The 142,990-nt window shown below is 47.0% G+C and overlaps 3 protein-coding genes and 1 long non-coding RNA gene across 7 annotated transcripts in view; 2 read left to right on the top strand and 2 right to left on the bottom strand.

Annotated features, from left to right (window-relative positions):
• Positions 1-7,940, bottom strand: part of LOC118707518 — a 10,286-nt gene extending 2,346 nt beyond the window's left edge. The window contains exons 1-2 of the long non-coding RNA XR_004984301.2: positions 7,907-7,940; positions 4,959-4,967 (exon numbers count right to left, since the gene is read on the bottom strand). This is a non-coding gene — a long non-coding RNA (uncharacterized LOC118707518). The remainder of the gene's footprint in view (positions 1-4,958; positions 4,968-7,906) is intronic.
• A 20,213-nt stretch (positions 7,941-28,153) lies between these two features.
• Positions 28,154-111,335, top strand: GNAL (G protein subunit alpha L). 2 transcript variants are annotated; one of them, XM_036417908.2, is made up of 12 exons: positions 28,154-28,689; positions 52,222-52,294; positions 52,982-53,036; positions 53,180-53,299; positions 83,525-83,622; positions 102,678-102,732; positions 104,183-104,256; positions 104,815-104,873; positions 105,260-105,380; positions 107,929-108,059; positions 109,895-109,962; positions 110,330-111,335. In XM_036417908.2, exons 1-12 carry the CDS (start codon positions 28,368-28,370, stop codon positions 110,474-110,476), a joined length of 1,323 nt encoding a protein of 440 aa, XP_036273801.1. In that variant the 5' UTR covers positions 28,154-28,367; the 3' UTR covers positions 110,477-111,335. The 2 variants fall into 2 exon arrangements, with proteins under 2 accessions (XP_036273801.1, XP_036273802.1); XM_036417909.2 differs by lacking the exon at positions 28,154-28,689 and adding an exon at positions 51,821-52,022.
• CHMP1B (charged multivesicular body protein 1B) lies at positions 94,391-96,973 on the top strand. Its single transcript, XM_036417914.2, has one exon. It carries the CDS (start codon positions 94,511-94,513, stop codon positions 95,108-95,110), a length of 600 nt encoding a protein of 199 aa, XP_036273807.1. The 5' UTR covers positions 94,391-94,510; the 3' UTR covers positions 95,111-96,973.
• Positions 111,336-112,715: 1,380 nt separating the features above from the next.
• MPPE1 (metallophosphoesterase 1) lies at positions 112,716-127,609 on the bottom strand. Of its 3 annotated transcripts, none has more exons than XM_045574791.1 (10): positions 127,594-127,609; positions 124,205-124,584; positions 121,546-121,654; positions 118,543-118,646; positions 117,406-117,480; positions 115,524-115,632; positions 115,294-115,359; positions 115,088-115,210; positions 114,403-114,543; positions 112,716-113,523 (listed from the first exon to the last, which is right to left on the bottom strand). In XM_045574791.1, the coding sequence occupies exons 2-10, from the start codon at positions 124,483-124,485 to the stop codon at positions 113,341-113,343; spliced, it is 1,191 nt and encodes a 396-aa protein (XP_045430747.1). In that variant the 5' UTR covers positions 124,486-124,584; positions 127,594-127,609; the 3' UTR covers positions 112,716-113,340. The 3 variants fall into 3 exon arrangements, with proteins under 3 accessions (XP_045430747.1, XP_036273803.1, XP_045430748.1); XM_036417910.2 differs by lacking the exon at positions 127,594-127,609 and adding an exon at positions 127,269-127,531; XM_045574792.1 differs by lacking the exon at positions 127,594-127,609 and adding an exon at positions 127,261-127,279.
• Between the last annotated feature and the right edge of the window lie 15,381 nt (positions 127,610-142,990).

Genomic DNA, 142,990 nt, shown 5'->3' with positions numbered 1-142,990 from the left:
TCTCCCTTCCTCTCTGTACAAAATCAATAAAATATATTTTTAAAAAAAAAAATTTGAATTCCAGAATGGTGGTCTTCCACTAATTATCTGTGTGGCTTTGAAAAACCGGCCCTCAATTTCCTCACTACCAATGAGGTATTTAAGACAATCTCCTAAGAGTGTTCTAAAATTCCATGATTCTTAAACAAGTCCCACATTGGTCCCTGAATGGTATTACCCTCTTACCCAATAGACAGATAGTTGCACACAAAAAAAAGAGCAATTTCATAAATGTATTGGATAACTTTTCTTTTGCTATGTACTGAACAGCCAATTCTACCTTCAACAAGTGCTCAGTTAACACAGCATAGAAAAGGCTGTGCTAACTGGCTATGGGACTGAAGCTTGTGAATCAACAAAATGTCAATTTCCTGACCTTCATAAAGGTTGGTAAAAGGCTAAATAACACACCTCTTGTTATAAATGCACCATCATATAATAATGATTTGTGTATATGTAAACACCTTTTCCTATACGCATCCTTCATTTAGATATATCTCAATAAAATAACACTCTTATCGAACACGGAGAAAGTATACGTTTAAATACATACTCATAACACCATAAATATTTTTTAAACTATACCATCTGGTGCAGTAAATAAAAAGGGAACAAAAAAAGTAAATGAAGAAAAAATAGTGTTTTTAACCATATTGAATAATTACAAAACAACTGAAAAAGAAAGTAATGATACTTTATTTTACTTTTACTTTTTAATCCTCGTCTGAGGATACGTTTTTGTTGAGGGAGGGAGGGAGGGAGAGAGAGAGAGAGAGAGAGAGAGAGAGAGAGAGAGAGAGAGAGAAAGAGAGAGAGAGAGAGAAACATCAATATGAGAGAGGAATATCCATCAGTTGCCCCTGGCAACCCACAACCCAGGACTATGCCCTGACTGGGAGTCACACCTGGAACCTTTTAGTGTATGGACGACACTCCAACCAACTGAAACACCCAGACAGGGAGAAAGTATGATACTTTAAAGAACTCAGGTTATTTTCCATGACCAAAAGTGTTCACTGCACTAAAAGTCAATTACCATTTTCTTATCAATGAGACAATGCATTCTGAATTAAAATTTTTCAATTTTTTTTTTTTATAAATCCCTTCAAAATAATTTTATTTCTTCCCATTCAAGATAAACATTCACCTCTGAACAAATGACTTTGTTTCAATAGCCTTCCGGTCACCATAACATAGTGTGGCACCCAAGGCCATACCTAAAGTTGCAAGCAATCCCTGCATTAAAAGAGTAAATAAGTGAATAACACCTGATCCAACATTAAACCACCCAGCAAATTTCCACCGGGGTTTGAGTGTCTGGGCTGCCAGAAGCCGTGAACTCCCCAAGGCACCTCAGTGACACCAAGGGCCGTGCAGCAGAATCAGCCTTTCCAAAGCTGTATTCACTCCCCACCCCGGCAAGACGCCCGCTCCGGGTCTGAGCGGGGGGTTATCTGAGTCTCTGCTCCAACCTGAGTTTGAGATTTTATAGGGGTGCCTACTGGTATATGTTTTTGAAGAATGAAGATATTTAGTTCTGAAATAGAGTTACATGGGTTTCCAGTGTACAGCTCTATGGTACATCCTCTCTATATTGCATTGCATGTCCACCACACAACATCAAATCCCCCATTAAGGCTTCAGCGCTCCTAAAACCATAGCTTTCACGTGGGCATAGCTTTCTACTTGCTCTAGTTAAACTTCACCAGGCAGCTTTGACTTTATAAAAGGGTGAAAAATGCTCCCCACCCACGGGGGGGGGGGGGAGGAAAAAAAAAAAAAGAAAAAAGGATATATCCCTGCCCTCATTCTGAGAACCTTAAATGGCAAAAAAGCATTTTACTGATGTGACCATTAAGGACCTTGAGATGGAGAGGTTATCCTTAATTCTTCAAGGGGGCTCTCAAGGCAGCCACAGTGCCCTTCTAATAAAGATGCAGAGGAAGACTTGATGCCGGCGGAGAAGGTGTGTACGGATGGAGGCAGGGATTGGAGCGATGCAACCACAAGGCAGGAAACCCCAGCAGCCCCCAGGAAGCTAGAAGAAGCAAGGAATGGATGCTCCCCAAGAGCCTGCAGAGAAAGGGCAGCCCTACCCGGTGATACTGATTTGGGGCTTCTGTCCTCTAAACTTAAAATTGGTGTGTGTTTTTTAAGCCATCGAGTTTGTGGCTGTATTGCAGCAGCCATAGGAAACTGATAAGAGTTTTCAACTAGCGTTTCCGTTGTTTTGCACGGACCATGACCTCAAAACACACTTTGGTGTTAAATACCCTTGAAGAGATCCTCTACGGACAGTAACGGGGCTCGCTGTGCCAAGGACCGCCCTCAGACTCGTTCTGCTGGGAGAGACATCTGTTGTTGAATTGGAGTAATTCAGCTTGTTAGATAGAGGGAAAGGCGATTTACATTCTGGTTTAAGCAATTTGTGCTCCGTTACCTGCACATGAAACTAGCGTTCCCGCCCTAACGAGCCAAAACGAGTAACTAAGTGCTGTTTTCCAACCTACTGAACGGTTACGAGGATACTGTGTATTACTTGTCTTTTTGGACCAAATCCTAAATGACAGGTCTTTGAGGGGAGTTTTCAAATCAACATGTTATCTAAAACGGGATCGACTTCAAGAGGATATTTTCATAAAAGCAAGCCATTCCTTTACAGCCTTTAAGGTATATGGGCTTTCCAATGATCAGCTGCTGTGTCAAATAAACACTTTGCGCAGCGTTATAATAATTGCTACTGTGCCGAGTTGAGGCTGCCGGAGCGATGCGTTTCATTCACATAAAATTCCCATGTTAAACGCTCAGCCAGCCGCCTCCATGACTCCTGGCCAATGCTGCCACCTGGTGGCCACACAGCCATGGCATCTGTCCACCGGGAACCGCCCCCTGGCTCAGCAGTCATTCATCTGTCCTCTCCTGTGCGTGACCGTGACCGCAGCGGGACATAGAGTCTCTCGTCACCCAGGAGAGGGGCTGATCAAGGCCGAGCGCGCAGCTTTCCGACGCCCACCCCTGTGGCCAACTGCTGCTGCCCACGGTGGCTGGCATCTGCCAACGCCAACGTGAAATGTCACAGTAACAAAGGCATGCGTCCTCCCCAGGAACAAGGGTCATCAACATGAGCCCTTTTTGTTTGTGAAGCGTGAGCACCGGGTAGCTGCTGGGGGGAGCCCTCCGGGAATAAGGTCCTGGGGAGGACACCGAGGTCACATGGGGACACAAACGCAGCACCGAGCGCCTCTTCAGGCAGGTTCCAGCTGCACCATCCCCAAGCTGCCACCCGACAGTCCCAACCTGCGACTGGGGAAGAGTCAGGCTGGGTGCTGGGAGCGAGGCCAGGGACTGGGAAGAGCCAGGCTGGGTGCTGGGAGTGAGGCCAACCCTGGATCAACCCTGTCTCTTATAGCTACAGGTTTTACCTGAATAAGGGCCCAAACAGTCACACTCCCTTTTGTAATTCCATGAACGTTTAGTTTCTCATGAAGTATGGCAATGCGGGTTCAAATCTCTCAGAAGCTAAAGTTCAAGGGGAATAAAATCTATCCTCTATTAAAATTAATTGTTAAATATCAATATATACTACAAAGGGAATCAAGCACTTAAGATTCATAGTACCTACAATTATATGATACCAATAGCTGCTATTATTTGTTCCAAAGGGTATAAACATGGGATGCTGCAGACAAAGAAGAGTTGTTGGCATTGGAAATCTTCAAAGCAGGAGCACCTAGAGTTACACCTGTCTGCCCCGGGGTACGATAGGTCCTACAGGAAGAAGATCTTAAGTCTTGGATTTGAGATCTCCTCTGGAGAAATTTAGTCCTCAAAACAAATTATTGCTAGGTCCTAGCTATAATTAGCACCGAGTCCTTCTAAGAAAGAAACGCTAGTCTGTGGGTGTGTGGTATACGGTAAAAGCTTTTAATGATTCTGATCTGGGGAGGCTCATGTAGTAACCAAGGTGTGCAGTATCAAATGCTCCTCCTTTCTCCTGACCGCACGTTCGCCTCCGTGGGGATGCGGTGTGACAGGCCTGTGCTTGTGTGGCCAAGGGCTCCAGAGGGAGAAAGATTGGGGGGCTGCGCCATGGCCGTAAAATGCATGTCAGGCTCTGGGGTACACAGCTGGCCACTGCATCCAAAGTAAGAGCTCCAGATGAAGATAGGTGTGTGCCCAGCAAACAGAGGTCACCCTCCTGCAGCCTACCCCCCATTTGCTACTGAAGAGGACTCTGAGGGACTATGGGAGGGGGGACCTCTAAGAAAAGGTCCTTCTTGACTAACGTGAGGAACGTAGCACGTGCACTTGGAGTGCAAAAAAGCAAACTTAAATAGAATGCAGTTCTTACTCTTCCAGACTCCGGTGATTCTGTGCGGCACTTGCTCTTGGTTCAACCCAGGGCACCCGTGTTCTGCGGCCCCCTCAGCCACAGAGGCAGGAGACCAGAGCGTGTGTAGGGAGTGACTCGCGACATCCCGCCCAGGGTCACACCGGTCCCATTGGCCACAAGCAGGAGCGCAGCCCCACCCTGACTGCAAGGGGCCGGGAAACGGAGCGGTCCCGTGGGGTATTCGGCCCAGATTCCCGGTATGTCTGGGGAAGGACTTGGGCACTGGGTACGAGGCACGTCAAAGAGCTTGCAAACCCACTCTGGTGTGCGGGGAGAAGTGCCGAAGGCAGACTGGCGCAAGCTGTGTGGCCGGTGTAGACACAGCTGACTTCCCCGGATGGGAAGGAAGTGGGCCTTTGCAGAGCAAAGAGCTGAAGAGTGGAAACTACCGGGGAGAGCAGGAGAACATTCTGCTGAAGAGAACTAATCAGTCCAGAGAACCGTGCACGGTGGGTGCCAAGCAAAGCTGCCCACGGCCCCGCCCTCCCTCTGCCCAGCTGCCACCCGCCACACCCGGCGCCAGCACCGGCCCCCACTCTACAGACCGAACATTACAAACTGAAGAAGATGCCGGGGGACGAGAGGGGGCGCCCTAGAGAAGTGCTCCTCAGGCTGCATGTGAGCAGAATGCTCCCCTGCCCTCTGAGGGCATGCCTCTCTCCCTAGAAATAACTCAGCACAGCTCCCCCTTCCACGGGACCGAGAGACTCAGCGTTGCCCCGAGCACCCTGGCTGCGAGCACAGTCTTCCCTATAAGTCACTGCATGTCCGGACCCCCAGGTAGGATCAGGAATGCCTGATCGAGGCCGAGACCCCAGGCGGCCGCCTGGCCTTCTAGATTCCCAACACCAAGTAACAACAGTGAGCCAGCCCCGGTGCTTATGCTGTCAACTCAGCCTTTACCACCTGCAGGATTCGTCCAGATTACAAGCACATCAGCGCACACATGCACGCGCATGCACGCACACACACAAGCATTGGGGGTTAACAAACTGCAAGCCCAGGAGTCCCCAGTGTCCTCTGGTCTGGGCTATTCACAGAGCAGTGACCACTGGTCACTTGGAGTCACAGACGCCTCGGTGTCCAGGGGGCCCACGTCTTGCAAGGAAGACTGCCAAGCCAGCTGGAGGCAGCAAGCCCCAGGACAACCAACAGCCACCCCATCAGACACGCTCATTCGCAGGAGGGCCAACAGCCGGCGCCCCTGCCCTGGCTGCCATGGAGGTGCCTCCCTTGGTCTGCACTTGTCAGACTCGCTGTGGTCTCCGGAGGTTCGTTCTCAAAGTCCTGAATCAGAGCCTCTGGCAGCGTCCGTGAAGGTGCCTGGCGTCCTTACCGCTCCCGCCTGTTGGTTGCCTCCGGGGCTGGCAGCCTAGAGCTTGGCTGTCCGCCCAGACTTATCTGGGCTCAGGTGATCAGGTTCAAGCTCAAGATGGAGTCAGTTAGGCTGATGCTTGCTTTTCCACAAAAGGTCCCAATAGCTCTGGGGTGAAATTACAGGCCTCCAACGTATCAACGCCAGCTCGTGTCCATGGCCGCACCTGGCAGGTGTGCCTGTGGTCAGCGAGGCAGGTGGGCTCGATTGGCGGGGTCTCTTGGGAAAGCACTTCTGGCACATTTTGACAACCTCTGCTTTCTGGGCATCCACAGTTGTAGCCGGGGGGTAAGTACAGGAAGCACAGCTTGGACCTGACAGACTATAAGCCCTGGCCTCCAGCGGGCCCCCTGTCATGATATTCTGCTGGTGTGGGAGGGGTAGTGCAGGGTGAGGCTTGGAACTGCTGCCACCTCCTGGACACCTGAAGGGAGACCCCTCTGAGGACAGAAAGCACAGCTCAGAAGGCACACGGGACAGATCAGACCAGGCCTCGGTGTCATCAGTGACATCACTGAGCCATTGAATTGGAATGTCTGTTATTTGAGCTTATATAGCATGTATAGTTGGGGGTGGAGAAATGGGGACAGAAGAGAGAAGCAACTACCTAGAAAAAAAATGGGCAAAAGGCAGGAACCAACATTCAGAAAAGAAGCAGCAGCCCTGGTCCGTTTGGCTCAGTGCTTAGTGCATCGGCCCACAGACCAAAGGGTGCCAGGTTCGATTCCGGCCAAGGAAAACCAATATAATAGTCTCCATGATTCACCATTCACGCAATGGGGAAAAAAAAAAATGGCTACATCACCAGCAATAATGCAGTTGTATGTCCCTTCTGGGGATTGAATAAATACAGGAAAATCTTACCAGTTTGAAATTAGACTTTGAAAGAAACTATGCTAGGGAACAAAGACAGGGACAAAAGAGAATCACTGATTGGCTATCTCCTGCACGCCCCCTTCTGGGGATCAAACCCACGACCCAGGCATGGGTCCCCATTGGGAATGCCTTGACCAAACCAGCAAAATGCTTCAGAGGAAGCTTTCCAGAGGCCCAGAATCAAATCTTTCTGACAGTTGGCCAGAAAGCCTGGGGCAGAGGCCAGCACAGTTGAGCAGATGTGCATCTCCCCTTCTCTTTCCTTAGTAATAAAGAAAAACTTTGTAAGTAATTAAAAAGAGAGAGAGAGAAAGAGAGAGATGGAGATGGCTTTGGAGCAAAGGTCACATCTAGAGCCCTCATAAGATAACATTATCTAAAGATGAAGCCAAGCCCAGCTGGTGTGGCTCAGTGATTGAGTATCAACCCATGAACCAGGAGGTCATGGTTAAATTCCTGATCAGGGCACATGTCTGGGTTACAGGCTCGATCCCTGGTGAGAAGCATGCAGGAGGCAGAGGGTCGGTTATTCTCTCTCATCATTGATGTTTCTATCTTTTTCCCTTTTCCCTTCCTCTCTCTGAAAGCAATTTAAAATAATAATAATAAATATGAAGCCAAGAGTGTAAATGCAAAATCCTTTGTTACAGTCTCAAAGAACTGTCCAGTCTGGGACTTCTAAGTACTTTGCAGCAGTCTCAGGAGCAGCCTAAGATAAAGAGTTGGAGGTGTGAGAGAAGTGTTTTGACAGAACCACCACCAACTTGGGCTGAAAGGGACAGAGAGAGTTCAAAACAAAAAGTAACCTTTGAACTTCAGACATCTACAGACAGAAGGACTGGGAAAGAAATTCTGTTGCAAACACAGGCTACCTTTCTCGGGAAAGGAAGGACAATTCAAGGAGACCCATTCCCAGGCATGATTAGGACTGAGTCCTATTAAAAGTAATTTTTAAATGTACTCCAATGGATTTCAGAATTGCTATGGGTCAGTAACTCCTATATGGCCCCCTTGTCCCTACTTTTTTGACAGAAAGTCTAATTATTCTATTCCTGCCCCACCACTGAATGTTAGATGTGTGAGAGACAAATAACTTGTCTCTTTTTAAAAATATATATTTATTTCTTACAGAGAGGAAGGGAGAGGGGTAGTTAGAAACATCGATGAGAGAGAAACATTTGATCAGCTGTCTCTTGCAGACTCCCTACTGGGGATGTGCCCACAACCAAGGTACATGCCCTTGACCAGAATTGAACCTGGGACCCTTCAGTCTGCAGGCCAAAGCTCTATCCACTGAGCCAAACCAGTCAGGGCTAACTTGTCTCTTTAATTCACATATCTTCAAATTGTGAGGAATCAGACCTGAGTAGCCCCAACAACACTTAGGCCTGAATCAATGAGATTCTTAATCGTTTTTAGAGATGCTCAAGGAAGGAGACCTTTAGGCACAGTTTGCATGTGGGAAGGACTTGAGTCTTTGGGGGCAGATGGCAGTGGGGGGAGCCAGCTTCCGGCATGGTCCCATGCTCCTCATCTAGTTTTCATGCCTTGCATACTCCCACTCCACAGTGTAACCAACAGAATGCTTCAGAAAAAAAATTTAAAACATGATTTTATTCATTGTTTTTAAATATAGAATAATTAATAAAGGGGATTAGTTAATAACTTTATTTTATTAATGACAAAAATATAAACATTTTAGTGTGTGTGTGTAAACATATTTTAAAATCCACCTACATCTTTACCACAGTGCCAGAGATGGTTTTATTTCCCTGCACTTTTTTCTAGTTTTGTTACTTAAACGCATTTGATTTTGCCTGGTTACAACCAACCACACAGGCTATCTTCTTTGCTTGCTTAATATCTATCACATCTTACACATTTTTTCACCTTGATCCACAGACTGTTGTTATAATGAGCGTGTATTTTTAAAACATTTTAAACATCCCTTCACGTTTCTTGCAAAATCAATACATTTCTTACTTTATACTCACACGTGCAAAGAAAATTCAGGTTATTTATCACCTGTAACTGCTTGGCTGTTCTCATGAACACGGGAGTGGGGATGAGTAAACTTTCAACCAGTCCACTTCATCACCTGCCTGGTTGAATGAGCTCTTTTGGGTGACGTGGGGGTATATTATAGAAGGTTTCCTATTTTCCTCCTCTCCCTGTGCCTCTCTAGGAGGGCACCTGGGTCTGGAAGGAGGGCTGGTGCCCTCCTGTATCAGAGGCTTTGCTGTATTCCACCCACTGTCCTCGGATTGGGTCTTGGGTGTCACCAGCTGGTTTCCCTGAGGGAGGTGGTCTGGTCCCGCCCTGGAATCCAGCTGGGAAATGAGACCTGTCCCTCAGGACGGGCATCCCCTCCCCGTAAAGAGCATGGCCACCCCACCCCAGGCCTTTCTCAATTACAACTGAGATCCAAGCCTCACCCCAACCCCTGGTCTAGGCAGTTCACCCGGCCACCATCCTCCATAGGGTCCCTCCACTCCGGCCCTGCCAGCCTTCTGGAGCACACTCCCCAGGCAGGGCTCATCCCGTGTGGGTACAAATGCATGCCGGGGTCCCTCCCACACCGCGTGGGAGCTGACGTGTCTAGGCATGCTTACTGGTGCTTCCTCCATGCCTCGACACGCCAAATGTCCACCTGCCTCTCACCTTCCTGCTAGGGTTTCAAGTGGAAAGCAGGGCCAAATCCTGTCCGCTTGGGGATTTTTAGCCAACCTGTCTAAAGCCCCTCCCCCTCTCTGCTCCTGCTTCTCACCTCTGTCCCTAGGGGAAGGGCGTGGGGCCTACAGAAAAGCATCCAGGACAGAACCCAAAGGAAAAACCAATATGGCAGGACCCCTAACTGTGGACGGAAGCAGCCCACGTGAGAGGAGGGAAACCAGCAGCCTCTGGCCTAACTAAGTCCAGGGAAGGGAGAGGCCTGTGGGAGGAGAGAGAGGTGTCTGGTTGTGCGAAGGAGACAGGCGCTGCTGTGCTGACCACTGGCCCCGGCGACACAAACGTCAGTGGTGGCAGTTTTGGCAGCGTGGCGCGGAGGTGGGGGAGCGAGCCGGGGGTCAGGAGAGGGAGACGGTGAATGCAGACCCGGCTTGGGGGAGACTTGGCTGTGAAAGCGACGAGAAAGAAGATACAGAATGAAGAAGAGGCTTTTTTTTTTTTTTTTTTAGATGAAAAAAGGTATAAATTAAAGCCTGACACAGACCAGCCAAGCTGTAAGGGAGAAAGGGGCTGGCACTTGAGGCAAGCTCCTTCCTAACCGTTTCCATCTTTCTCTGTGAGGCAGGAGCGAGGCCTATCCTCCGCTCGGAGCATGACAAAGGGCGGTGGGACCAGCGTGTTACCAGAGAAATGAGGGGGTCCAGTTTCCCCAGTGCTGGTGGGTGTGGGGTGGCTCTTGCAATATCTTCAGAAAAAGAATTTTTTTTTTTTTAAGATTTGCACAGGAGAATGAATGGTTTTTCCTGGCACGGAGTTACATTCCTTGGGTTGTGATGGCCCCATGCCCCTCAACCCAGGCCTGAAAAGGGGGGCAGCTGTGGACTCAGCAAAGCAAACGCAAAGCCGGTGGCCAGAGCTTCTGTCCCAAGTCCGTCCGTCCATTGCATGGGCCTCACGTGGCTGTGGACCGCGTGGGCAACCGAAAAGGAGCGTGGCACCTGCAGCCAGAGCGCAGGCAAGCCGGGGAGGCAAGAGCGAAAGGCCAAGAGGCGGAAGTTTACGTGTCCGGGCTCCACGCCCTTGCCATGGCCAGGCCTATTCTAGCCAATGGCCTGTTGCCAGGCATGATGGACAGGCAGGTAAGCACCTTCCCACAGCACCCATCCATGCCTGGGCATGCGTCTAACGTGTCTTTGTCCAGTCCCTTCCCCCACCCATCAGCAGGGAACAAGAGCGCCAAATTAGCTAAACTGAATAAATGGCATGCCTATGTTACCTGGTCTCCCCTTGACTCCTTTCTTGGTAAATAATAACCAGGTTACTACAACAGTATCAGAAGGACTGGGGAGAGGGAAGTTTTGAAAGGCCTTCCGTGCCCAAAGGGGGGGAAAGCTGAGGGCTGAGTAGGGACACACACACGAATTGCCAAGTAGTGCAGATGCCCAAGGTGACTTCAGCAAACGTGAGTCTACTGGGGCGGTGACCTCAGAGGAAGTGTGTGTGTGTGTGTACACCCAGACATCCAGATTTTAGACACGGGCTTTACAAACCATTCATCATGTGAGATCACTTCTCCCAAGTCACAAGCTTTGCCCCACTGGTGCTGGTGGCTCAGGTGGGCAGGAGAAAGAGCATATTTAGCTGAGAAGCTGCAGGAAGGCAAAGGTGGTGCCACAATGGAAGCATAGCTGGAAAGGTCCTTAGAAATCATCTAGTCTCGCTACCCTGCTGTTCACAATGAAAAGCCCAGCGTGGAGGAGCCGGGAGTCCCTTGGGGACCTCCTCCAGCTAAGCCCCACCCCCTTTTCCCAGCACAAGGGCTGGCTCTCTCTCCCCGAGAATGATACTAAGCAATTCACTGAAACACAGTGTACTGATGCAGGATGGGGGACGCAGGGGATCCTGGCAGCCTGTGTCTTCGCATTTTCACAAGGCTCTCTAGATTCGCGCAAAGCCACGTCTTCTTCCCTTAATGTGACACCGAGAGGGTGAACCAAGGCTCTCTGCGATTCTGCAGAAAGCCAGCAGGGGGCACTCGACACCATTTTATGCGTTTCCTCGTCCCAATTGTTATTTGGGATGGAATTCACGCACGCATGATAAAAATCGGGCTTCACGCATCTTCTTTAGATCATAAGTACAAACCCTTCTTACCTCTCCTATTAACTCAGTAGTGGAGAGGTAGTGGAAAAGAAAAGAAGTAATTAGAGCTTTGACTCCCAGTCAGGGTCAGGTACGTGAGCTGTGGGTTCCCTGTCCCAGTCGGGGTGCATGCAGGAAGCAACCAGTCAATGTGTCTCTCTCACATCGATGCTTCTCTCTCTCTGAAGAGCAGTGGAAATAATTCCTCGTGTAAGGATTAACCAAAAAAGAGAGAGGGGTGGGGGAGAGAGTAGGCATGAAAGAGCTGGGTTTGGGCAATAAGAGACGTACGGAATGCTGCTACTGTCTCCTAAATGCAGACAGGAAGTAGAATTTTCTGATGTCACAACAAAAGGGGGAAGGCCCCAGCTTGAGACATTTCGATAGCCATCTCAATGCCATCATTGAGCAGCTGTTCTGGAAATTCAAGGAGGCAAGTGACAAAAAAAAGTACCAAGTGTGAATGCTGCGACTATCCACACGTAGAGCTGTAGCCCAGGAACTGACAGTGCCCGGGGAGAGGAGAAACCGAGCCGGGGGCGCCCCCAACACACGCAACGCCGATCCTCCTTGCATCTGCAGAGCTACAGAGCTACAGGGGAGGGTCCCCGCCAGGGATTAGGGGGTAGGTGGGCCAGACTGTGGGGTGTCGGAGTCCCTTCGTGGTTCCCTCGGGGAAATGTCCATCCATCCAGTTACCCCAGGACAGTCCCAGTTTGTGCCTATTGTTCTGGCATAGTCGGCGTGCCCCTTGTCACGCCCAGAAGGCTTCTGGTTTGCACGTTAAGCCCCTGAACGCCGCACAGCTGGACGGTGCCGCCGCCCAGGTGAAGAGAATGACGTCAGCAGGTGCCCGCGCCCACGCTGGGGTGGGTGGAGCCTGGAGTGCAGAGGACCTGTGCCCGCCACCCCATCCCACCCCACCAACCCCCCTGCGCGTTCTCCCCTCTCTCGCTGCCAGGGGGACAGCCAGGGCCCGGCCACGGGGCCCCTAAGAGGCACCGTCTGTGCGTTGGGAAGTCAGGAGTGCTCAGCAGCAACCCGGTCCCGGAGCAGCCAGGCTTTCCTTCCCGGGAGCTCTACAGGGAACAGGTAAAAGCAGGCGGCAGGGAGAGGGCCAGAGGACATTTCTGTTTTTAATAACAGAGAGCCGTCCAGGAGCCAGCAAGTGGGAGCTTGTCTTTCAGGGGTGGCTGGAGGCTTTACATCAGAGCATTATGAAGAGGGCGTCAGTGCCAAGCGGGGCCGGGCAGGCTTCTGCGCTCCTGCCCGCCGGGGTTCCTCGCCGTGGCTTCATGCGAGGGGAGGGGCCAGAGAAAGTCACTGACGTGTGGGCACTCCTGAACCCCATTTCCAAAGAACTGCCTCCCAGGACCGCTCCGGCTCACCACACGTGCCCAGGTGCAGGTGCGATGGCCAAGAGATCAAGACTTAAAGTGACAAAAGACACAATACCCGCCCCCCCTACCCCACCAAAAAAATAAATAAATAACACACTTCCATGTCCCCTATCTAAACAAGTACCGTTACCCAGGGAATCCCATGGGCTGCTGGGGAGTAGCGCCTGTCTCTGAAACCAGGAGACTACTCCTCCTTTATCTTTCACGGTGCCGTTTCTGAAATCACCATCAAAAAACATTTTTCATTTTCAACCTATGTTAAGCTCTGAACATTCCAAGATAAAGCCTCTCTCAGCTGCCCACCCTCGCGAGGGACCGCTTTGGGTCGCTGTCATAGGTGAACTAACGTGCTTTCTCGGGGAAGTCTCCCTGTCAGGCACAGCATCGGACTCCAGCTCAAAGGGTCCTGTGCCCTGCGCAACGGAGCCCCCGGGAAGGGACGGGAAACCAGATCTGAGGGCGCATGGGGGCGGGGGGTGGGGGCGCCGGGGGAGCGGCATGCTGCAGAAGCTGCCCCTGCTGCCTGGGGCAGGCAGATACGTCGCCCTCCGTCTACAAAGAGGCCCAAGGGTTCGCTCAGCCTCGTGGCCGCCGCCAGACGCCGCCCTGCCCCTGCGCGAAACCCCTTGCTCTGTGTTTCAGGGATCTGCCGGTTCCTGTGGGGAACGGTTCGCCGCCGCCGCCGGGGGGCCGAACGCGCAGCGTGGGGAGGCTTTCCCGGGGGCAGCCTCCTGTTCGCAGGCACCGTCCCCTCTTGGCCGGACTCCGGCCACCCCACCGCTGGAGGAAAGGGCCAGCATGGTCCCGCCAAGAGCATCAGGGAGCTACGCCCGGGGCCGGCCGAGGTTTGGGAGGCTCGCCCGTGAAATAACCATTCAAGGACAGAGCAGTAGCTTGCGGCCGGCCGAGAGGGGCGACGGGCGGCGGCTACCTCTGTGCCTCCCGTGGGCACGAGGGGACCTGTCAGGCCCAAAGGAAGGATCACAAACTCAAAAGGTTAGGCCCGAGCCAGGCCGTGCAGACCCCTGAAACACAGAGCAGGGATGTGGGTTGCGCGCAGGGGCGGGGCATCCTCGGGCCACGGCCACAAGGCCGACCAAATAGAAACAGAGGCACAGACCGTGACAAACCCAGGAGAGGGGCCGCCCGCCCCGGAGGGAGGGGGGGAGAGACAGGCTGGCTGGGGAGGTGGGCGTGACTCTGGCCACGTGTCAGGAGTGAGCCACACCTGCCCGTCTGCCGTCGGAAGTGGACAAGCCCTTGCACCTTTGCTAACTGCGGTCTGGGGAGACCGGGGCCGAGGGGGGAAAGCTTATAAGACCCCCAAGTCAGCTGTGTATCGCTCCCAGGACCTAAATAGACAGGCGGAATACACACCCCCCCCCGCCCCCATGTAGAGGGGGTAGCACATGGAAGAGGCTGCAAGCGCAGAAGAAGAGTAAAAGCCTTCTTAAACACGGGAAGAGCAAGGGCGAAGGGGTCAGGCCACAAGCCAGCTGCAGGCCCTCGGCACTCGAGTCCCGGGTCGTACTTTCTCCTGGGGAGACCGTGGGCTCCCGCTGAAGCCTGGGCCTGGGCGGGGCTGGCCCTCCCCTGGGAGACGAGGCTGAATGTGAGACAGAATGAGGAGCGCGGCTCCCTGGGAGGCCGAGCCGCGGCGCAGAGTGAAACCAAGGGGGCACCTCGTCGCCCCCAAAGCCACGTTCGCTTCTCCGTGGGCCCGGCACACCGCTGGCCCGCGTTGCCTGCACACCCACCCACCCACCCACCCGGGCCCTGCAATGCAGCACCTTGCGCTTAGCTCATGTGGGGAGGACAGCGGCAGACGCCCCAGCAGCCCTGTGGGGAGGACAGCGGCAGACGCCCCACGGAAGGCCCGGGAAGCCCAGACCCTGTCCGACCTTCCTGAAGATAGGATGTCAATAGGTGAGGATGAAATTGTCCTTTTAAACCAGTGGTCCCACTAGGTTCAGATCAGGGCATATGGGTGGGACAGACGCAGGGCCCCTCCACAGAATGCCCCCCCTCTGGCCCAGCTTCCTCACTGACAACCTCCTCGACTTTATTCGTTCAAGCCCTGAAGATCCAACCCTGTGGTGAGAAGCCTCGATAAAAGGTACTTTTCATGTCTGCAGCGTGCCCCCTCGCCTCCGGACCCTGGGCCCCGCAGAAGATCTTGAACCTCAGACCCCCACCTCCCGCCACGCCCACGAACAGGAACCTCAGGCCTCTAGCACTTCCGCAGACTCCCAGGCGTGCCCTCCCCTCCGTCCTGGGGGCTCTCCCTGGGCTCCCCGACCGCCCCCCCCCCATTGTGACCCACACTCCATTCCTGAAATTCAACATGTTCTCCGAGCTCCCCCCAAAGAACCAACTTGTACAAAAGCATTGGTGAGCAATGTGGACTTTACAAAGGATTCTGCTGGGAACATGGAAGACCCGAGTCCGCCCGGATCCTGGCATACCCCCTACTGGGCTCTTGGGGGGGGGGGGGGGAGCTGCCCCTGGGTCTCAGACCCCCTTGCACAGCCCCCAGCCCGCTGGGTTCACGTGAGTCACTGTTCACAGCGGCAGCTCCCTTTGTCTTCGGGGAAGCAGCCAGCTCCGAGGAAGCAGGGTTGCAAAGAGATTTAGGAGTGTTCCCAGTCCCCCGGGCCCCAGATCCCTGCTGCCTGAGTGACTGCACGATCCCAGGAATAAAATCAGACTCCCAGGAGGAGACCCGGGAGGGCTGGCCCCGAACTGAACAAATAGCGCATGCCCAGCGGAGTGGCTCCCGAGAGTGCCTCGTGGCAAAGAAGACTTAAGGGTGAGAGGGCATGCGTGGCACGTGAGGAAACTGCAATCTCTTATTGGGGAGATCAGAAAGCTTATCACGTAACAGGAGTCCATTCAAAACCTGCTCGTGGGGAGCTCCAGGTTACCACCCACCTCCACAGGCGGACTCCACACCCTACCTGCCCGTGGGATGCCCCCTCTACCCAGGGTAGGCTAGGCTCCCTGGCCTAATCCTAGCGGGGGAGTCCCTTCCTCTGCCATTGGGTCCTAGTGGATGGAGCCTTGACTTTGAATGAACAGACGACAAAGTCAAGAATGCGTCTGTTTTGATATGGGCAAAGCCATGAGCTACAGGGCAGGCAAAGGGGCTGCCCACCGGAGGGTTTCAGCCTGCAGAAAGAAAAGGACAGAGGCTCCGAGAGCTCTGCAGAGGAAGCAGTGAGAATGGCCTGGCTTTTCAGGGCTTGGCTCAGTCCCTTTCTGCCATCTGCTGCGAACTGGCACTTGGGATCTACGAGACAGGCCCTCTGGCAAGGAAAGCCCTCCCCTCTGCCTCTCCCGTTTTCTTTATGTGGGGACTTTCCCCTCCTCCTTTAGAAAGGCCCCCCCCCCCGGCCTTTCTCGATGGGGCTGGGTGCTCCCCTCCAAGTTTCCCCAAAGCAGCCTGAATCCTCTTCCAGACTGGGCGCCCCTCGAAGGGGCCGTCCTGAAATCCATCTCTGTCTGCCTATTGTGTATCTTCCAGCTGGGCCATGCCGAGAGCTCGAACAGAGCTTTAAAACAGGGTGCTGAAAAGAATGAGGGACCCGGACCTGTTCCAACACAGGACAAAATAAGACCACATCCCTGCTCTGTATTTCAGCCGTTGATGGGCTGGGGAAGCCCACTGGTGTGTTCCACAGAAGACAATTTTGGCCACGCTCTGCTAGGAGCACCAGATTGCAGTGGGTTAGGAGTGGTCTGGAAGGTCGTAAACAACAAGAAACCCAACGGCGCCGCGTTTTTGAGGGATGTGTGAGGGTGAGAGAGCGGCCCATCTGGGGGAGAAGAGAGGACGAGTGCCAGGTATGGGCCAAGGGGGCCTGCCAACCAGCGTCCAACAGCACAGCCCGGATAGGCTGGCGATCCAGGACACAGCAGCCTCCAGGCCTGACTGCGTAGCATTTGCCATTACAGATTTCTGGGCCTTGCGTCCAGGGGTTGCAGCCTTGGTTTGGGGGCAGAAGAGAAGGGTAGGCCGAGATTGAACTTCAGACAAATATCACTGCGGTCAGCGTGGCCAGAACAACGCTCCCTAGCATCATGTTCTTTTTAGGAAATAGTCTTCGAGTGTCCCTGAGCCCCGGATAAAGGATTCCAGTGTGTCCTGAAAAAGCGTGAGGGTCTCTGAGGAGACCGTGGCAAGCGCGTGGCTCTGTGGGGACATTCTCAGAAAAAGCAGGCCTGTTGCGGGCAGAGCAGCGAGGAGGCTGAACAGCAGAGCAGAGCTGGTGGAGGAGGCAAGGCTCTGGCCCAGTGCGCGGGCACGGCCCCAGAGGCGGTTCTGAGCGAGTGGCAGTTGCTCGGAAGCCGTTGATGGGCAGGGCAGCAGTTGGAACCCCAAGGCAGTTGGAAGAAGTGGGTTCCACAGCGGCTGGGGCTCTTAGGGGGCCGCAGGCCACAGGGGGCGAGGCCTCGGAGAACTGCTGAGCTGCCCCCCCTCGTGCTGTAACATTTCCCAGGCACGAGGGCGGGGTGGCAAAGTCCTGAGGACACGAAGAGCATGGGAGGGACTGGCCTGGAGGGGCAGGCGTGGGTGCAGGCCTCGGAGGACGCCATGTTTTCTCTCTTCTCCCACGTTTCCTGGTCCAGCCGTCCCGCAGCACGTAGATCACTGTTGTATAAATGAGCAGACAAGCCATGTCTCGGGGGACTCTTGTGTCGGTCAAGTGTGGTGGACTTGACAATGCTGATGGCCTCCGTTCCCTAGGAACCTGGCTGAAATGAGAAAAAAGAGAAAGGAGGGGACCCAAACCCACTCCATCCTAATTCTCACCGTCCGCCCAGGGCTCTCAGCAGTTCTCAATTAAGGAGTGGCTACTGCCTTATTGTTTTTAATATATTTTATTGATTTTTTTTTTTTTTTTTTTACAAAGAGGAAGAGAGAGGGATAGAGAGTTAGAAACATCGATCAGCTGCCTCTTGCACACCCCCCACTGGGGATGTGCCCGCAACCAAAGTACATGCCCTTGACCGGAATCGAACCCGGGACCTTTCAGTCCACAGGCTGACACTATCCACTGAGCCAAACCGGTTTTGACGTGGCTCCTGCCTTTCTTGGTTGTTTTCCTGACTTCAATCTACTCTTCCCCAAAGTCACAGAATTTAAAAAATAAATAAGTGCAGCCCTGCCACCCCCTCGTTCTGCGCTGCGATGTCCTCTTGGACCTACAGGGCCCTCGGGCAGTTCAAACTGGTCCTGCCTCTCTGAGCCCTGTCCCCAGGCGGGGCGTGCTGGCCTGGGACCACTGACAGCCACCTCATGGCCCCGCCTCAGCTCTCGGAGGGGGCGCCCTTGTTCTGGAAGCTTCCCCGTCTCTCTCTCCTCACCCTTCCTCTGGGTCCAAGAAAAACCACGGCCTCCTTGGGGTTTCCTGCCTGACAGTCCCCCCCCCTCCCCGGGAAGCGCTGTCTGCGTCCTGTGAACTCCCTGTCCTCCCAGGAGCTGCGATGGTACCTGCTCGGTGTCTGCTTTCCCAAGGGGCGGGCATAGCCTCGTTCCTCACCCAATCCAGCACCCAGTGCCCCGTGTGCCAGGGGGCACCTGAGCAGGAGGCACATGCGCTTGTTTCTCTTTCCTGCAGCCTGAGCTTGTGTGGCAGTCTCTGGCTTCGAAGTTTGGAAGCCTGGATTCTGACAGGCTGCGTCTCAGTCAGGCCTTCAAGGGGACCCGGGGCTGAGGCCGCCCTGGCCAGGGGGGCGGCATCGGCATCGTGCCCCGAGGTGCCAGCCCCTCGGCATCGTGCTCTCTGGCCGGGCCTCTTCCACCCGCTGGGCGCTTCCAAGCGTTGCCCTCTGATTTCTCTTCCTCTGAATCGTTTTCCGGATTTATTTTGAGGCCTTTTAACTTTGGTCACTTTGTCGTAATATCTTTTACTGATATTTTTTTTTCTGAGTGTCTGCATGTCTGTTTTTCCCCCAATTTAAGTTCCCAAAGGGCAAAGACTAGGGATTTTGTAATAGTCACAGTGCCATGTAAGCACATAAATACAACCCCACGAAAATTTTCTTAACTTGCATAGATTTATGAAACCAAAAAACATTAAAATATGTGATTCCTATCAGGAATGTGAGAGCATATGATTGCATGAGGGCAGTGATTTTTAAAACTGTGTCTGGCATTAATAAATAGCAGTTGGAGGAATTAATATTTTAAAGTGTGACAAGGAAAATATTCCACTTTTTGGAATAAAACTTTTTTTTATTCCATGACTTTCAGATTTGAAAAAAAAAAAAAATCATCATGGAAGGACTATTCCTAATTACCATAGTCAGTAGTTTTAAGTTTTTTGAATGATACTATTATTTGTCAGCTGATTTCTATCATACTGAACTCAACCAAATAATTTTCTAACAGTATTGATTTGCCATTTCATCCAAGAAGTCGATTAAAAAAAGCATTTGGATTGTGGAAATTTGCTTTCAGGTCAGACATCTCAGGCACCTGGTCCTTGGCAGAGTAGCGTACAGGCCACAGTCTGGAGGGGGGGGCAGCAGGATGTGTGTGGAGGACCCTGGTTTGTGACCAGGAAACAGGTTCCAGGCTGTTTGGTGATTAACAGCAGTATGACTTGGGACCAGGAATGTAATGTCTCTGGCACTCCCTTGTGTCATACACTTGAGGGATTCGATCAGGTTTCCTCTAGTTTTAACATCGGGGGGTTATTTCCTGATCATGGAGGCCATCTCTGAATGTCACCTAATGTAGCAGGAAAAGACCTGGACTGGGATCTAATAGCCTTGAGACCCTGGGGTGCCAGTAAGACACACCAGGACCTGACGTTTAACCTAGGAGCTTAGAGGTGCATAGAGCCCAGATAAGAGATGAGGCTTGCCCTTGCCAATCTCATTGAGTTTCTAGGCCTCTGATGACTGGGAACTTAAGCTTTAGGGTGAGCCACGGGGGTAGTCATCTTTATTTAAGTAAAGATTTGGCCTCCAGAGCCTTCAGGGAGGTGATCTGTATGCAGAATGGCATGTAGCAGGAAATATGAGAAAGATAGTATTTACACTTAATTCTTTACTCCATGACAGGCTACACCCCAATTTCACCATTAATTGTACATGATAGATCCTCCGTTCCTCCAGTTGATGGACAGATGTAAACCCCACCTGCAGCCAGACATTCCTGAGCTCTGATCCATCAATCAGCACCTGCCAAATACCCTAAGCCCCCAACTCCTAAGTCCCTAGGTCCCTAATCACCAATCAGCATGTGCTGAGTGCCCTAAACCCCGTCCCCTATCCTCCCCTTAAAAGTATATGGACCCCGGCCCTCACTCTTCCACTCTCTCTCTGGAAGCAGCAGGCAGTGGTACTCTTCTCTTCAATAAAGCCTGTGTCCTGATATCCCAGTCTCCGGCCTTCTCTATTTCACCTTTCAGTATGGTTTTGGTGTAATTACTTGCTCAAGACACTGGTCCCACATGACCTTTCTGGAGCTCATTTCCTCTAGAATAAGGGCGTTGGAATACAAGATTCTCTGGCTCCCTTTCAGCTCTGCTGAGCTGTGATTTAAGTCTGCATCCGGAAATAATAGGTAGCAGATAAATGTGGACTGCCTTCTTTGGTGTGCTAAGTGGATTCTCTTTATTGGTGGAAAGGTCTGAGGGAGCATGAGAAGCCACAACTGCTACTGTCCCCACTAACACGAACACTGCTGTGCAGATGAGCTTTGCCACCTCTCAGCCCAGGGCTTTATCAATGCCCACAAGTTTAAGGAGAAGCCCTTGTGCCTCCAGGGTACTTGCTTGCTTGTTATTGGTAGGACAGACTGGTAGATAAGATGCTCAAGGACTTTGCAGGTTGAATCCTCATGAATCCCCTTTCCAACCACAACTGAAACTTTCCCTCATTTAATTTTCTGTCGTTTCCACTGATTGAATGACTCCGAATTCTACCCCTGTCCCTTCCTTCCTCTGGTGAGATGAAAGATGGTCACAACACTGCAGCCTTTTCCTCTTCATTTTGTTTGCACCAGAATGCCTGAGGCATGATTTTGTTAACCATGCTCGCCTAATTTAGAGTACAACATTTCTATTAGTAATTTATTTATAAATATTAATACCATTCATCAGAACCATGACATATATTCTCACATAAGCGATAGTCATATAATTATACAGTTTTCCTTTATAAACTTCTAACAAATTTAAAACAATCAGTAGTTAACTCTACCACTTCGTAAGCATTTACTTCTCATCAAGACTAGTTTATAGTCAAGACTCTTGGTTGCAAGTGACAGAAAGCCAACTCAAACTTACTAAAAAAAAAAAAAAAAAAAAAAAGTGGGGGAGAAAGATTTTTTGGGTCAGATAATCAGAAGTGCTGGGATGTAGTGGTTGAAGCTTGGCTATACCCAGGGGCTCACATTATCAGGTCATTTGCTGATTTCTTAGCTTTGCTTTCACTCTACATTGGCCTCATTTTCAAGTAGGTTGTCCCTACATGGTGGCAAATGTGTCCTACATCATCCTTATATTTATCTCAAAAGAGATGCTTCTTCTTTGGTAGTTCCAGCAAAAGTTTTAGGAAGAGGTCCAAATTTGGGTCACATGCTTAACCCTGAATAAGCCACTGTGGTCTTGTTGATACGGTACCTCCTGGGCTGGGCCAGGGGTATATGTCCACACAGAGCTGGGGGCCGGCATCAGCCTCTCCACAAGTACAAGGACTATGAAAGGGGAAAGGGGTGGGCCCCCAGGTGGGTACTGGGCAAAGTGAATGAAATGGATGCCTGTCCCCAGGGTCCTCAGGAATGAGTGCTGCCCTCTGAGCAGCCACATTGCTGTAGGTTCTGGTTGCTTTGATGTTTGCGGAGGAAGGCAGACGTGCTCAGAGGTCAGGCATGGATGCTTAGCATCATGTGACCCCTCGTGAATCTCCTAACCAGTTCTCTCAGGTGCCCGTTGTGTCCTAGCTCTTAAAGTGTTTTGCTGATGTGCACCATATTATTTAACAGAATCCTTTGCAACTGGGATTGGTGCGTTTTCTTGTAAATGTTTAAGAAGCAGTTTTGGTGCCCAAAAACTGCCCGTTGAAGTGGGAAAAGCTCGGGTCTCAACTCAGAGACCCAGGGTTCGTGTGTAGGTCTCCGTTTTCATAGTTTGGTAACTGAGGCTTAGCCATTTCATCTCACTTTCCCGATCAGTAAAACTGGGGTCTTCCCCTCAGTTTCCTCAACCCTAGGGGGGTGTGAGGGGATCAGTTGAGATTATGCATTGGAAGAGAGCGCTTTCATAAAGTGCAGATAGTTACATGAATAAAGGTTGTGTGTTTAAAAATTTAAGAAAATGTATAAATGATATTCTCTTAAATATTTGCTTGAGTGAGTGTTTTAAAGATTTTGTCCACTTTATAAAGCTCATGTTCATGTGCAGTCAAGATAGCTATCTGCTGCCCACAAATGCTACCACGGCATTATGCTGTGCCAGGCACAGAGTGGCCCAGATGCAAAAGGGAGCCCCCCATGAGGATTGGGGTCCTCGGGTGTAGAGGGCCCCTGGGAAGGCACATGGGCATTTCTTTAATTATTGTCAGCTGAAACCAAGGCGACAGGCAAAGCCACGCCCTGGGAACACGCTTTGCCAAAAAGGCAGGAGTGATATCAGCTTGGCCTTCATGTCAGCCCAGGTGTCAAGGAGTGTGACTTTGATATGTAAATCCAGTCAAGCACCAGGAATGCGCGAGCCTACTCAAGAATGCAAATAAGCTCCTTTGATCCTAAGTTCTGGTGAAACCTCCTGGTATCTGGGGGTATAAGATAAACTTGCTGCTTCAGCTCTGGGTCCCTGTCCCTCCATCAGAGAGGATGGCAGTCCCACCCGGCTCCCAGCTTTTCCCTTCTATCTTTGTGTCTGGTCTCTTTCTTTCTTTTACTTCTCAACCCCCTGCCGCCTCTCTTCAGAACCGTTCATCTCTCTTTCCGTGCTGGTCGTGGAAAAGAGAGACCCCGCTATCCCCGGGGATTTCCCTCTGGAGATCCAGTGGGTAAAGGCAGGCTTGGTTCTCGGTGTCCAACAAGATGTAAAAGGAGAGGCCAAGAAGGTACTATACACACCTCTGGCCTTTGACCCCTTCCCTCATTGTCCGGGTGGCGCTAAGGTGATGACACCATTTCTGAAGGAGAGGTAGATGGATATCCCTGTAACTTCAGCCAATGTCTCCATTTTAAGTGACTATTTTAAAAAGTTGGTTTATCAAAGCAAAGGAAGCCCTGGGGTGAGCAGTTCATCTCAGCAAGAAACTCTAAATGAGCCCACATCCCCAGTCAGACTTGGGGTGGGGGAGGCGAGCTTCCATGGGCTAGGGGGTCCTGGGCACAGACCTAAGGCCTGTGCGAGGGAGGGCAGGGATGGTATTCCTGGAAATGCACTAAAAAAGGAAGCTTTAAAAACCTTACTGATAGATTAAATAGAGAAGTGACCGGAGACCGGGATGCAGGACACACACAGGCTTTATTGGAGGGAAGGGTACCCCTGCTGGCTGCTTCCAGAGAGAGGGGTGGAAGAGAGCGAGGACTGGGGTACAAGCACCTTTAAGGATAGGGGACGGGGCTTAGGGCACTCAGCACACGCTGATTGGTGATTAGGGACCTAGGGACTTAGGAATGGGGGAGGGGCTTAGGGTATTTGGCAGGTGCTGATTGGTGGTTCAGAGCACAGGAATGTAGGGCCGCAGGTGTGGTTTACGTCTGTCCATCAGCTGGAGGAAGGGAGGATCTATCACTTACCTTCCTTCATCTTATAATTATCTTAAAGGAACGTTGTGGTTATAAAGCACCTACATTTTGAAGCTGCAATTTAGAAATAAAACATATCTACCCCTTTCCTCAGCATTCTTCTGAAAAACAAAGGGAGAAACCCATAACTTTCTAAGGAAAACACTAATTAAAACTTTGGTATGAATGCCAATAAGATCAATAGCCAATTTCAGGGAAATCAATGTTTCTTTAAAAAGAGGCGCAGAGAAGATACTGCTGATTTGACTGTTTATTTCTGGGTAAATGGACTCTCACAATTTTCACCCTAAGAGAGTTACCATGTCTCCTGGGGTGTGGAAGGGTGACCACCTAACCATGTGAAGCAAAGTGCATGCGTGGGCCTCAGGCCCTGAGCGACAGATCATACACTGACACCTCATTGGTTCCGTCCAACCAGCAGAGACAGGTTATTGGTTCACAGAGAATTTTAAGGAAGTTTGCATTGGTTACAGACATTTAAACACTATGCCATTTCTTGCAAAAAATTGTGTTTCTGGTTTCCCTAAAAAGAAAAAATAATAATAATAAATAATAATAATAAAACTAAGTCTAGGCAGCCTTGCACATACATGCATGTCCACACGCAAAACACACACAGTTGCCTTATGTAAACCTGTAATCTTTAAACACACCCACGTGTTGTAACTGGTATTGATCTCCAGCACGTGAGAGTGGGTACCTATGGGGACACATGGGAGTTGGGACTGGGGATAAAGCAGGAACAGGAAAATAGGAGAGGGGCCTTTGGGACAGACCAGTGAGGACAATGGGCCAGGAGCCAAGGAGCGTGGATAAAACCACTCATCTTCCAGGTGCCACCCTGGAGGAGGTGCCGCGGCTGCTGTCCCAGACCCTCAGGACATAAGTCTGCAGCTTCCGCCTCTGCAGCCTTCCTCAGAAGACAATCTTTGGGGTGCTGGAGTGGTTTCAACTAGATGTGCTGAGAACTGGACATACGGGGAGTTAAGGCCCCCTGAGCAGCCCAAAGCTGGAGGGGGATCCCGGAGGCACAGGAGAGCCCGCCATTCGGCCAGGCGGGACCACCTCTGCCTGTGCAGCTCAGGCTCCAGCACCCCTGAAGTCCCACCTGGTGTGTGGCTCCTGCCCACTGGCTTCTCTGGTCTCACTGGCTTCTCTGGGAGGACTTTCCTAACAAACCACTTGCATCCGAATGTTTGTCTTGGAATCAGCCTCTGGGAAGCCCACCTTATGGCAACTTCCAGCATGAAAAAAAAAGAAAAACAAATTGCTACCGCCAACCTCATACATGCAAAGAATAACATGTACTTCCCTGTAACTCAACCAAATTTCTCTTTAGATACCTTGTTTCCCCCAGGGGACAATGAATTTCTCACTTTGTCCCCAGTGCTATACTGGCAAAGCAGGATCTCCAAGAAAAAGAAAAGGTCCAGCCGAAACCGGCTCAGTGGATAGAGCGTTGGCCTGCGGACTGAAGGGGCCCAGGTTTGACTCCGGTCAAGGGCATGTACCTTGGTTGAGGGCACATCCCCAGTAGGGGGTGTACGGGAGGCAGCTGGTCGATGTCTCTCTCTCATCGATGTTTCTAGCTCTCTATCTCTCTCCCTTCCTCTCTGTAAAAAAAAAAAAATATATATATATATATATATATATATATATATATATATATATATAAAAGAAAAAAGAAAAAGTCCTCATTCCTAGAATTTGCTCGTTTCCGTGATAAAAATACTCCCACCATGGCCAACCTCAAGCTCCCAGTAGGAGGTCCCTGCGCAGGGGGCCTAGAAAACAGCACAATGGAGCCTCTCGAGCCAGGAGAGCCAGCTTCATCATGCACCTTCCATTCTGGCCCCGTTGCTGGGGTTTTGTCTCTGTTGCTGTGAATGAATATGATGGTGTGACATCGAGAGTGGCGACCACCTAGTCCAGAATCTCCCTTCAGAGACTTTCTTTGTGCTACCTGGTCCCTGGAGGCTGCAGACTGTCTGGTACTTTCATGGCATAAAAGGCTGCCAGTCTGGTCACCCCTAATAGCCCTCCCTTGCCAGCCTGGCTGCCCCTAGTTGCCCCCCCACCCTGCAGACCTGGTCCCCTCAACTGTCCTCCCCTGCAGGCCTGGTTCCCCCCCAACTGTCCTCCCCTGCAGGCCTGATCACCCACAACTGCCCTCCCCTGTGTCCACATGGGGGCAGCCATCTTTGACCACATGGGGCAGCCATCTTGTATGTTGGAGTGACAGTCAATTTGCATAGTACCTCTCTATTACATAGGATATTTAGGAGCAATGTTGGCCTAAAAATTCCTGGCTTTATAGTTCATGTGTCAAATTTTTGTATCAAAGATGTGCTGGATTCAGGAAAGTCATTGAGTTTTGTTTTTCCTTCTTCCATATTCTGAAAGAGCTTATATAAAACTGGTATTACTATCTTCCTTGTATGTCTTACAGAATTCATCAGTAAAGTCATCTATACCTAGAGTTTTCTTTCTGGGACACTTTTTGTAGCAATTTGCATTTATATGGCTGAACATAGTTCTATCTTACTAGTGTATAAATTCCACAAAGACCCACTTTCTTTTGTCTCACCCAGTACCAACCAGAATGCCTAGCACATTGTAGGTGCTTGATAAATATTAAATAAATTAATGGATAAATGCAGATAGCTGCGTGACTGAATAGTGAAAATGACAGTGATTTTAATAACTTCTGTTTTCCCAAGTTAGATTTGCTATAGTCCTCCTTTAGATTCAAAGATCTAAAAGTACAGCATAATTTTGGCAAAAATTTGGAGATAATGTTAAGTCCAAAACATTATCTATAATAATAAAAACTTAATATGCTAATTAGAACAGACATCCTTCCGGACCAAGCGAGGGTGGCTGTGAGAGCTGAGGGCAGGCACGGAGGGGTGATGGGGCTGGCACCTTCCCTTGATAGGCAGGTTGCCTCCTGCAGAGGGAGACCAGACTTAGGCCCACTCCTGGAACCTTCAGTAGGACATCCCTTAAGGGCTCAGGGACTGTAAGAGAAGGCAGGCTGGGCTGAGGGATTCTTCCCCCTCTTCCCCTTCCCCTCCCCTCCCCTCCCCATTCCCTCACATTAATTTTTGTGCACCGGATCTCTAGTATGGTATGTTATTAACAAGACCTTAAAATGAATACAAACTATGGGTCTACAATTTCTTTATTTAAAAATTTAATTGAATAGTCAAGACTCTTGCTCGCAAGTGACAGAAAGCCAATCTTTCTGGTAAGGTGTAACTGTGTGACATACTATTTTTCATTAAACAGCCCAATCTCTTGTATTTATGGGATTTATATTAAATAGATTTAGCCGAAACAAGTTTGGCTCAGTGGATAGAGCGTCAGCCTGCGGACTGAAAGATCCCAGGTTCGATTCCGATCAAGGGCATGTACCTTGGTTGCGGGCACATCCCCGGTAGGGAGTGTGCAAGTGGCAGCTGGTCGATGTCTCTCTCTCTCATCAATGTTTCTAACCCTCTATCCCTCTCCCTTCCTCTCTGTAAAAAATAAAAATAAAAAAAATAAATAAATAAGAAATATTTTTTAAATAAATAAATAAATAAATAGATTTAACTTTCCGTCCTATTAGTCCATGTCATTTTGCTTAAAATTAAGGATCACGGTTTATAGCAGAGAGGTCTTAAAAGCTATTGCAATTTTCATCCGTTGCAAAAGCTCTATGAGATGAAGGACATGGCGCGGGAGATAACCGGGAAGTGGACGTCTCTGGGGGTTTGTGTCCAGAGGACCGGGAAAGAGGGCACCAGCCTGAACGCACCTCTGCTCTCTGCACCAAACATATTGGAGATTTTTAAAAATGGGCTGCGGGTGCAGCTTCATATTCCTGCTTCAGCAAACAAAAACAGTACATGATGATCACGGGTGCTCACTTTCAGTTCTTTTGTTAAGTATGGTAACTGTTGACAATGATTTGGAGAACATGGTCAAGATCAAAGGTCTACCAGGCGGGGATCAAACCCGCTGGGCCACGTGCGCCTGTGACAAAAGCTGGTGTAGGGAGTGGCTGGCCGGCGCAGAGACCGCTGCGGGGGTACACGCAGGAATGCCAAGTTCTGGAAGCTGGTGTCCGACCCTTCCCATGCCTCTCCGTTCTCATTCACTACCGTCCCGAGATCCAACCCACGCCGGCTTTCCTAAGCGCCGCCACGGCAGCCCCGGTGGCCGCAGCCCCGCCACCGCCCCTGCGGCGCCGTCCGCAGCTGCGCGCCGCGCGGGGGGCGGTGTTTGCGGGGCCGCGGACCCGCGCGGCGCTGGACTCGGCCTGGGGGGGCGGCCCGGGGGAGGAGGGGCGTGGGGAGGAGGATGGAGATGCCCCGTCAGCGGTATTTACAGTGGCGCGGCCCGCGGGCGCTGCGGTGATTACGGTAACGGGACCGGCTCTCTGGCCGCGGGGCAGCGGTGTTTACGGTAAGGGGGGCCGGGCCCGGGGACCGCCGACGGCGGCCGGCGCGGGCGCTGTCAGGTGACCCGCAGCCCGGGCGGCGGCCACCCCTGCGCCCGCCCGGCGGACGATGCACGATGGCCCTCCCGGGCAGTGAGGGGCTGGGGTCCCCGGACCCGGACCCCCGCGCCCGCGCCCTGCACCCGCGTGCAGCCGAGGGCCCGGCCTGAACCCCGCGCCGCCGCCCCGCGCCCGCCCGCCGCGCCCACATGGGTCTGTGCTACAGCCTGCGGCCGCTGCTCTTCGGGGGCCCGGAGGCCGGCCCGCCCGGCCCGGCCCCGGCCCCAGCTCCAGCATCGGTCCCGGCGCCGGCCCCGGCCCGGACCCCGCCCCCTCGGGGCGCCGGCGGGGACCCGGGATGCGCGCTCCCCAAGGCCGCCCCGAAGAAGGAGTGGCGGCGGCGCCCGGACCCGCAGCGCGCCGAGGAGCGCGAAGCCGAGCGGGAGGCGAGGAAAGTCAGCAGGAGCATCGACCGCATGCTCCGCGAGCAGAAGCGGGACCTGCAGCAGACGCACCGGCTGCTGCTGCTGGGTAGGTGCCGGCGGCGCCGGAGCTCGGGATGGGGGCGCGGGATGGGGCTGGGGAGGAGAAAGGGGGGGACCGGCGCTGCTCCCCGGGCTCTCGCGGCGGCGGCATCCACGCCCCGGGTGGCGATGACGCGGGATACAGATCGGTGTATCGGTCTCCAGTCCTGCGGGAACGATTCCTGCCCTGACAATGTGGACTCGGGTAATGGTGCTCTTCTCTGCACCGCGCGGCGCGGGCGCGTTGCTCCCTCATTAGGAATGAATGGGCGCCTCCGGGAATTGTCTCCCCTGGACTGACCCATCGCCACACTACGATCCGCAGGGGAGGCTGGCTGGAGCGTCTCCTTTCCTGCACCGGTGTGATCAGGCTGCATTCTGAGAACACACAAAGAGGGGGTTACTGTGAGCCCGTTTAGCTTCCCCGCAACGCCCTTATTCCGGTCCCAGAAGAATAGCCGAGTCCTGGGTTAGGTGTGGCTTGTTCCCTTTGGAGAAATAACTTGAGCTGCCGCCGCCGGGGTGACACTCCTGTCTGCCTGAGTTCAGCCCTGGCGCTCCGGGATGTTTGCTCCCCCCAGGAGCGGACAGCGGGCGTGGAAACCCCTCCCCCCACCCCCCCCCCCACCCCCAGCTGCTCGCCGAGCTCACTGCATGCGAGAAAGTGGGCACAAAATCACCAGCGTCTTAAAGTATTAAACTCCTCTGTGGTCTGCTGGTGTATTCTTAGAGCTTCTAAGTAGCAAGCATTAACAGTCCCTCCACAAGTTAAACCGAAAAACATCTACACGCGCTTCACTGGAGAGTGGAAGAAAAAGAAAATCATGAATTCCTGGTGCTACTTGTTGCCTTTTAAATTTTAAGGCAAAATAAATAAATAAATAAAGATAAAAAATAAGATGTGGGCCGTGGGCCCGAATTTTGTGAGATAGATGTGAAGAAGTAGAATTATTCAGTTCTGTACTCTGCCGTGACAGGGAAAGACTTATTCCATGATTGGAGGAAGATCCCTGCTTATAAATAAAGGTGGCTTTTATTTAAGATCTAGAAAACAAGTCTTCAGTTTGAAAAGTCTCTCCCACAACAAGATATTATGATTAAAACAAAGCAAACCCAGCTGCTATATCCTGATGAAATATCTGAATTCTAAGATAAAATTAATTTGGAGGCGGGGAACAAAAATAAACAAGCAGGTTGCCTGAAAAGGGGAGCAGATCCGATGGAAGCAGAGCTCTCCTCGGCAGTGCTGACTTCTAGAAAGTGACAGAGCAGTGTTCCCAGAGGTCTGGAAATACAGAATTATCTTCCTAGAATCTCATGCCTCATTGAATCCCTGTTTGTGTGTGAGGGTAAACTAGATTTTCAGATATCCCGGCCCACATATTTTTCTGGAAAGAAATTAATTGACAGTTATTCCAGCCACATTTTCTTAAATGCATCAGATTAAAATGACTCAAATAGGAGAGGATTGTGGCCTCAAGAAATGAGAGAATAAAGTAAAGAAGGCCTGGAGTTGTGGTGACATAATGTTGTTTCAATGTGATTGTGCAGTGAGCAGATGTTTTTTTTAAAAAAAAGAAGGACATGTGAAGCAGAAGATACCATATATATTTTTTAAAAGGGTAAGATGCTAATTAGACTGAACGTCCTTCCAGGGTCATTCCGGACGAAGCCAGGGCCGGAGTGAAGCAGCCCAGGTCCCAGGCGCCTGCCAGCTGCGGCCAGAGCAAAGCCCAGGTCCCGGGTGTCGGAGGGAAATCGGTGCCAGCAGCCAGGGGAAGGAAGGCCTATTCTTGCACGAATTTTGGTGCATCGGGCCTCTAGTATATGTATAATTCTGTGAAAGCAATCTGGGGCATATGATCTAAAGAATGGACCTGTGGGCCCTGTTGGGAAGCTCAGTTGGTTGGAGCATCGTCCTAATATGCCAAGGTTGTGGGTTCAATCTTCGTCAGGGCACATACAAGAAGCAACCAATGAATGCATAAATGAGTGGAACGACGATTTGTTGTTCCTCTCTCTCTCCCTCTCCCTGTCGCCCCTCCTTCCCTCCCTCTCTCTAAAAATCAGTAAAATTAAATTTAAAAAAAGAATGGACCAGTGAGTTCCAAAAAGCTAACTTCTTATAACACATGTTGAAAGACTCTCTTTTTTAAAGACATCTGTTAGCCCAATAGAGCTTATATATCGACATCATAGCTGAAATGACAATGAATCAAACGGCTCACACTTTGGGTGGGAGTTGTATCTTCCACCCCATGACATCATCATAAATCACACACGGTTATATCAGGTGGACATTTTTTATTAGCTTTTGTGCTTATTTATTATTTATTAGCTTTTGTGCTTACTTAAAATTAAACACAGAAAGGTTCTTGGTGGTTGTTAGGATTTAGAACAGGTCTAGCTGCAAATCTCTGCATCAGAAGCCTGATTTACAGACCTTAAGTACTTGCTTCTGGTGCCATCTTGCTCACTGATCCCGTTCACTCATTTATCTAGAAATGTGCACTGGGGGACACACAGCTCATAGGTTCAAGGACAGGCTTGCTTCAAGGTCCCTCCTTGCTCCATGCCCATTAGTCTTAGGCTAGTCCCATCTTCCAATTTGATGTCTCCTCCAGGAGACCCGCCTCGCGCCCTCCAGTAGGAATATATGTTTAATTCCGTGGTAGCCATGTTGCATTCTATTCACACCTCTCACATAGCACTTTGTTACCGTCTGTATGGCTTCGGGGTGCTTTCATGTGCTGGGACTCCTCCGTGGGTCCATCCTCATGACGCTCGCTTTGTTTCCTACACAGGAAACAAAGTGCTAAGAGAACAAGAGTCTGAACCACGGTGGCAGTGAGGGCTTCATGGCGACAGTAGTGCGGTCCCATTCTAACTTGCACACAGAGCATCCTTACATGCATGGGGCGGCTGCTAAAGTCCACTCGCGTGGAGATAAGATGCAAGTTCCAGTTAGAGAGGCAGCCAGCTCAGAAGGGATCATGCAATCGGAACCACAGTGGTGCAGTAGGAATGGGGAGGGAATATGCTTAGCGAAATGGCAGGCCAGTGCATGTGGAGGGGAGAGCATGAGGCGGAATTGTCAGACAGCTCTCACATCTGGAGCTTGAGTTGTGTGTTGATCAGCTTCAGCTGCCGTAACAAAATGCCATAGTCTGAGTGACTTACGCAAGACATTTCTTTTCTCCCAGTTCTGAGGACTTTTAAGTCCAAGATTGAGGTCTAGTGGCATTGGTTTCCGGTGATGCCTCTCTTGGCCCAGTTTGGTCTAGAATTCGTAGAAGAGACGGTATGCCCTGTTCTAAAAGGGACAGTGCTTCATCCCATTGTTGCCTTGTGAGAGAGCATGCAGGCCCAGTGTTGTCAGGTCTTCTGAATTTCCAAAATAAGACAGAAATGCCCATTTTCATCTGAAACCTACTCATTCATAAGCATTGACTCAAGCTACTGAACCACAACCTACGTGACTGATGCAGCCCAGCAGGCCGCGTCTTATTCTGATCTGTCTTCACACATTGCGAACCAGCAGTTTCATTGCTAGCTTTACCTGTGGCCGGATAAGTTGGTTAAATACCCATTGCATTTTGAAGTTATTTATTACATGTTCTTGCAAGCTAATAACTTTTTAAAGTATGGTACTTTGTAAAACCCTGTGTGACATGAAGCGAAAATTCTCGTGATTCGTCTGCAATGTGAGAAGCCACACACACAGACATTGCTTCGGGCTGTGTGTGCTGAGCTCCAGGGACAGCAGCAGTCCTGGGTCCGCGCCAATTAAAAGCACTGTTGACAAGGCTGGGTGTGAGATCAAAATATTTATCCAAACACAGATTGTAAGTAAAGCTACATGCATCAATCTTTAAGTGAATTTTCTGCCACTGAGCTCATGGTAAATGCCATTGATTTTTCTTCCACATCTTTTTTAAAAAATATATCTTATTGATTTTTTTACAGAGAGGGATAGAGAGTTAGAAACATCAATGAGAGAGAATCATCGATCAACCGCCTCTTGCACATCCCCTACTGGGGATGTGCTCACAACCAAGGGACATGCTCTTGACCGGAATCGAACCCGGGGGACCTTTCAGTCTGCAGGCTGACGCTCTATCCGCTGAGCCAAACCAGTTTCTGCTCTTCCATGACTTTTGATGTCAATTCCGTTCACCACTTTCCAACTGGGGGAAGGCCATCCTGTGCCACCTCACTGTTCATTTGATATTATCCTTTTACAGATCATTCAAATTTAAAATGCCAATGGGTTTGTGTTTTTTGCTTTATTCGGTTGTTTCCTGTTGTTTATTTGAGTACTTGGTACTTTGCCATCAGTACATGTTTTGAAAAAGAAGAAATCTATTTGGAACAGTTACTGCTTTTCTTCTATACTGGGCTATTAGTGTACAAGGTGAGACAAAAGTAAGTTTACAACTGTTCATAGGGAAAATAATAAATCTACCTAATAAAAGAGAAACATGCAAATTGACCACACCTTCACCACACCCACAAGCCAATCAAAGTGATTATGCAAATTAATCCAAACAAGATGGTGGTTAATTTGCATATGCAGGCAAGAGCGAAGACTGAAGACAGAAGCTAATTGCTGAGGAGGGAGCGAAGCTTCGGAGAAGCAAGGAAGCGGGTGGGGAGGGAGAGAAGGAAGGGAAGCAAGCAGGCTGGGGGAGAAGGGAGGGAAGCAGGCAGGGCAGCGACAGCAGGCAGCGAAGGCAGCAGGAAGCTCTTTTGCAGGAATCTTCCTGCAACGAGCCACTAGTTAATAAATAAAAATACAAGAACAAACTGTACCCTGGCCACTGTACCCTGGCTCAGTGGTGGAGCATTGGCCCATGTACCAAAGAGTCCATCATCATAACCCCAGAGCCTCATGCTTACTGAAAGGATTCAGTAAAATGAATAAAATAATGGATATAAATTTACTTAACATAGAGATTAGCACATGGAAACCACTCAGTAAATTGATATGATCTCTGAGTCCTATATTCCGGAAAACCAGTTCTCACTGTGATACCAATACTCCGAATTGTAACTGCAGTAGAGAGAAGAACTAGACCCTATCAGCTAAAGCAACTGATTCTGATTGTGTTTTGGAGTCAGGTGAAAACTGTCCCCTATTGTTTTAAAATTCTTTTACTCATGCCGGAAACCGGTTTGGCTCAGTGGATAGAGGTTTGGCTCAGTGGATAGAGCGTCAGCCTGCGGACTGAAAGGTTCCAGGTTTGATTCCAGTCAAGGGCATGTACCTTGGTTGCGGGCACATCCCCAGTGGGGAGTGTTCAGGAGGCAGCTGATCGATGTTTCTAACTTTCTATCCCTCTCCTTTTCTCTCTGTAAAAAGTCAATAAAAATATTTTTTTAAATAAAATAAAAAAATTCTCTTAGAATGAACAGGCAAAGCCCCGGGAATCTGGAGGACCGTGAGACTACTCTGTATTATACCACAATGGCAGATACGTGTCTTCACACAGTTGTCCAGACCCACAAAACGTACGGCGCCGGGAGTGACCGGGATGTAAGCTGTAAACTCTGGGTGACGGTGATGTGCCGACGTAGGGTCGTCGATGGTAACAAATGCACCCCTCGGGCTGGGGAAGTTGATAGTAGGAGTGCGTGGAAATGGGGCCTGAGTAGATGGGAAATCTCTGTACTTCCTGTTCAGTTTTACTGTGACCCTAAAAATTCTGTAAAACAAAATAAGTTTATTTTTTAATCCCTTGCTCTAAGGTTCCACTTAAAGCAAACAAAAGGAGGCCCACTCGGTACTTTCTCCGTCAAAATTCTGCGTCTGGGGAAAGCCCATTCGTTCAAAATCCCAATGTGCTCTAATTGGAAAAAAGGAGGCATATGTACTACTATTTGTAATGCTTCAAACAATAATAAAAAATAATTTTTTAAAAATGTGCCCTAATTGACTTATGCAACCTTCCTGTGGATTGTAGGTATCCTTCTGTGTGTGTGTGTGTGTGTGTGTGTGTGTTACTATAGTTTTCATTGTACACAAAAAAATCAGTGTGGCCCTGGCCAGGTAACTCAGTTCTTGAAACACTGTCCGGATACACCAAGATTTCGGGTTCCATTGCAGATCAGGGCACAAAAAATAAGCAACCGATGAATGCATAAATAAGTGGAACAATAAATCTCTCTTTCTCCCTCTCCTCCCTGTCTCTAAAATTATAAATTTTAAAGAAAAAGAAATGCAGTGTGCTGAGAAGAACCAGTAAAATGCCATGGGACAAACTGGCTGTTTAATGTCTTTCTTCCCTTCCCGTACCAGTAAGGGGCAGTCCATAAATCCTCACCTCGGAAATCACTTTAACTAATACTTTATTGTAGAATTACATTTTAATGGAACAACACACTGAGCATCAACTATTGATGAGTGCTGCATACAACTAAAAAGCATGCAGGGCCACCGTTAGTCTGAAGACTTGGCCGTGCCTAATGGAGAATGTTTATTTAATATTCAGATCCTCTTCCCTCCTGTGGTCTAATGGTGTTTTCTCAGAAGAAACCGCTCCCATCTGGGCTTGGATGCAGCACTGATGACGCGATGGGGCGAGGGGGAGCCAGGGTTGATGGGCTCCAGGGGTGCAGAGCAGGGGCCAGGGGCCAGTGGAAGATGCTCTGGCGTCGCATAACAGTTCTGAGCTGGACAGCTCAAGTGGGCGCTTGAAATTGTTCCTAACCGGTGTTTGTTCTTGCGCCAAAACCTCAAAGTTGCTTTTTTTTAAGAAACATTTATTTCATATATTCTAAAATTATTTGAGCTTCATTTCCAGCATTCATCTTTATTGATCCCTTCGTGTTTTTGTTGTTTTTCCTTACAAGGGTGAAACAGACAAAACCATAGATATTTTGTTCCTTAGCGATGTGAGGAAATGAAAATATTCCCGGGTTCCTGTCTTAGGCGGCAATTTCAGGATGCAGAATGACAATCTATATTGCAAGCTGCAGACACGTGCATTTCTAAGGCAGACGGTTACCTTAGCCCAGGGGTGAAGGACCGGTTCCTCTCCTGGGAGGCGTCAGAGGCATCGCTTGAAGCTCTCAGAGTTGGAACACGTTGGCATAGGTCCGTGGTCGGCAAACCGCGGCTCGCAAGCCACATGCGGCTCTTTGACCTCTTGAGTGTGGCTCTTCCACAAAATACTTCAGCCCGGGGCGAGTCTATTTTGCAGAAGTGCCGTTAGAAGAGGTTTAAGTTTAAAAAATTTGGCTCTCAAAAGAAATTTCAATTGTTGTGCTGTTGATATTTGGCTCTGTTGGCTAATGAGTTTGCCGACCACTGGCATAGAGGGACCACTTGGTCGTTAAAGTATCATCGAGAAATGTCAGAACCACTGAGGGGGAAAGACCTCTGCATCGAATTTTTTATTTGCCATTTGTTTGGTCTTTGTGTTCGTAATTGGGTGTTTGCCAAAAGGATATTTGAACCATATTTCTAAAATCCTGGCAGTGACCTTCAGGTGTGATGTTTGTGGGATCGCAGATTCCTGGTTCTGTTGACCATCTCATCATCTAACTAACCCAGAGGAATGACATGTTTTCCCTAAGTGGGTGGGCAGAAAGCACGCCTCTCTGTTGGAAGCTGGGTGGTTTTAAGCCTCTTGTTGACCCAGCTGATTGTTTGCCCCCACTCCCACCCCCGCCAGCCTGCTCGACCCCAACTGCCCCATCACCACCACCAGCCTGATCACCCCCAACTGCCCTCCTCTCCTGGCCTAATCACCCCTAACCACCTCTGCCTCAGCCCCACCACCATGGCTTTGTCCAGAAGGTCTCCTGGTCTAATTAGCATATTACCCTTTTATTAGTATAGATGGTTTGACTTCTAGAAAGCTTTGCCCATTATACTCTTTCTCTTGTTCTTCCTTCCCTACAGCTTCCTTCTACTATCAGAACCTAAAATGCTAATAATTCTACTTCAGGGAATATATTTTACATCATTTCTATAAAACTAAATGTAAAGCTAATTTTTATTTATCATAATATTTTATTTTGTGAAATCAAAACAATGAGGTACCATCTCACACCTGTCAGAATGGCTAGCATCAACAAATCAACAAAACAAGTGCTGGCGAGGATGCGGAGAAAAAGGAACCCTCGTGCACTGCTGGTGGGAATGCAGACTGGTGCAGCCAATGTGGAGAACAGTATGGAGCTCCCTCAAAAAACTAAAAATGGAACTCCCATTTGACCTAGTGATCCCACTTCTAGGAATATATCCCAAGAAACTAGAAACACCAATCAGAAAGGATATATGCACCCCTATGTTCATAGCAGCACAATTAACAATAGCTAAGATTTGGAAACAGCCTAAGTGCCCGTCAGCAGGTGTGTGGATCAGAAAACAGTGGTACATCTACACAATGGAATACTACACTGCTGCAAAAAAGAAGGAATTCTTACCATTTGCAGCAGCATGGATGGAACTAGAGAGCATTATGCTAAGTGAAATAAGCCAGTCAGAGAAAGATAAATATCACATGATTGCACTCATTTGTGGAATATAATGAACAACATAAACTGATGAACAAAAATAGAAGCATCAAACAGACTGTCCAACATATTAGGGAAGGCAGAGGGTGAGGGGGTAAGAGACCAGCCAAAGGACTTATATGCATGCATATGAGCATAACCAATAAACACAGACAGTAGGGGGATGAGGGCCTGTGCTGGGGGATGGGGAGAGGTCAATGGGAGGAAAGGGAGACTCATGTAATACTTTAAACAAAGAATTTACTTTTTTTTTTTTTTAAATAATGTATAATGTGCCAGACACTATGTTGGGTGTTGAAAACCTTATTATCACAAATATATATATATATACTCGAGGCCTGGTGCGTGGATTTGTACACTGGTGGGGTCCCTTGGCTTGGCCTGTGGAGATCGGGCTGAACTGGCTTCCCAACATCCCCCAAGGGGTCCCAGGTTGCAAGAGGGCAGTTCTCAGGTGACACATCTTAGAATTGGACTCTCTCCTCTCTGGTTCCAGTGCATCATCTGAGAACCGCAGCCGCCAAGTCACCACAGCTCAGCAGCTCTGTGTTGAGTTTCTGCCTCCTGGTGGTCAGTGTGTCATAATTACCGGTCGGACAGTCAGACGGTCACTTAGGCTTTTATATAGAGAGATAATTTCTATTTTATGACATCACAATTGATGTTATTCTATATAATAAAAGGCTAATATGCAAATTGACCAAATGGCAGAAAGACTAATCGTTATGATGTGCACCGACCACCAGGGGGCAGACACTCAACGCAGGAGCTGCCCCCGGTAGTCAATGCGCTCCCACAGGGGGAACACTGCTCAGCCAGAAGCCAGGCTCACTCACGGCTGGCGAGTGCAACATTGGTGGCAGGAGCCTTCCAATTGTCACTTGGACTAAGGATGACCAACTGATAGCTTAGGCCTGCTCCCCATAGGGAACAGGCCTAAGCCATCAGTCAGACATCCCCCAAGGGCTCCAGGACTGCAAGAAGGTGCCGGCTGGGCTGAAGGAACCGACCTCCCCTGCCCTCTCCTCCCCAAGTGCGTGAATTTCATGCACCGGTCCTCTAGTACATACATATAATGTTTATATGCATGTAAACTCTTCAAAGGACCTTATGGGGATGTAGTATCAACAGAACCAGAAGAATCTGTTCACATCTATCTCTGATTCTGTAGTTCATTAATGATGCACCAGCCAAATAACACTACATCTCACAATTTGGCTTGAAAGAATACTAGGTTTCTATTGCACATAGCAAGGCTATAAAGTTTTTCTAGAGTGTGTGTATAGATATCCATCTATATGGAATATGCTTATTAGATAAGCATATGCTTATTAGATAAGCATATTCCATATAAAATTAGATAACACCTTTTTATCTTATATTGCAGATATTTATAAGTTTAGCTTAAATCCATTGTCAGATTATATATTCTAGTAGAGGCCCGATGCACAAAATTCATGCAAGAGTAGGCCTTTGCAGCCCCAGCTGTCTCGTCCGGCCTGAGGCAGCAGCTTCATCCAAAAGGTTGTCCACACAGTTGTTCCACTGTTCGGCCATTGGGTCGATTTGCATATTATGCTTTTATTATTATGGATGAAGGTCATGTCCATTCTGATTCATCTCTGTATCCTTCACGCCACCTGGCAGAATCTGGCTTAAAAGAAATCAGAAGTAATCATTGACAAAATAGAAGTTAGAACATGGAAATCCTGCTGTACTCGGGTTGGGTTTATTCCTCAAACCAGCCACCAGGGGGTGCCACCGCCAAGGAAAGCTGGGCTGACTGCAAAGCTGGCTCCTTGTTATTGCCTAACTGTGCGCCAGGGACAGAGTGAGCGCTGGAAACCTGGAGGTGGCTGCCACCGGGCTCCTGTACTGTTAGAGGAAAAATGTGCACTTACTAAGCTCCTAGGTGTGAATGGTGATTTCTGGGCAATTCCCTCTATTCCCTAGGTTCAGAGGGAAGTTAAAGGGGCCTGCCCTTCTGATGAATGGGGGTATGTGTGGGGGAGGGGGCACCATGGGGCCTGGCAGCACACCGCAGTTCTGCAGTAGGAGCTCAAGCAGCGCCAGGGTCCTGTTTCCTCTGTGTTGTTGTTGTTGTTGTTGTTCTATTCTGGGAATGTGTTTTTCTGTGTTAACGAAAACCCAAAAATGAGGGAAAACAATTCTAGTGTAAATCATGCAAGCGCTATAATTACTATAAATAAGAAAATTCAAGAAGATTCAATCACTGTATAGGATGATAAAGTACCAACTCATCTCTTAAATCATATTGTTAAATAAACTGTGTGCAACAGAAAAAAAAGAAAGGAAGAAAAAAGAAAACCCACGCCCAGGACTTGTGGGTCCATGTGATTCTGTACATTCCTGGACAGGCTATGCACCCTTCTTGAGTCTATTCTGCAAAACTATTCCCATCGTCTCTGTCCCCCAAGAAGACTCCATGCCTCCTAACCGCCACCCACTTCCAGCTTTGTCCTGCCTGGAACCAGTTCTCCACGCAACAGAATTCTTTTGAAACCAAAACTCGCCGTGTCACCGCCCTGCTTCTGACAATGCTGTGTGGCTTCTCACGTCCCGTGGGATGGAGCGGGGAATCCTTAACAGACGCCACAGCCCATCGGAGTGAGTGGTTGACTCCCAGGGACAACCCCCCGCCTGTCACCCGCACTCCATTAACACTCGGGGAGCTCGGTGATAAAACCACACAAATGAAATGTAACAACCAGGCAGGTGAGAAGGTGGGGAACTGAAGGAGGATTCAGAGGTGAGGAAGTGGTTGTTATTTCTCGGTAACTGGTGTGTTAGGGAGTGTTCTTTACTGTGCCATGTTGCGGGGAGGTTTGCAGGAGTGTTGATTTTGTCGTTTCTGCTCTTGTTTTGGGGGGACCTTAGAGCTTCCTGGCTCACCATGCTCGGATTAAGGTGTGAGAGTGACCTCATCCTCATGTACAGAATCTCAGACAGCTCTTAGTTCAGGTGATTGGTCTTTCCTGAGGATCAGTGGTTTCCTGGTCGAGTTGGGGAGTTAGGGAGGAACAATAACCCTTCCTTTACAGGAAAGGATCACCTCCCACAGACTGGATCAGGTTAAAATCACCATCACAGGAGCTCAGGGGCCCCCTGGCCTAAATGCCTCGGGGGCAGCAAGCTCTGTGTAAACTCAGCCAGGGCTTGGCCATGTGAACGCATAATAAAAACAAGATTAACTAGACTGAAAGCAATCCAAGTTTTCTTTTTATTCTACTTGATTCTACACTCGGCTTTTAAAGGGAAGGGGGTGATGACAAAGAAAGGACCAATCCCTGGCGTCAAGTCAACAAGGGATCCATAAAGATTCTGTCAGTCTCCTGCTCTGAAGTTTGATGGTTGTGGTGTGTTGTTTTTTTAAGTCTAAGATGTGTTTTTAATTTCTGTTCCAATACATCCAATCCGAGAATATGGGGAGCCACATTCTTCCTATCGCCAGTCCCTCATCGGTATCTGGTAGAGTAATTCCCAGCTTGGGATGAGTGAGAGGATCGACATGCAGAGGTCCTGGAGGCCTCTGGGACTTGAAAGTAGTGAGAGGCCTCGGATTAAAACCGGGCCCCCATTCAGAGCCCGCTGTCAAGAGCCTCCTCACACACTGACTGCCTGTGTGATGATGCTAAGCAATTATCGTCAGTTATTTCAGGGGCAATAATGGCATCGCAATTGTATCACTTTAAAAGAGCCTCTGTTTTTCAGATACACTGAAAGGTGTGTGGGGGGTGTGATGTCTGCACTGTGCTCTGGAGAACAGAGGAGGAGGCAGAGGGTGGGGAATGGGTGAGACAAAATGAGACAGAATGAGCCGCCCTGGGTGAAGGGTCCTTGGGTTCGTTACATTGTTCTCTATACTTTTGCTTACATTTGAATCTTCCCATACTGCAATCTCTTTTTTAAAAAGCCTGCGTGTGAATATTTTAGTCTATTATGAAAGAAAACACGAGAGAATGTAGAGTTTTGAGGATTTCTTTGTTTTTTGTAAGATCCTATAAAGTCAGGGAAAGATAAGGTACTTTAAAAACATTTTATCTGGGCCCGGTCGGCATTGCTTAGTGGTTAAGTGTTGACCTACGAACCAAAAGTCAAGGTTCGATTCCCAGTCAGGGGTGTGTAGGAGGCAGGCAGCCAATCAATGATTCACATCATTGATATTTCTATATCTCTCTCTTCCTTTCTGAAATCAATAAAATATTTTTAAATAAATTAAAAAAACACTTTATTTGGTTAAACAGGAATGTATATGTTAGACATATATTAATAAAGTTTAAAATATTTCCTGTTGTTCTCAATTTTTTTTTTTAAAGTAATTCTATCCTAGGAAAATTGATAAGCAGAGATAAATCTTTTGCCCTTAAGGAGTATAGGTTTCAAAAGAACAATAATAGTGCTCATGGAAATTCTATGTCTATACATACATTGCTTTGGGTTTTTAATATTATAGAATCATACTTTAGGATATAGTGCACAGAACAGAGCATAAAACATGAATAAAAGTGGAGTAGCTACGTGTTGGGAGTTTTCTATTCACCTTGGCGCTAACAGGCACAGCACAGAGGCAGACTGCACACAGCCCTACACTGAGCCTCCTGGTCAGCATGGAGAACACTAATGCCAGGGGCTGGCCGAGGACCCTGCCCACCTCACGGCACGGGCTTTGTCCTGACGTGGAGGCCGCCGGCAGAGTCTGTAAACGCTGGTCTCAGGAACACTCAGCGAACACTGGCCTGACAAGCATGGTAGGAAATAGCCTTTGGAGGGTTTCATTCTGTAGAGACCCGGGCTTCACACAGAACCACAGCGATGGGGAGGGAAGCAGAAAGCAGGGGGACTTAGATGAGGCCAGCGCCTGGGAGGCCAGCAGCCCCTCCAGGCAGGAGTCACTGGACGGAGTGCGGGTGTGCAGAGATGGCAGAGGAAAGCATTCATGAGAAGGGGGAGGCTGAGCTAAAGGGGGGAAGGGGAAGATGCTGGGCCCCGGTGAGTATCAGCAGACACTGAACCAGGTCCAAAGGAGTGGTACTAAGAAGAGGGCTGGCCAAAAGCAGTTTGGCCCAGTGGATAGAGCATCGGTCTGCGGACTGAAGGGTCCCAGGTTCGATTCCGGTCAAGGGCATGTACCTTGGTTTTGGGCACATCCCCAGTAGGGGATGTACAGAAGGCAACTGGTCAATGTTTCTCATCGATGTTTCTAGCTCTCTAACCCTATCCCTTCATCTCTGTAAAAAATCAATAAAATTCAGAAGAAGAAGGAGGAAGAGGAGGAGGAGGAGGAGGAGGAGGAGGAGGAGAAGAAGGCTGGATTCAATGGACATCATTTAAATGCTACTTGTTCATTGTTCTCTCTAACTAAAATAAATACAAATTCATTGTAAAAAAATTCAGAGAATTCGGGAGGACAAAAAATGAAAGTGAAAACCTTCCCTTCCCCATCCTGGCAGTTTGCCGGCCCTCAGGCCTCTCTCTATTCACAGACAAGAATCTCTGATCGTAAATAGCGTTACACGAGTGAAATGCTCTCTGTATTGTTCCTCAGCCGACTTGGAACTTAACCTCACATGTCAGAACATCTCCACATGTACTTAACAATAGGGGCATTCTACCCTGATCAGTTTTGCTCAGTGGATAGAACCTGTGGACTGAAGGGTCCCGGATTCGATTCTGGTCAAGGACACATGTCCATGTTGGGGGCTTGATCCCCCATAGGGGGCTGCAGGAGTCAGCCAATCAATGATTCTCTCTCCTCACTGATGTTTCTATCTCTCTCTCCCTCTCCCTTCCTTTCTGAAATCAATAAAAATATATTCTTAACAAAGACTAGGGGTATTCTCTTACATAACCAAGGTATAGTTAGCAGCTTCAGTGAATTTAGCATTGATATAATAAATATATTAATTTACCATCTGTTTTCCAATTTTATTAATTGACACAATTACTTATTTTTAGCATTCCCCCGCCCCCCCCCAGTTCACCCACCCCCACCCCTGCAGTACAGGATCCAGTCTAGGGTCTGGTCTCTCTTTAGTTTCCCCTAACCTAGAGCATTTCCACAGTCTTTTGTTTGTTTTTGTGATGTAGCCGTTTTTGAAAAATATTAATAGCCCCTTGTTTTTGTTTTTTAAATTTTAGGTTTCAATCCACAGGTCGACGCTCTATCCACTGAGCTAAACCAGTTTCAGCTGCATGTCCCTTCTTCCTCTCTGGTTCTCCTGGCTCTAATACATGTAATATGGCGTGGGATTTGCCTGCAATCAGAGATGCCCCATTGAATGTCAATCTTTAATTTGTCTGTAACTTAAACCCAGCAAGTGGTTCCTACTTAATGACAAGCATGAACAAACCATGTCATGGCAAAGGTAGACCGATATTGGGCTCTGTGTTCCTCTGTTTTGTCAGCAGCCCTGCACGTTTTCGGAAGAGCCACTCCAACCTGAAGAAAGTGCCTAGTTCTCCCCTGTGATAAAATTTGTTTCATTTCACGTGCAATTTAACATTCGGTTATCAGGAATACTGTTGCTTTAAGCTCTGTAATTAAGCCAAATTTCTAAAAGAAATCAGTTGCTAAGGCAACTGGGCAAAGAGTTAACTAATTCATCAGTCATTATATGCAGATTAATCTGCCTGAGTTAGAAAAGAGGTGGGCTTGTTTGATTTTTCCTTTTGAAACTAGTGGAAGAGAGAATGGTGTGATCTCCCTCCCCCCCCCCATCCCCCGCCCCTTCCCTCATCTATAAGAACCTTAGAGTTCCTTCTGCAAAGGGCACGAGCTTTGAGATCCAACACACTCCACCCCTTTTAGGCTCCTATGTGACCTCAGACAAGCAGCCTTATCTTCAAAACATGGGTAATAATGTGCCTCGTGTAGCTGTAGTGATGCTCATTTAGATGCTGGAGATAAAGCACCTTTTGGTGTCTTCAGATTAAAATGGAGGTAGCTTACAAAGGTTAGCATACATTTCTCTAGGAAATGAAACAGGAAAAAAATACTTTTCTTCACTTCTATAATTTTACACACCTCTGTGTGCTCCCACTGTATTTTCTGTAGAGCTCACGAGAATTTGATTGCTTGTCCGACCCTTTCTCCTAGACCTAGGCTGTTAAACTTCTTGAGAACAGGGACAGTGTCTAATTCATTACTGTAATCTCAAGGGTTGGTAAGGAGGAGGGGTGTTCAAAAAGTGCTTTGTGGTGAATGAACGAAAATGCACTGATTTTTTTTTTAAACAAATAGGAGTAAATTTCTTTAAAATGTGGGAAACAAATCTGCCAAATCAAAAATAACACGTGGAAACCTTCTCCAGTCAGATAATAAAACCCCAAAACCACACAGAGAAATAGTGTTAAATATGTTTACATTAAATTTTTAAAACTTTTTTTATCAAAAGAAATGTTATAAACAAGACCAAAAGGAATTAAACAAATGAAAGAGGGGGGCATATGTACAACACATGACAAATAAGTGGCCGGATTCCTTATTTTGAAAACATCCTTCAGTCCCTTCATCTGTCCATTAGCCTTTACATTGCCACCTGCTGGCAGGGAACTATAATTGCCATGATCTACATACAAATTTTTCCTTGCTTGTATTGTGCTAAAAAATGCAAAACAAAATTTACCATTCGAACCATTTTTAAGTGAACAATTCTGTGGGATTAAGTACATTCATTCCCAGCGTTGTGCAACCATTGCCTCCACCCACCCGCAGAACTTGTTCCTCCCGGAAACGGAAACTCTATACCCCTTAAACACTAACTCCGCATTCCCTCCTTCCCACAGCCCCTGGCAGCCACCGTTGTACTCTCTGTCTCTATGAATTTAACTTCTCTAGGTCCCTCGTGTAAGTGGAATCGGACAGTATTCGTCCTTCTGTGACTGACTTGTTTCACTTAGCACGATGTCTTCGAGTTCTTCCACTTTGTAGCATGTGTCAGAATTTCCTTCCCTTTTAACACTGAATAATATCCCATTGCATGTATAGTCCACGTTTTGTTTATCAATTCATCTATTACTTGTGTGTTTGTTGTCATTTTTCTAACATGTCTCGTTGCCTTTATGTTCCCAGCTAGCAGCGAGTACTTTGCTCAGCTGAGGATAGGCAGATATTGAACAAACCTTGGTTGCCTACACTATAGCTCATTGTTCATGTGCCCACCTAGTAGAAAAAATCAGAAGCTCCTCAAAAAGGGGTAATGGAGAGGAATAAAATGGATAGGTGTTTATTAAATTAATGTTGAATGAAAATAATAATTTCTACATCTTTTGAGAGCTCGCTACTCACCAGGCACTGTGATAGATGAATTGATTCTGAATAGTTCTCACCATGTTACTATAAGGAGAGTGCCATTATCCTCACCCGTTTCCAGAGAAAGAAACTGAGAATAACATGGGGTTTGAGCGCATGCATCTTTGACTCAACAGCCCATGCTGTTAATTACTGAGCTGCACATTTCATGAGAGGGCTTATAGCTTGAGAAAAACTTCCATACCAAGAATATATACTTCCCATGGCTTACCTCTAAGACAGTTTTTAAAAAATATATATTTATTGATTTTTCACAGAGAGGAAGGGAGAGGGATAGATAGTTAGAAATATCGATGAGAGAGAAACATCAACTCAGCCGCCTCCTGCACACCCCCAACTGGGAATGTGCCTGCAACCCATGTACATGCCCTTGACCAGAATCAAACCGGGGACCCCTCAGTCCCCAAGCCGAAGCTCTATCCACTGAGCCAAACCGGTTTAGGCCGAGACAGTTCTTATTGTTGGCCCATCTCCCTCCTGTGCAATACCCATTCCCTTTCCATTGCTTTTACCTTGCAGTTCTTCCTTCTTTCTACGTGACTCAACCCCACCATTCTTCAGGACACACCTCCATCCTGCCTCCTTGTTGAAGCTTTTCCCAATCCCATGAGCCCTCACGTCCCCCTTAAAAAGGTCCTGCCACACCTTTCAGCCCTTGGCTCCTATATGGTATCACACATTGTCCTCTGAATGACTGCAGTGTGCTCTTCTTACTTCCCCAACTGCTCAAGAACTTTTAAAATCAGTTTTAGAGTTTTCTTATCTGCTTTGTAGTTTATCTCTTAGATGATGGCCAGTGGGTAGAAATAAACATGTTCGATGATATGAATCTACATCGGGTAGATACAAAATTGGTTTCTCTTAACTATCCTTACAGCATACTGCTACATGATTTGCTTAAAATGTGAAAATAATTGTGTGAGGCAGGCGAGCCGTGCTGAAAGTCCAACATCGAATCCGTGTGTGAAGACTGAATTCCTGCTTTCACATTTCTGGCAGCTCTGCCATCCCACAGGGGCACCTTCGTGGTGCCAGGAGAACATTGCTCAGCATTTAAAATGCTTACCAGTTTGCTTGTCTTTCTTTTTGCTCCAACTTGGGGGGCTTTGTGGAGTCTGATTTGCTTTATAAGAAAATGTTAGTGGATGTTGTTATTTGGGGACTATAAACTCACGATATCTAGAACTAAGCGCTGAAACTACTTTTTATCATAAAATTTCCCTTAAGGTTTAAAATGTATAATATTTATATATTGGAGGCAGGAGAGGGGGGGGTTGTTCACAGTTTTTATATTTCCCTTCACCTGATGTTTTTTTAATTAGTAAAAAAATAATTATCTTTAAAACTGGTTAGACTCTTTTTGAAACTTCACGTCAGCATTTGAAACATAAGAATTAGATGTGTTTGAATCTCTGTTTTAGTCCAATATTTTGTTAGGCTACCTGAGGTTAAAGAACGGGATTAAACAAATGGAGATGCTCACCTTCACCGGTCAAATGCTAATTTTCACTCCTCTGGTCCTTGATTTCTGTCTCATAAGCTGACCCAGTTTGGTGGCTCTCACAGGTTCTTTTGAGCTTCATTCTGTATGTGGATTCCCTGTTTCATGGGGGTTTTGTTGTCTTACTCAGTGGGCTCCCGCCTCGCGTTTTCACGCTGTAAGAAGCTGCTGCCTGACACTGAGTTGTGTGTGCCAAAGAGGGTATTTCAGTCCTGGGTTTGGGACCTGGGGTGGAATCAGAGGCAGCATACCTTCCCTCGTGATTGGCTGCTATTTTGGTTTTTAAGGCTGTCATTTTTGTCAAGAACTAAGACTGAATTACTACCCTTTATGGATGATACTTCCAAAAGCTATTTAATATTACTTTGGCTTTCGGGGTAAGAGAGGGGGAAAAGGAGACAGATATAGATATTTCAGTAAGCTGTAAGACATTTGATTGCAGAGTATTATGCACAAAAGAGGAAATGTTTCCCCGCTTTCCTATAAAAATGTAAAAAAATTAACCATACTGCTTTTAAGGTGTGTTGTGATTAGGTCACGGAGTGGGCCCTGCTGTTGTTAAGAATGGAAACTAACCAGCACAGGTTGGTTCCACCAAGATACAAAGAGAGGGGCCACAGCAGCTGTCTGAAGTGGCGCGCCCCGGAGGGAGGGCTGTGTACGGATCCGTCACCCCGCTGGTGCTGCCAGGTTCGCTGCACAGCCGGCGCAGCGGGGGTTTCTGGAGCATGGTCCCTGCACGGCATTAGTGACTCTTCATCTTTCCCAAACTTTTTTGTTCCCCTTCTTTTAAAATTTCTCTGTACTGCTCCAAAAGTCTTAGTGCAGTTTTAACCTTTTTTTAATCTCTAAAGTATAACATGCTATTGAAAGACTAGTTATTACACTTTTTAAGTGTTGATTTTTAAAAATTGAATCCAACTATCCAGTGTCTTGTGCTATCTAGCTCTCTAGTCTTTTTTCAAAGCAGCTCCGCATCTCCTCGATCTAGGCCTGTCGTGAATCAAAGATTCTCTCTGTATAGTTAACCCAGTTGTCAAACTTCTATGGTGAGAAACAAATTTTGTTTCTTATTTATGGGGGAAACACATTTTGTTTTTATTGCCATCGTAGACTAGCGTTCAGACCAGAGAACAGGTGCAATTTTTTTGTATATATTTGTTATTTAGTCAGAGGGACTGAAACAAAACCAAATTTAAAAATCATTACAGTATTCAGAATTCACAAAACTAAGGAATATAAAAGAAATGTAAGTAATTGAACTTTCAACTGCACTGAGACTTGAGAGACACCCTGTCTGTCTTAAACACCAACAAGAGTGAGGAAAACATCATTTTATCTTTTGCCCCTTTTTTGCCCCCAACTTCGCACCTTCCCGGTTCTCCCTGGTGGGACCAGGGCCCTCCCTCACCTGCTTTGCAAGCCCAACATGTCCTTGAACCAGCACCTCTGTCCCTCTGCTGGCACCTGCCTGCAGGTGGGTGTGTGCTGCTCCACCAGGGTGGTGGGGGTGGTGATGGTGGTGGTGCCACCTCCGCTACTGCCACCGTTGCCTGGCAACAGATGCTTGCATTGCCAGCAGCTCCTGGCTGCACTTAGTTCTCTACCTACAGCTCCACGCCCCTGCTCTAGGTGAACCAGCTAGAATTTTGAATGCTGATCCCATGGTTGGAAACACAAGTGAGGATCAGTTTCCCAGATAAAGACAGGACTGGGAAAAGATGGACTTTGCAGGTCATCTAGTGCAGACCTGTACTATTAGGTCTGCTCTTGCAATCATACAAAATTCAGTATATGCACAGTTACGTTTAACCCTAATTCCTAATTTTTAACAAGTGGAAACATTTTGCTATATTTTTAGGGAAACCAAATATCAGGCTGCCTTAAACGTGAGCTTCTGGGTTCTAACTTATTTCTCCCTTTTAGAGTTTTCATGGGACTTGTTTTGTCCCCTTCTCTTCCCACCAACAATTCATAGAAATCTTGGCATTTAAAAAACTGACAGCCCTAACTGGTTTGGCGGCCTGCGGACTGAAGGGTCCCGAGTTCGATTCTGGTCAAGGGCATGTACCTTGGTTGCAGGCACATCCCCCGTAGGAGGTGTGCAGGAAGCAGCTGATCGATGTTTCTCTCTCATCAATGTTTCTAACTCTGTATCCCTCTCCCTTCCTCTCTGTAAAAAATAAATAAAATATATCTTTTTAAAAAAAAAACTTGACAAGTCTTTATAAACATTCCACTACACTATGCCATTTTTATATACCTTCTCTCACCTTCTGCCAAAATCCAGGTTAGATTAGGGACTGAGACCATGGCCGAGGCAGATGGGGTAGAAAGGATAGGACAGACACACAGGACACAGATCAACAAGATCCTACTTGGGGGAGGGCTTGTATGGGAGGGAGGGGAGCAATGGTATATGTACAAAGATAATAATTTAATTTAAAAAAATTAAACACACACACACACACACACACACACACAAGATCCTACTTGGGTTGCCAAGAAGGAAAAGCAGTCAGGACTGACTTCAGGTTCTGGTTGGACAGCCAGGTTGTGAGCTGGGCTGGAGAGCTAATATGGACATGGAGCTGTGTGTACCCCCTGTGAAGAGGCAGTCAGCCCCGCCAGGGGGAAGAGGCTGTTGTGGGTCCAAGGTGCCTCCACCCGGGGGAGAAGTGAAGAGTCACTAGCCAGAGGGCAGGCAGGAAATCAAAAAGACCAGCAGCTGGAGGACAAGAGCTTCTCAAGCACAGACAGCCAGCCCCACCAGGAGGCCCAAGGAAGCCCAGACCCAAGTTCACGAGGACACGGAGATTAGCACGGCCCCTGCGCAGGGCTGACTCGAAAATTCATGAAGCGTTCCATGTTTTAGACAACACACACAAAAACCAGAGCTCACGGGCGATGGCCAGCCACCGGGACACCACGGGTGACCGTGGAGAGAGTATCTCCAGTGCAGGGGGTGGGCTGCCAGAGGCTGCGGTCCGGACAGGTGAGGCCGGACACGGGAGTCACCTTCCCTTGTAGCTCTCGGCAGTGGCGGGCAGGAGGAAAGCTGGTGGAACTAACCGGCCACTTGCCATGAAGGAGGCGCTGCCGGTTTTAAATGGGACAGGGTTGAAGGTATTTGTGCACTTGGAGGAAAGAGTTTGAGGAAAGAGGGGCGATCAGAGGAGAGGGGCCACACTGACAGAGTGAAGACTGCCATGCCCCTGGGCGCAGGGGCAGCCTGGCAGGGAACCTCCCCCCAACCCCCACCCTCCCCACCCCAGGGGGAGGGCATGGGAAAGAATCCTTGTGCAGTCCTCACTGGTTTGGCTCAGTGGATAGAACGTGGGCCTGCAGACTCAAGGGTCCCAGGTTCGATTCCGGTCAAGGGCATGTACCTTGGTTGCAGGCACATCCCCAGTGGGGAGGGTGCAGGAGGCAGCTGGTAGATGTTTCTAACTCTATATCCCCCTCCTTTCCTCTCTGTAAAATAAATAAATAAATAAATAAAAAATTAAAAAATCAATAAAATATATTTTTTGAAAGAATCCTTGTTCAGTGCCCGGACCCTGGAGCCTGGAGCCCCTCAGCTTGCAACCGCCATACCCAGGGCAGTGGTCTCCGCAGCACCAGGCAGCGCCTTGGACCTCCTCCCCCCAGAGCAAGGCTCGTGGAACGGCTGGTGCCCCTGGAGCTGTTGTGGCAGGAATTGGGGGGGCCTAGCTCACCCTCACAGTCCAGGAGGACACACCTGCCTCCTGCCCTCCTTTGGTCCTTGACTACAAGGCCAAGTTCGAGGCCAGCGTGCCCTCTCGAAAAAAGAGTAGAGCCGTGGAGAGGAGGGCCACGGCGAGCCGGGGGCTGGGCGTCAGGACGGGAGGCCGAGGGGCGTGGGTGCGCGGAGCCATCTAGAAAGTGCGGGGAACAGGGGCGGGCGCCGGGAGCCTCTCGCAGGCCCTCCTCCTGATGGAATATGCATGATCCCGCCGCCTCCCGCCCGCCTATGAGCGGGAGGAGGCAGCTGATGCACCTGCGGGAGCGCTCGCTCGTCCACCCACTCGCCCGGGCTCGGGGTGCGAGACAGCCAGCCACCTGGCAGCGGTCGGGACCCCACGAGGGTGAGCCTCCCACGGCCGGGCCCTGAGAGGTCAGCTCCCGCCCCTGCAGCTCCGTGAGCGCCGGCCTCCCTCCCTCACCCCGGGCCGGCCACCTGCCGCACCCCCCCTCCCGCGGGCCGGGCTCCCTCCCTGCGCGGAGCCCGCGGACCCGGGACCCAGGGGGAAACCTGGGTCTCCTGCTGCTGGGGGGTTGGTGCCCACAGTCGCCCTGCAGGGACCCGCACGCACACGCTCCGTCCTTCCCGCCGCGCTGGGCACCAGCCCGCGGGCGCACCGGCTGAGCGCGCAGCCTCGGACCCCGGCCGGCCGGGCGCTTCCCGCTGGGCAGCCCCGCAGCTTGCGGGGAGCGGGGCCAGGGAACTAGGGCGAGTGGAGGGCGCAGCCCCACCACCACCACCACCACCGCCTTCCTTCGCTCCCTGCACGCTGTCCCCCCAGCAGATCGCCCTAGACCGTTATCTCTAACCCGTTAGCCGCCGCGCGTCCGAACCGAAACCATCCATCCCCGCAGGCGCTCAGCTCCGCGCGTCTTCCCGCGTCCTTCCCGGTTAGGAGTTTGCGGGGGGCATCGGGCGGGAGAAGACGGCCTGTTCGGATCCGGAGACGCCGGGAGACCAGCCCGGGCATCTCTTCCAGCCGCCGGGGAGAGAGGCCGCCGCGGGACCTGCTCCCCATCGCTCTCTGTGCAAACTCCTGACCCAGCCGCGCCCGGCGCCCCCGCGAGCGCGCAGGCATGGGCTGCCTGGGCAACAGCAAGACCACCGAAGACCAGGGCGTGGATGAGAAGGAGAGGCGCGAGGCCAACAAGAAGATCGAGAAGCAGCTGCAGAAGGAGCGCCTGGCGTACAAAGCGACGCACCGCCTGCTGCTCCTGGGTAAGGCGCGGCGGCTCCGCAGGGCCCGGAGCGCACAGCCCGCCCTCCTGCCCATCCGCCGGGCCGCCTGGCCCAGCGCCTGCCTGAGCTTCGCAATGCCGGCCCTGGGGCAAGATCGCCGCTCAATGTGGGTTGATGTGAACGGCGCCCAGGGCATCCGACTGCAGGTCACAGCATCCTTTCTGTTTGTTTTTTGCAGGGGCTGGTGAGTCTGGGAAAAGCACGATCGTCAAGCAGATGAGGATCCTGCACGTCAATGGATTCAATCCCGAGTAAGCAATGATCGGTTTCGGTTTTTGCTTAGAAACTGTGTACACGCTGTCACTCCTTTCCCAGCTTCCCCTAGAGTTGCTTTCTCTAGGCGTTAATCACTGAATGCACCTTTTAGGGAGAAAAATGTAGGAATGGATTGTTGAATTTGGTATATTTAGGTAAACCCTTTCTCTAGATTAAGAAAAATAACTTGCTTTACAAAATATGACTTATTAGGCATTCTTGAGGTATTGATCTGTGTATTCTTGGTGCTGCTCTGAACACACTTAACGAGCATGTCAAAGTGTACTTTTCTCTATATCAATTGTCTGCATCCATTTCAATTCATACCTATCAGCACCTGGATAGGTTCAGATCAAATATATTTGCAAGTATAGCTGTACAGTTTTTATAGGCAGTATGCATGACAGGCTTGGTGTGTTTGGTGCGACAAGTTTGGTTGTGTAAAGCTATAGGTTGTAATGTGTGCATTCGAGTTTGTTTGGAGTACAAACTAGAGAAGGGGCATGTTTTCCCTCCCCAGACAGAAACTTTGCAGATAAGAACTGTTGCTCTGGGGATTGGTGTAGACTGCTAGGAACACCAGTCTAGCCAGGGGCTGCAGCTGGAAATTTAAACTTCCACCCAATTCACTCGAATCAGTGCTGACGACAAAAGAAGTTAATAACAATTCTCTTGTAATGCAGGGAGAAGAAGCAGAAAATCCTGGACATCCGGAAAAATGTTAAAGATGCTATTGTGGTAAGGACTTTTACTTAATGGTTGTTTGCTAGAAGAGTGAAGTACTCTGCTCTCTAAGCAGACAGAAATTATTCATTCGCTTATCATACATCGAGCCTGTGTTGTAGTCACCCACAAATATATTGTTCCTTATTCCGTTTTAGACAATCATCTCAGCGATGAGTACCATAATACCTCCAGTTCCACTGGCCAACCCAGAAAATCAATTTCGATCAGACTACATCAAGAGTATAGCCCCTATCACCGACTTCGAATATTCCCAGGTATGTGAATCGGTCCTGAAATAATTCAACTGGTGCAAGATGGAATCCTTTTATTTTCTTTTTCTTTTTTTTACCTCACTTGAAGATATGTTTACTGATTTTTAGAAAGAAACGGAGACAAGGAGACAGGGGAAGAGAGAGAAAAAAAGAAAACATTGATATGAGAGGGAAACATTAGTTGGTTATCTCCCTTATGAGCCCCAATGGGGGTGAAGCCCTCAACCTAGGTATGTGCCATGACTGGGAATCGAACCCACAGCCTTTTGGGGTACAGGATGAGGCTCCAACCAACGGAGCCGCACCAGCCAGGGCAGAGCCATTTTTAATGTGGTGGCTTACTGAGAATCAACATTAATATTAGTTCATGGTTAACTTCAAAAATCTAGCTCTGCTTAAATGAAATATTTCCTCTGTATCAAAATGTTAACATTGGTTAAAAATACGAAAAACAGTAGGATTATGAAAAAAATGCTTTTATGAACGAATTGGTGAGGTTGATAATGAGGAAGACAGCATACCTTTAAGAAAAAATCTAAAGAACTTTTTCCTATCTGAATTTCTAAATTAACCAGTGGTTTCCAGGAGGATAAGTCAGTAGAAATTCCACAAGTAGAGAGACGTGCTCTCTGGTATGTGATTGCATCTGAGGGAAAATTAGAACAGAATTCAGTTTACTTTTAAGGCAAGTGTCCTTCAGATCAGATAAGAAGAGAATTCATGCTGTAAATAATAACGTGGATTACTTCTGAACATTTACTACATGATAGGAAAATGTAGTTCATTTTACATCTGCAGATTGAGGGCTGCTTTCCTAATCACTTGGATGGTAATATTGCTTTAAAAAGGATGATGTGAATATTAGTTTTCTCTTGTTTGGGAATAAACTTTTCTTTATAATACTGTTTGGCAATTAGATCAAGCATGTTTCATAGAAAACTGTATTTGTTACATTTCTCAGAAAATCATTTTTGCTGCCGTTGTGCTAAAAAAAAAAAAAAAAAAAAAAGTATATGTTTGTACTGTGTGTGTATCAGTAGCAGTATTTCCAAGATTTTATTATACTACCTGGCACAGCGGTCTTGAGACACTTTTCATCCTCAAGATCCTCTCTTCCCGGGGAAGCTGGTGCAGAAACCAGCATGTCCAATAGACAGGTCCCGCCCTGCTTACGCCTGCTCAGCCCCACCCTTCTCTTCAGCACCACAGGGATGTCCCGTAGGCTGTATCGGGGTGACAAATAAGAATTACTTTTTTTTTTTTTTTTTAGCTTTTATTTGCATGCTATACTGGGATTGTTGTTTCTGGTAAGCATTCCAGTGTAGCCAGCGAGATCTCTAGAATTTTTAGAAAGGATTCAGGGGTAGCAGAATGGCTGGGAAAAGAGATAAGGGACTTGGCACAGCAGGGCCCACTGTTTTTCACTGAACTGTGTCTTTAATTGATTGGTGGCTCTCAGGGGAATAAAGGGGATGATGTGGGGGAAGGAGGAGGTAGCACCAAAGCGGTGCTTCAGCAGCTGGAGCTCCGGGCGTCCTCCCAGCCTTTTATGTAACGCGGCAGTCACGTCCCCCAAACCGCAGGGTCCCGGCTGAAACCAGGAGAGGCACGCCCACTCAGCTTCAGGTTTACACATTTATAAACACACATGTAAGTTCTCAATTTTGCCCTGTCGTGTTCACCTAAAAATAGTCCTAAAACATCTTATACATGGCTCTGATGCAGGAAAACGGTGATTCTTGGCGTATAATGAGAAATTAGAACTAAGATGTATTCATCAGTCACACATTTTCTTTCTCCTTCATGACAAACTCACACATGATAAACATATTCCATATTTAATCTAAAGCTCAGAAACAGGAACGCTCAAGTAGATTCCTATGGAATCCAAAGCACCTAATTTGTGAACATGTTGATGAAGTTAAATCATATTATTAATTTAAATAAATAAACTTGAGAAACCATTTCCTTTGCACCCATGTATTTCCATATAGATATGTTAAGGCTACTTAAAAGTGGTTATCAGAATCAAAATTAATAAAAGAGAATTGGGAACCTGAAGATGCAATTCTATAATAATAAAAGCATAATATGCTAATTAGGCCAGACAGCTGAATGATCTTCCAGGCAAAGACATGGCTGCAAGGGCCAAGCCCTTGCACAAATTTCATGCATCAGGACTCTAGTGTAATTATAATGGTCTTTCAGAGGTAATTTTTTTTTTAATTATAGTTTTTTTTAGCCTAACATTCTATTGTCATCTGTGTCTCTGTCCTTTTCAAATGAGATTATGTTTATAAAAGAGCCTATACTTATATAAATAAGGAAATTAATATCTAAATGTATAACTTTGCTTCTGAAATGCTATTTTTATTGGATATGCACACATTTTCAATAACGTTTATTACCTGATGCTCTGAAATATTTATTTCACTTATATTATTAAACAGTTCTTGGATTGACATTTTGATGATCCTAAGACAAATCTCTGACATATGTTCATAATACTTGCTACATTTAGAGAAAATTAAAAAATGTATACTGTAAAAATCATAACAGCAGAGCTAAACCAAGAATTCTTTATAGTAAACATAACACTGATTTACTAAATCTAGTACTTTTTTTAGATCAAATCCTTAAAAGTCTTTTGATGTCACATTTCTCTTCTGTTCTTTTGCTCTCCATTTGAATTTCAATTTAATTATATGAAACTTTAATTGTAACAGAAAGAAGGCCAGCATAGTGAGTGCCTATCCAGCTAAGGGTTGCTGGGGAAGGTTCCAGAAAGCGCCAGGGGCCCGACTTCACAGACCTCTTAGGCCAGGTCTGTGCTGCTCTGAGAAGCCTTTAGGTGAAATCCAGATGATCACATATGGACTCTGTTTATCACTTTAGGTAGTAATCCAGATGAAAGTTAGTGGAGCAGTTTGGATGGGGTGGTATCATGAATGAGTTAGTTGCCTCTTTACAGTTCTTCTCATGTGCATCCATATCATCTTGGCTCTGAACTGGGCTCTCCCCTGAACACCCTTCCCTAGTTGGCACCATGTCTTTCCATCCGGCTCATCTACCCGTGAAAACAGTCTCAGGTGATGATCGTGGCAGTAATTCAACCCAGAATCAAGTAGTACATGTAATTTCTATCTCTGCTTTACTCTAACAATACCTCAGCTGTGGTGAGCCAGCACGGTCATGGCACACTCAGCCCCACGTCGGGCGCCTTATGTGCCGCGCCAGCTCAGCCAGCTTCTGTGACCCTGAGAGGGGGCGGTGAAGGATTGAGAAAAGGCAGACAAGAGAAGAAATCTCGGTCTGAGTGGGATGCTGTCCTCTCTGATGGAAAGCCTCTGTGATGGAGAGCTAATGATAGTGCCACTGACTACAAGCTATGTCTTTATTTTATAGTCAGATTGATGGAGAGCTAATGATAGTGCCACTGACTACAAGCTATGTCTTTATTTTATAGTCAGATTGATGGAGAGCTAATGATAGTGCCACTGACTACAAGCTATGTCTTTATTTTATAGCCAGATTCCACAAGGCAAAGTAAGGGCGTGGTCAATATATTTACAACATTCTCCCGAGTTTCAAGTTTACTCAATTACATGCGTCTGAACTCTATCGAGCCCACATCACTCAGGCAGGTGGGGCCAGGTGTTCAGACCTTAGGCTCAAGCTTACAGCTACAGCTGTTGGCTATCATTGTGCTGGGAGGACCATGAGAGACCTGTGTCCTCTCATTAGTCTGAGGCTTGAACGATCCAAACACTGTAGCCACTCTCCACACTCGGCCTTTCTTTATTTTATCTTTTCATGATATTGACCAGACATTTATTTTGTGGGATGTGCTTACTGTGGTTCACCTGATGCATCGTGACTACATTTGGTTAGTGCTTTGGCATCAAAAACACAGAAATGGCCTGTGTCCTTCCTAGGGAATTGGGGGCATTAACTCTGATCACTTAGTGAGGTGCTGCCTGCCATGTTTCTCTTCTCCTTTCCCCTTTGTAATTCATAAGTGCATTTTAGGAATGTCCATTGAGACTGTATTTACTTTTGAGACTGTATTTTTAATCGAAATATTTACACTTTAGTTTTAGCCCACTAATAAATTGTATCCATAATAAATATTTAAGGTGGAAAGCTTTTGTCAATTCTTGTGACAATCTCTAAATACTGTAGTGAAAATTAAATAGAGGGTGGACCATGATGCTGCTTTTCACGTAATAAAAAGAGCATCATTGGAGGATTAGCCAGAGCAGCGACCTCTCGTCTACACCAACACGCCGAGAAGTCTGGGAAAACACTCTTCCCTAAAGTGTTTTTTTTCTTATAGAAAATACTAGAGGCCCGGTGCACAGGATTTGTACACTGGTGGGGAGGGGGGGTGACCGTCAGGATCGGCCTGCTGCAGGAGCAGCTGCTCATCCAGGTCAGCTGTATGGCGCTCCCACCATGGGAGTGCACTGACCACCAGGGGCAGCTCCTGCATTGGGCGTCTGCCCCCTCTTGGTCAGTGTGCACCATAGCTACTGGTCCACCGGTCATTCTGGTCATTCTGCCATTCAGTCGCTGGGCTTTTATTATATAGGATATTTGAATGGTCACAAAGTAAGGCAACATATTTTTTTAAGTTTCTTGGATAAGCTGTCATGAAACTTCAAATCTATTGAAAGTATGTTGTTAAGGTTTTTGATGTCATGGTTCACCTCAAATTTGGATGTACCAGAAGTTTATTGCTTGGTTTACCAAAGTAGTTCATTTATAAGAACACGGAGCAGTTTTCAGAAGAATGTAACATCAAAAATACCTTAGTATAAGGGCATTTTGTCCTTATCATTGCTATTTTTATATGACTCAGAGAGAAAACATTTTGACTTTTACAGGGCTCTCTTGGGAAATGATGGAAGGAGCAGTAGGCTCCACGTGTCAAAGTAAGATTTGAATGAGTTGACATGTGGTTTGTGAGAAAGGTACACTGAGGTTTTAAGAGGCAGAATAATGAGCTTCACATGAGAATGTCATCCATGAAAGTGAGTGTTTTCTTCACCTCTGAAAATAATCCCATACTATTTTTATCCTGTCCTTTATTATGGCATAGAGATTGAATTAAATCAACTTTGTGCATAACATTCTCACAACACAAAGCAATTTTATTTTATTTTTTTAAGGCTGTCTGAGTTTGTTTGAATAAGAAGTATTTGTATGTGACACAAAATCCAAAAGACATAGAAGAGTGAAAAGTCTCTTTCTTACTCCTCCTCACCCAAGGCAGCAGGTCTTGTCCCCAGTGACAGTCAATGTGATATAAGAGCAATCTTTCTAATCATATTTTTAGCTCAGGATGAATCATCAATTATAAAATGTGGCTGTGGTTAATCTTATTAGTATAGAGAAAATATCTAGCCTGAATTGCTAAATAAACATTTTTCAAGCAAAATTTTACATGAAAATAAATTGAATAGAAGTCATTTTGGTGCCTAGACAAAATGCCAGAGTACTTGATTATGAAACTATGGAAAGGCTGTATGAGTCACTCGTTAAATATTGACGTTTTGCAGTATAGGAGCTACAGACTTCATCACTCTGAGGGAAATCAAAATTATGCCGTTAACTCAAGCGAAACCCTTGGAGGGCTTTGTCCTTTGGGTTCTGCATGGCTAATAACCTGTTTCTCTAGCCATTTAGGTCTGTGCCACATGACATCTTTCTCACACGAGTTTCCTGGTCATTCTATACCCATCCTGCATTCCTCCGTCTTGGCTTTAGGACACTCTCATTCTGCCCCTCCCACACTTACTTTTCTTTCACAGACATAGTTTGAAATTTCTACCCAAGAAAAAAACCCTGGCTTCCCTGCCATGTGACATGCTTACCTTCGTCTGCATATCACATGCTGTCCCTCCTTCCCAGCAGTTCCTGCTCTTACCACCTTCAAAACCTACCTGCTGGTTTTTTATTTATTTTTTAATTAATAGTTTCAGTTGACTTTAAAAATATATATATTGTTTAAAGTATTATATATTATACATATATATATATACATATATATATCTTTTTTTTCCCCATTGACCTTCCCCCAACCGCCCCTACCCCCTGTCACATGCCCTCATCCCACCCCTCCCCAGTATCTTGTGTCCATTGGTTATGCTTATATGCATGCATACAAGTCCTTCGGTTGATCTTTTCCTCCCCCAACCCCCAACACTCCCCAGCCTTCCTGCTATAATTTGATAGTCTATTCGATACTTTATTGCCTCTGTAACTATCTTTTTGTTCATCCAGTTATAATGTTCTTTATCTTCCATAAATAAGTGAGATTGTGTGGTATTTTTCTTTCATTGCCTGGCTTATTTCACTTAACATAATGCTACGTGCTGGTTTTTTAAATGTCCTCTACCAAAAAAAATTAAATTCTCAAGAATACAGTTTGCATGTTGTACATTTGTCCTTAAGGTCAATCTTCAGCACTTAGTAAATACTCTATTTAAATACTGAGTGAGTTTAAGTCCCTCCAATTAACAAGCTTGACTTACTTAGAAAGGAGATGATGTGTCATGATTTCAAATGTTTAACTTTTATGCCGGTTCTTTTATTTAAAGCTCACATCATGGTTAGGCATGTTGCATTTTGCCAGTAAACATACATTTATTGAGGATAGAAACCATCTCCTACTTGCTTGGCACGTATAGTCATGATCTGTATAACAGTGTTTTGGCCAACAGTGGATGGCTTATATGACAGTGGTACCATAAGATTACAATGAAGCTGAAATTTTCCTATCGCCTAGTGATATCGTTGCTCTCATAGCATCGTAGCACAACACATAATGCTAGTTTGTGGTGATGCTGGTGTAAACAAACTTACTGTACTACCAGTCGTGTGAAAGTTCAATTATGTTATTGGTTTATGTATTTGCTATACTATGCTTTTTATTAGATGTACTATTCCTACTATTTAAAGAAGTGTGCTGTAAAATAGTATGCCATGTTATGCCAACAGCAGCCTCATATATCTCATGTTACTGCATCCCTTGATTGCATAACTTCTCTTGTGCTTGATTTAATCTCATATTGTTGTGTTCGTCATGGTCCCTAAGCGTACAGTATCCACTGCTAATGTTGACAGCAAGAGAAATTGACCTGGAAACGAAATTAAAAGTGATCAGGGGCTGCAAAGGTGGAAAATTAGCAGTGGGTATTACTCGGCAGGCAGGCGAGTTCCATTCCGCCATAGCTAGGATCTTGTAGAACAAAACCAAAGTGGTGGAAGCTGTTAAGGGACCTACTTCATTAGAGGGAAGGATGCTCGCCAAAATCCGAGAAGGGCATATGTCAGACCTGAAGGAACTTCTAATGGCCTGGACTGAAGACCAAACAGAGAAGTGTGTCCTGTCAGCACCGTGACGGTCACAGCCACAACAAAAAGTATGTGATCTTGAAAGAAAAGGCCAGACCCAACCATGATGATCAATTACCAGATAGTTCTGGGTGGTTTAAACAATTAAAGAATCGTTATGCATTATATAACGTGAGAGTGAGTGTTTAGCCTACGAGTGCTGATGTGAAGGCAGCTGAAGAAGTTTTGGAAACTCCGGGTAAGTTTATGGAGGAATGTTACCTGCCAGAGCAAATATCCAATATGGATGAAACCTCCCTGTTCTGGAAATGGATGCCTGAAAGGACTTCGATCCATAAGGAGGCCAAGTCAATGCCAGGTTTCAAGGCTTTTAAGGACAGGACAGTAGTCTTGCTTTGGGTCAGTGTTGCTGGCTACAAATTGAAGCCCTTTGTGATCTGGCACAGTGAGAACCCCAGAGCCTTCAAGTACAGTATATCAGTGAGCACACCCTGGCAGTGTACTAGGAGCAATAAGAAGTCATGGATGACCCAGCTCCTCTTCCAAGATGCCCTCCTGAATTGCAAGACCAACCCTAGCTGGTTTGGCTTAGTGGATAAAGTGTCAGCCTGCAGGCTGAGGGTTCTGGTTTCAGTTCAGGTCAAGGGTACTGGTCGGGGCACGTGCAGAAAGCAACCAATCGATGTGTTTCTCTCACATCGATGTTTCTGTCTTTCCCTCTCTCTTCCACTCTCTAAAAACATTAATGGAAAAATAACCTTGGGTGAGTATAAAAAAAAATAATAATAAATAAATTGCAAGACCAGCAAAATGGAGAAGTACTGTTTGGAGAATAACACATCTTTCAAGATTTTGCTTATTGTTGGTAATTCTCCTGAACAATCCTTTTATTGGTGGGGTTTTTCCCCCCTAATATCAAAGTGGTGTTCCTCACTCCAAACACCATCTCTTTTCTCCAACCAATGGACCAACGAGTTATAGCAACTTTTAAGGCCTCCTGCCTGAGGAGGTCCTGTGCCCAGGCTATTGCGACTGCTGAGGAAGACACTGAGAAGATACCGATGCAATTCTGAGAAGATTACATCTATTGCTGCATCCGTTGCCTTGCTTGGGCTTCAGGTGATGTCAGCAAGGAGTGTATGAATGACATTTGGAAGACACTCAAGAGGTTGATTCATGACTTCAAAGGATTTGCCAAGAATGAAGAAGTTTCAAAAACCAACAATATTGTGGGTGAGATGCCAAATAACTAAACTCTGTGGGTAAGGGTGACATTGAAAAGCCTCGAAGTGGTTCCTGAGGAATGGACTAATGGGAAGTTGTTGGAACTGAATAGGGACACACAACTGAAGAAGGGGCAAGAGAAAAGGAAACTGTCAGAGAAGAAAAAGAAGACACACACCACCACCACCCCCCAAGAAAATTCACAGTGAAGGATTTAGCTGAAGTTTTTGCAGACTTCAAAAGCTCGTTAAAAAGTTTGAAAGGTTGCCCTACCCGGTTTGGCTCAGTGGAGAGAACATCAGCCTTCGGACCAAAGGGCACTAGGTTCAATTCCGGTCAAGAGCACGTACCTTGGTTACTGTATTCTGAACAATGATGCCCTACCCAGTTTGGCTCAGTGGATAGAGCACCAGCCTGCAGACTGAAAGGTCCAAGGTTCGATTCCAGTCAAGGGCGTGTACCTTGGTTGTGGGCACATCCCCAGTAGGAGGTGTGCAGGAGGCAGCTGATTGATGTTTCTCTCTCATTAATGTTTCTAACTCTCTATCCCTCTCCTTTCCTTGTTAAAAAAATAAATAAAAATAAAATAATAATAATAATCAGTATAATATATATATTATTAAATTATTATCTTTGTACATATACCATTGCCCCCCCCATACATGCCTTCCCTCCCCAGAGTTTTGTGTCCATTGGTTGTACTTATATGCATGTATATAAGTCCTTCGGTTGATCTCTTATCTCCCCCAGATCTCCCCAACCTCCCCACTATAATTTGACAGTCTGCCTGTTGCTTTACTGTCTCTATATCTATCTTTTGGTTCTTCAGTTTATAATGTTCTTTATCATCCATAAATAAGTGAGGTCATGTGGTGTGTCTCTTTCATTGACTGGCTTGTTTCACTCAGCATGATGTTCTCCGATTCTATCCAGGTTGCTGCAAGTGATGAAAATTCCTTCTTTTTTATGGCAGCATAGTATTCCATTGTGTAGATGTACCATAGTTTTTGGATCCAATCATCTGCTGGTGGGCACCTAAGCTGTTTCCAAATCCTAACTATTGTAAATTGTGCCGCTATGAACATAGGGGTGCATATAATATATATATATTTTTTTAAAGAGACGTGTGCTACAGTCAGGTATTAATCTTTATTTAGGACAAAGGAAGTCTAAGTTATGAATTCTAGGCTAATAAAGTTATAAGTTAGTGAAGAAACAAGCTGTATGTAACAAAATATATGTAACATAGAATTAAGGAATAATAAAATAGGTAGTTTATTAGTGCCAACTTCTGTTGGATAGACTAGAAACTCTCTAGCCATTCGGAGGAGAAGATCTGCAAGGACTCTAGTGCTCAGACTAGGCTTTGTGCTAAAGCCGAGTAGTGGGCTTCTGGGAGGCAACTATTTCCAGCAGCAGAGCAATAAGGACTAAGGACCACTGAGCCACACCGGCCAGGCTTCGGAGGTTTTTTTGTTGGAAATTTACTTTCTATTCGTTACTAGGATTTGTTATTGCATTAGGTGCACCAGTTTTCCATTTATTAAACTTCTCTGCCCTTCCTGCTAAAAGGTCATTGTGCATACCAGGAGATCAACCCAAAAATGTAGCCTCAAACGATAAATAAATCGTAAAGGTTGTACCAATGTAAAAAGCCATTTCACTCTTCCTCAACATTGGGAATCAGAAGGCCAAATGCATTTTTTATCACTCTCTGTCCTCTGGTCCTCTTTTTTTTTCTTTCTTTTTTTTAATATATTTTATTGATTTTTTTACAGAGAGGAAGAGAAAGGATAGAGAGTTAAAAACATCAATGAGAGAGAATCATCCATCAGCTGCCTCTTGCACACCCCCTACTGGGGATGTGCCTGCAACCAAGGTCCATGCCCTTGACTGGAATCGAACCCTGGACCTTTCAGTCCGCAGGCTGACGCTCTATCCAGTGAGCCAAACCGGTTCCAGCCTCTGGTCCTCTTTTAAAAAACCAGTTTATGAAGTGTGTGGATATGGTCAGAGAATGTTAGAGCGGTTTCACAAATGAGGAGCAAGAATCCCAGGGCGCTGGTGGGATTTGTCCAAGGTCACAGCACACGAAGGACAACATCATGACTAGAAGCGACATCCCTTTCTTCCGGGACCGGTATTCTTACGACGTGTGTGTCACCTGACAAGTTCATTGAGAAGGTTTCACTTCCAAACATAGAACCTAAAACCATTGTAAATTCCGGCTGTTATTCCAACGGCTGGAACGGTGCCAGTCCTGTGCCTTCCAGTGCCTGTGAAGGCCTGGGTAATGGGATTTCATGTTATTGCACCATATGTTCAGAATGCAGCAAACACATGCTGCCTGTCATGACAACTTGACAAAGGCACATACACAGAGAGAGAGAGAGTGATTCATCTTCTAAGCAGCATCTTCTCCGAACAGTGCAGCTGTCCTGCGGAGCATCCTGAGGCAAAGAGGCTTCCCTCTTACCAGGTCCTGAGCAAAGAGAATAGCCTATCCTTCTGCCTTTGATATAAAAGGCACTTGCCTTTTTTTTTTAAGGCCTTTTTTATGCTCTTCTTTACAAATTGTTTAATCAACATTTTGTCAAATTTACAATGTGTTAACTCTGGATATTTAAATATTTTAAAGTCTTCGAAAAATAAGTGCTTACTGATTTGATGCAGGAACCTCTTTGCCTCCTTAAAATAAAAACATTTCAGCTGGCCCTAACTGGTTTGGCTCAGTGGATAGACCGTCAGCCTGCAGACTGAAGGGTCCCAGGTTCGATTCCAGTCAAGGGCATGTACCTTTGTTGCGGGCCATTAGGAGGTGTGCAGGAGGCAGCTGATGGATATTTCGCTCTCATCGATGTTTCTCTCTATCCCTCTCTCTTCCTCTCTGTAAAAAAAAAAAAAATCAATAATATATATATATATATATATATATATATATATATATTTAAATCTTTCAGCTGTAAATTGGAGGATGGGTCCTCTATCCAAACAGCTTCTCAAAATCATTCTAATTGGCCTCATAAAGTGTAGTGCAGTGGAATGAGCCCAAGATTCAAAAGAGTTGAGTCAATTTTGGCCAGACACACTCTCTTTGCCACCTTGCCTTTGTGAAATAGGAACAGTAATGCCTACCTAAAGGACTTGCTCTGAGAAATGAATTAGAACACATTCTGAACACTTGATAAGTTAAATAAAATTTTAAAAAAGCATGGTTAGTGTGAGTAATTAGTGTTGGCCAAGTTCAAATACTAGGAACAGAAAGGGAATTGAATTACAATGCAAATTAGAAAAAAATACAAAGATTTTGACATACACATGGCTGACAACTTCATTCCTAACCTGTTACTTAGGAAGCCATAAGTAACACAAGGTGTAAATGACTGAACACAGTCTACTAATAACTACCCCTACCAGGGGTCTTTGCATCTTAACCCACTCAGAGCCTATGACTACAGGATTATATTGTATATTCTACAAGTTAAATTTTAAATGTCAGCCAGTAAATGACTAAAACATACCAGTGGTTTTTATAGATTTTTCAAGTTAAGAATTTAAATGTAGAGAAAATATTTTTAATCAACTTTTACTCTATATATCAACAGGCCATGTGTGTGGTCATTCAAATAAAGCATTCCCTGACTTACACATTTTAAAAAAAATGGATTTTGGAATACCTGACCATTGAACTACAGGCTCTGAACAACTCGAAATTCCTTCATGTCTCCAGCCAGGGAGCCCAACCTAGGATTGGGAAAGCCTTACTATGCAACCTTAAATAATAAATAATTTCTGAAGTTGCCATGTATCTTATAATAGATATGCACATTTAATGTGATAGCATCCTCCTCCCATACACCCCACACCCTCAAAAATCTATTCTAAAAACAGCACTACATCAAGAACGGAGAAAACACAGCATTTTGTGGAAAATTAAACATCATATTGCTTCAAAAAAGAAAAGAGCAGTTGTAGACATTTCCTTGGCTAATTGCATAATTCTTTAAAAACATCATTTTACATAATAAACAAATTAATTATTGAGTTCTTTGAAGATAAGCCTTGCCTTCTGTGGGAATGATAGGCTGCTTTGTGGTGTATACATAGTTAAGGGGACCAGAAGGCTGTGTTGATGAGAAACATTGTGCTAGAAATAACACAAATGCCCACTAACAGGACAATGGATAGAGAAATGTGGAATCCGCACACAATGAGGTATAAGCAGTGAAAAGGAATGAATTATACCACACCACAGCGTGGATGGATTTCTCAGTATTTTAACGTTGAATGAAATAACTCAAGTGTTGGAAAGGCATATGTAATATAATACCCCTCTGTACAGTTCAGAAACAAGCAAAACTAAACACTGTATTATTTCAGTAAATATATATCTGTGATTTAAAAAAATTTCTTAAAGATAGAGAACGATCATCACAATAGGGTAGTGGAGAGGAGGCAGAGAGGGAGCATGCAAGAACACGGAGGTAAAGTTGGTTGTTGGCCATATCTAGTGCAGGAGGGGACTCGTGGTGTTCATTGTATTATTAAACAAATAAATAATAAATCAAAAGAGGACCAATGGTGGGCATGGGTCATTATCCAATTTTTTCCACCTGCAGTCCCCATTAAAAAGAAATTCGAGTTTTCTAGTTTATTAACGTATATTCTTCTTTCTGTTCTGCCCTCTCTTAGAGGAAGGTTTTGCATAGGTGCTGTTGAAAGGACTGTGTGGGCACAAGGCACAGTAAAGAGAACCATAAATCTCAAGAATTTCTTTTTGAGCTTTATCGTGATAGATGACAATGCTTTAAGAGGTACCAAATTACTGAGGGCATTACCTCCATGAAGACAGAGTCCCATTATCCAAAAACATAATAGAAGATCAATCAATGTCTGTAAAAGTAATGAACTGTCATTCTGTGAGTTTCATCACATGCCAGCACTTAGTCTTGCCGGTAATCAGACTAGAATTCCGGAGGTGGCTGCCTCTCCCATGGCTTGTTGATTAGGAATGTATATATCCCGGGGTTTTTTAAAGTATTTAAACTTCCCCTGCTCCACAGGAATGGTGGTGGAAGGAAGGCTGCTTCCGGGGCCGGGCTGTCCGAGGTCAGAGTGCAGCCCTGTCCTTCCACGCAGCAGCTCTCAGTGGCCAGCCGGTTCCCCTCCAGATGGACATGGTGATGGGACTTGGTTGTGTGTTTGCAAAGCCCAGAGATTCTGCTGGCCTCACAGCGACTGCATCAGCTCATGAACTGTGGCCAGCCCCCCTTTAAAAAAAAAAAATTCTTTATTGATTAAGGTATTACATATGTGTCCTCATCCCCCCATTACCTTCCCAACACACACCCCCACACTCACTCATGCCCTCACCCCCTGTTGTCTGTGTCCATGGGTCTATGCTTATATGAATGCGTAAAAGTTCGTTGGTTGATCTCTCCTCTTTACCCCCACCCTCTCCTACCTTCCCTTTGAGGTTTGACGGTCTGATCGATGTTTCTCTGTCTCTGGATCTGTTTTTGTTCATCAGTTTATGTTGTTCATTATATTCCATAAATGAGTGAGGTCGTGTGATATTTATCTTTTTTTAATGAATGCGTTTTCTAGACCAGCGCTGACCAAGTACAGAAAATAGAACTATGTGAGCCACCAATGTGAGTCACACACGTAAGTTTATATACATACACAGCACAGCTCAGTCTCAGCAAACAGCCTGTCAGGTGCTCAAAGGCCACCTGTCACTGGTGGCTGCCGTGTCAGACAGGCAGGGCTGGGGCAGAGGATGTGGCAAAGGAAATAATGATTTCTTCTTAACCAGCCTCAGCGTGAGTGACACTGGCAGAGGCAGGGGCAGGGCCAGGGGAAAAGCGCTATTTGTGGCTGTTCGTCGTGTTTCTCTGAGCCCCACAGGAATCCTCATGTCCACTGGCCCTCCCAGCCCCTGTGAGCTGGAGGGAGGCACTCACTGAGGAGTGGCCGCAGGCACGCTGGTCTCTGCCCTCCCAGAGCCGACAAGAACCTCTTGCTCTCCTAGGACCTTCTCTGCAATGCTTCTCTGTCTAAGGTCACTGGGTAAGGTGTCTGTGTGAACGGACATGAACCCTAAATATCACATATAAGACTGCATCTAAGTCTCCTGTGTCGTTCACCTTGGCCTGACATTGGGACTGAATTCAATTGCGTGGCTTTCCCCACATTGATAGGTGGAGCTGCAGACGGCTGTGTTCTCAGGAGACGCAGGAGGTGGAGCTGCCAGACCTTCCCTCGCCAGCCTTCATACACACACCCCGCAGTTAGCAAAAGGTGTGCCCAGCCTAACCCTCCGCTTTTTAGACACATTATTGGCACCTTTGTCCAAAAAGAGCCACGTGATTAGGTATTGCTCACGAAGAGGCAGATTGAGTGATTTTGTTCTTTTCGCTGTCTTTTATGCATGCACTTTTTAGGGCATTTAGTGATTCACTGAAAACACACAAATTAGCATTTTGCTCTGAGCCAAGGCATTGGCTCTGGTCTCTGTATGTTTAAAAGCACTATATTGTGAATCTGAATAGGATACATGAAAAAAAAAAAAATTCTTTTTCAGCCTCAGTGGAATAGGGGGGGAAAGCCAGTACCTGGTTTCTGAGCTCCCAGGGGCTCACTGTGCATGTTGAATTGAGAAAAAGCAGCGTGGGTCTTGTGTCCTTCCTACATAGGAAGTCAGAAAAGAGGGGGGAAATGCATGATTCGTGGTGTACAAAGAATTGGAAATAGAAAAGGCTAATAAACAAGGGGCACTGCTCAGGCGCTACTATTTAAAACTAGGAATCAGAAGACAGTTAGCACAATAGCGTTTGAAGAGAGAAAGTTCCAGCTATCGTAACATTTTTAGTTTCTCCAAAGTCTGGAAGGCCCGAGATTCACACTTTTTGTCAGTCTCAGGCTCAGTTTTTGTCCCCTCTCTGCCATTTCTTCCCCTGCTTCTATCTAGTAAAGTCCGTAGACAGTTTGGGGGTGAGGGAAGGTTGGCAAGATTTTGCCCCTGTGGAATTAGGAAATTAAGTCTAGAGAGCCAAAAGGTGAGAGTGTACCTGAGAGTTGAAAATAAGTCGGTGGGTGGCTGTGGGTTCTGCCCATTCCCTTAGGGAGCCACTGGGGATATGGGTGGGTGTCATAGAGTAGATGGGGGTATGGACTGCTTTGTAGTTAGCTTGTATGCCTCAAGCCTCCCAAGGAGAGGAGAAGAGATGGAAAATATAAATGTTAAAGCCCTAGAGATTAGAGGAAACACGATGCTGAGCCGTGCCTGGGTCTGCCAGTGCTGGTGCCCAGGATGGGCCCGGCGCCTCCAGCGAGGACTGGCCCTCAGAGAGCACCCCATCCATCTTTCTAAGGGTTCTTGTTGTCTCTCTCTGGCATACAATTAATTATCTTAGGCCCGTGGTCGGCAAACTGCGGCTCTCGAGCCACATGCGGCTCTTTGGCCCCTTGAGTGTGGCTCTTCCACAAAATACCACAGCCTGGGCGAGTCTAGTTTGAAGAAGTGGTGTTAGAAGAAAGTTTAAGTTTAGAAAATCTGGCTCTCAAAAGAAATTTCAATCGTTGTGCTGTTGATGTTTGGCTCTGTTGACTAATGAGTTTGCTGTCTTCGGCTAAAAGAAGTCAGTGCCCAGGCAGAGATCAATAGGGGGGAAAGGAGACATGTAAAATTTCAACAATAAAGAATAAAAAATAAAAATAAATCAGTGCCAATGAATTTAAAAGCAGATGGTTTTTTGTTTGTTTGTTTGTTTGTTTTTTGTTGCAATGATTCTACCCTAAATTGGGTCCAGGTTGGTGTGAATGAGGCCATCAGGGCTCATTCTGGCCCAGAGGCCTGACTTAACTCTCCCGCTCCAGCAAGGGGTGAAAAATTGTCTTTGGCTCCGAATGGGTTACAGCGCCAGCTCCTCCAGCTCTTTCCGTGTCAAGCTGTTATTGAAGGTCTTTAACGATTTCCACCCACCTCCTCCCACTCTCCTGGCAAGTGAAAGACATTTGAATTCCCCTCTGAAGGGAAGAAATTACTGAAGTGAAAGAAAATGACTGTTCCCTGTTCTGAAAAGGAGAGGGAAGGAAAGTGGGCCTGCCCCTCCTTTATGATTCCTGCCTGTGAAGTGTGTTCTCAGAAACGGGGTGAGGAACTCTGACTTTTAGAAATCAGGAGGAAAGGTAGTTTACCTTATCGGCCTTTTGTGTGCTTACTTCAGCTTAAAATTCTGTGTGCGAAAACACAGTGCCCTTTCTGGAGTGGAATACAGCACGGGGAGAGACCATGCTGACTAGGAAGAGGTCCGCTCAGGGCAGTTTTACTCAAAGACCCCAAATAACTGAAACACAGAGAGGGCTATGAAAGGTGAATGACAGCTCTTAGTGACTTTTCCCATCCCTTTGGGCACTGGAACTTCCTTCCACTGAAAACAAATCCGCTTTGGGGATCAGATCTGAATGAGAAATAGTATTGGATCATGATTCTTTTGCCTGTGATGAAAGAAGTGTAGTGGGCTAGGTTTTCTCAAATTTCCACTTAAATCATTTTATATTTTATGAACACCGTTTCATACTCTCTGTTAATTTAGCTCACCTTTGTACGTCCCACGCTTATAAAACTATTCAACATGTGTTTGCTTAGCTCAGCTGTGTTCAAGGAATTGGGGTAGGGGTTCACAGAAGCATGGAAAAGGTGCTTTAATTAATCCCTGCTCTAGGGCTGATGGTCTAATTAGGAAGGTCAGGCCAACACTCATAGAAAACTCAAGAGGCCAACAAGATTTAACAAAATACTAGTTTAAAATTTTCTCCACTCCCCTTGACAGCAATACAAAGGAAAAACAAGAATCTGACAATAGCAAAAGCCTAATCTGTACAAATTTCAAGACAACGAATTTTATATCTCCTTAAGATGTACCTCTGTCAGAGCTAAAGTCTGCCAATAACATCTTTTTTTTTTTTTTTTTTTTTTTTGGCAATAACTCCTGTGCCTGGGAGCAACAATATGACCTTCAGTACGATGGGCAGAAGCTGTTCTCAGCATTTACAGCATCACCTGATTGTATCACTAGTGAATCTTTGCACTATTGACCTAAGGTGTGGATGTATGACATTTCAGACTTTGGCATCATTTGGCAGCCATCATTTAACTAAAAACCATAAACCTGATTTAATGGATGGAAGATTGCCCGTATTTGAGATCTCTCTGGTGTAGTGCATTTTACTAAATAATGTTTTCATGTGTACTTAGGGAGTATCTGCTTAATAGGATCATGGCAACCTGCTTTGGACCAGCTAGGTTAGTAGTGGTCAGCAAACTCATTGGTCAACAGATTGAAATTTCTTTTGAGAGCCACATTTTTTAAACTTAAACTTTTTCTATTGCCACTTCTTCAAAATAGACTCGCCCAGGCCGTGGTATTTTGTGGAAGAGCCACACTCAAGGGGCCAAAGAGCCACATGTGGCTCACGAGCCGCAGTTTGCCAACTACGGGTAATAAAAAAGGCACAAAGTGGACTTGGCACCTGGTTTCAGGGGCATTGCCAACGTCCTACTTCCTTCTGCAAAATTCCCTTTTGATTTCCTCCCGTCCCCAGTAAATGAATCCTGGAGCGGACCGGCAGCCATCCCTAGATCCCAGAAGCTCTGAGCGCTTCTCAGCCGTGGCTCTGAGTGCTTTCCCCAGGTCAGGCTGCGCTTCAACACCACCCGGGAGGCTGTTCGAGCAAGAGCCTTAAGCCGCCCTCGGAGGCTGGACTCAGGAGTTCTGGGGGAAGCGCTGAGGAACCGGCCTGTTTTAAAAGCTCCCAGCGGTTTCTGTGCGCCCTCAGGTCTGGCAGTGATAACAGAACACCCTGTGCGCCTGTCAGCGCTGAGGCGAGCTGGGCTGCGGCCACACTCTCAGTGGACTTGCAGGAACTGTCTGGTTATGTGTGCGTGGCCACCAGGACTATCTACCTGGCTTACAGTGTGGTCCCTGCTCTGCAGTTGCAGTTCTCAGTCACAGTAATAAATAGACTTTCTTGTATTCACAATTCAGAGCAAATCTTGCTTCATGGAAAGTCATCAACAGTATTATCGCCTAAACCCAGAATATGGAGGATAAAGTAGCTGAAAAGGGTTGGTTATAAAGAGGACTCTGAACCACAAACACCACCGGGAGACCGGTCTAGGTTCAGGCCCTGCCCCACCAAGGGGGGGCGGGGGCCCCAGCTCCCTGCAGCAGGCCCGGAGCCCTTGTCAGCCTGGCATTTGCTGTCATGCCAGCCGGGCCTGCTGAAGCATAGAGGCCAATTGGTTAAGTGCTAGGGGCATAAGTCCAGCAGTGTAAGTCCTAGGGCACTGCTTTAGAATGCCAGGGAGTTGGTCAAGTCTAGTCCCAGGCAAACTGAGGAACCATGAGAAACAGCAACCGTCCCGTTCTTTCACGTGCATTTGAGCTGGGCACACAGTGGGTGAGAGCAGACATGTAAATTGTTAGAAACTCTGGCACCAGCCAGGTTTCCGACGTGAGAGGCTGTGGGTGGTGGATCCCCTCCATGTCAGCATTGCTTGAAGGTGGTTTGCAGTCCCACTCTCTGCATTTCTTTTCACTGCTTCTTAGCTCCCCATGTATAGGTAATGAAAAGCATATTTGGTGGGGGAGACTATAGATAACCAGATTTCCCACCCATCCAATAATACAACTATGCATCTATGGCTTCCAAACATAGGCAAAAATATCCTTTTCTAAGTGGGATTTTTTAAATAAAGTACCTGTTGTTTCTCCTTATACCTTGCTTATATTTTATCCCCACTTTTATATTGGCAGTCGCTACCATAATTTGGAAACAGTCAGATTGACACCGAGTTTTATATGCTACTTACTCGTATGCAAATAATGCTCTTCTGACTTGGAGAAAATGCATGAAAACTCTAGATCCAGAAGCTAGAAAATGGCCTTGTTATGAAATGCCAGTGTTTGAAGATGTGGCCTGTAACCCACAAATGCTGCCATGTCTCAAAGTAAACATCTTGTGTGAAGTACATTACAGACCTGAATGCGTGAGCTCTGTAGGAGAGCTTGAAGACAGAAAGGCTCACTTGAAATATGGGACAATAGTGGATCAGTACTAGTATGTTATACACCTGAAATTAATATAATGTTATGTCGATGATCCCTCCATTAAATAAGTACATAAATTCAAAAAAAGAAGGGAAGGCTCAGGTCTTTGATCTTGAAAAGGAAAAGAAAAGTCTAGGGACGTTACAGGCTTCGGTTTTCTAGAGCTTTTCAATGTTCCAGGAAAAGTACTCTTTATATATATATATATATATATTATTGATTTTTTACAGAGAGGAAGAGAGAGGGATAGAGAGTTAGAAACATCCATGAGAGAGAATCACCGATCAGCTGCCTCTTGCACGCCCCCCACAGGGGATGTGCCCGCAACTAAGGTACATGCCCTTGACCAGAATCGAACCTGGGACCTTTCAGTCCACAGGCCAACGCTCTATCCACTGAGCCAAACCGGTTTCGGCTTAAAAATTATGAGATACCAGGTAAGGATTAACGTGGGAGAATTATTTTAACAGTTTGAATATAATCGGCTCAAGCACTCACTCCTCTGATGCGGAGCTGAGGGCTGGGCTTGGGAGGATGGGATGGGATGGGATGGGATGGGATGGGATGGGATGGGGTGGGAATGCCCGGAGCCCTGTCTGGTGCTGTGTGCCTCCCGGGACCTCGCCACACCATTGCTGTGACAGGAGCATTCTCCAGGGCGTTCATTAGTGCATGTGTGGTCCCCGGCTCCCAGAGCGCTGACATCACGGTGTCCGTGGGGGCTGTTGTTTATGAGAGTGCTGTGTTCACGCTGCAGAGGGACCTCATTGTGTCTGCAGATCACCACGGGTTTGTAAAACCTACTTTAACTCTTAATGTTACAATGGGAGTCAGGTGCATGCTGAGGTGGAATGAGTCTGTTAACGTGTTTGATTTTTTTTTTTCTCCTCTGAGAACCCTTTGGCATTTAACATGACGTAAAAGTCTGTATCTCGCACCCTGTTGATTCTTCCATCAAAACTATTTCAGCCAAAACCAGTTTGGCTTAGTGGATAGAGCATCGTTCTGCGGACTGAAAGGTCCCAGATTCGATTCCGGTCAAGGGCACGTACCTTGGTTGCAGGCACATCCCCAGTAGGGGATGTTTCTCGCTCTCTATCCCTCTCCCTTCCTCTAAAAAAATCAATAAAATAAAATAAAAATTATATATATATATATATATATATATATATATATATATATATATATATTATTTTTTTTTAACTATTTCAGTGCTTAGTAAAGAAATAAACTTTTCCTCAGAACTTAGAGAGCAAGACATCCTGGTCGGAAAGGAGAGGTTCTCCAAGCTGTCCCCGAGTACCCGTGAAAGACAGCTCCCTGTTGGGGAGCCTGCATGATTCCTAAGCCGGGACCCTCAGGCGGGATCCCTGGACGTGATGCTGCCGTTCTAAAGAGACCCGCCGGCCACAGTTACTTTGGGATTCCCCGGCACCCCTGGCTGCCAGCCGCAGAGGCGGGACAGCGGGTGTTATTCCGTAGCCACAGCAGAACCGCTCCCTTGTTGCACCGCGTAGCCATCCAGGCGGGAGGGGAGCTTCAAGAAGCCACAGGGACTTTTTTGCCTTCTAAACAGACGGTTAATTATCAAGAGATCACGCTTGTTTGTTTGAAATAAATGAGCTGATCTCTCTCCTGGGTGTTTTTCTTAGTAAAACATTGTAAAGGCTTTTAAGAAGGGGGGGAAAAAACTGTAACCAACTCCACACTATCTAAATATTAAGACACTAAGCTCATATAGTACACACACACACACACACACACACACACACACAGAGTTGCCCTACTAGTGAATGTGGTACATTCAGATAAAACATTAGAGACCAGCAGGTTGGCTGATAGGTATAATCACCTACAATCACCTAGACCAAATTTATGTTTAGTGCAATATAGATTAAAAATAATTTATCAAAAATGTATATGTTTTTACCAACTATCATTAATGCTAAACCACAGATTTAAGGACAGTGACATAAGAGCAGATATAATGAAAGGCTTTGTACTTAATATCAGTTCCATTATGAGAAAAGTTTAGACTTTGTGAACTATTTCCTTGAGATATATGATGCTTGGGCCCTCTGTCTGTGGACCTAAGCCATTAGTCGACATCCCCCAAGGGCTCCTGGGCAGCCAGAGAGATGTCTGACTGCCAGCTTAGACCAAATCCACCAAGGAGGGGCCTAAGCCAGCAGGTGGACATCCCCCAAGGGGTCCCAGACTGTGAGAGGGCATAGGCCAGGCTGAGGGACCCCCCTACTCCCCAAGTGCACGAATTTTCATGCACTGGGCCTCTAGTAAATAAATAATAACTACAACTGTAAACCTACTTTTGCCCCGCCCTGTATGATTTGCATAGGAAAGTATAACAAATACTTTCCTATTACAAATCTATAATGAGCTAATCAGTTTTCAACAACAAACGTAAAACGGGTGTTTGACATTCACACCTTTGGGTCAGTGTGACGTTCCTGAGAGAGACTGAAACCTTTGGGGTGGGTGATAGACTGTCACAGGAGGGCTTCTTGCACTTCTCACTCAGCAAACCCGATGGAAGTTCAGCTTTCTGAGTTGGACCTCAATAGGACCTTCCCCTAACCAGCCAATAATTCTATTTCTTCATATATATATATATATATATATATATATATATATATAGTTAATTTTTTACAGAGAGGAATAGAGAGTTAGAAATATCGATGAGAGAGAAACATTAATCAGCTGCCTCTTGCACACCCCCCACTGGGGATGTGCCTGCAACCAATGTACATGCCCTTGACTGGAATCGAATCTGGGACCTTTCAGTCCGCAGGCCGATGCTCTATCTACTGAGCCAAATCAGTTTTGGCTCTTCTTCTTTTTTAATGTAAATCAAATTTTATTTTTTCCATGCAATAACCATTAATATCTCAAAAAAACTATTTTAAATATAATAACTTACATGCAATAAACATTAATATTTCAAGAAAAAACGTTTTTAAATATAATATTACCAAAACTGTACTAACATAGTATAATATCACAAAAGATGTAGGAAATATTAAAAACCTGCAAATAACAGGATTACTTCTATTATATTCTAAAATATTTTTTTCCTCTGCCTCTATTTTTATTCATTAGTTTATGTTATTCATTATATTCCACAAATGAGTGAGATCCTGTGATATTTATCTTTCCCCTACTGGCTTATTTCGCTTAGCATGATGCTCTTCAGGTCCATCCTCTTTCTTCTTCAAAGTAGTTAGTATTTTGCCAAAATCGGTTTGTCTCAGTGGATAGAGCGTTGGCCTGTGGACTGAAAGGTCCTGGGTTCGATTCCAGTCAAGGGCATGTTCCTTGGTTGCAGGCACATTCCCAATAGGGGGTGTGCAAGAGGCAGCTGGTCGATGTTTCTCTCTCATCAATGTTTCTAACTCTCTATCCCTCTCAATTCCTCTCTATGTAAAATCAATAAAATATATTTAATAAAAAAAAAAAGGATTTTCAAAGTAGTTAGTATTTAAGTTTTCTCCCGTCTTCTCTTATCTTTACAATGGAAGGCAAACACTAATCCAGTTCCTCAAGGATGTATGAATTATGTTTATATTTACACCATGTATATATAATGGTTTGCTGACATTCAGAATTGTATGTTTTGATTGTGATAAATTTGCCTGGTGACAGATGATTACTAAACTTAGTGTGGTGATCACTATGTCGCATAACTATATTGTACACCCAGAAATAATATATTGCATACCAACTATACTTAAATAAATAAATACTATATTTTGATTATAACTTTGATAGTTGTCAAATGCCTATATGGATTTGAAATACATTCTCTCTTATTTAGCAATGCTTATATCATAAAATGAAATGTTTAAAATCAAAGTGGATGTCAGATCATTAAGCACTTAAGTAGTTTAACATGTTTTAAATGAATGTACCCTTTGTAGCATCACCTTTGGAAATCACTCCTCAAGCTAATGAGCCCTCAGATCCCAAGCCTGCGTCCCCAGGCCCCGAGGTGATCAGTACGCCTGAGCATGCGCTTAGGGAAAGATACCTTCGCTCCAGCCGAGAGCATGGGAGTGCTGTGCTCTGAGTACTAGGGCCTTCTTACGACTGGTTGATCAGCATGGTTTTTAAATGTCTTGTGTGACATCTTTAACTGCTCAGCCTTAAACATAAATGTTCTGTTATTTCCACAAAGAGAACTTTTCACTGGCTTCATACTGGGTCCCCATCCAGCCCTGACAGGTTGTAGCCTCCAGTTGTTATCAACAGACCACTCAAAGTCATTACTGTTGCACGTAGTTTTTGTAAAAAAAAAAAAAAGGGGGGGGGGGGCTAAAGTTTCAGTGGTAATGTCTGAAATTATACAATTTACAAAATGTCTCACTGTGTCCTTGTTGCTGGGTTTGTGGGACCCTCTGTCTCTCTTGTGTCCCTGTCTTTCTCTGCCTCGGTCCTCTCTCTTGTCTTCCCCTCTTATTCACTCAGCACTGTCTTTCTCTCCCCCGCGTGTGTCTCTGTTTCCCTCTCTGCCCCTTTCCTTTCTTTTTTCATGTATCTCTCTATCTCCACAGACCATGAAACTGAAGTGGTATAAGCATATGTATTATTATTTGTCTTCTTTTTAAAATCAAATCCAATATGCCGTGTTCTGATTTTCCCCTTGTGGATCAACAGCCTTAACAATTACTAAAAGTGTGTGTGTGTGTGTGTGTGTGTGTATGTACATTCTTATCTCCATATGTTTATTTCAAACATAAATATATACATGATAAATAAACGATAGGTAGATAGGTAGGTAGGTGAGGGTGGATGGATGGATGGATAACATGACAAACAGCAGGTGTCCCTCAAACCCCTTTATGAGGCTGATTATTTAAAGAACGGGTGGGGATGTGCCCGCAACCAAGGTACATGCCCTGGACCAGAATCGAACCTGGGACCTTTCAGTCCGCAGGCCAACGCTCTATCCACTGAGCCAAACCGGTTTTGGCTGGCTTCCTTTTTTTTAATTGCCCCCTCACAAGTCCCACTCCCACCCTCAATACTTGCAAATGAATCAATGGATGACACCCCTTGCTTTGATTGCGTCCACTGTGAAAAGTGTGGAAGAAATAACCACTCCCACCGCCCCAGACACCTTTTTCCAAACATTCAATGGCCACTCTAAGCTCCGCCCTTTCATAGGTATCTCTTGTTCCAGCGCAGGCAGCCTGATGTGAGCTCAGGAGAGGGTCGTTGTCTCTTGCTTGAGCAGAAGAGCAAGTGGGTGGATAGGTGTATGTGGGGGTGGGTGGGTGGGAAGGGAGGAGGTGCTGGGCGGTGAGGTTGTCTCTGAGGCTTTCTTACTAGTCTGGAATTGTCAGGAATGTCAGGTCTATCTGTGTTCAAATTTAAATCTGAAATGCATTCAAATGCTAGATAAGATAAACCATCTGCCACACGATCCATCCATTAGGGTAAATAACTAGGTATTTAATAAAGTTATTGAATGTTGAAATGACTTAAGCATGTTGAGTCAGAAATTCCAACTCTTATAAAATAGTTCCAGACGTTTCTCTTGGGAAAGGAAGGAGGCCCATTCCTAGCATATGCCCAGAGAACTAAAAACATGTCACACAAAAACTCATACACGAATGTTCATAACAGCACTGTTTACAATGGCCAAACAGTGCAAACAATTGTCCGTCAAATGATGCATGGGTAAGCATGCTGAGTGAAAGAAGCCAGACATAGAGGCCAGGTATTCTATGATTTCATTTATGTGCAATGTCCAGAATAGGCAGAGCCAGAAAGGGATTAGTGGTTGCCAGAGGCTGGGGGGGGGGGGGGGGGGGGGGGGGGACTGCCGATGGTGGTGTGGGGTTTCCTCTGAGGCTGATGTTCTCAGCATGATTATGTGATGAATGCATAACTCTACGAATAGACTAAACACCACTGAATTGTGCGCTTTAACTGGGTGAATTGTACGGTACATAAATTATATCTCTGTTAAATCATTACATACAAAATGAAAAGAAAAAGAAGACATACAATTTAAAATCAGAGAGTCTTAGCACTAGGAGAAACCTTAAAGGTTATCTCATACAAATACGTGCGTATGAGACTGCAAAGTGTTTGAGTTTTTTTGGACAATTTCCTCTCCCTTTTATGCCAGTTGCCTGTTGCCAGACTCTGGGCTGCTGCAGAAATATTAAGGAACTCAGCAGTTGCCTTTGCAGCCTTTTATTTTATAGCCACACGGAGATTTGATCACCTCAGACTTCCATGGCTGTTTGTTTCTCTTGCCCATCCGGTGACGCAGAATGTAAAGCTACAAGTTCACAGAGCAAAACCCCACACAAAGTCCAACTCCATGAGGACATCATCAGCTAATGTTAAGGTTCTGGCTATACGTCCATTAACACGACAGGGACGGTGGGCCTACACCCCCCCACCACCATCACTTCCGGCTTCTCCCTGTCCTTTCTCCACATCCCCCACTCCTCCCAGCTGCCTTGAAGGGGTGATCTGTCAGCCCCAGTGACAATCATGGGCACCCTCTTTTTGGACAAAGGACTTGGAGGCTCAGTTCATAGCACATGGCTGTCAAGGCGAATCTTTTTTTTAAGTTGTAGCCAACATGTAAGTATTCTGCGGCCCTCTCCTTCCCTTCTTTCTAGTCATCTGCTGCATTTTATTCAGCCAGCTTCACTCCCTCACCAGCTGATAAGAATGTGTCTAGACAAGTCACATTAGCTTGGGGGCCTTTCTGGAAAGGTCTGGAAGCCCAGGGCAAGCCCAGGAACCGGAAACACACTGCTGAACGTCACCCCCTGGCGGCGGTGGCCCTCCGTGACCATCCGAGTCGCGGGTCTTTGCGCAGCCACACTGCACCTGCCTGATTGGAGCACAGCCCTCTCCTCAGGTTCAGAGACCCTGTGGCCTCTCTGCCATACCCAGCACCGAGCATAATGCCTTATGCCGCCAGGTGTCCTGGAGATGTTTCTGGAACTTTGATCTCAAGCCTGCGCATGACTTCTGTTTCCTCGCCATGTGTTTCTCTCTTGGCCTGTTGGCATCCTGCAGGCCTTGCCACAGTTGTACCAAAACTACTGAGTCAGGTCCAAAGCTGAAGGAGTCCTAGACCCGTGGTCGGCAAACTGCGGCTCACGAGCCACATGCGGCTCTTTGGCCCCTTGAGTGTGTCTCTTCCACAAAATACCACGGCCTGGGCGAGTCTATTTTGAAGAAGTGGCGTTAGAAGTTTAAGTTTAAAAAATTTGACTCTCAAAAGAAATTTCAGTCGTTGTACTGTTGATATTTGGCTCTATTGACTAATGAGTTTGCCAACCACTGCTCTAGACCCTCCCCCACCACCACCACCAGCACATCACACTGTTGGGCACCACAGCCTTGACCATCTTGAGTCTGAGCTTGCCCTTCCTGATGTCAACCCCGTCCTGCTTGTTTTGTCTTTCCAGCCAGCCTTTCTTTGCGTCCTTCCATCCCTTACCCCTCACACGTGCTCCCCTCCCCATCCACCAAGCACTGATGAGTCTCAGGCAGCCTCTGCCTGGAAGAAGTTACACACACACACCCATACATACCCCACGGCCCCTCCCCTCATTCCCCCCACATGGAGCCAAGGAGAAAAGAGAACCTCTGCAGTCAGGTTTCCCCAGCTCAGATCTGAGCCTAGGCACTCAACTACCAGTGTCCATGTCCAAACCGTACATATTGTTGTATGACTCCTCTTAGACACCTTTCTTACGTTTTACGCTAAAATGTTCCCAGAGAAATATGTCATTGTCCATGGGACTATAGCAAACTCTCTTCTAAAGACATTTGCTTTCAATCTAAACTTCTTCCCTAAAAGAGGGGCTCCTCTCTCCATTGTACCTCTCAGCACATAAAGCAAAAACTGATTTGGAGTGACTAAGAAGACCAAGAATAATACCGTAAAGTGTTATGTAATTCAAGCTTGATGTTCCAAGGAGAATTGTGTCAGATAACTTGACAGAGCCTTGTCTGGAAGCAAAGGCTAAAGTCGTGATTCTTTGAGTCCCTGATGAAAATGCCTAATTATTTGTTTCTGTTCCCACACAAGTCAGTTTCTCCGGGGAATGTCTTCGGCATGCTCCAAGGTACATTTTCCTCGGAGAATTAGGCTTTTACAGCAAGAATCTGAGGTGTAAGAGTGGGAGTATTGTGGAGGGGAAAAGCAAAAGCTAAGAAATTATTTTTTTTTTAAATAATGCTTAAGGAAAATTATGTTCCCATCACTATAGAGTAGATTTATTTAATCCTCTGCTCTGGGTCCTGGTGGATCCCATTACTAAAACTTAATACTCACCCCAGTTGTTTGGTGAGATTATAATTGAGAAACTACAGATAGACTCTATATATAAATCTTATTGTACCTTTAAGAAATGTGTAAGAGCAACAAAAACCATGAAGCCTTGCCATGGTGGCAGGGAAGGTCCCTTGGCTCCATCCTCCTGCCTTTGAAACTACAGGGAATTCTGATCCTGCGCAGGCCTCGTGGGGCGTGCTTGGGGGAGAGAAGCAGAGAGGCCAGAGCTATGTAGGTAACTATTTCCGCACACAGCTGCACTGAAAGGAATTGAAAGCTACTGGAACTCATAAGTGAAATTAAATAGGTTGCAGGACACAAGATCAAATGCAGAAATCAATAAAATATATTAAAAATAAATAAATAGATAGATATGTCATGTCAATTAATTAGAAAACTCATTTAAGATGGCAATTCTCCCCAAACTGATCTATAAATTTTTTTAAATGGGCAATTTCAATCAAAACACCAGCAGGCTTTTTAAATAGAAATTGACAAGCTAATCTTAAAATATATGTGGAAATTCAAATGACCCTCCGTTCCCTCTCTCATCGAGGTTAGAAGAGTTTAAGACCACTTCTTTATATATATATATATATATAAATATAAATTTTAAAAAAACAATTTTATATATAATTGATTTTTTACAGAGAGGAAGGGAGAGGGACAGGGAGTTAGAAACATCAATGAAAGAAAAACATCGATCAGCTGCCTCTTGCAGACTCCCTACTAGGGATGTGCCTGCAACCAGTATACATGCCCTTGACTGGAATCGAACCTGGGACCCTTCAGTCTGCAAACCGATGCTCTATCCACTGAGCAAAACCTGTTTTGGCAGGACTCTTGTTCTTATAAAAGAATAAAACTCAATGGGGATGTAAAGTACAGCATAGGGAATATAGCCAATAATATTGTAATAACTATAGATGGTGTCAGGTAGGTACTAGACTTAGCACTTAGTAAATTATATAAATATTTAACTACTATGAAATAATATAAAATAATATTGAATGTTAACTGTAATTTAAATTTTTTTAAAAGCAAATGAAACTAACAAGACATACAACCCAATTTTTTAAATGGGTAAAATATTTGAACAGACACTTCAAAAGAAGATATGCAAGTAGCCAACAATTACATGAAAAAATATCCAACCTCATTAAAGAAATGCAAACTGAAATCATAATTAGGTGTCACTACACCTCCAATAGAGTATAATAATTAAAATTAAGAAGACTGATAAAAACCAAGTATTGGTGAGGATGTAGAAAAATTAGAGCTCCTAGACATTGCTCTTGACAATGTAAAATAGAATAGCCACTTTGGAAACCAACTTAGCAGTTTTTTAAAGTTAAACATTCACTGACCATTTTACCCAGTTAATTCCACTTCTGTGTATAAACCCAAGAGAAGTGAAAATAAAAGTTCACACAAAGACTGTTGCACAAATATTCCTAGCGGCATTATTCGTAACAGCCAAAAACTAGAAATAATCCTCCCAGCTGGGTTGGATGTTGACCTATGAACCAAGAGGTCACAGTTCCATTCCCAATCAGGTATCAATCCCCAGTAGGGGGCAGGAGGAGGCTGCTGATCTGTGATTCTCCTCATCATTGATGTTTCTCTCTATCCCTCTTCCTTTCTTTCTGAAATCAATAAATATGCCGGTATATATTTTTAAAGTAGTTTCTAACAAATTAAAAAAACACAACAACAACAACTAGAAATAACCCAAATGTCCATCAACTGGTGAATGAATAAATAATTGCCCCCTAAGCGCTCTGATAGCCCCAACCTTGCCCGCCACTCAACACTTCACTTGCCTTTAGGATGGTGTCTCCTGCTTATACTTTATTAAAGTTATTGAATAACAAGAACTTTAAGACTGTTAGCTATGTGGATATCTGGTTAATGAATGTCACTACCTTTTGACTTGCAATTTTTTTTTCGGAGAACTTCCTGGAGCGACGAGGGTGTTTGACAGGTTAATTTGCATGATGATGACATACATGCATCGGTCTTTCATCACACACAGAATTCAAGATCTGGGCATTTTCCCACGCGTCAGGTAGACTTCCTCAAGGAAAATAATTCATGCGCTCCCTGCAAACTTCGGGGGGCAGTTTCTTTTTACTTTTAACTCTTTAAAGGGTTATAGAACACATGCGTGCTCTCACGTGTAACTTTTTCAAATTGTAGGAGTTCTTCGATCACGTGAAGAAGCTGTGGGATGATGAAGGCGTGAAGGCGTGCTTCGAGAGGTCCAACGAATACCAGCTGATCGACTGCGCACAATAGTAAGTCCGCCCAGCCAGGCTCAGGCTTCTTGAGGCTCGGATTGCACCACAGGGCACTGCCTTCCCGGGGCCACTGGTGTCTCTCTTAAGCTAGGGATAATTAAGTAACGTCTCACTGCAGAAATCAGCTGTCAAAACAAGGCACATGTAGGAGATGGAAAACTGAAAATCCAGTAGGAATCAATGTTTCGGGGAAGAATCAGAAGCGTGTGGCATTATTTTTATCCTGACCTTTGTTTTCAGTTCTGTTCATTTTCACTTCTGTAGGGTCGTAGGTATAATGTGATGAGATATTCGTTATCATAGTTCAGTTTTGTAGCGGGGACCCCAAATTAAAATAATAGCAACACTGCAATCAAGCTCAAGCTCTTACTTAAAAAGTAAAAAGTGATACACCGGAGTAAATTAGGACCTGAGAGTAGATGATGATTACTAATAAGGAAATGTTTGGTGAGAAATGTAATGAAGAGAAACAGAAATAAGGAAAAGACTCTGGTGCCGAGGCTGGCTGACTGCTTTTCCCTGAAATTCCTTGGTATTGTAGATTCATTCTGTAACTATTAGAGAATAATGGTCCCCCAAGAAAATGTTCATCAAGGGGTTCTAGGTATATTTGCTAGTTTGATAACAAAAATTGTGTTTAATTGTTTTATATGACTCTTTGGGCAGCAAGAAATCAGCACTTTCACATTTTTAGTCTGTAAACTGTAAAAATTCATACATGTTGAATGGATTCCATAAGCATAAAATCCGGGAGTTCACAGTATTTGGAACCAACTAGTGGAACTCTGCTGTAAATACAGATTTCAAGGAGAAAGCAGTGGTGTGGCCACTGGCAGCCCTTTCTCATCCTGAGGAGTTCAGGCACCATCACCATGTGGCAAGTGCCAGTGGCAGGGCCCAAAGAGGAGGCACTGGGTGTGACCCAGGCCCTGACCGAAAGCCGGTCTGGGAGCAGATAGGTGATGGAAGAGTGGCTGTAAGCAGGTGAGAGAGGTCGCTGTGGCCAACACCTTCCAAGTGCCAAGGAACTTGGATCTTCTTCCAAATGCAGTGAGTACCCAGCGGCTCCATGAATGAGGTTGTCAGGGTCACTCTGGCTGCCGTATGGAAAATTAACAAAGGGAGGCAGAGACCTGAATGGGGTTCCCTGGGTCAGTTGGTGGCCATCGAGGTGAGCCTTGGGCCTTGGGTGCTGAAGGGAAAGAACGAGGTGGTAGATTGGGTGAGGGCGGCAGAGGAAAGGGGATGGGATAAAGGATGATAATGCAGTGGGGCATGAAGCCATTTATGGAGATGTTGTTTATGGGAGAAAAGAGGAAGGCATCAAGCTCTGATTTGGAGAAGTTAAGTGTGAGACGCCAAAGTGATATCTAAGAAGAGCGTTCAAGTAGACAGCTGGGTGAAGCCTGGGCTCAGAGCGAGACTGGTGATCCGAGCAGGGAAGTCATCAGCCCTCTGGTGGCCAACAAAGCCTTGGCGATGCATGGACACACCGGAGTGAGTTCAGAGAGAGAGGAGTTTCCTGGTCCCTGGAAGATCAGTCCTCAGAAGCTGGTTTCAGGAGGAAGGGCCTGACATCACATCTGAGGAGTGGGTGGAAAGAGCAATGAGGGCCTCTGGGATGAGATGGGGGAAGACTGATGGTGTTAGTTAGATTTACTTAATCTCCTTCTGATCTCGACCAAGAACTGGCTACACCCTCCACTCCCATGTCACCCTCCCAGTCTGCAAGCATTTGCTGAGCAGCAGCTGAACCCTCAGCTCTGCATGGCACAGTAAAACCAACACACAGCGCAGACTGGCTCCCCTCACGCTGACATGAGCAGTGGAAGCTTTAATGAGCCTCCACTGCATAAGCTAAAGAAACTACTTGCTAATTAAAATTTTATTAACTAGAAAAGCATTTTAAATTTCTCATTTCCACCTGGCTGGTGTGGATCAGTGGTTGAGCATCAAACTATGAACCAGGAGGTTACGGTTGGATTCCCAGTGAGGGCATGTGCCCAGGTTGCGGGCTGGGTCCCCAGTAGGGGGTGTGCAGGAAGCAGCCTATGGATGATTTTCTCTTATCACTGATGTTTCTGTCTCCCTCTCCCTCCCCCTCTCTTCCTTGTAATCAATAAAAACATACTTTAAAAACAAAGAGGAGCCCTAACCGGTTTGGCTGAGTGGATAGAGCCTCGGCCTGTGGACTGAAAGGTCCCAGGTTCGATTCCGGTCAAGGGCTTGTACCTTGGTTGCGGGCACATCCCCAGTAGGGGATTTGCAGGAGGCAGCTGATTGATGTTTCTGTCTCATCGATGTTTCTGACTCTCTATCCCTCCCCCTTCCTCTCTGTAAAAAATCAATAAAATATATTTTTTTTTTAAAAGAGGAAGTAGATTAGTGGTTGCCAGGGGTTTGAGGGAGGGAGAGTTGAGAGTGACTGCTAACGGTACAGGGTTTCTTTTAGGGATAATGGAGAATGTTCTGGAATTAGATAATGGTGATGGTGGCACAAACTTGTGAATGTACTTAAGACCACTGAATTGTATACTTCAAAATGGTGATTTTTATGTTCTGTGAAATTGTATTATGTGAGTCATGTCTCCACCTGAAAAAAGAAAGATAACAGGGAAGGAAGAGTCGGAGCAGGAAAAGTAACGGGAGCACTGGTCCAGCCTGGCCAGCAGGGCAGTCTCCTCATGGAGCCAGTGCTCCTCTTGTCATCTACAGATGACAGTCTCCACATGCATTTATAGGGCCTGCTTCCTCACCCTCAGCTGTGCAGCTCTCCACGCCTGCACACGTACACACGGGAGTGGAGCTCCCGCTGATACAGTGCCTGTGCTGTGCAGGTGAAAAGGCCATTGAGACCTGTGTTGTGTATGTGGCACGCAAGGAGTGGAAAGTTGCTCAGGCAACTCGGGAAAAGGGAAATTTGCTCGAAGTCTCTCAGAAGCCGCTAGTAAGTCTGCGGCACTATAGGGAGCGTTTTGATTTCACTTTTCCTGTCTGCTCTTCTCATCCCTTGCTGCTGATCCCAGAGGAAGCAGAGGAGATCAGTTTGGTTAGCAGCCACGCAGCCTGTTCCCGTCCAGCCTTGTGCCCCACCCCATCACACTGCCCCACTGGCCCAGTCAGTGGCCATTGGCATGGCCCAGACCAGAGGCTGTGCTGAGGCCAGGGCAGCTGGACTGCAGTCTCCCTCACCAGGACTGACATGGCTAGAGGCATGTGGAACAGTTACTGTAACTGAGCTCTCAGTATTATTCTTTTGGTAAAAATGGGTGTATTTGAATCATCAAGCAGGCTGTGCAAATGACCAGAGATTATATTTGATACACAGCTCCCCCTTTCCACTGGGAACCTTAAAAACAATCTCTACGGCATTGTCCCCCAAAATGCACTTCCTCTAAGTCCTAACAATAAATGATTGTGTAGCCATGGAAACAGCTATTTTGGGAGAGAGAAAATTGGATCTTAAGAGCAGGTTTATAAAGTCAGACTTTGCTTAATGTAACCTGCCGCTCTGCCGCTGAGAGTGTAGGTTCTTCTGCTTTGACCAAGGTGTTTGCACGCTAAGAGCCTCTCCGGGAGTGTATCCATTTGAATAATTGCTTTTAGAATACTCTCAAAGGCAGAGAATGTCCTAGAAAAAAAGAAAAGAGCAGTGAGAAAGTGATTTTCTGCTCCGTCTCCTGTCTGCGTCTGCAATCTGTCAGGAGTCCTGGCAACTATGTGTAGCCTCTCTCTAGTACTGGCTTGGAGTTCATGGCTCTCAAGTCCTTGAATCTAAGATTTCAGGGCAATCTGGAAATTATTAGCAAAAATTAAATTTGAACTTCAAAGTTGACATTTATTTTTTTCAGGTCATTTTAAAATTAGAGAAACTACCATGTACTGTTGAATTCATTAAATATATAATCAACTGTCTGGGCATGCATACACGTTCTGAACTCTCATTTGACCTTTATTTCTGACCTTTATTTTTAGTTTTATTTTCTCGATCTGTGAAGTTGGAGATGTTCCTGTTTATGGGCAGCGCAGTATACTTTTTATAGGTATAAAGAATAAATTTAGTGGCAGGGCAAACTAGGTAGACCAGATATCTCAGTGTAAGTCGGTCAGCCCCTGGTTATCTGTGTCTCCTAGGCTCGTTTGTAAACCCTCATCCTGGGAAGGAATTACTAAGAGGGTTTGCTTAGCACCAATGTTTCCATGTGAGTAGGAAACCTGGACTTGTCCTCCTGGGTCTCTCTGTTACTTTCCACAACTACCATGCTCACAGCACTCTAACTCCAGATGCGAGGGGAGAGTTTTTCCCCTCCATGCAATCCTCTGTGACACCAGCTGGTTGTCCTGCAATTTAACTCAATTCTGACACCGTCTACGGGAGACGAGGTCAGACCCAGAGGTTATGGGCTGAGTCCCGTGAGGTTGCCCCACTTTCAGAGGCCACTTGCACATAGTAGGTCCCCAGCTTACTCACAGCTTCTGTTCAACGTGGCTACAGATCAGAGGTTCCCTTTGAATTTGATCATTTGCTAGAACAGCTCACAGAACTCAGGAAAACACTTACTTATGTCTGCCAGTTTATTAAAGGTTACAGATGAACAGCCAGAAGAAGAGAGACATAGGGGAGGCCTGGGGATGGGGGGTCTGCAGCCCAGAGAACTGTAGCCCTCGGGTACAATTGTATGTTCACCAACCTGGAAGCTCTCCAAACCCTGTACTGTTGGAATTTTTATGGACTTCGTCATGTCAACATGACCCCTCACTACGTCCATTTCCAGCCTCCTCTCTCTTACCTGGAGACTGGGGGCAGGCCTGGAATCATGGCTTGGTCTTTTCGGTGACCGGCCCTGGATGGCTCCAGGAGCCCACTCAGAGTCACCTGATCAGAACAAACAAGACCTCCATTATTCAGGACATTCCTAAGGATTTAGGAGCTCTGCGTCAGGAACTGCCGTCAGAGACCAAACAGTAGATCAAAAGATGCTTCTTGTGCTCTCATGACGTAGGAGGTTACGAGGGTTTCAGGAGCTCTGTGCCAGGGACAGGGGCAGATACGTGTCTGTTTGTTTTTCTGTTATCTCACACCTTGTACGTGGATTATTTAAATCTTTCAGAAAAACCACTCCTTTGAGTGGAAAATCCCAGTGGTTTCCATTGCAACAGCTCATTGAATCCTCAGACTTCCTGCAGAAGACAGGACCCCGGGACTAGCTGGGGCTCCAAGTCCTTGCCCCTCGCACTAGTTTCTGACACTGTTGCCCATTCACTAGGTATTATAAGGTTCATTTTGAAGGCTGTGAAAATCAGGCCCTTGAACTATACATGGCAAAGTAATATTAATAATAATAATATTTTTCTAGCTTAGAGCTATATTTTTTTTTGTCAAACAGTATTCTGTGTGGGGTAACATAGTGAGGAGGGTTCAGTGGTGGTGAGGAGCCCAGCTAGTGGCCCTTAGCCCCTCCCAGACTCCTTTGCGGCCCCTCAGTTGGCCCCAAGACACAGCAGGTTCCGTAGGGCCAGTTTCCAAAGTCTGTAGCCACAGGACTAAATGCAGTTTACATCAAATATCAAGTCAAAGTGCTATTTTCTTTGAATAAATATATCATACCAAAGTAGTATTTTTTTTTTTTTAGAATTAAAAGTGATAGGTGTTCACATCAATCACATGTACTTCTGTGTAGCCATTTTGAATAAAATAAAATTGAATTTCAGTATTCATAGATGACAGCTGAGTTTTGCATTAGGCTCAACATCCAGTTTTTTCCTGCTGGGGTAGGGTGTATGGAAATATTCTGGTATATGTAGATGAGTAGTAGCTAATGGTAGCAAAACTGGTTTATTTGTTTGTTTGTTTGTTAGTTTGTTTTCTTTGTTTGCCCTATAATCATAGGAAACATTTTAAGTTAAATTATACAGAAATGTGAAAAGAAGAACTGTAAGAAATTTCCTTCCAAGTGAATTAATAGCCTCTAACAACTTCTTACAGTAGCTAACAGAAATGTGAAGTCTGAAAGATGCTTAAAGACATAAATACTGTCTAGTATGAAAATGTGTCACATTTTTGCCCTAACCGGTTTGGCTCAGTGGATGGAGCGTCGGCCTGCGGACTCAGGGGTCTCAGGTTCGATTCCAGTAAGGGGCGTTACCTTGGTTGCTGGCACATACCCAGTGGGGAGTGCGCAGGAGGCAGCTAATTGATGTTTATCTCTCATTTCTATCTCTCTCCCTTCCTCTCTGTGAAAGATCAATAAATTTTTATTTATTTATTTATTTATTTTAAGAAATATGTCAGCCAAAACCGGTTTGGCTCAGTGGATAGAGCATCAGTCTGCAGACTGAAAGGTCCCAGGTTCAATTCCAGTCAAGGGCATGTACTTTGGTTGTGGCACATCCCCAGTAGGGGATCTGCAGGAGGCAGCTGGTTGATGTTTCTAGCTTTCTATCCCTCTCCCTTCCTCTCTGTAAAAAATCAATAAAATATATTATTTTTAAAAATCCTCACCCAAGGATTTAAAATAAATAAATATAAAAATAAAAATAAATGTGGCACATTTTCACCTTTGATGATGTGACAGGTACTGTGATGAGAGCTTGGGATGCCTTTGATAAAGCAGCGCGCTGCATCCTCTGTGCCTTGAGGGACCTCCCTTCATGATTATACTGGGGACAGATGCTGTGCCATCTGAACAATGGCCAGAGCTCTGCTACAACCTCCCTTCCAGACAGCACATCTGCGAGAAGATGAAATATGTGCACAGTATCTTGACAGTTTGGGTTACACAGGTACACGCAGGTGTCAAAACTCAGCAAATGTACACTGAAGATTTGTGTTTCTTTGGATCTAAATTTTACATTTTAAAAAACTATGAACAAATATTGATGTCTAGATAAAGATCTGCATGCTGGAATATGTGGAAGGAAGTGTACCAGTGTCTTCAATTTCCTTGAAATGCATCAAAAATAAGATGTGGGGTTTATAGTAAAATGGTAATGGCAGAATCTAGATGGTGGGTATTCAAGCATTCACTATAAAATGATTTCAAATGTGTTGTATGTTTGAACTTTTTCATAATACAATGTAGAGTGGAGGAAAGCAGACATATGTATTGATGTGATAGGAAACAGCAGCACAAATTAATCCATTGGTGGTACTCCACAAATTGCAACATGGCATTTAAGACATTTGTGTGTGTGAGGGGCTTTTTATTTTTTTACAGTTCTTTCCAGTGTTTGCTGAATTCTTTGAAACACAAGAAACCCAGGGAATTCATCGAAAACCACTACTACTATTAACGTAGTGTACGTAGGGTTTGTGAATATCTTAGAGGTGTGTCTTATATTTCTTATCTTCAAAGTGTAGCTGCAAAACAGGTCATTATTGAAACTTACCACGCGGGGGTGCTGTTCTGTGCACATTACCTGAGTTAACAAATGGATTTTCACACTAATCCCGGGGTGGACACGTTCAGGCCAAGGGCGATATAAAGTCCCAAAAATCATTTGGTCTGGCCCTGCCAAGGCATTAGGGGTGAGCTAATTAAATGCTTGACCAAGTATAGCAGCTAATTTTAAGTGGATAATTTTGTGAGGCCCACAAATGAGGTTATGACTATCCAAATGGACCTTGGCAGAAAAAAACGTTCCCCAGCCCTGCTCTAGACTGTCACCAGGCTGGAAGGGAGACCTGCCGTTATTCCATTACTCAACGAATGCTGTTTCAGGGGATGTTAACTTCTTTTAGCAGCCTTCCTTCGATCATATTAACCTTGCAGTCAATGCAACTTCTCAGTCTTCTCAGAAGAAAACTAGTAAATCGACTTCTCTTAATTCAAAGACTACTGGTCTTTTTATTTTTGTTAACCTATTGAATCCCCCATTGTTTTTGTTATTGGTCCCCCGTATATCTATGAAACGCCATTTCTAAGACTCAGCAGGTGGGTGGTCCCAGGCCAGTTGCTTAGCCCTCTGTGCTCTGATTTCCTAACCTGTAAGTTGGAGGTGTTAATCGTGTCTGTCTCATAAGGTGTGTGGGGATGAGATGAGTTAATTCGTGTAGTGTGTCCAGAATAATGCCTGGCTCATCCGTACTTAATAACCATTAGTTATTAATGTCTTTATGCTCATAATCTATCACAGTCTCTCATGATTATATTGTAAACACCCTCACCTAATGAGAATTTGTCACTAAGCAAACTGTACAACATGGGACATGGTTAAGGAACTGGTTTGCTAACTGCAAGTCAGGGACTGAAAAGAAAGGGAGGGTAGGATGGGGTTGGGCAGAGAAGGAGGCATAGGCCTTCTGACCCCACTTCCAACAGACTCCTTCTCTTTATTGCTTTATTATTATTATTATTATTATTATTATTATTATGTTTCTAGAAATGTCACATGTGAGGAAAGAGTTCTACGTTAGGCGGAAAAAGTAATCTTGGCTAAGCTGCTAATGAGGGTAATGCCCTATCCCTGCCAATTACAATTCAGTTCAGGAAAACCTTATTGGATGCAGTGCCTACTGTGTACAGTGCCTACTGCCCCCTGGGAAGAAGGAATAAGCCTATTCTTGGTTTGTGATGCAGAGCTAACCTGTTCCGCAGTCCGCCCTGCATGCTCTGGCAGAGCTGCAGAGTGCAATGTCACCACAGGAGCAGGGGGCCCGGGGGAGACTTCCGGGAGAAGGTGGCTTTTGAGGAGGGGCGATCGGCAGAGATGAATGGGCTGGAAGCCCAGGCAGCAGAGGGTGGAGCTTCGATCCTCATTCTCCACCCTGATCAAATGATTCTCAATGTCCAAGCTTCATTCTGGTTTAACTGGAGAATGGGGGAGGGAAAGAAATGAGAGGGTGGGAACCCCAATATGCCACAAGGAGGAGGTCAGCCTTTCTGCCCAGGTTTGGATCAAGAAAGTGACCTAATCAGAGCCGTTTTAGGAAAATGCACGTAACACCAGCACTTCTTTAATTTATGGTGCAAGACACTCGACAAGTTATCACAGGAGGCACTTGGGGATGGGGAGACTGGATTAAAGTGATCTCTAAGTAGAATTAGCTCTCAGTAATCATTTCCAACCTAGCTCATTCGGGCAGGTTGGGCCTCCTTATGTTTTGTTATTGCTGGATCTGATGAATCTTTCTAAAAGAAAAAAAGAAAAAAAAAGCTGCAGCACATTGCTGCCGTTGAAAGCCTGCATTTTTAAGGGTATAATACACAGTGACAGTTTTGATGTATGCCAGTGGGTGTGGGTCCCAGTGCTTCACTGTTCTCTGTCTGCATAATTTACCAGTAAAACGACAATTTAGTCTGTCAAACTTCAATATGAGTGAAGTTCCTTGGATATTTATGAAACATCTAATAGGTAGAACAGTGTCGGCAAATGATGGTGTGTGTCTTTTTTTATTATGAAATCACAGAAAGCTACTTGGATGATAGTTGCTGGCAACTCACCAATAAACCAAACTTCCAGCTACGGTAAAAAATGCGGTGGTCGTGGTTTTGAATGTATTTTCACCCAGTGGTGAAATAAATTTTAAAAATGATATTACAGCCAAAACCGGTTTGGCTCAGTGGATAGAGCATCTGCCTGCGGACTGAAAGGTCCCAGGTTCGATTCCAGTCAAGGGCATGCACCTTGGTTGCGGGCACATCCCCAGTAGTGGGTGTGGAAGAGGCAGCTGATCAATGTTCTCTCTCATTGATGTTTCTATTTCAATATTATAGCTTTCTATCCCTCGCTCTTCCTCTCTGTAAAAACTCAATAAAATATATTTTTTAAATAAAATAAATTTAAAAATCTATCTTTAAAAAAATAAATAAATAAAAATGATATTACAGGACTCCAGCCCAAACTGTAATCAGAGATTGAAAGGCAGGACAGTAACACACCTTTTGTTTTATTGTTTAATGCATTGACACTCCATGGTTGCAGGTTCCCCTCCGGAAGTGAAAGTTACCCATGCAAACAGAGAAAGCTTTGGTCTGCAGGCGTAGTTAGTTGACTGCTGGTGTTTAGCCCTCTGCCCAGACACCGGGAGGCCTGACACGTTTAGAATTGGGGTATTTTTTTACCTGCAGCTCTACATGCACCCTGCACATTATATCAGCTATATGCCTAAGGAAGTGAACAGTGAACACAGCTTTTCGTGAACCTACTTATTTATATACTTAAAAAAAAAAAAAAAAAAAAAAAAAAAAAAAAAACGGGCCAGAGCCCTGGCTGGTTTGGCCAAGCAGACTGAAGGGTCCCAGGTTCCATCCCAGTCAAGGGCATGTACCTTGGTTGCCAGCACATCCCAGTGCGGGTGTGCAAGAGGCAGCTGATCGATGTTTCTAACTTTCTATTCCTATCTCTTTCTCTCTTTAAAAAAATCAATAAAATATATATATTTTTAAATATTTTGTTGATTTTTTACAGAGAGGAAGAGAGACAGAGTCAGCTGATCAATGTTTCTGGGTATGTGCCTGCAACCAAGGTATATGCCCTTCAGTCCGCAAGCTGACGCTCTATCCACTGAGCCAAACCGGTTTCGGCAATAAAATAAATTAAAAAAAAAATAAATAAAATTAAATTTAATTTAAAAAAAAGGGGCAGAACTCGGGGCAGAAAGCAAGCGCCCTAGTCAGCCCGGGCAGCGCCCGCTGAGTCGGGTCTGAGCTGGCCGCTAGGGGGCGTCCCGCCTTAAGGTCCCTCCCGCAGGCCCCGCCCCCAGCGCCTCTGCCCCGCGGGCCCCCGCCTCTCGGCGCCGGGCTCTGACGTCATCGCTGCGCCGCTGAGCAGAAAGCAGGAAGTGGGACCAAAACAAAGGAGCGGCTGCCCCGAGCGGACCTGCTTTCCGCCTCCCTTCCGCGCGCGTCCCCCAGGCCGCCCACCCCCGAGGAGCCGCCCGACCATGTCCAACATGGAGAAGCACCTGTTCAACCTCAAGTTCGCGGCCAAGGAGCTGAGCAGAAGCGCCAAGAAATGCGACAAGGAGGAGAAGGCCGAAAAGGCCAAAATCAAAAAGGCCATTCAGAAGGGCAACATGGAAGTGGCGAAGATCCACGCCGAGAACGCCATCCGCCAGAAGAACCAGGCCGTGAATTTCCTGAGGATGAGTGCGCGGGTCGATGCGGTGGCCGCCCGGGTCCAGACGGCCGTGACGATGGGCAAGGTGACCAAGTCCATGGCCGGGGTGGTGAAGTCGATGGACGCGACGCTGAAGACCATGAACCTGGAGAAGATCTCCGCCCTGATGGACAAGTTCGAGCACCAGTTCGAGACGCTGGACGTCCAGACGCAGCAGATGGAAGACACCATGAGCAGCACGACGACGCTGACCACTCCCCAGAGCCAAGTGGATATGCTGCTCCAGGAAATGGCAGACGAGGCCGGCCTGGACCTCAACATGGAGCTGCCGCAGGGCCAGACCGACTCCGTGGGCACCAGCGTGGCCTCGGCGGAGCAGGACGAGCTGTCCCAGAGGCTGGCCCGCCTGCGAGATCAAGTGTAACGCCCGGGCGCCCTCGGAGGCTTCCTGGCAGTGGCCCCCTCTGAAATGCTCTCTGTGTCTTAGAGAGAGATTATCACACACTACATAACCTTGGAATATGCCAGAATGCCGAAACGCTCCTAAGATGCTTCTGCCTTTGGGTTTACAGCGCACTCTCGGTACATTAAGAAGTTCCAGGCTTTCTCCGCCCTTAACTGGATTTTAAAGTTCTGTATATCTTGTGATAATGTGTATTTTTATAGCTGCCTTTTAACAGGACTAGCTAACTTGGTGTATATGAGTCTTCCTCAAAAGTTTTATCAAATCTCTAGTTCCTGTGTATTCAGTTTTCTGCCTGAACTATCAAAGTTGAAGTTTATTCTGACTTTAGTGTAATTGTTGATGATATATAAAATTGAAATGTGGTACATGAAAAGAAAATGATTACTTTGATTGCAGGGTTATCAACACCTCATTCAACTTATTTAATAGACAGTGCCATTTCTATGTATCCTTTGTGTGTTTTTTTGCCATCAAAATGAGACTACAGTTGGCTCTTCATCTGTTTCATAACTTACATTAAAATTACCTTAGGACATTCTTGTGTAATACGCTTTTACTGTTTACATGCTGTAAAATTTTTTTTAAGATTTATAAGGTTGAACATATGACAGTTTCTTTCAAATGAACTTCTCTAACATTTCTAGTTATTTTCCTATCTCACCACTTTAATTACATTTCTTAAAAATGTTAATTAGCGTGGCAGCCACATTACTCACTCCAACGTTGCCAAAGAACTATTGATTGGTTTGAGAAAACCCTGGGACTGTGTGTTTGTAGGTTTTGTTTTGGTTTTAACAACCAAAAATAGAGTTACAATTAGAACAGCTTTTTAAGTTCAACTTATTTGCATTTATTACGTTGCTCTTAAAACAATTATTTAAAAACTTTGGAAATGTGAGTTGGAATGTTTTACGTAGCCATGTAGCCAGAATGAAGTCAGGGAGGAAGAAGAGATGCAGGATGGGAAAGCATGCTTGACCCTCTGAGGCTGGGACTCCCCTGTGCTGCCTTCCATCCTTCTGGAATAGCAGGGTGCATTTTCTAGCTGAAAAGGAAATCCTGTAGCCAAAACTTTGTTAGCCTCAAAACGCGAAGAACACCAGTTTGCTTTTGCCTTGACAAGTCTGTTAACCTAACATGAATACTTATGGGTATTTTAAATTCCTCTTTTCCTTCCCTGGAAGATTTCTTCATAAAAGAATACCAGTGTTTCAGAAAAGTAACTATAGGGACTCTCCCAGCCCTTTTGAAGGATTCACTGTTATGACATGTTTTCCAGTGTAACTGCGTGTGTTTAAGGGGAGAAAAAAGCACATATAAATAAATGGGAACTGCCCCTTAAATTTAAGTGTCTTTATATCGGACTGGTTGTTGTTCTGAAGCCTTTTCTAAGGGGCCCCTGTCCGTTGTCAGCCCCACATGTTTGTAGAACTCCCTTCTTTGGATGTCTCCTCTCCACGTGGTTGCACAGAGGCACCTGTGTGAGTACAGCATGAGTTGTAACCCCTCTTTGGCTGGAACAAATAATTAAAACTTTGAAAAGAGCTTAGTGTTGAGTCCTTTGGTAAATTGAAGACCCTTTCGTAATAGAAATGTTCCCAACAATATTCATATATTTTGTGAGATTAAACAACTCTTGAATAAGCTTGAACTTTCTTAAAATGTGTTCATTTTAAACTATATGGATGCACATTGTTAGGAACCATAAGTATTTTTTCAAAAGCATATTAGGCCCATGAATTTCCTTATTTTTGCAGTTGATGAAATATTGAAGTGTAAACCAAGAAGTTTATCAAATAAATAATCTTAAACAGCATGTTACTACATATGAGTGCATTCCGTTTGAAGAGCTATTTAAGAACAATAATTCAGGGGCAGGTTTTGTTCAGAAAGCCTGATATTTTTTCAAACTCACTACCTGAATGTCCAGGTAGCATGGAATTTTCATGCACGTTTCTAGAAGCCTATTTCTAGCTATTACTTCTTTATTGTAATAGTTTATTAAAAGCAACAAGATTCTCTCTCTCATTGAAACTTTTCCAGCAACAGATAGATGCAGTTTTCAAAAGGCTCCAACTCACCGAAGCCGGTTTGGCTCAGTGGTAGAGCGTTGGTCTGCGGACTGAAAGATCCCAGGTTTGATTCCAGGCAAGGGCGTGTACGTTGGTTGTGGGCACATCCCCAGTGGGGGTGTGCAGGAGGCAGCTGATCGATGTTTCTAGCTCTCTATCTCTCTCCCTTCCTCTCTGTAAAAAATCAATAAAATATATTTAAAAAGAAAGAAAGAAAGAAAAAGAAATGCAGAATAAGAAAACCCAGCATTAAAAAAAAAGGGGGTGGGGGAGATCCAACTCAAACATTCCAATAGTTGATCTCCTATGCAACTACTAATAGTTTTGCTCTTTATTTCTCTCTTATTTTTCTGCCTTCAAATGTATAGTTTCTAACCTGGGTTTAGAACATACTTTTTCTTTTTTCTTTTTTTTCTTTTTAAATATTTTATTGATTTTGTACAGAGAGGAAGGGAGAGAGATAGAGAGTTAGAAACATCGATGAGAGAGAGTCATTGATCAGTTGCCTCTTGCACACCTCCTACTGGGGATATGCCCGCAACCAAGGTACATGCCCTTGACCAGAATCGAACCCAGGTCCCTTCAGTCCCCAAGCCGACGCTCTATCCATTGAGCTAAACCGGTCTCGGCAGAACATACTTTTTCTTTCTTTATGAACAATTTAGATTATTTCAGTTCAGTTATATGTGCACAATTGGAGAACTTGCTGACTAAAGCTATTGCTTCTTGAAGGCATGTTAATGCATGTGTGTACCTTTTAGATAGAAACATGCTGTGAGTGTTGGACACTGTGCCCACCCAGCTGTCTCTGATTTGTAAAAAAGTCACCTAAAATAAGTACCAGTCTAATAACCTTATTATCTGAACCTGGTCTCAGGGTCAGCCAGACAATCTCACACTGTGAAGTAGAAGTGAGGGGCTTTCTGTTGTAGATTCTTCCTTTGCAATACGCACAACACTCTCTTGGAGGCATTTCTGTAGCCAAAATCCAAAACTCTAGGCTTTGAGTACTATTGACAAAAAGCCACCAGCCGATGAACATTGAACAAACGGATGGGCAAGCCTCTTTCATTTTTTTAATTATAATCAACTGGCTGGCACTAATAAAATGCCTGCCTGGAAAAAAAAAAAAAATGCCTGCCTGGTTGCCTATGTTCATGTTTCTACAACTGGATGGCTTTCTACAACCGTGTGGAACAGGACAGACAGTGCTTCTCTTGGCCACGATTGCTGGACCTAGTGTGGTCCGCAGCTCAGCTGGCTCCTGCTAGGGAAGTGAGTAATTGGTCATTGATTGCATCTGATCCTGATGTCGGCTATGGCATCCTTCTGTCTGGTTTCCCCAGTGGTTAGTCATTGGGATGTTCCTTTTTGTTTGATGCCAACCAGAGCCCCATTCTGAGTGCTTAATGATGAAGAGAGTAGTTGTTCAAGGGAGAGGAAGTCAGAGTTTTGGATAAGGCCAGATTAAATCAAAAGGGGTGGGAAAAAGAAGAACAGATCAGATTAAACAAAATAGGGTTTCTGCATGGTTATATAATTTGCATGGATCTTCACCCTGCTGTTCTCTGTCACTCCATAGTATTTTAATACCATGAAAATAAGTATCTTATAAACTGTGCACCTATGAATGAGGACAATGGGGGGTGGGGAGGGGGCAGAGGATGGGGTGGGAACCTGGTGGAAGGGGGAAGAAATGAGGAACCTTTGTAATAATATGAACAATAAAGATTGATTTAAAAAAAAAAAAAAAAGAAAGAAATCTCCTCTGAAGACTAAATAAATAACAAACAAAAAAAACCTTAAAAAAAAATAAGTATCTTGAAATCAATTTCAATAACACTAAGAAAAGGTTTTTATTTACCTTGACAGAGTTCCAACTTGGTAAGTTTTTCACAGAGATAATATTAAATATATTTAAATAAATGTATATGTTAAAAGTAAATGATTTTTAAATAAATCATCTTTTCATGATCCCTTCCTTATCCCTTTTCATGATCGACTCCATAGACATAAGAACTCTGACTTTTAAGTTATTTTAGAAGAGGAGTAGAAATAGATGAGAACTAAACAATGAATTGCTCTTTTGAACCAATATGAAACAGAAAAAAAGATCTAAATGATGAGAAGAAAAACGCTTCTGCAAACATAAATATCCTCAGCTGTAGCAGAAAATGGAAGAAAATGTAAATAAAATGCTTTTTAACTGCTTTTATTAGTGCCCACATGAGGGTGATGTTTTACAGCTGTAATTCAGTATTGCCTTACAACTATGTATCTAGTGTGAATGGATGGTCTATCAGGGGGATTCTTTAATCTGGTGACATTTAAGAAGACAGTGTAAGCTTTAAAATGCAGTCGTGTGAGATTCTGTGTATGATTTGAAAGCCCCTTTAAACTCATCTCTTCATACAGGGTGTCCCAAAGAAGTGCATACACACTCTTACCAGCTGATAGCTCAGTTTTGAAACAAATGCCTTTTAATAAACACTGCCTTTATAATTATTCAAAGTGTGTGTATACATTTTTTGGGACACCCTATATTATCTTAGGAGCCTTGATTTGAAGTACTTCTACAACATACTGAGAAATACGTGGATTGAACCAAAACCCTAGGCAAAATGTAGCAGAAATTTATAGGTTTTATTTTATGCCTTTATTTCTCAGACAGTGTCTCAAAGAACTGGGGGATGCATTCACATGCAGGGGGAATTTTCACTTTTTACTTTATTGTACAAACTTGAAACCTGTGCACTCAGAATACCAGTCAGCACCAGTAACAATTCAAGCGATGCTCTTAGAAATGTTCATTGATGCTTCTCAGAGCTCCCTTAGATGGTTAAGCATGAGATAAAACTTGAATACCCATCCTGGAGTCTGCGGGTGGGAAATGAACTTGACACCTTTGCCTTTGTCATCGACATCTCAGAACCTCGTATTTTTAGCAGCATTCAGGAAGGTACTCCCCCCACTTCCTTTCGGAGGCGGTCTTTAATCCCATCTCTCAGTATTTTTTTAGCCTTATTCCACTGTTTCTACTTACACTGCTTATTAACGGGTTAATCAAGCCACTCACCTCCCTCACCCTCTCTATGTCCCCATAGAAATTGGTTGCTTCCTTCCTAAACTTGATAACTAAAGGCTTCATGTTTCGTTTAATGTTTAGTTCCTTCCAGCCCTTTTAATCAGAGACTATGGTTTCTGTGTCACAGGTCAGTATTATCTGTCCCCAGCCAGGAGAACAGATCCTTTCCGAATCCCGTTATTGCAGCCCACTATGGGTTGGGGTTGGGGGCAGGGAGCAGCTCAGCTCCCATCTGAGACCCTCCTGGAGGGCTGGGCCGCAGTGCAGGGATCCCTTTCCAGGAGCAGAAACCTCTTCCTCCATCACAGAATCTTCTGGCTCCTTTCCTGCTGGATGGTCAGAAGCTCAGCGGGTATTTCACCAAATTCAAGACCAGCAAGCCCTTAGCCAGACCGCATTGTGATGTTCAAACCTGGAGCCTTCCGTTTCTCCCGCTCCCAGGCGGGCCCCGCCTGTGGCATTTCCCCACCTGCTTGCATTCTTCCAAACTGCTCCGTCTCAGGCACCAGCCCCGCCCGCCAGGCCCAATTCACCGGAAGGGCCGCAGGCAGCCGGGCCCCTCTGGCTCTCCGTGGCACTGCCACCCCCTCCAGGAGCAGGTGACTTTTAACAACTCCTGCAGCGGGCAGTGCAGCCACAGACACCTCCCTGCACAGCTGCTTCCCCTGGCGTGGGCCTGGCCCTGGCTGCCAGCTGAAATGGCCTCACTGCCCTCACCACCTTTTGTCTCTGGGAGGATGTCCGACACCAGCAGACCCACCCTGGCCCCTTGCTACGTTCTGCTGGTGGCTTACCTGCCGCGGAGTTGGTTGCCTCTTGTGGCAGCTCTAAGGCAGGTCTTGGTCCTGGAGCAGCCGGGCCTTGTGCCAAATCAAGGGCCCCTGGATGGAGGGGCACCTAAATGCCATCCCAGCAGCAGGACCCTGGGGCTGTCCTTAGCCAGGAGTGGAGGTGGCCGGAGAGTGAAGTGGTCTTGCTGTGTCCTTGGCCTCCTCTCGCCCGTGCTGAAAGCCTCTTAAGACTGAGTGCAGGCTGGTGGGGGTGCTGGTGGGGGAACGAGTGGAGACGGGAGGGGACACTTCTGTGCCATGCAGAATGCTGCATTTCAAGGGCTTAGAAGAAGGCCCCATCTTTGCTTTACTTCACATACCCAGTGATGGCGCCCAAACCTTCCAGTGCTGGGCAGGCAGGGGAGCAGGACCCTGTCCCTGTCTACGTCATGTGCACTCCGCTCCGTGTAGGAGCCTCACCCTGGCCAGGGGGCACCCACGGGCGGGAGAAGCTGGGCCGCTGCGGCCACACTCCCTCCTCCTGCTCCCCTGCCCTTCTGCAGCCCCGCCGCCCACTCTTCCCTCGCGGCCCTCTGACCACCAGCCACCAGTCCCCACCAGCTTCTGAGTCTTGACCATCTGTGTCCTTTGGGGGCTCGGCCTCTCGGCCACCTGCTCGCTTACCTCTTCCATCCAGCCCCCGGAGGAGGAGGAGGGGAGTCACCAGACAAGTCATCAGGGGTCAGGTCTCCCAGGGTGCTGGGCCTGTTCCGGGCGGCTTGTGATTTGTAGGCAGAAACAGATAACAAACAAAGGAGGTTTATTATCAGGTCGTGCTAAGCACTTTGTAGACAAATAAAGCAAGGCTGGCATGGAGGTGGACAGGGTGCTGTTTTAGACAAGATGCACAGGGGGCCCCTGGCGGGTGAGCAGGCGGTGCAGGGGAGGGCCAGCACCCGCGTCTGTCTTCCACCTGCAGGTGCAGTGTAAGCTCCTTCCTGCTGCTTACTCCTCCTGCCTCCTATTGTGTATCATATCACACCTCTGGGTCCAATCTTATAGCTTCTACCCCGTGGGCTCCCCAGATTAAACTCGCTCTCTCTCTCTCTCTCTCTCTCTCTCTCTCTCTCTCTCTTTCTCTCTCTCTTTCTCTCACTCTCTCATACACACACACACACACACACACACCCTCTCACACTCCTAAGGTTTCAGACCTTATCAGGAACTTATTACACTAAAGGAACATCTCTCACTTCCTGTTTTGTATTTACAGCCCACCATGGCCCTCTACTAGCTTAGCCCTGGAAGGAAGTCTGTGCCCCTTCCAATTTATGATGGTCCCTCACCCCCTGCCCTATAACATTGGACGAGAGGGAAGGCAGAGGGAACGGGGGAAAGAAGGCAGTCGTGGCAGCATAACTACCTCAATCCCGACTGTGATGCTACTCGGGCAGACACCTGTGCGGGGTGGAAACCGGGAGCTTCCCTCGCTCCTGCTGGCCGTCCCCTCCGGTGCTGGCGCGGCTGTCCCCCGGTCACCCACAGCCCAGGAGGTGGTCCTCCGAGGCCTTCCTGAGCCCTGCTGGCTTTCCTTTCAGCTTCCTGGAGAGAATCGACAGCGTCAGCCTGGTGGACTACACCCCCACGGACCAGGTACGTGACCTTAGAGCTGAGCTACCTGCTAGAGGTCAAAGACATTGCCAGTATTATTCAGTGATTCTTTTTTTAAATGGATTGAGGAAACTTTTCTTCAAATAACTACTTCTTGAAAATGATGTTGTCCCTGCCTGTGCAGGTAGTATATGTTTGCTATGCCCTGTTAATGGCCCATGGACTTAGCTCTCTGAAATGTACTAAATGTCTACATTCCAAACATCAAAATAATGTTATTTTGGAATAGGCCTAAGCCATTCCCATTCCTCTTGGAGCTTAGTTTTCCACAGAAAACTAAACCTTTGCCTCCCTGGCTTCATAAACCCTGTCCATCCTGCTTTCGGCCCTGGTCTGAGTCACAAACCACAGCACACTCTTCAGGGGTTGAGCCAGGAAGTTTACTCTCTGCGAGTAGCAGAGAGGGACCTTCCATGGCTCCCAAACCTTCGGCCCTCGGGCCTCTGTAGAGACTTGGACAACCATGCATTGTTCAGCGTAGGCGCCCTCCCAGCCTCCAGAGCTAGTGAGCTCCAAAGAAGTGAGGGGGCTCCGTTCAGACTCCCAGTCTGCGTCCCCCAGAGGGCCTTGCCTGGATCTCGGGGAGGCTTTCTCGTCTGTGCGCACATCCTGGGGGTCTGAGCTCCTCTCCATCCCTCAACGTCCACCTGTCTCCGGGGCTGGCTCTGAGCAAGCGCTCAGAGTTACCTGGCAGAGCAGCGGAGCCCTCCCAGCCCTGACTCATTCCCTGAGGCTGTCCTGAGCCCCTCCCTTCAGGCTGAGAGGGGAGGACCACCTCTCAGCTTCCGGAGAGATGGCAGTGTCCGCTTCACCAACATCGCAATGGATTTGTGATCAGAAAAAAATACCCTGACATCTGGCAAACATACGTACGAGAGGTCTCAGCTTAAAAAATTATGGCTTTCTCCTCCCCTCCCGGCCACAATCAGCTTTTATCTTAGAGAGCAGAGAAGTCTGCAGGGGAGAGAGGAAATCTTAAATCAATTAGCAGCCAGTCCAGAGCATCCAATTGCACTTCCTCTGCTTTCTCACCCAAATGGCTCTAAACCCTGAGCAGCTGGCTCTCGGTTGTACCAGGAGAGTGCAGGCAACAACCTTAAGGGAGGGGTGTGGTTGTCAGGAGCACAGCAGTGGTTACATTCATCAGTGATTAAAAATAAAAATCCTAAAAAAAAATAAAATAAAATAAAGCACAGCTATCAAGTCTCTAAGACAAAACCAATGCATTAACTGTGACTTTCTCGGGGGTGGGGCTCGGGGAGGGAGACGGAGCACTTCTGTCTGAGTGTTCATTACTGCACTGTTGTTTCTTATACAATATAATGGAAGAAACCGCTATTTGAAAAGCTCCCTCATGCTTGCGTCCCGGGCTCCTTCCCTTCGGAAGGAGAGCAGTGGTGTCACTTGGTCTGCTTTTCTCTCCCTGCTCCAGGACCTTCTCAGATGCAGAGTTCTGACATCAGGGATTTTTGAGACACGATTCCAAGTGGACAAAGTAAACTTCCAGTAAGTGTGTTGTTGGGAGCAGGCCTGCTGGGGGGCTGTGGACAGGAGCCCCGCCCTGCTTCCGTCTGGGGCCCCCCGGGCGTGGGGCCAGGAGACACCTCGAATCCCAAATGTATTGCCATCCTTCACGATAAGTAACTGTGACCGTGTGGCCCTGAAGTGCATGCAGTGGGTGTAGGGAAGGGAGGAGTCCAAGACTGGAGAGGCCTTTGAAGGAGAAAGATCCCAGGCATCGGAGGGGCAGGTAGAGAGACACTGCAGCCTGAAATTCGGGCAGCGGGGTGCACCTCACAGGCTGGCCCAAGAAGAGGAGCCTGAGCCACCGATGACCACAGGGCCAGGGCTGCGACCCGAGAAACGACTGGCTGTGGACGCCCAGGCGGGCTCCCTGGAGCACACCCGGGGCTGCCCGAGCAGCCTGCCGAGGCCGCGCAGGCCCAGGTCACACGGGCCCAGGTCACACGGGCTGTGCTGCAGGCGGGCAGCAGGAAGAAGGGCACAGAGTGCAGGGTGCGTCCTCACAGCCCAAGTAATTGTCATCCTCTTCTCCTTCCACAGCATGTTTGATGTCGGTGGCCAGAGGGACGAGAGAAGAAAGTGGATCCAGTGCTTTAACGGTGATTTCTAAGCTTCCTCAAGAAAAGGGGATGAGTTCTCCCCTAGCTCCTGCCACTGTATTTAAATAGTTTTGCATGATGTCATCTATAAAATGCCTTCAATGTGATTCTCATAAGTAAGGAATTTAAGTGTCCTCAGCTCCCATTTGCCATGTGCTAATAATACAGGGTGGATTCCTGGCCAGGCAGGTGACTAAAGGACCAGCGCACGTGCGTATACACACACACACACACACACACACACACACACACACACACACAGTGCTGGTTCACGTCTTTCTCGCGGGCAGGAAGTGAAAACCACCCTGGGGATGGTGGCAGTTGGATGTGTACTTTGTCCTCAGCCCCAGCTACATCTGTCTAACTTCCTCTCCTCTCCCACTAAGATGTCACCGCCATCATTTACGTGGCAGCCTGCAGCAGCTACAACATGGTGATCCGGGAAGATAACAACACCAACCGGCTGAGAGAGTCCCTGGACCTTTTTGAAAGCATCTGGAACAACAGGTGATAAAAACGATAAGTTCAGTCTCGCCACTGGATTGCAAATTTTCTTTCATTGAAAGTATCACTCCGCTCACTTTGGTTATTATTCTCCAGATAAATTCATTCGTTCCTTACTGGTAAATCCAAAACTGCAAGAAGTATCTCTTTTAGTCCATCTCACATACAGACACACTTAACATGGACCGTTCCTTAATGGAGCCCTGCTGGTGCTTTGTGGAGAAAATTTATTGTTCCTCACTTATGGACTTTTCCCCCCATTGGTTTTTAGAGAGAGTGGAAGGAGGGAGGGAGAGAGAGAGAGAGAGAGAGAGATCAATTGGTTGCCGGAGTGGAGGATCACACCTGCAATCCACATATGTGCCCGTGGTTGGGAATCGAACCCACAACCCTTGGGTGCAAGGGCCACTGCTCTAACCACTGAGATAACCAGCCAAGGCTGTGAAGAAAATGTAAATCTCTGTTTTAAGAGCCCAAGATTATATCTAGGGTACAAAACTGGTTTGGTTTGGTTTTCAGAATTTAGAAAGTGCCAGTTTTAAGCATCCACATACAGCTAGGTGACCCCTAGGATCAGTTACAGTTCAAAAGTGCAATCTTGTCTGAAAGTGCTACTACTGCACAGGAGCGAATGGCACACACACCCCAAACGCTGCACATGGAGGTAATAATCAGTGTCTTCTGAAGTATTTGGGAAGAAATAGCACCATGGGGGTCAGAAACATAAGCTGGCCTTGCAAAAGGCCAGTAGGTCATCAGGCCAAAATTTCTCTAATAAAGTGTTCAACAATTGTTCTTATTTTTATACTATTAAGACAGTTAGTGGGAAAGAGTCAAGAAATACTGGGTATACACAGAAATGTGTTGGAGTCATTAGAATAGTTAGATAGCTATAGATTTGGTATAAATATAGATATAGATATAGATAGTTATAGAGATAGAGATATATAGATATAGATGATATAGATATAGATGATATAGATATAGATATAGATATAGATATAGATATAGATGATATAGATATAGATATAGATATATACACACACACACAGTCACATGGGAAAATGACCACAATGTTGTTAAATGAAAAGGCAGATTTAAAAACACCTTAATCTTATTTTTATAAACATGATAAATATGTGTGAGGATAGGGGGGAAAAAAGTAAAAACATAAACATTTTAATAGTTGTCTCTGGGTGTAATTACCGTATTTTTCGGACCATAAGACGCACTTTTTTCCCCCCCAGAAGTGGGGGGGGAAAGTCCCTGTGTCTTATGGTCCAAATATAGCCTACACATATACTTTTAAAAAAAAGTTTTTTTACTTGCCCGGCTCTGTGTGGTCTCTGTGTGCTTGCCCGGCTCTAAAATGGTTCTAAATGTTTACTTTACAGGGTTGATTACATGTGTTTATGACTGTGATGTTGGGTTTTAATGCACATAAAATATTTTAGGACACTATTTGTTTCAGAATCTTTTTTTCTTCATTTCCCTTCTCTAAAAACTGGTGCGTCTTATGGTCCGGTGCGTCTTATGGTCCGAAAAATACGGTACATTTTATTTTTTCCTATGTATTAATTTTTCTATAATTAAAATTTCATTTTTACAAGGACTATTTTTTTTAATCCTCACCTGAGGATGTTTTTTTATTTTAGAGAGAGGAAGGAAGAGCGAGAGAGAGAAAACCCTATCAGTTGCCTCTCGCATGCACCCCAACTGGGAATCAAACCCGTAACCTAGGCATGTGACCTGATCAGGATTAGAATCGTCCAACCAGCTGAGCCACACCAGCCAGGGTTTTTTAACTAGAAGAAACCTTAAGGCTATTTGCATTTGGGGGAAGAATGGGTTGTGTTTCTAATTCATAGTAAGATTCCTGTACACATTCCATTAGCCTGATTCCTTTGAAGGAATGGCATTTCTAAAGGCTTTGCTGATAGGCACCCTGAACTGGTGTTAAGCCAGTTTTCAGCATCTGTCAGAATGAGACAGAGAACTTGCCCGCCTGCACCTCCACATGCCTGAGTCCTCCTCCCCCCGCCCCCAGCCTGGCCTGTCCAGCTCCGGGATCTAGATAGATCTAGATCTGATGAACATTCTGCCCACGTCTGGAGAGTCAGACCTGCTCAGAGGTGGCAGGGGAAAACCAAGCCAGCACAACTATGTTCTTCTGCGCGATTAGCTCATGAGTCCTGTATCTTCTTAACAAGGCTGTAACTTCCTCTAGTTTTCTGACACTTTCTTAGTAAGTGACACCCGTCATAAATAATCCAAGTGTATTTATTACATGAGTAACCCTTAGCTTTGGTACCAGTAAGTGTCTGTCCCCAGGGCAGATAAGGTAGAAGGAGCTAAAACTGCTACGTCATCTGCTCTATTTAGTTACCGTTGTGAGAACGTCTTTCTTGGAGACCGAGTGCGGGATGGAGATACTGGTCTATCAGGAGAGGCTACGTCCTCGCGTGCCCTCCTTGCCCCCGAGTCCCTCCTGCGTTCGCCGTTCTTCCCCACAGAGCGATGTCCAACGTGTGTATCTATGTCTCCTCTCCAGGTGGCTGCGGACCATTTCCATCATCTTGTTCTTGAACAAACAAGATATGCTGGCGGAGAAAGTCTTGGCGGGGAAGTCAAAAATTGAGGATTATTTCCCAGAGTATGCAAACTATACTGTCCCTGAAGATGGTAAGGTTTCAAAACAAGGTTCCCCCTATTAAGGAAAAGACTTGGTTGTTCAGTAGCCTATCATTCCAACCTGTCCTGGTGGCTCTAGGACACTCAGTTCATTAAAATCCCTCCTCTTGGTGACTGCCCCCCCCCCCGGGAGGCTTCCATTGGTAAGAGCTGCAGTTTGCCTGCCCACCAGAACGGTGCCGTCGGAGGATGTTCAGTTTGGGTGTGAAAATGCCATTCGTTGGGGTAGGTTCTGCCTGCCTCTCAGTGCCTCACTTGGGCTTCAGTCAGCCCTTTCCAGTGACCTCCACGCTGAACCCTCCCAGTAACCCACGTGGGAGTTTTCGTTGTTTGTTTTCTTGTGGGAAGTGAGGCTGAAAGAGGGAAAGTCGCTTGTTCAAGGTCCCTCGGGTGGAGGCTGTGAGGACCTTTCCTCCGGAGCCCAGGCTTTCAGCCCCGTGTCTACATCTCCCGTCTCGAGGGGTGACTTGGGCCACGACACTGGTGATTCCCATTAGGGTGACCGCCCGTCTGCTGATGATTCCCATTAGGGTGACCGCCCGTCTGCTGGTGCTCCGGGACCTGGGACCCCAGGGCGAAGGCAGGACGGCCCTGCCCGGCAGAGCTGTTCCTGGCTGTTGCTCTGCAGTCCCGAGCAGACCCTGGGCCACCAGAGTCTCAGAGGATCTGTTTGTTTACAACACAATCACACCACTTCTCACGTTTGAACCCCAATCCAGATCGAGCAGAATGAAAGGGACTTTCCTGGAAACTCCAGCTAAGAAGTTAGGAAAATTCATCAGCCTCTTGGCACTGACCTCAGCCAGCCCTGGGTGTGCTTCCGGAGGCTAAGGCGGCTGCCCCCGCCCCACGGGGGTTTCCAGAGCACCCCTGGTGCTGCCCTCTCTGCTGCTGGATTTCCTGTCTCCCGACAATCGGCTCTGCTTTAACTTTCCCAGTCACCAGCCCCCGTTACCTGACCCATCCAGCCAGTACTGTGGGGCTTCCCGCCACTGTCCATCCAGTACCACACACTCCTCCTTTCCCCCTCCTTTGGGCCCTGGTCCTGGCCCTCCTCTCAGCTGTGAATCTGGTCAGTGCAGCTCCTCGCCCAGGCTCCCTGATTCTGGTCACTCAGCTTTCCAGAAAACTCTTTGGACTTCCGAATCGGTTCACAAACATGCGTAAGATCCCTATCGATGTTGATTTAATCTCCCATAAACTGAGGCCAATCCTGACCGGTCCAGGAAGTAGTAAACACCGCACCTCCCCCGACCCCTGAGCAATACTGCGCTCCTCCCCCACTCCCTCCTTCCCATGGCGCTCCTCCCCTGCTCACTCCTCCCTCCCCTCTGCACGGGGCCTGCCCTGGCACCTCCCTGGCCACGCCTGGCAGGCCTCCCGGTCAGGGCTGACTCAGCACCTGCAGAGCTCCGCAGACCACAGAGAAGGGGGGAGAGTGATGAGAGCCTACAGTTTAGGAAAGTAACCTTCACAGGAGCTCAGAACCACTGACTGGTTCCATGAACTCAGAATGTGGATGGGGAAAAGGCTCAGAAGGGCCTAGATCAGAGTGGGTGCCATGTTTGTTTGTTTTTTAATTGATCTGAGAGAGGAAGGGATAGGGAGGGAAACATCAACAATGAGAATCATTGATCGTCTGCCTCCTGCACACCCCACAATCCTGCCCGGTATCGAACTAGTGACCTCTTGGTTCCTGGGTTCCTCAACCCCTGAGCCATACCAGCCTGGCTCACAGTCCAACTTTGTCATTCCTTTCCAGTTTTCATAGAGTGGTAGTTCTGTTTCACGTTATTCAGATAAAATCCCCCTTGTAATTTCTACAGCGACACCAGATGCCGGAGAAGATCCCAAAGTGACAAGAGCCAAGTTCTTCATACGGGATCTGTTTCTGGTAAGCAATTTTATCAACTTTTTCCTGCCATCTTAAGGACGTGACTGTGCTCTGCAGTTTGCAAACGCTGACCAGCACTGAGCAAACCAGCCAGCGGCTGCCTTTTAAACGCCTGCCCTGCCTCAACTGAACTCTAAGCTTCCGCAGCCCGAGGAGGACCAGGTTCTTTGGTTTCCAGCTAAACATTCACTAGCTGGACACGCCCTACGGCTGTGTCCCTCTGTCAGACAGACACCCCAAGCCCTGAGTCTCTGGTCCAAGTGGTGCCCAGGTTCTTCTCTGAGAGTGAGGGGTGGGCTGCGGTCCCCTGTGCCCCCGGGGAAGGGAGCCAGGAGGCCCAGCAGCTCAGACGCCCCTGTGTTTGCAGAGGATCAGCACGGCCACCGGGGACGGCAAGCACTACTGCTACCCGCACTTCACCTGCGCCGTGGACACGGAGAACATCCGCAGGGTCTTCAACGACTGCCGCGACATCATCCAGCGGATGCACCTCAAGCAGTACGAACTCTTGTGAGCCGCCGGGGGCCGCCTCCTGGCGCCCTCCCCCCACCCAACCCTCCCCCCACCACCACCCTCCTGTCCACAGCCCCACCCCCAGGCTGCCCCAAGCCATGGTAGAAAGTAGGGACTTCCCAGTGTGGTCCGCACTACCGTCTGTCCTGCTCCGTGTCGGCTCCGGGGTGTGACCACCAAGCCTCTGGCTACCTCTGTTCCCCTCAGGTTTGGTTTGAAGCTTTTGTTTTCATTGACCATGACTTTCCCCACCCTCCTCGCCCTCCCCAGTCTGTCACTGCCAGCCATCCGCTCTCACTGGGGTGACACTGCAGTGCGATGTCTTCAGGTGGGGCCCCTTTGATTCATCCGGTCAGTGGTTTATTGATTCACTAAAAACCTGGGAGATGGCGGAGAAGTGCCCTTTCCCCCTGAGTTATCCAGCAGGACCGAGAGGTGCGGGCCGCCCCGGCTCTCCGGTTCTGGCTCTGAGAAGCTGCAGGCGGACCAGTGGCCGCTGCTTCTGATCTGCGTTAGCCCACGGCGCAGGAGGCCCCAGGCCACAGAGCGGCAAGAAAACCTTTTTTTTTCCCAATCATCTTCGGAGCCTCTGTTAGCCTCAGGTGTTTGGATTAGAGCTACTTGGAGCCTTTTATTTTTAGGCAGAAGACCTACCCCCTTCACTACTGGGAAGTGTGTCCCGCCTGAAAGCGATTCGCTAGACGTGCACTCTGCTCGGGCAACAGTCTTCTCTCATATACTCTCATTGTTTTATTGCTGGTTTATTACACTGTACAGATCACACAATGTAAGACTATTTTGTATAACTACGAAAAACCCTGGTAGATCTCTGTGCCTTGATTATGGCCTCCCCTGTGAAAGCAACGTGCTTTTATTGTGCTGAACAGCTAAGTATCTATGTTAGGGGTGTCGAACTCAATCAGAGAAGGGGCCAAAATCTAAAATCCAGCCTAAATCGCGGGCCGAATGGTTTACTGAACAGTCATAAACTGTCATTGTGATGGAAACGCAGCGGAGTGCAGTGATGACAGCGTGGTGCGGGCCACATTGCAAGGCCTGGCGGGACGGATTTGGCCCGCGGGCCTTGTGTTTGACACATGTGATCTATGTGGCCTGCCGCTTCTCAAAGGAAGGGAATGAATGGTATCTATGAAATTTAGGACATTTTATCAAGGTGAGACTTTGAAAGATACTCCTTGGCTTTAAAAAATTACATGTAACATATAGTAATCTTCCACATCTTACCAATAATGCTTACTGACATCACAAGCTCCCTTCAGGGAACATAGGGAACCAAGATGTTTTTTCTCTCCAGATAGTATATGTTCCTTGATTACTTTGCTGTTTCAAGATGTTTGCATGTTCCCTGAGTGGAAATGGGTTGACCATTCCCACTGTCAAAGCTTTTGAGCCACTTACTTGACCACAGGTCCCATCTTAAGCAAACAGGAAGAAAAAGACAAGCGGGTGTCCACGTTTGTGTCTGCCAGGAGACTCCAAGGGTGGCACCTTCACTTGCCTTTTGAAGAAGAAACATAGAACTTCTGTTTGAAACACAAAGTCAACATGTATGGCTATTTCTCAAATCTTGAAAGATTTGCAAATGCAGCCTCAAAAGTTATGGCACAGTGTATCTAGAAAGCAAGAATCACTGTAGCAGAGACGTTTTTCCATTCTAGCCGCAGCTACAGCTTTGAGGGTAGTGTCCTTAGGTCAGAGATCATCCGTAACAGTGTCCAAAATTGTAGTTCCACAGTACAAACCCAGAGAAGTGACAGCCTGGCCTGCATTACTTCATTAGTTTCCTTTTTAGTTTTCTGATATGTATTGGTATTTTAGAGTCTACTCTATAGTATAATCAGCATTTTTGTGATCCTTTATAAACTTACCCAATGTTAGACACTACTAGAGTAACATGAGAGGATGACTACTTTATAGACAATCAATGCCACAAACATTTTATTTTTCACCGAACTCCTGCTCCTCTCATCCTTAACTGTTGGACAAAACTCTCAGTTGAACTGAGACATGTAAAGCAGAACTTATTTTCAGTTTTCATTGCTCTTTCCAAGTAAAACATGAAAACTGAACAGATAAACCCCCCACCAAAAAAGGAAGGCATATATCATTACATGTATTACTTAATGACAACAATCCTCCTGTCACTAAACTTCCTATTTAAAAGTTTGATTGAAAAACTACACACACACACACACACACACACACACACACACACACCCTCTGGCTTAAATTACCAAGATATTTATTTTTAAATACAAAAGCCCTTCCTCACCCATTTTTCAAATTTATTTTCATCATTGATAGGCATTAAGTTGCAATTTAACACCTCAGTCTGCTAGAGAGAAAATTACATTGCTTTTTAAGTCTTGTAGACAATACTGTATATCCCTCCTCGTGTCACCTGTGGTTTTATTTTCACTGTACAGCTTTCTAATACATAGGACTTTGAGAACAACGTGGTAGGAGGACAGGCGCAAACCCGATGGTTGGTGTGTGCACGCCTCAGCCCCCCTCTCGGGGAAGGAAGGCCTGTCCAGTGCATGCACGTGATGACGTTAATTAATAGCATTTACATAGTGTACAGATACAATCTCTATTTCCACATACATTTGGGGGGGGGGAAATGAGAAAACAGACTTGTCGTGGAGTACACGTTCCATTTTCATAGCATGAGAACAGTACAGTCAACTATTTATTCTGCCGTAATTTGCATCCGTGAGTTAGCATTTCTGTGGTGCGCATCCAGACAGTCTCCTTGGGCCTCACCTCACGTGAGCACGGCCTGAAGTTCCGTTTTCCTTTGGCTTTGATATCGATTACTAAGTGCAAAAGGTCTCCTGCTCTTCACATGGTCTTAAACTTTCTGAGCAGCTTATAGCCAAAAAGAACAGGTGAGGCTACAAGTCCGAGGTGGACCAGCACGAGGACCACAAGGAAGCCCGCTGCCGCACAGTACGTGATCAGAACCGTGTCCTCCAGGGGAAGGTAGCACTTGGCCAGGGCATACTCCGTGGGCGTCAAGCTGCCCTGGAAAGGAGAGGAGAATGTGATGCTGCAGGGAGCATGCACAGCTCCCACACAACAGCACCCTACACACACAGCCGCTTCCCTGGCTGCTGAGGTGAGGCAGGGAGCGGCCCTCCTCAGTTCCTCTACCACGGAGAGGTACTCAGAGAGGCAGGGAGACGTAGAACAGGAGGAACAGGAGTGCGAGGCTGCTTTTCATGCCTCCCGATGCTAAAATCAGCAATCTGCCGCCTGGGTATATACATGTCCCAGAGGCATCTCGGCGACTTTTTGTTTGTTTGTTTGTTTGTTGTTTGTTTAGACGTATTTACTATGTGGGGTGACAGCGGGGAATGTTTTCATTTCTGACTTTGAATTTGACAACATGAGGTTTTCCCATCATCTGAGGAAGGAAGCACAAGTACCTGGCATAAAAGCATTAGGCACTGGATGCGGCAACCCAGGGGCAAAAAGAAAGGAGCTGCCACCTCGGGTGGTCCCGGATTGAAGCAGCCTCAAGCAGCGTGTGTGTGCGAGCTGCAGCCCTTTTCTGCCAGAGCTCACGGCCTGGCCCGTTAGGACAATAAGACAATAAGGAAGCTGCACCTCGCCAGTGAAGTAGTGAGCCTGTTCCCTTACAAAAGTAAACACAGAGAGTCTCATGCAGAGGACACTGCCGTCCCTGAAGGATAAACCGCTCTGCAAGCGGCTGCTCCCGCCGCCCCCCACCCCTGCCCCCCCGGAATACTGGCGGGAAGGCGTTCCCTGTGCATGTGGGGTGGGGACGTTCGTGTGTGGCTTTTGTATGTTTTTAACAGATTGCAGCTGTTGACAGTTGATGACTGTGTCGATTTAAGATACGTATGAAAGCTTTGAGACGAAAATAAACGTTCACGTTACCACGATGAAGCTGGGGTCGTTTCTGTTCCTCCAACTGAAGGACGGCACGCTGACCTCGGGGACCCGCGCCCCGTGGAGCACCTCGCAGCCGCTGTGCGTGTGGCCGCTCAGCACCAGGCGCGGCTGCAGCCACCACAGCAGCTGGCAGGGGGGACAGACAGCAGCGGGCAGTTAGCGCCGGCCCGGCCCCCCTTCCGTTAGACCTGAAACCCCTGCTTCCCAGGACCGCTCTGAGTTCTCCTTAACGTCCTCTGGTTTGACCAGATGCTACTACTCCAAGGAAGTCCAGGCTCTCAGAGAGAATCTGTTCTTCTCCTCTCAGATTTCACTGTTTTTATAAACAGCTAATGTATTTCATCATTACGTTTACATGTGATGACCAATAACATTATATAAATACGCGTTTAAGAAAGAGCATTCTAAGTCCCTAAAAACTGAACCCTACATTCCATTTCCACTTCTAAATACATTTGAGTTTGGTGGGAAGAATACAGAATAGCTGAGAATGTTATTAACTGGATATTAGCAAATAGAAGCAGATTTACTGGGGAGGGCGTAAACAAAACAATGACATGAAAATCTCAAATACTGCCAGAACCCTGTCCCTCCCCGCCCCCCGCCCAATCCCTCGGTGGAAACTACAAGACTCAGCTGGCTTCCCGTCGAGGCCGGTGAGCTGGCACACCTTCTGTGAGGCCGCCCGAGAGAGCACGTCGTATCTCTCCTTAAAGGGGATGGCCTTCTCCTCCGGGGGCGCGGCGTCCTCCCCAGAGCAGTTGGCGTCGCTCGGCCGGTAAAGCGGGAAGTGCTGCCGGATGGAGAGTCAGACGTGACTTCACGGGACCCTGCCTGGCCCTGCCCGACACCCGGAGCGCCGTCTCCCCACCTCACCTGCAGAAGCACGGGGGCCGAGGCCGGCGGCGGCTGCCCATCCCCACACCGGCCCGGGCGCAGCTCCTGCTGGTCAGAGCTCGGTCAGCGGGCCCGGCAGGCCCAGTGTCAGGCGCACGGTAGGAAGGGGAGAGGGAGCTGAGAGCGACAGAAGCACAGTGCTCCGACCGCCACGCCCGTAGGACTGGCCAGGAACAGAAGGCACCTGTGCCCTTCCCCTCACCTCCTACCTCTCGGGAGCAGTTCAGCCGGCGAGAAATGTCCACGAGCTCGGCTTCTGCTTCAGAGCAAATGCTGCAGCCATCCCCTTCCAGGGCCACGCTGTTGACCATCACAAAACTGAGGCAGAGGGAGCAGAGTCAGGGGCTGCCCGGGTGCCGCCTTCCTGCAGCATTATCCCCGCCCGGGAAATGCAACGAGGCGTCCACAGGAGGACGCGACTCCCAGAACAGCTTTACATCTGTGTGTGTGTGTGCGGGAGTCGATATTGGCATTATGGGGAGTGGAGTCCAAGACGTGGGAAAGGGTTTGTAACCCAGAACTCAGGACAAATGCAAGCGTACAGGAGCTCCCAGGACAGATACCACTAAGCCCCGCATGTGTCCCTGGGCGAGTTCCTAAGCTTCCTTGCAAAATAGGGATATAAACAGTCCACCACGCCTTCGGCTCACGGTGAGAATCAAATGAAAGAGTACAACAGAGTAGGGCCTGCTGCTGGAAAGTGAAGGTTAGACACTTAATACCTAAAGTCATGGTCGGCAAACTGCGGCTCGCGAGCCACTTGCAGCTTTTTAAGCCCCTGGAGGGTGGCTCTTCCACAAAATACCACAGCCTGGGTGAGTCTGTTTTGAAGAAGTGGTGTAAGAAGTTTAAGTTTAAAATATTCGGCTCTCAAAAGAAATTTCAATCGTTGTCCTGTTGAGATTTGGCTCTGTTGACCAATGAGTTTGCCAACCACTGAGCTAACGTGAACTATGGGCAATGTTCGGGGATGTCCGTGTACTCGGCAAACAGGCAGGGCTGGGGTGGGCCTGGGTGCTGGTTAGAGTTGACTGGTGTGGATAATCCCACACCAAGTCAGCTGCGGTTCTCCGTGGCAACCACTTAGTCATATTCTCTATGAACTCCCGTTCAATATGTTTTTATTTCCTACACCCACAGCAACGGGGCATGAAGAAAGTACCTGTGGTAAAGCTTGCTTGAACTGTAAAGAATTTTAGAGATGAGGAGCTGACTAATCAAATGACCTGAAATGTGATCGGTGTATTGAATGAAAAACTTCTTGAACCCTAGGCTCAGGGAGAAACAAACTCTGGGTCAAGTCTCCATTCTGACTCTGGAAAGGCAGCTACTAGACCCTGCCCTCCAGGCAAAGGGAGGGAACCAAGGTGTCTGTGGAGAGCCCACTGACCCCTGGTCCCTGGGGGCTTCATTCAGATCATATCATTGGATGGGCCCCGAGTACTGCTCTGGCCAAAGCCAGCAGAGTCCTGGATACCACGGGAAGGACAAGGTCAAAAAAGGACAATTTCCTCTCCCGCCTTTTCTCTTTCCACTGGTCCGCAGCTAGAATAACGTGCATGGACCATCGGGTCCGCTGTGCTCAAACACACACAGAGGCCAGTAAGGGTCAAGAGGGGGAGCTGGTGCTGATGGTCAGACTACTAGCAGAGGGTTAGGAAGCTCAGATCTAAAAGCCAAGGCTGAGGGAAGTAGGGGATAGGCACAGAGCTGCAGAGCAGTGAGCACACCAGCCGTCGAGTCCTAGGACACCAGTACAGGAACGTCCTTTACAAAGGGAAATGAGTAAATTTTGAACCAACAAAAACACTTCTCCACCAAGTGGACTGGTGAAATGTATAGCATCCACAGATCGTGCTGACAGAAAGAATAAAATTCCCTCAGTGGCTAGGCAGAGTCAGAGACTAACCCATTCGCTGTGGATTGTCAGGGGAAACTAGGGTGGTGACTCCAGTGGGGACCTTCAACGAGGAGATGAGGTGCCTTCATCAGAGACTAAACCAGGCCCCACACGCCATGGGCCTGGCCCAGCATGGCAGCCACCTCTGAAAAGGTAAGCTGCCAAGGACATAAGAATTCACAAATACTCACTTAATTCCTTTCCATGAAAACAGCCTTTCAGGGTTGAAAACTTTCTCAAATCGTTTTATTCTGTATCTGCTCATCCTACATTCAATTGTAAAAAGAAACACTTTTCAGAACGAGCCATTTTTAAGATTTTTAGGATCTGTTCATTGATTTTTAGAGAGAGAAACATCCACGTGAGAGAAAAATATCAATCGGTGGCCTCCCATATGCGCCCTGACCAGGGTTCAAACCCGCAACACACACACACACACACACACACACACACACACACACACCCTGACTACATGAACCTGTAACCTTTTGATGTAGAGAACGACGCCCCAACCAACTGAGCTACCCAGCCAGGACCAGAACAAGCCATTTTAAAACCTCTTAAGAGTTATTAGCCGAGACCAGTTTGGCTCAGTGAATAGAACATTGGCCTGCGGACTGAAAGGTCCCGGGTTCGATTCCGGTCAAGGGCATGTACCTTGGTTGCGGGCACATCCCCAGTAGGGGGTGTGCAAGAGGCAGCTGATCGATGTCTCTCGGTCATTGATGTTTCTAACTCTCTGTCTCTCTTCCTCTCTGTAAAAAACCAATAAAATATATATTTTTTAAAAAGTTATTAACACACACACACACACACACACACACACAAAAACAAAAAACTTTCAGGATTTGAGCCCCAGACAAGCATGGTTAGTTCAGGGCTCCAGTTGGCCCCAGGTTATCAAGGTGCAACTCTCGCCTCCACTACTGGATAACCATCGGGCCTACGGCAAGTGACTTACTCCCAAGGGCCTCCGCTTCCTCACTGGCACCATGAGGTGCTTAACACCGGCAGGCACATAATAAACACTACGTAAATATTGGCTATTAAAGTTTACCTCATCTTGTTTTGATTCCCAGAGAAAATAATGGGCCATTAAACGTAAGTTTCAAGTGAGAATCACCCAAAGGCGCACACAAATCATTCAGTTAAGAGCTCTGTTGAGGGTGTACGATGCACCAAGGCAAAAATCCTGGCCCTCCTGGAGCTCACATTCCGGAGCTTACACTTCACACGGATTTCCCCCACAGTCCAGTCTGAACCTGTAGCAGGTTCAGAATCACAGTCAGCGAGCGCGCCCTGTGGCAGTGCTGTGGTGAACTACTTACTGGTAGTGGAAGCCAATGTCGTGGTTGCCAACAACTACCTTCAGCTGCACGTGACCTGGGTGTCTGAACATTTTCTGAAACCTCTCCACATCGTCCGCCCAGGCCTGTGGGATAAAACGGTCACTGTGAGGCCCAGGAAACCTTCTCTTCTCTGCTGCTCCCCATTCTGATGGTGAGACTTTAGTGCCCCTGTCCAAATCAGATGTCCATGAAGCTAATGTAGAACTTAGGACTTTTAATTTTTTATGTCAAACTTCTTTTTCCAAAACCAACTTAATATTTTTATTGTTTCATTTAATGCCAAAATTTAATTAAATGCTATCCCCATCTTAAAAAATTAACTGGCAACCCTCCACGCCCCTCCCCCTCCCCCCAAAAAATATATTTGGTTCATACAGCTACTTTTTTAACATCCCCTGAAAATGACACAAGGACCCCAGCTTGGGAATCACATCAGATCTGGACATGTTATAAGAACAGACTCTTAGGACATATTAAGTCAATTCACGCGTCTCTGCCAAGACAAGGACAAGCATTAGCATTTCACGGTGGCCACAGCGGAGGAAGTGAGGCCTGATGACATGGGGAAGAAACAAAATCTAACTATTAAATCTTAAGAATTATGTTCACATAGTTCCTATTTTTATTAAGCTTAAAAATATCAATTGGCCGAAACCGGTTTGGCTCAGTGGTAGAACGTCGGTCTGCGGACTGAAAGGTCCCAGGTTCGATTCTGGTCAGGGGCATGTACATTGGTTGCGGGCACATCCCCGGTAGGGGGTATGCAAGAGGCAGCTGGTCGATGTTTCTCTCTCATCGATGTTTCTAGCTCTCTATCTCTCTCCCTTCCTCTCTGTAAAAGAATCAATAAAATATAAAATTAAAAATTAAAAAAAATATATGTCAATTGGATAACACTAGGATCGACAATACCTAGTTAACTAGAAATCAACCTCATCCTGAATGTTTTAAGTATGGCCCAACCTAGGGAAATATGCTGTATAGAATCCTTCAGTGCATTTACAAAGACTCCACTCCAACAAATAATATTTAGAGTTAGAATAATATAAAGTCAGAATAACATAAAATTAGAAAAACATAAAATGTTGCCCTTAATTTGGAAAAGCAAAATAGATATTCATCTCATTTTATAACTAGTTGCTTTTTACAGATAGCATTTCCACGAGCTCCTATTTAACTTTGAACTAGATTACAGCAAACATTGCAACCTATAAACATTGGGTTTCTATCATTTCTGGACCAAGACTTCCTCTGTACAGCTTTTCGATTGTCCTGTGAAATACCAATGGATTTTAATATCTTCCAAAAACCATTAATGACTAAACTTTTTTAACTAAGTGGCAAGAAGAACTTGTTTTAATTATTATTAACTAGAGGTCCAGTGCCCAGTGCACAAAATTTGTGCACAGGGAGGGGAGGGAGGGAAGGGAGATGTCCCTCAGCTTAGCCTGCACCCTCTCCAATCTGGGATCTCTCTCACAATCCAGGACTACTGGCTCCCAACTGCTCGCCTACCTGCCTTCCTGACTGCCCCTAACTGCTTCTGCCTGCCAACCTGATCACCCTCTAACCATTCCCCTGCCAGCCTGATTGATTCCTAACTGCTTCCCTGCCAGCCTGATTGCCCCTAACTGCCCTTCCCTACAGGCCCGGTCGCCCCCAACTTCCCTCCTCTGCCAGCCTGGTCACTCCTAACTGCCCTCCCCTGCAGGCTTGATTGCCTCCAACTGCCCTCCCTTGCAGGCCTGGTCCCTCCCAACTACCCTCCCCGGCTGGCCATCTTGTGGCAGCCATCTTTGACCACGTGGGGGCAGCCATCTTATGTGTTGAAGTGACAGTCAATTTGCATATTACTCTTTTATTATATAGGATAAAGGCCTGGGTGGGGGCCAGCTGGTTTGCCCTGAAGGGTGTCCCGGATCAGGGTGGGGGTTCCCTTGGGACATGGGGAGGCCTGGGCGAGGGGCCTATGGTGGTTTCCAGGCTGGCCACACCCCCCAGCAACCCAAGCAGAGGCCCTGGTATCTGGGATTTATTTATCTTCTGTAATTGAAACTTTATAGCCTTGAGCAGAGGCCAGGGCCAGCCAGGAAGCTTGGCATCCTCCATCACTGCAGGCAACCCAAGCCTCCTACTCTCTCCAGTTCCATGGCTGCCACCATTTTTGTTGGGATTGATTTATCTTCTATAATTGAAACTTTGTAGCCTTGAGGGGAGGCCAGGGCCAGCCAGAGCAGTCAGGAAGCTTGGCTTCCTCCATTGCTGGGGAAACCCACGTCTCCTGCTCACTCCATGGCCACAACCATCTTGGTTGGGTTAATTTGCATCCTTTGCTCCTGATTGGCTGGTGGGCGTGGCTGGTGGGTATGGGCTGGTGTACAGTCGATTTGCATGTTTCTCTTTTATTAGTGTCGATTCCAGAAATGTAATAAGCAAAGCAGTGACAGCTAAGGAGAGAACAGCCTCTCTTATCATCACCTCAATACCCCACAGAGGCCTCAGGACCCCTGAAGGTAGAGGAGCTGCCCACTAAGCCCCCAGGGCTCCTTCTGCACCTTTCCCTCAGAAGAAAGGAAACAAGAGGAACAAGTAATTTATATATCACAGTTCTTACAAATTAGTGGCTAAATAAGAGTGTAAAGTCAAATCACATTGCACTGTGTATTCTGTCATTTTGGTGACGACCGAAATAGCATCCATCTTGCCAATTTCCCCCTTTTGAAAGAGGTTCGTGGGAATGTGCCTTCCAACCACGTCTGGCTAATCAGCATATTTCCTACACAGACAAATATAAAATCAGTCAACCTAACTCGAGATTGGCATTAGACACAGACCCTCCTAACCTTCAAGACAAGACTATGCATTGTTAATATTAATATTAAGCAAAACTTCCACCCCTCCCTGACTTTGCTCCGTGCATTTGCGGGCTGCCTACACAGGCTGTGAAAGCAGGATGAGGGCACCAGGACTGAAGGATCCTACCTGGGGGGAGCTCCACTTCCCTTCATCAAAGATGTCTCCCAGAATGAAGACGACTTCCGGCTGCAGCAACCACAGAGCCGTCTGGAAGGCTCTCTCCATTTGCCACTCCCTGGAGGCAATGGAAAAGGGCATCAGGCTGTTTCCTGGGTGGAGCCCACATCCATCTTATGGGCCATTTAAAAGGCGAACGAAATGGTCCCCTATTCCTCCTTCACTGGCCCCATCCTCGCATTCGCATCCACTGCCCCGAAGGACCAAAGAAAGGATTCTGATTAAATGTACCAGAGAGTAGTCAGTCAATTTGCATGTTTGTTCTGTTGCTGTGGCTGCTTCTTCACACCTATCGAATGCTGACTCCTCCGATGGTGCCCACAGAGCAGGCCCCACGCTGCACCCCGAAGCCAACACTCAGTCGTGAGCGCCCGGGGATCTGAGGGCTCAATGCAGCTTCCAAAGCTGCCCAGGGTAGACTGATTCTGCAGGACACCGAGCAGATGGCAGCACCTGGTTTAACTTCCACTGCCTGAAGAGACCTCCACTTCCTGCCCTCAGAGCTGGGGCGAGACCATGAGAGAAGCACACTCGCCAACATCAGCTTTAGGTGAACAAGTGGAAGTCAAGAGCCTGGAGCTGGAACCCGACAGGCCATGGCTTAGCATCCCAGCTCCACCCAAGAACCAGCGGTGACGCTTTGAGAATGCTGCCTCCTCTCTCTGGCTCCTAGCTTCTTAGCTTCTTCGTGGGTAAATGAGGATCACGGAAACCTGCTTTCACGGGGTAGTTGTAGGATTAAGGGAGAGAGTATTTGTAAAGAGCCGGCACAGCGTAGGTGTTCAAAAATGTCAGTGCTTCCTCAGCCCTGCCTCTCTTTTCCCCTAACCAACTGTGTCGTTTTCCTAAAGATCCCAATACTTCCCTCCTTTTTACAGCATCTTTCCTGGCTGCTTCCGCCCTGTTAAGGAGGACTGTCCCGTCCTGGGCATACACATAGGGGACAGTAACTTTTGGTCAGAGGAGACTTTTCAGGCCCCTTGTAAACTGCTGCATGGTACAGCTTCACTCAAGATACCTCCCATAATACAGTCCTCAGCTTTTCTTGACTTAATGTTAGTTGCCCTGGAGAAGCATCTAGAAGGAGCCACAGCAACAGAACAAAGAAGGCTACTTGGGGGACTGAGCATAAATAAAGCACAATTTGTAAGACCCAAACAAAACCAAAGAAGCTCAGTCTCATCCTGGCCTTCTCTAGGTCATGCCTCTTATGGCTTGAAACTAGGAGTAAAAAGTACAGCAGCCCCTCCATCTGCCCTTCTTTCGTCTTGTCTTCTTCACCCACCCCTGGGGACATCACACATCTTCCCCTGCCACCCAACATAAGGCCCATGTGCTCTGAGGCCATTGCTATTCGCAAGAATAGACACCTATTCAGCGAGACACAAGTGAAGCCATGGGAAGGAAAAGGGGTCAGCTTACAGGGCACAGGGATGAGAAGGGAGCTCTGCTGACCGGTGGTCGGAAGCCCCCATCCATCACCTCTTGGTGGGCCTTGTTCAAAGAAGCCAAGAGATGGAAGCAACCCCCAAGTCCATCGACGGGTGCGTGGGTAAACAAAATGTGGTGTAAACCTACCGTGGAATCTTACTCAGCCTTAAAAAGGAGGGGAATTTTGACACATGCTATAACACAGATGAACCTTGGAAGACATTATGCTAAGTGAAATAAGCCAGTCACAAGCGAACAATTACAAATACACTTATATAAGAATGTAAGCTTAAGCCCTGGTGGGTGGCTCAGCTGGTTGGAACGTCATCCCATACACCAAAAAGTTGCGTTGATTCCTGGTCAGGGCACATACCTAGGTTACAGGTTTGATCCCCAGTCAGGACCAGTGCCGGAGGCAATCGATCAATGATTCTTTCTCTACACGGACGTGTCTCTCTCTCTCTCTCCCTCTCTATCTTTCTTTCTCTATCTCTTTATCTCTCCCCACCCACCCACCCCTTCCTCTTCCTCTGTCTCTAAAGCTGAATAAAAAAAATAGTCGGGTGAGGATTTTAACGAAAGATGTTTAAGATGATGACTTTTATGTCGTGTGTATTTCGCCACCATTAAAATTTCTTAAATGCCTTCTGTGGGGAAACAGACAGACAGCGCTGGGCAGGTCTAAGGTGGAGACAGGAGTCGATCCTCCCCCAGGGAAGCAGCCACAGCCACCTCCTGCTGCCACAGTGGACCAAAACCAAGCAAGCTCAACACACACCCCAGTGCCCGGGAGAGAGTCCGCCCGGCCCAGGAGAAAGGAAGCCCACTTCGCTGACCACAGCCACATGCTGGGCACTGCCATGGGCATTTTCGTCATACAGCCTGTGGCACTTCTCGTGTTAACCCCGTTACAGACAAGGAGGCAGAGACAGGCTCAGAGGGCCCCAGTGACTTGTCCCAAGTCATGAGACTCAGACCCAGTCCTCCCTTCCAAATTCTGGGTCTTTGTCTATAACAGATGCTCAGTGAATAGTAAGTTCAAGAAGTCAACTGCCCCATGTTTCCCTTTGAGAGGAAAACAAAGAGTATCCTGGAGCCATTAAGCCTGGCCAGCGGGGAGAGCACGATACCTTTTTGCCTACAGAATTTCAGAAAGATTCCTGATGTTAGCTCTTACCTCCGTAACTTGTCTAGCCAGTGGCCTCTGATTTCCCCAAGCAAGTGGGTGTCAGCCAAAAACATGGCGTTCAGGACAGGTTTGAGAGTCCCTGGTTCCCGGTCACGGGCTGCAGTTTTCACCTCGGGCCAATTACACCGAAGGATCACTAAGTAATAGATAAAAAATTCACAAAACAGAAGCACGGAACAGACAAAAGCTGTGAGTTTCAACAGCAAGAAACTCCTTCTCTTCCACAGATGAGAATTCAGCCTTCCAAACCCAAATCGGAGAGCAGCCATTCCTCCGGCCCAGCAGCTGCCCGCAGCCACGACTCAGATCCACGAGGAAATTGGAATCCCAGGGAAGGTGCAGATGATGTCCAGGTCTTAGCCATGAACCTACAGAGAAAAGGGAAAGGATTGGTCTGTGGTTCTATATGAAGAACTAAGGAGCCCTGGCTGGTTTGGCTCAGTGGACAGAGCATCGGCCTGCAGACTGAAGGGTCCCGGGTTCAATTCCCATCAAGGGCACATGCCCAGGTGGCAGGAGGCAGCCGATCAATGGTTCTCTCTCATCACTGGTCTTTCTATCTCTCTCTTCCTCTCTGAAATCAATTTAAAATTTTTTTCTCAATGGAATATGGAGTCACAGAATTCTATCTACATTCCCAACTGAACAAACTGTCCTCTACTCTTACAGCGATAATATGTCTGATTACTGATAACCAGGTAGGCCAGAATAACGCTATTAGAATTGCTGCCCATTCGGCTGATAAAACTTTACTACTACTTTGGAAATCATTCAGTGAAAATCAATCAGATGGATGCTTTTAGTTAGCAGACATAATAGGGAAAGTCCACAAATATTATTGTAATTTGATTCCTAGAAGGAGTCACCTCTCCAGGACCTTACACCAATAGGTCATAATCCCTTTGTAATGTGCTGGTGTGAATTCATCATTTTTCTACACTCTTTTCCCCACAAAACAGTGATTATTCACACACAGTGTGCTTCCGAGATCCACGCAATGCCATTCCCTCCCTTGCTCAAAGGACAGAATCCAACAGAGCCACCATCTCTGAATACTGCGTCAGATTATATATACTTTCACAATACGGGCTTTTTATCTGCATATTAGCCTTGAAAGTCTGGGTGGCCTTCTGTAATAAGACATCCACGCACAGTGGTTCTCTACGGGAAACTTTAGAATGCTGATAGATGCATCTGAGTCAGAGATGGACTTCGTATCCTATAACGAAGGCATCTGTTGTTGATCCTCTGAGGAGAATGGTTAATAAAAGGATGGCCTGAGATAGGATATAAGAGGTGGCATTCTACAGAAGGTTCCTCAGCTAATGCTCAAGACAAACATTTTATTTTATTTTTTAAATATATTTTGTTGATTTTTTTACAGAGAGGAAGGGAGAGGGATAGAGAGTTAGAAACATCAATGAGAGAGAAACATCGATCAGCTGCCTCCTGCACACCCCTAACTGGGGATGTGCCCGCAACCAAGGTCCATGCCCTTGACCGGAATCAAACCTGGGACCTTTCAGTCCACAGGCCAAAGCTCTATCCACTGAGCCAAACCGATGTGTATATATTTAAAATATACAGCGTGATGATTTGAGATTGTGAAATGATTACCACAATCGAGTTTATTAACACATCTATCATCTCACATAGTTAGCTTTTGGATGTGGTGACAACGCTTAAGATTTATTCTCTTAAACTTTTGCCCAGACTTGTGGCGCTGCCCGCAGAGCTGGAGTGCTCTGTAGCCTCCAGGTCACCATCCATTTTTAAAAAAGAAAACAAGAAAAATAATCTTATAAATAATAATATAACAATAAACTGTTTTCCATTCTCAGGACTGTAAACCTAACTTCCCCCCACCCTGTAATTATAGTATTGTTCTATACTCCCCAACACATAAGAATAGTAGCTACAGTCTACACTAGAGAGCAAAATATTTTATCCATTGACTGATTTTTAACTTCAAAATTGTTGAATATTTAATATATTTTATTGATTTTGTACAGAGAGGAAGGGAGAGAGAGAGAGAGTTAGAAACATCGATGAGAGAGTCATCGATCAGCTGCCTGTTGCACACCCCTTACTGGGGATATGCCCGCAACCAAGGTACATGCCCTTGACCGGAATCGAACCCGGAACCCTTCAGTCCCCAAGCCGACACTCTATCCATTAAGCCAAACCGGTCCCGGCAAAATTGTTGAATATTTAAATTCCTTCCCCACTCCAAAGCAAAATGTAAAACAGAATGTAAACACAAAGTTTATATTCTGGCCAGTGTGGCCCAGTTGGTTGAGCTCCCTCCAGTGCACAAGGCAGTTGCTGGTTTTTTTGTTTTGTTTTGTTTTTAAATATATTTTATTGATTTTTTACAGAGAGAAAAGGAGAGGGATAGAAAGTTAGAAACATCGATGAGAGAGAAACATCGACCAGCTGCCTCCTGCGCACCCCCTACAGGGGATGTGCCCACAACCAACGTACATGCCCCTGAGCATTATAGAACCTGGGACCTTTCAGTCCGCAGACCGATGCTCTACCACTGAGCCAAACCGGTTTCGGTGGCATTTGCTGGTTTGATTGCAGTCTGAGCTCATGCCTGGGATAAGGGCTCAATCCCCTATAGGGGGCGTGCAGGAAGCAGCCATCCGCGTTTCTCTCCCTCTCCCTCTCTCTAAAAATCAATAAAAACATATTTTTTGAACGTTTACTATGCACTGGCCTGTCATTTTTTTTCGTGTTTTGCTGGTTATCTTAAGTATATTATTACCACAATGTCGTCAAGGGTTATTTGTGGTTAAAATTTCTATCTTAAATATTTTAAAACAAAAGTTTTTTTTCTATCTATATCATAAACTAAGAAGCGAGAAACCCCTACGATTGAATAACACGGGCCTTCCTTCAGTGATAGTGATTTTCCCAGCAAATAACTGTTTTCTTTTCCAATAGGTGAGCTTGCAAGGTTAAAAGGGCAGGGAGGATCCAGCTTGCAGGAACAAGAAATAGCAATGAACCTCGAAGCATAAACATTATAGCACGGTTACCAGGATACCTGTAAGACCCCACTGGCCCTGGAGCTCGGCATCCCACAACGCGTGCAGATCGGAAGGCAAGGACCCCGGATTTCACGGGTCCTCTGAAACCCGCCGCGCACCGCAGTGCTTCCTGTTCCGCATCGTGGCCGGGCGGGTCCCGGTCGCCCTGGAACCCCGCCCCTGCGGCCTCAATCAGGCCCGCCCCGCCCGCCTGGCACCCACATTCTGCAGCTGGGGCTCCGGAGCCCGCGGGCGGTGCAGGCGGAGCTGGCCGGCCTGCGCCCCCGGGAAGGGAAGCACAGTCTGGGCTCCAACAATAAATGCAATAAAAACAACACATACACGCGGCTGCACCGTCCTCAACCACTGGTCCCCGGGGCCAGCCTTTTACAAGTCTTCTAGACGGAGCCCTGAGTCGCTCATCGGAACCCCCGGGAAGTCGCTGCAAACCGGCGTCGGCCTGGGACAGGAGCTGCACCCCAGAAACGCGGGGGGGGGGGGACGCGCGGGAGAGAAGCCACTTGGGCACGGAAAGGCCGCTGGGACGCAAGATTGCCTCCTGCCGGGCCGGGAGCCGGCGGGCTCGGGGCTGCCGCGCGCTCGGTCCCCCTGATCATGCACGGCGGCCGGGGAGGCTGGAGCGATCCTTTCCGTAATGCACGGCCTCGGCTCGGACCCGAGCGGCGGGCTCCCGCGGGCAGTGCGCCCCGCCCTCCGCGCCTGGCCGAGCCGCGCTCCGGGCGGGGCCCCCGCAGGCCGGCTGGGCGCGCTGAGAGCCACTCGCGGCCCGAGGCGCTCCGGGCGGGCTGGGTGCGGGTCCCCGGAGCAGCCCCCGCGGGGACGCCCGCTGCCCTGGCCTCATTGTGGCGTGGTCCCTGGGATGGCTGGCTCCCTCCCGGAAGCGAGCTGCTCGGGCCCCATTGTGGCGTGGTCCCTCGGATTGCTAGCTCCCTCTGCCTTCCGCTCCTGGAGGACCACACTATGTCTTCCATCTTCAGGGCCTGGCCCAGGGCCTTACAGAAAAGGGTGATGGCTAAAGGAGCCGGTCACAGTGACTGTTCTGGGGTTTCTTTCTGTTTTCCTTTAACTCATGCTACTGATGTTGTAACAGTATGGCATAGCATCTACTCTTCCAAGTCCTTTCACATTCCATTATTATCTCAAATAAACCTCAAAATAAGCCTCACTGTAAGTCAGCAGGAATCATTCACCCGTGTTACAAGAAGTACACTGCAGGTCAGAGCAGTCAGTCATTCAGAGAGCCTTCCAATCAGCTAGGCCTGGCATGTTTTTGCAAACCTATGAGTATAGTTAATGTGCTGTGATATGAGAAAACCATGTAGAAAGCAACCAGCGAAACGCCTGATAGTTAGTGAGTAAAGAATAAAAGGTAATTACTTTCTCAATTAAGGATATTGTAATATTTTCATGTCCGTCCAGACAAACGGTGCTAACATTGCCCAGCCTGGGGCAACCAGACTTTATATGCACATGGATATGCAATAGGAAGTATGCAGCCTCACTTCTAATGTCTTCCCACAAACTGGAAAAGAAAAGGAAAAAGAAAGGCAAACCCAGTTAAGCCTATAATTAACTACAAGCTTAAGGAAATGTAGAAGCCAAATGAGCATATTATGGTACACCACCAGGAAGCAGTCAGCCCATTCAGAATGTGGGAAATTCTACAGATTCAATGGCCCAGTTTCTTTACTCAATAAATAAATAGCCTCAGAAGCAAAGGAAGGAGAATGGAAAAGATCTGTTATAAAGCAGGCTTTAAAGACACACAGTAGCCAAATGCAGTTTGTGGGCCTTTTCCTACCTAATAAAAGAGTAATATGCAAATTAACCATCACTCCACTACACCACAAGCCACGCCCACCAGCCAATCAGAGAGTATGCAAATTAACCCCAACCAAGATGGCTCCCCGCCACAGAGAGCAGGAGGGAGGCTTGGGTTTCCCAGGCAAGGGAAGAAGAAAAGCTTTTCACCTGCCATAGCCCGCCTAAGCCTCCACTCAAGGCTACAAAGTTTTAATTATAGAAGGTAAACAGATCCAAACAGAAATGGCAGCAGCTACCAGTGAGCAGGGGGCGTGGCTCTGCTCCAGGCTACAAAATTTCAATTGTAGAAGGTAAATAAGCATGGGGCACCAGGACAAGGAATGGACATTAGATGGCACTAAAGAATGGCAGTTTTGCTATAATAATGCTCTTGTGGTCATGGGTTTTGTTTGTTTGTTTTTTGAAGATTAGGGTAACATACTAGAGTGTTTACAGGCAAGTTATATGATTTCTAAAATTTGTTTTAATACTGCAGGGGGGAAAAATTGGAGAAGAAACAATATTAGCAGAATGTTGTTAATATATGTGGGTTTGTTTGTTTGTTTGTTTGTTTGTCTGTTTCTCTTGAACTAAGCCTTGAAGGAGAAAGGAGTTTCCCAGATATAGGGAAAGAATGTGGAGCAGGAAGAACATTCCAAACCAAACTGGAACAACATCTCCAGGCTTATCATAAGCTTCCAGTTGGGTCTGGAATGTGGGAAGGGACTGGAAATGAGGTGAGGCCAAAGCAAGAGAGCCTTCAGGTTTATTCTGAGGACAAGGATTTTACCCATAATGCAACGGGATGCCCCTGGGGGGTTTTAATTAGCCAGCAGCAGGATTAGCTCTTCTGACTGCAGAGTGGGCGTGCACAGGTGAGGCCTGAAGCCCAGTTAAAAGATGTGGCAACAGGCAGAGTGGGTGGTCCCTGGACACGGGCAGTGGGTGGGGGTGGGGAACCCAAAGAACTTGTTGAGGCCGTGGGGGTGCGTGAAAATTGGTGCCTCGACTGTGAAGGGAGATACGTCACTATCTATTAAAACCAAAAAGGGGACATCTATGACTCAGAAATGCCACTTATGGTTACCTACCCTAAGAAGAATGTTGGTCCAGCATTGTCTGTTTAAAAGAATCAGACCAACGTGTTCATCGGTGGAGAACTAGATAGAGAGTATGACAGTAAGAGGAATGCACAGCACCTCTGTTTAACACAATAGTTCTGTCTCCAGCACGTTCTGTTGTCGCCAGCGGTGTTGGCAGCCAAATTGGACCTCAATTCTTGAGTTCAGCAAAGAAAGAATTCAGAGATCAGAAATCAAATGATAGGAGAAAGTTTACTTAAAGTTATAGATGGCGTAGAAGTGAGCCAGCTGGGCGGTGTAGGCTCAGGAAACAGGTCCTCCAAGAGGAGGGCCCTTGGAGCTTAGGAGAGAGAAAGGCAAAGGTACCTCACTTGGGGGGCAGGGGGCGGAGGGAGGAGGAGAGGCGTGAGCGTGCTCTCTGGAGGGACAGCGCCCCAAAATGTTGATAAAGTTGAAGCAAAATGTTGGTGAAATAATGGTCCGCAGAGATGTCCCCATCCTAACCTCTGGGCCTGTGAACAAGTCACCTTAAATGGCAAAGGGGACTCTGTGCATGTGCTGAAGGCCCAGGACCTCGAGAGGAGATTATTCTGGATTATCCCAGTGGGTCCCATTTCATCACTTGGGTTCTTGCAGCTGTGAAACGTTCCCAGCTCTTTCAGTCAGCGGGAGCACAGAGCAAATGGAGTCCACCCCTGGGCAGGGCCTGGCGAGAGTGCACGTGTGGGAACGGAGGCCAGGCTGAGGCCGGCCAGCCAGACCCCCACTCAGGAAGGGTGCTCTCAGGGGAGGGTGGGGCAGAGAGGAGTGCAGATGTGGGGCAAGGGCTGGGGTTGGGGGCAGCAGGAATCCAGCTGGGGTTATAGAGTTCAGGGGCTCAGCGTTTCTGCAGGTAAATAGGGGTCAAATAAATGGCTGGTGTTGTTAACCAGTCATCAGGGCCACGTTGTGAACCAGGCCAGGTCCTTGATGGGCCTTTTCTGTCCCTTTAGGGAGCGGAGGGCCCAACAGCATGGCTACTAACAGGGCTTCCTGAGCCCAGCACCCAAGACCACAGATCGCCGAGTTCCTCTCCAGTTGTCTTTCCTCAGTGCCTATCACAGTCTCGCCATGATGTTGAAGCCTGGGAAGTTTGCCCATAGGAGACTATACATAGAACTATTTAACTCATGGTGTTTGTTCTGGATGCATTAGCAGAGTCTCAAATCATTTTTTAATGTATTTTATTGATTTTTTACAGAGAGGAAGGGAGAGGAATAGAGAGTTAGAAACATCGGTGAGAGAGAAACATCAGTCAGCTGCCTCCTGCACACTCCCTACTGGGGATGTGCCCTCAATCAAGGTACATGCTCTTGACCGGAATCAAACCTGGGACCCTGAGTCCAAAGGCTGACGCTCTATCCACTGAGCCAAATCGATTAAGGCTCAATTTATTTTTTTTAATTAAGGGGAGCTGGGGAGAAAAAGGAGAGGGGAGGGGGGAGGAGGAGGAGGAGGAGGAGGAGAAAGAAGAGGAGATGGAGGGACAGGGAAGGAGGGAGGGAGAGAGAAAGCGGGAATGAAAAAAAGGAGGGAAGGAAGGAGGGAGGGAGGACGGAAGGAAAGAAGAAAAGAAGAAAAGAAGGAAGGAAAGAAAGAAGGAGAAGGTGGGAGGAAGGAAAGGAAATGGTTTGATGGAAACACTTGCATACACCACTATGATTGCTCTGAACAAATCAGCTGTTTTCCAACTATATCTACTGTCTTAGGACATCCTTTTGGGGGTAAGAACAGGTAATGGCTGGGATAACTCTGCATCTTTTGAGTTAAACTTATTTTTTATCTCCAGGATAAATTATACTTTGCTTTTATCTGAAACATAATCTAAAAGACAGAGTGTCTCAAGGTATGTAATTGTCACTCAGAAATAGTAAAGCTGATGAGGTAGTGAACTAACTAGACTCAGGCCAATTACTTCACGGAGAAATGGGACTATCACTGTCCCCAGCAGATGGCGCAAGCTGCCCTCTGCTACAATGAGACCTCACAGTATGACCAGTACAGTATCAAAAAGGGTCAGGGCTGAAACTGGTTTGGCTCAGTGGATAGAGCATTGGTCTGCGGACTGGAGGGTCCCAAGTTCGATTCCAGTCAAGGGCATGTACAGTAGGGGGTGTGCAGATGTTTCTAGCTCTCTGTTCCTCTCCCTTCCTCTCTGTAAAAAAGATCAATAAAATATATTTAAGAAAAAAAAAAAAAGGGGGGGGGGGGGTTAGGGCCTAGATGAGGAAAGAAATTGTTCAGTGGGATTCCAGAAGACCCTAAGTAGGAAAGACAAAATCTGGAGGCTTTTTAATTTATTACTTATGTTAAACTGTTTAATAACGTACATTACCTCAACAAGAATATTATTTCATTCACATTATTTGGGGCTTTAAAAAAATTAAGAATTCTTCCAGGACAGTTTTAGGTTAAGTCCTAAAGGACAACAAAGTACCAAGAATTTGAATACCTGAAAAAAGTTTTATTATCCAGTAGGATAATTGGTGAAGGGCTCAATAGTGGACAAAGCTTTCCTATAACAAAGAATAAACCAATTCTGACCATTGCTGGTTTGGCTCAGTGGGTGGAGTATTGGCCCATAGACTGAAGGGTCCTGAGTTGGATTCTGGTCAAGGACACATGCCTGGGTTACAGGCTGGATCCCCGTCCAGTCGAAGCACTTGCGGGAGGCAAGCCATCAATGTCTCACATCCATGTTTCTCTCTGTGTCTCTCCCCCTCCCTTCCACTCTCTCTAAGAATCAATGGGAAAATATCCTGGGGTAAGAATTAACAACAACAGCCCTAACCGGTTTGGCTGTGTTGGCCTGCGGACTGAAAGGTCCCAGATTCGATTCCGGTCAAGAGCGTGTACCTGGGTTGGGAGCACATCCCCAGTAGGGGGTGTGCAGGAGGCAGCTGATCGATGATTCTCTCTCATCGATGTTTCTAACTCTCTGTCCCTCTCCCTTCCTCTCTGTAAAATGTCAATTATATATATATATATATATTATTTTTTTAAGAATTAACAACAAAAATAAACCAATTCTGAAAGAACCACTGAAAAGGGGACCTAGATTAGAGATTATTGATGTTTATATAACATTTATATATAACGTTTCTGCTGATCTCAAATAAATACAGTTACTTACAGGTAAATATAGTGCTCCTCCTCGCCTCTTGATCTCTAGGCCAGCGGACCCTAACCTTTCAACCTCACGGGCCCCCAGTGGTCCAGGGACCACCGTTTGGTGACCACTGCTCTAAGCTATTCCTTTTTTACGAGCAAACAAACAATAGAATGGAACGTCTTTATATCTCAGGGGAAGAGGTAAGCCTCTTTGAGAAGGGAGGGAACATAACAGGCTATCCTTGGGGATCATCTTCACAATCTGGAACAGCAAATAGAACCTGATTAATTAAGGCTTCTTAAGTTTCCAGAGAAACAAGAGTTTGGAATGTCCAGGTCAGTGACCGATTCCCAGTGACCAGCTGCCTGCCAGCACCTGCTGTCTCCTTCCCTCAAACCCTTTGATTTTTGAACTCTGCAGACCACTCTCACTGTCTGTCTGCCACTAAGACTTATTTTATTATTTTTTAAATATATATTACTGACTTTTTACAGAGAGGGAGGGAGAGGGACAGAGTCAGAAACATCGATGAGAGAGAAACATCGATCAGCTGCCTCCTGCACACTTCCTACTGGGGATGTGCCCACATCCAAGATACATGCCCTTGACTAGAATCAAACCTGGGACCTTTCAGTCCACAGGCTAACGCTCTGTCCACTGAGCCAAACCAGTTAGGGCTTAAAGATATTTTAAAATATAAAAGTAATATAAGTAAATTGGAAAACATTGAAAGGTATAAAAGAGACATTACCCATGACTGAGTAGATAATGTCAGCACACAGTTCTGACAAAGAGTTTGTGTCCAGAATATTCAAGGAACTTCTGCAAATTAATTTTTAAAAACAATAAAAAGGCCCAGCTGGTGTTGCTCAGTGGTTGAGCGTCAACCTATGAAGAGGAGGTCATAGGTCATAGTTTGATTCCCCAACAAGGCACATGCCTGGTGTTGCAGGCTCAATCCCCAGTAGTCTCACTAAAGTGATGAGTGAACGAAGCCAGACACAAAAGAATTAACCCTGAATAATTCCACCGTCAGGATCCAATAAATAGAGCAAAACCACACCAGTTATTCCTGTAGAGAGGATGTAACATAAAGAATTGCTAACTAGATATAAAGATTTTAACTAGATGGCTACAAAGAGGTCTGGGGAGGCCTTAGCCAGCTTGGCTCAGTGGATAGTGTGTCAGCCTGCTGACTCAAGGGTCCCAAGTTCAATTCTAGCCAAGGGCACACGCCTGGGTTTCGGGCTCAATCCCCAGTGGGGAATCACAGGAGGCAGCCAATCAATGATTCTCTTTTATCATTGATGTTTCTATCTCTCTCCCCTTCATCCTTCCTCTCTGAAATCAGTAAAAAAATAATAATAATAATAATAAATAAATAAATTAAAAAATAAAAAAAATATATATATTATATATATTATATTTATATATTTATTTTTTATTTTTTTTAAGGAGGTCTGGGGAGGTAGTTACTATCCCTTGGGCCGGGAACAAAGTAATAATGTTAGAATTCACAAAATCTAGAAGCTTAGCGGTGGGTGAGGTCTCTTCTTGGAATGCTGCCCTCATTCCTGGCCCAGCTCTCTGCTGTTGGGCCTGGCAGCTTGGGGTGCGCTGAGGCTGGCTGGATGAGTCTTAAGAAGTTACAGACTCACTCCAGCGCAGCTGTGCAGAGGCATTGCCCCTGGTTGAGGGTTGGGGTGTGGGGGTAGAGATGGGGATGGGGAAGAAGCATTGCTAGGGAGAAACGGGAGCCAACAGGAAGCTAGCAGGAAGAAGCAAGTCCCTTCCTGTTCCTTCAAAAGGCAGATTCTCCCTAGATTCTGCAGGCAAGGTTAGGGGAGCAGATGGCACAGAAACGGGGCTGGTGGACTCACTCCTGCCCTCACCCCACGGCAGAGACTAGAGGAGTGGGTGTGAGCTGAGAGGCTATAGCTTGATGGCTGGCACAAAGAGCAAATGTGCACGGTTCAAAAGCCACGTTAATGGATGCACGGTGTTCCTATTGGGATGGGAGTTGCCCGAGGAGGAGGGGCACAGGGGAGCTTCCGGCGAACGTGACATTGTGTGTGTTAAGCTGGGTAATGGTTACACTGACGCGTGGACAGAGCCTGCGGTCAGCACCCAGCCTCCGGGTTCCAGATGGCAGCCAAGATTCCTGGAGCTCTGATTCAGCGTAAGGCAGCCAGCACTCACCGAAATCTTATCTTAACCTGAAAACTGGCCTCTTCTTGGACCGTTTCCCGGATTCCTCTTCCCCCATTGATCTCTTTCTCTGAAGTCCCAGGCACGTTGTCATCTGGTTTCACCGTGAACACGGAGCTAGTTAGAGTCTTTTCCGGGCGTGTGTGCTCGTTTTGTGCTTCCAAGTAGATGATAAACCTGAGGGCCAAACACCCAATTTTATTTTATTTTTTTAAATATATTTTATTGATTTTTTTTTTTTTTTTTTTTTTTTTTTTTTTTTTTTTTTTTTTTTTTACAGAGAGGAAGAGAGAGGAATAGAGAGCTAAAAACATTGATCAGAGAGAAGCATCGATCAGCTGCCTCCTGCAAACCCCCCACTGGGGATGTGCCCGCAACCAAGGTACATGCCCTTGACCAGAATTGAACCCGGGACCCTTCAGTCCGCAGGCTGACACTCTATCCACTGAGACAAACCGATTTCAGCCCAATTTTATTATTTTGCACCCCAAAAATGACATAGCTAAGGGTGATTCAGGAGTCCATAGCTATCTGTTACCTGATGACCCGGCTTCAAAATAAACTGTAAAACGCATGCATTGAAATAGCTCCTCTTTAGACACCAGATAACAGATGAACATGTGAAACAGATCATTTGGTTGAATTTCTTTATTAACCTAGGGAAGGCCAAAAGATGACTCAAGTAAAAGTGTACCCTCTCCAAGGCAAAAAAATAATCCTTTTGTTAAAAATTCTGTTTTCTGCCAAAACTGGTTTGGCTCAGTGGATAGAGCGTCAGTCTGCAGACTGAAGGGTCCCGGGTTCGATTCCGGTCAAGGGCATATACCTTGGTTGCGGGCACATCCCCAGTGGGGGGTTTGCAGGAGGCAGCTGATCGATGCTTCTCTCTCATCGATGTTTCTAGCTCTCTATCTCTCTCCCTTCCTCTCTGTGAAAAATCAATAATAATAATAATAATAATAATTATATATATATATATATATATATATATATATATATTTTAATTCTGTTTTCTCACCCACCAAATAATCTGTTTTCTCCTTTATCTTTCAAATGAAATGCCTCCGCTGAACTCAGACTCAGGAACAAACACCAAGCCAGGCAGGCTCGGGTCCTGGTTTGCATGGCAACCTTTGCCCCACTTCAGACCGCGCCTGGACAGGTCAACAAAGGGATCCGTGGCCCCTGTGCATCCACTGCACTCCGTCGCCGGGATCACATGCAAGCAGGCCTTCATGGCCTTTTACAAGAAGCAGCACTGTATGTGACTCTCCACTCGTCCGCTGGGCTATTTTTATTAATCTGCACCCCCGAGGGGATATTTTTTTCCATTGATTTTCAGAGACAGTAAAAGGGAAGAAGGGAGGGGAAAAGAGAAACATCCCTGTTATTCTCACATCGATTGGTTACCTCCTGCAGGCTCCCCAATCAGGGCAGGGATCAAACCTGCAACCCAGGGCGTGCTCTGGACCAGAATGGAACCTGAGACCCTTGGGGGGGAGTGGGAACCAGGGATGCTCTAACCACTGAGCAACAGGGGCTAGGTGTCAGCAAGGCTATTTTTAAATCTCCCCTCCTGAAGAACCCCAAATAAAAGTACCAAGCGTGGGCCATAGCCCTGCTCTTGTCTTCCCCTTGCTATTTTGTGGCAGGGAGAGGACCGTCCCCATACACCCCAGGCTGAGGGTGAGGAGGTGCGGGTACCACCCCAGATCTTGGTGACACGATGCCCCTAGACTTCCTTGGGCAAGGACCGCCCTGGAGAGGCAGCCTCCACTGTGGGGACCTGATGCAGCGGGGGCCAGACATGGTGGGGATGTCCCTTTTCCTCATCCCACACGGAAAGAGAGATGAACGAACCGGTTCTAAGTGGAGGCGGCCAGGGATTGAGAAATATTAGAAGTAAAGAGAGGAGACACAGAGATGGATTTTAAGCTGGGAGCTGGGTGGGCCGCCATCCTGTCTGCTGGAGAGGCAGGAAGACAATGACAAGGGCCCCTCCCAGCGCATTTATTTTATACCCCAATACCAGGAGGTAACACCAACTTATTTGCATTCTTATGTGGGCCCTAGCATGCCTGGATTTACATATCTAGTCCCACTCCTGCCGACACCTGGGCTGATATGAAGGCCAAGCTGACAACATGTCCGCCATCTTGGGGAAACATGTTCCCAAGGCGTGGCTCTGCCTACACCCTGAGTTCGGCTGACGATCATTAAGGGAAATGCCCATGTGCCTTCCCAGGCGGCCCTCTACGCTCCACCAGCCCCAGCTCTCTTCCTCCCTGACCTGGCCGTGCTGCCTGCCCAGCAGGCTCTCCCAGGGAAAGGCTGCCCCTCCTCCCTCTGGGCCCCTCGCTGTCCCCTTTCCCAGCACTGACCACGGCCTGCAGCCCTCCTCTGGGCCAAACTGCCTAGAGGCTTACTCCTTGTGGCCAAGGGCCCAGAAGCCTCCCCCCAATCTGTTACCCATGGGGGTGGGGGTGGAGTGGGGGGGGTGGGGTCAGCTGCTGGCTTGGACGGTGGTGGCCCTGGGCCCTTCTCCTCTGCAGCTGTCCCAGACAGCCCACCCCAGGGACTAGCTCTGGTTCTCAGGAAGATCCTTGCAGCCGTTTCCTCCCTCCATCCCCCCTTCCTCTTCCCCTCACCTCCCCCCCACCCCCTCCAGCCACACACACACACACACACACACACACACTCCATCACCACCATCAAGCCAAGACCTGACAGATGTCAGAGAGTCCGTTTGGTGTAAAGCCATTGGTTAAGAAACAGCTAGCAATGCCCTTTCCTCAGGAAGGAGACCTGGGTGACTGGAAAACGGGGTGGGAGGAAGGCATTCCGTGCACCCCCTTTCTGACCTTCTGGCTTTCGTGCCACGCAAAATTACTCACATTCTTGTGGGGGAGAAAGGGGGCCACATGCTAAGCCTGACGAGCTCAAGGGAGGCCTGCACGCTCAGAGCCCGGAAGTAAGCACACAGGATGGTCTGAACATTAAAATTCCTCAGTAAAAGCTGGTCGTGGCGCGTAGTCACATCCCAAGCCTGCAGCTTCCTTCACAAAGGCCAGTCTTTGCCTTAAGTGAGCCTGTCCGTGGTCTTTTTGCATCTGAGATAAACATGCCTTTGAAAAGTCAGAGGAGTCCCCTTTTATCCGGACCCTTCAGGGCACAAACCCCTGCGCCGGAGCTGGAGACCACACAAACCCTCATGGTTCTCTGGTTCCCCACATGCCATCTCAGGCATGTGCTAATTATTAACTGTCCTAACATTTTACTTTTCAAAAATATATATTTTATTAATTTTTCACAGAGAGGAAGGGAGAGGGGTAGAGAGAAACATTGATCAGCTGCCTCCTGCACATCTCCCATTGGGGATGTGCCCGCAACCAAAGTACATGCCCTTGACCAGAATCGAACCTGGGACCCTTCAGCCTGCAGGCCAAGGCTCTATCCACTGAGCAAAACCAGCCAGGGCACATTTTACTTTTTTATCCAGGTCCCGAGTTTTCCCTGGTTTGCTTCCTCCCACCCACTTCATGTAGTGGGCTTCCTATAGTGCTCATCACGTCTTCTCCTTTGAGTCTAATTTATAAAATAAGCTGCAAAACTGCCGTGCTCAGGAGCATTTTTTCAATTCCTGGAGATTTTTGCTTCCTGGCAACTATCAACAGTTTGGCCCAAATAAACTCATACAAATTCACTACAGGTTTGGACATTTCTTACAATCAAGAAAGCAGAGCCCTAGCCAATTTGGCTCAGTGGACAGAGCGTCAGCCTGTGAACTGAAAGGTCCCGTGTTCGATTCCACTCAAGGGCACAGGCCTGAGTTGCGGGCTCGGTCCCCAGTAGGGGGCCTGCAGGAGGCAGCTGATCAATGATTCTCTTTCATCATTGGCATTTCTCTCTCTCTCTCTCTCTCTCTCTCTCTCTCTCTCTCTCTCTCTCTCTCTCTCTCTCTTCCTCTCCGAAATCAATAAAAATACATTTTAAAAAAGACATACTGATCTAGCCCTTTTCCGTAGATCCCAAAGTTCTCCTTTCCATACCCCAGCATGTCTCATTGGCGATGCCTCCCCCACAGAAGGAGGCTTGGGAATGCAGGAGCCGAGGCCAGGCCTGCAGTTACACCTCAGAGCATAGCTGGGGTGAGGGAGGGGTGTGTGTGGTGTCTGAGGCCTGGACTACAGAAAGCTGAGTGCACTGGCTCTGGAGCAAGTCTCCTCCGGGGAGAGCAAACCCCACCCCCGGGAAGCCTGCCGGTAAAGCTGCCATTGTCCACGGTCAGGTCTGAAAAACTGCACAGAGTTTTGTCCTCAGACTAGAGGTAAAGCAAAGCATGATTTCCCCACGTCAGCATTACTAACATTGCAGCTGAATACCCCTTTGTTTGGAGGGGGACCTCCTGTGCATGGTGGGACGGTTAGCAGCAGTATCCTGGGCCGCCTTCCCATAGATGGTAGGAGCACTTCCCGAAAAGGTCCCCAGACATTGCCACCCGCCCCGGAGGGACACAGCCCCCTGCCTGAGAACGCTGAAATGAAGGACCGGAGCAGCCGCCCGGCAGCTGGAGTGGCTGAGCTCCACTTGTGGAATCTACTCCTGCCTGTCTGTCCACATGGCCCTGGGATGTTTCCTCCACTCTCCTGCCTCTTCTCTTTGTGGCACCTACTCTCCCCTCCTCACCAAGCCTCCCCTGACAGGGCTCCACCCTCCCGAGGGGCGACTCTGTCTTTGCTCTGAACTGAAGGAAGACTTCCGTTATTATTGTCTCATTCTCTCTCTGGATGGTCATACTCCGGCTTAACATTATTGTCTCATTCTCTCTCTGGATGGTCATACTCCGGCTTAACTGTAACAATACTGAGCCAAAATGCAGCTCCTTGTTTCTTTCTCCTGAGATTGAGGGAGCCATGGGTGGTGCCCCTTTCTCCTCTTGCACTGTCTCCAGAGGTCCCCACCTTTCATTACAAAAGTATTCGGGATCCAGTGCTACAGAACACAGAGTTAATAAAACTGACAACTGATGTGAACGGTGTACTGGGTTAGGAATGTTAGAAAGCATTGCAGACAGCCAAGCCAAAGGCAGATTAAGTTCTGGAATGCAGAGGACACGAGGAACAGTGCTGATGATACAAACATGGAGTGGGGTTGGCTTTGTAGAATATAACTTTGTGAACAACCCTGATAGAGCTGGCTCTATGGAAATAAAAGAGACATCTCTATATACTTGGTGTTCTGTCTCAGGTCTTAGTGATGCCCACCCCCCGCCACCGCCATCATCCCAAGAGAAATGTGCTTGGAAGGGAAAGCTGGATGAGTCAGCGAATTGTTTAGCGTCCTCAAGGACGTTTTTTGTGCAGAGGAAAAATTATTCAAAGCTGACTTTGGTCCTAAAAAATGAATATTTGATGATTCCGTTTTCAGTTCATTCAAAATAGCCAATTTTAACGCTCACTATTAAACGTGAGTCGTATTGTGATTCTTTGAGGGCTTGTTGATTAAGTGGATTTAGTCCTACTGGGGAAGGAGCGGCAGCCAAGCAGAAAATGCCCAAGGTGAGAGGACCAGGCGGGGAGTGCCCCGTGGGGAGCCTCCCAGAGCCACTGGGCTGCCGAAAGGCTCATCCCCGCACTGAAGTGACCTTGAGGCTGAGGAAGAAGCTGGCCTGCTGCTCTGTGAGCGTCCCAGCCAGGATGGCCCGGCGACTCGGGTGACGGAAGGAGCCTGGCCCGGCAGGTCTCATCGCAGCATCTGCCAGTGCAGAGCAGGGCAGGGTCCAAGGGGCAATGGCCGCTTCTAAGGCCCAGTCCCTTCTGTATGGACCCACCCGGGGGGCAGGGAGACAACTCAAACCTGAATTGATTGCATTTTAACCTTGAAATGTCTGAGAAATCATCGATATGTCTGAGCTGCCTTGGAAAGAAATTGTTTTTCTGCTCTCAGGCTGGAGGGGAAGCTAGAAAGAGGATTCAGTTATGGGGAAATACCAGTCAAGGGAGTTGCATGTTGTATGCCCCTGAATCTATAGATGACGAACTATCGTCTGCTCTGTGTCATTCACTGAATAAACATCATCAGGAAGAATTTCAGATGCTCAGAACTGGAAATACTGAAAGCATTACATATTTTAGGAGGCCCGGGTCCCGTCCTGGGGGTGCTATCGGTGGGGAGACCTCCTCGTCCCTCACCTGTTGCCGGGGGAAGTGGGTTTCTTGGGGCGCTGCTGGAGTAAGAATTTCCCAACTACATCCGTTTGTTAGAGCTGCCAGGACCAGGTACTACCCACTGGGGGCTTAAGTATTTTCTCACCATTCTGGAGGCTGGAAGTCCAAGACCAAGGTGTCCTCCGGTTTGGCTTCTCCTGAGGCCTCTCACCTTGTCTTGCAGATGATCCCTCCCTCTTTCTGTGACTGCGTCCAGTTCTGTCTTCTTATAAGGACACCACCATTCATATAGAACTGGGTTCATCCATTATCCCTTTTTAATATATTTTTTTTATTGATTTTGTACAGAGAGGAAGGGAGAGAGATAGCTAGTTAGAAACATCAACGAGAGAGAGTCATCGATCAGCTGCCTCTTGCACACCCCCTACTGGAGATGTGCCCGCAACTAAGGTACATGCCCTTGACCGGAATTGAACCCGGGGCCCTTCAGTCCCCAAGCAGACGCTCTATCCATTGAGCCAAACCGGTTTCGGCCATTATCCCTTTTTAAAATTTTATCTTTATTGTTGAAAGTGTTACAGATAAACCCCCCTTCCCCCATTAACCCTCTTCACCCCACTCTTGCCTCTCCCCAGGCCTTCACCGAAATACTGTCTGTGTCCATGGGTGATGTATTATGTATATAAGTTCTTTGGCTAATCTCTCTCCCCACCGCCTTCCCTCAGAGATTCATCAGCCTATTGTCTCTTTTAAAAGCCTATCTCCAGATAATGGTCACATAATGAGGTATCTTGGGGGTTTTGGCTCAACATATGAATTTTGGGGGTGACACAAGTCAGCCCATGATGCCAACTTTCCACCTGTGAGGTTAAGAATGGTCCTGGGCCCACTTCTAGGGATTTAGATGAGATGGATAAGAAAAAGGAAAAAAGAAAAAAAAGGTCAGCAAATGTCCAAATCAGCACATCTTGGCCCTGGACACTGATTTCAAAGCAACTGGGAAGCCAGAGAAGTAGGCAGAAAAAAGGAAAAACTTTATTTAGACTTTGCTTTGTTCCAGGAAGGACCTGAAGAGAGGAGCTCCCAAATTAAAAAGGACGTAAAGGGCAAGACACAGGAGACAAGGGGCCTGCGTGCCCACCAAGGCTCCCCCCTCGGAGGAGGGGTGTGCGGGCACAGTTAGAGCACAGTGCTCTGGGGGCTTCCCAAGGTTAACGTGGTTTCCTGCATTAAAGAGGCAATGCACAGATGGGGGGTGAAGAATAGTTTATGTTGCCATGGAGAATCATCACTGGAGCATGAGAAAC

This window comes from Pipistrellus kuhlii, unplaced genomic scaffold (genome assembly GCF_014108245.1).
Source record: "Pipistrellus kuhlii isolate mPipKuh1 unplaced genomic scaffold, mPipKuh1.p scaffold_m20_p_6, whole genome shotgun sequence".
NCBI classification, from domain to species: Eukaryota; Metazoa; Chordata; class Mammalia; order Chiroptera; family Vespertilionidae; genus Pipistrellus; species Pipistrellus kuhlii.
The sequence above is the reverse complement of the archived record's forward strand: the minus strand, read 5'-3'. Positions and strand labels throughout refer to the sequence as shown.

Excerpts from the sequence above, each read along its gene's own strand:
- GNAL (XM_036417908.2), top strand. The coding sequence starts at position 28,368 with ATGGGTCTGTGCTACAGCCTGCGGCCGCTGCTCTTCGGGGGCCCGGAG. Across the intron at positions 28,690-52,221 it reads GCACCGGCTGCTGCTGCTGG|GGGCTGGTGAGTCTGGGAAA; the intron begins GTAGGTGCCGGC and ends TGTTTTTTGCAG. Across the intron at positions 105,381-107,928 it reads GAAAGCATCTGGAACAACAG|GTGGCTGCGGACCATTTCCA; the intron begins GTGATAAAAACG and ends TCTCCTCTCCAG.
- CHMP1B (XM_036417914.2), top strand. The coding sequence starts at position 94,511 with ATGTCCAACATGGAGAAGCACCTGTTCAACCTCAAGTTCGCGGCCAAG.
- MPPE1 (XM_045574791.1), bottom strand. The coding sequence starts at position 124,485 with ATGGCTGCTCTCCGATTTGGGTTTGGAAGGCTGAATTCTCATCTGTGG. Across the intron at positions 115,633-117,405 it reads TTTTCATGGAAAGGAATTAA|TTTTGTGATGGTCAACAGCG; the intron begins GTGAGTATTTGT and ends CCTCTGCCTCAG. Across the intron at positions 113,524-114,402 it reads ACGACCCCAGCTTCATCGTG|GGCAGCTTGACGCCCACGGA; the intron begins GTAACGTGAACG and ends TCTCCTTTCCAG.